The 144,179-nt window shown below is 42.8% G+C and overlaps 1 protein-coding gene and 1 pseudogene across 2 annotated transcripts; one reads left to right on the plus strand and one right to left on the minus strand.

The window, feature by feature from the left end:
* Positions 1 to 26,893: 26,893 nt before the first annotated feature.
* Positions 26,894 to 27,665, plus strand: LOC147457638 (uncharacterized; annotated as a pseudogene). Its single transcript, XR_015188285.1, has 2 exons — positions 26,894 to 27,080; positions 27,213 to 27,665. The product of XR_015188285.1 is annotated as an uncharacterized LOC147457638 (transcript).
* A 17,919-nt stretch (positions 27,666 to 45,584) lies between these two features.
* On the minus strand, positions 45,585 to 101,339 carry LOC147457639 (zinc ion binding protein). The gene is made up of 13 exons (XM_086512503.1): positions 101,211 to 101,339; positions 100,843 to 100,980; positions 72,490 to 72,546; positions 72,321 to 72,392; positions 72,095 to 72,165; positions 71,928 to 72,006; positions 71,037 to 71,111; positions 70,822 to 70,936; positions 46,976 to 47,033; positions 46,808 to 46,879; positions 46,465 to 46,595; positions 46,256 to 46,388; positions 45,585 to 46,169 (listed from the first exon to the last, which is right to left on the minus strand). Exons 1-13 carry the CDS (start codon positions 101,295 to 101,297, stop codon positions 46,097 to 46,099), a joined length of 1,161 nt encoding a protein of 386 aa, XP_086368629.1. The 5' UTR covers positions 101,298 to 101,339; the 3' UTR covers positions 45,585 to 46,096.
* Positions 101,340 to 144,179: the final 42,840 nt, after the last annotated feature.

Below are 144,179 nucleotides of genomic sequence, written 5' to 3' on the forward strand. Positions count from 1 at the left end.
CGGAGCAAAATTGTTCAAATACAATATTTGTGGCTTTAAGAGATCTCTCTCTCATCCTCGCATAACTCAGCATAACTTCCTATATCTATATAGAGCTCTCCGTTTAAACACATATCCTCTGTTTCATTTTGTAGCTCCTCTGCATGCACCCCATATAGAGTAGTAGCATCTTGATGCTCGTCTGGCACCACCGCAGCGGCTTCTGATTGAGCATCTTCTCTAATCTCCTCCATTGATGTCGTTGTGATTGGCACATGGTAGCCTTCATACGTCCTTGCACTACGAGGGGCTACCTCTATGACGTACCACCAGTTTGATGTAGACTTTGTAGGATGAAATACTACCTGCCAGAGCCACATAACTTACATGAGAGCTTTCAAGCACATAACTTGTAAAAGGGGGATGTTAACTATTTATATACTTACTTGTTCACAATGCTCGGGTAGTACGAAAGTGTCTCTTAGGTCAGTCCATTTCTTAGTAGAATCCACCTCAAGAAAACCAGACTCTCCTCTACGCACAGTAGCGTTGCGACCCTCCATGATTATCTTGAACCATTGCACGTCGAATAAGTCGACAAAAAATCCTCTGTAATCGATCCTCAAAATCTCTTGCAGCGTGCCGAAGTAAGTGAGTTCCGCCACCACAGGATCTGCATCAGAGGAACGTCGTCGACTAGACTGTTCAAATTTTGCCATGATTCCACAATCTTGAGTAAAACGCTTTTTGTCGATTCGTTCCACCCTAAAATGTCGACCTTTACACCATGCTGCTGTGTATGACTTATACTACAACGAACAAAGATTATGAGTGGCCGTTCAAACGTTTATAAATAAAGTCACTTGCTAGTCGTACATTGCAAACTTACCTTGGTCGCGCAACCCCGAGAGTACTCCCACTCTTCTTCAGTCACTTCGTCACCGCATTGTTGTGCGCTTTTCAATTGGTTGTGCAACCATCTTAAGCTCATGAAGGTTGGTAGGCTCTCCAGAACCGCTGGATAGTGCATCGGTGGTCGTCTTCCCCGTCTCCACTCGATTCGTGCCCTTTGTCGCTCTTGCTTTGCATCCTCATATTGTGAAATCCACTTTTGCATCACTGGATTGTGAAGCATGCAAAATAGGTTGATTTTAGCCTCTAGATCTTCCGTCATCTTCTTCTCAACACCGAGATTGCACATGACAATCCCAGATATGCGCTCATCATCTATGGTTCGCCATAGCGTGTCCCGGGATTTATCAAATCCGTCTAGCCACTCTCCAATGTACACTAGGGACTCTGATACCAACCAACCTTCTGCCATGCTACCCTCCGGACGTGCCTTTTGACGCACATATCCCTTAAGCGTTTTCATGAAACGCTCTAAGAAGAACATCCATCTGGAATGAACTGTGCCAGCTATTTCCACCTCATCAACTATGTGAACAAGAAGATGCACCTGAATGGTTAGCATTGTAGTAGGAAAATGTTTCTCAAACATGCACACAAGCTCCGCAGCATTTAGTTTGGCGAATGGTATGGAGTCTACGTCGATCTCCTTTTGTGAGATCCATTGCACCAGCTTTGCAAGTTTGTAGATTGTGTTACGGATGTCGAGAGACAAACATCCCTCAATGGAAACCGATAAGATAAACTGTAAAGTATGTGTAGCAATGATATTAAAGTCCACATTTTATGCAATGATATTAAAGTCCACTATGAACGTACCTGACACATTTTATGCCAATCGTGTGACTTCAAACCGGTAAGCTTTCCTTCTTTAGTAAAACACGTTCGGAGCGAGTGCATTACGCCAGTGGGGGTCCGCAAAGATCGAATGGCCTCTTTTACTTTGCGTTCTTGGGCTCCTGTGAAAATCCATGGTGCTTTAGGGAGTTTTATCAATCCATCAGACGCTGTTTGCGGCCAATATTGCTCCATACGATCCACATTTCTAAGGTCAACTCTGGCTCCCAAAGTATCTTTCTTGCCGGTCAAATGGTCCCATAGTAGATTACCCACATTCTTGAATATGTGCATTGGATCGAGCAAGTGATTGATCACGAGTCGGGGCCAGTATGGTAACTCGTACCATAGAGATAGTCTCTTCATCCCTGGAGGCAATCCGTCATCGCACATCTCCTTCTGCTCTAACCATGCTTGTGCAGACATCCTTGGTGGCTCTCTTCCCAAAAAGCCGTCGCGTAACACATGATTCTCTGGAAGATACGCTTGATGACCTTCGTAGATTTGCTTCTTCAGTGAGGGTGCCCTACGTGCATTCAGCCTAGGTCCACATGTGACACATGCTCTGTATCCGCTTGTTTGAAGCCCTGCATGTATACACATGATAATAGATCAACTATGGGAAAAAACAAGATTTACAGTGTCTGAGTGAGGAGTGTCAATAGATCACCTGAGCATTCTGTTAGCCCGGGATAGTCATGCATGGTCCACATTAGAATACCTCTGATCAAAGCATTCCGTCGTCCTGTGTGTCGGCTCATATCCACCACCTCTATGCCAATCCACAATTGTTGTAGCTCTTCCAATAGTGGACGAAGATACACATCCATATTCCCCACTTTATATCGCCCTGGCACAATCAAGCTTAGCCATAGGTGCCCCTTCTTCGTAGTCAACCACGGGGGAATGTTGTAGTTGATGATGACAACGGGCCATACACTGTAAGATGTTGATCTTTGATCAAATGGATTTACGCCATCCATAGCCAGGCCTAAGCGCAAATTTCGAGCTTCCCTGGCAAAATCCGACCATGTTCCATCTATATGTTTCCAGGCTGCGCAATCTGCAGGAATTCGTAGCACACCATCCGAAGATTTATTCTCCTCATGCCATGATGCTAGGGCGGCCATGGACTTACATTCGAAGAAATGCTTGATGCGAGGAAGCAAAGGAAAATGTCGCAAAACCTTTTGTGGAATTTTTGTCCCGTGGAGATCTACTCGATATCTTTCGGAATCACATTTCGGACACTTCTCCATGTCTGTGTATTCCCCTCTGAAAAGAATGCAGTCATTAGGACAAGCGTGGATAGAATTGTAATCCATCCCCAAGTTTCGCAAAATCTTTCTTGCTTCATCTCGGGAATCTGGCATCACATTGTCAGCTGGTAGTATGTGCTCTTTCAGCAATCTACACAACATAAAAATATGATACAGTCGTGTAAAAATCTATCAGATCATTATACATTTAGAGTTCTATTAAAGTAAACTAATTGTAATAGATCACCTGAAAAGCGCTGTGACGCTAGTGTCACTCCATCCAAACTTTGCCTGCATGTTGAGAAGAACCAGGAGTGCTTTCAATCTAGACATACGTGCTCCATTATACAATGACGTATCGGCTTCACTTTTCATATCATCATAGATAAGCCTTTCTGAATCCATGATCGTCTCGATCATTTCATCAATCTCGGGCTCAGACATTGCCTCATTGGGAATGTGCTCTGCATGATCATCCCCCGAGCTGTCAGAGGCTACATCTTGTGGCCTCACATATGCTGCTTGACCAAAGCGCCTGCGAACACGTCTATTGGGTTGCAAGATTGCTGCTTGTTGGCCAGCGTCAGAGTCTGACGAGTTATAATTGGCAACAACTCGATCTATAATAGATGGATCGAACTCGCCAAATTCGCGAACGTGCTGCAAAGAAACACGTCTTGTCCGTCGCACAGCATGCTTGCATTGATTACAAGGACATAAGAACCTCGTTGAGAGATAGGTGTTTCGATTGGACGGTCCCACATCCTCGTCGCTACTCATAATGAGGATAAAAAACTTATAACCTGGACAACAAATTTAATATTCTATTGGCATTCTTCGTCTTATCTCTCTCTCTCTCTCTCTCTCTCTCTCTCTCTCTCTCTCTCTCTCTCTCTCTCTCTCTCTCTCTCTCTCTCTCTCTCTCTCTCTCTCTCTCTCTCTTTATCTCACATTCTCTAGTCATGTCCAATCCCCGCACACCTCGGTCTAGAGGTGCACGGAGATCAGAACCACCGGGTTATAATCTCGTCTTTATTGGTCAATACCTATATTTGTGGGTACAAGAAATCTACACACCCACGTCTACATGATACTGCATGTAGTGGACAAAATCCCTTTGCCTCTTCTCTAGCTGTAGCACTTCACTTCATCTTAACATCTTTTCACAGTAGATCTTTTCACTGTTCGTCTAACTCTAAACCCTAAACCGTAAGTAATTCTTGCGTGGACTCGATCTAACGTAAATAAGCGTAAATCTAAATAAACGTAAATCTAACTAAAAATAAAGCTAAATCTAATTTAACGTAAGTCTAATGACTAGAGGTTGTCTAGATGGTCATTGTGTCGGGGATGTAGTGACTCTTGCCGCCCTGAAGATCCACCTTCTTCCCTATCTTCTGAAGACATTTCACCAGTACTTTTGGATCGACGGAGCCCACCATGAGTGAAGACAGCAATACCCTATATTCCATTGAGGGCTTTCTTCACCCGCTTCATGCAGGCATCGCATTCTATGGAGACCTAAATCTAATCTAATATAACATAAATCTAAATCTAGCTTAAATAAACGTAAATCTAGTTAAAAATAAACCTAAATCTAATTTAATGTAAGTCTACATATAACCTAATCTTTAACGTCTTTTAAGATAGTTTCCTACGATGTTATAACTCTCTTCTTCTTGTGTGTGTACGCGTGTGTGGATGTGTGTGCCAATAAAAAGAGATAAACGGTATAACCTTTCTATCACCCATGCCAAGCTTGTATGATAGATTGATTATGCCATTTCCCTCTTGAATAATAGGTCTTCAGTTCAACTCCTCGTCGGTTAGATCTTTAGGTCTTTTAATTTTAATTAGTTTCCTACGACGTTAAATTAGTTTCTCTCTCTTTCTCTTTCAATGTGTGTGCGTTTTTTTGGATCGTATGCATGTTTTCTCTCTCTTTTCCTCTCTCAATGTGTGCGTTTTTTGTTTATGCATGTTCTCTCTCTCTTTTCCTCTCTCAATGCGTGCGTTTTTTGTTTATGCATGCTCTCTCTCTCTTTTTCTCTCTCAATGTGTGTGAATTCTTTGTTTATGTATGTGTGTGTGCGTTTTTGTTTTTGTTTGTACTCTCTCTCTCTCTCTCTCTCTCTCTCTCTCTCTCTCTCTCTCTCACACACAAAACACTGTGTGTGTGTGTGTGTGTGTATGTGTGTGTGTGAGAGAGAAAGAGAGGGAGAGAGAAAGAGGGGAAGGGAACATGAGAATGAGGAGAGGGAAGGAGCATACCTGGCTCTCCTTCCTCTCCTCGTGTGTGTGTGTGTGTGTGTGTGGAGAAGAAAAAGAGAGAGAAAGAGAGAGAGTGAGGGAGAGTGTTACCTGCTCTTTGCTTGAGGGCGCCGAAAAACTCAGATCTGAGATCTGAGTTTTTGGGCGCGCTCGGTTATTTTTTTTACCCCAGCTGGCGTCGCTATGAGCGTCGCTATGAGCGTCGCAAATTTATTTGTAAATTTGCGACGCTTATAGCGACGCTCATAGCAACGCCGGGAAAAAAATTTTTGAGCGTCGCTGTGTGAGCGTCGCTAATATGAAGAACCTCTTGTAGTGCAACTAATCCCTTGAATATCCAAGTTAAAGTGCGCCTCTCATCGGCGATCACTCTTCCTTTCCCTATTGGACCGACAAGCCCGGTACCTGACTCTAAATAATACAACGTTTATAGATCATAGGATGTCCGTGTGCCGTGAGGGTTAACATGCCCCCCTTCCTGATGTAGATTCCGTCCTCGGAAGCTATTGAGTTGAAGCTGGTTCGTCGAGGTGGAAGAGCATTTGAGATGAATGTCCTTAGCCTTCTTCAGTCACTGCAAAATCAAACAACATTGGCACAGTAATTGCATTCTCTTAAAAAGCATATGCAGTTTTAGGTAGACACATTGATTGGTCAAAGAATTTCAAACAGTTTGTTAGCAATGAACATTAAATTGCAATGTAATCAAATGCATAAACAGATGTAAAGGCAAAAAATTAAACAAGTCTGGGGTCGCTAATTTGACGGTCAAAAAGTACTAGAGATCGAATATTAATACCATGGGTAAGCTTCTTAATTTTCTGTGGTCAATTAAGTTGTTTAATCACGAGAGCCAAGTATTCATGTTCGAGGGCTGACTAGAGGCTATATCTAGAAAACTTTGTAGTTAAGCTACCATAAAAGGAATTTCTCATGAAATCATCGCCTGACTGATTACTTTTTTGTTGACCCCCCAAGGTCTTTTCACACTGATTCAATTTTGAAGTGGGTGCTTATTTTGTATGCCTTGGGTTTTTTGCTTTTCAAGGAAAAGCGCCCACACTGGGAACCTCTAGGGCTCTAGTACCATAGGCGATACATGTGAGTGAAGTACCAAATCAAGCTGAGATTTCTCTTCCAGCTTAAAATTTTACATTGTGGCACTTTGATTTTTTGCTTGTTCATTTTCAGCATTTAAATTTTGTAACTTTGGGGGGTCATATAACATTGTTACACTCCCCAGGCTCATCACATTAGTAAACTCCCTTTATAATACTTAAGCTAAAGGTCAATAGGGTTAAGCCCACTAGAAAGCCCTAGTACATTTCACACAATGCTGCCTAAATCGGATTAAGAACTTAAGTAACCATTGCTTATTAGGAAGGCATTCCCCATGGTATTAAGAGAAGATTTCTAATACCTAACTTGGTCAAACTAGCTTAGTCGGACTGCTTGATTTTTACCCCTAAACAAGTGATTATGACAAAACATTACATTGAATTAAATGTTTGATACTAAGAAAATGCGCTGAGTATTATGCTACCAATCACAATCAAAGCAGACAAACATGGATGCAAAAAAGATAAGGGCAATTCTAATGGACAAGAAACACCTGTTTGTGTCGATGGTCGCGCTTGATTTGAAGGTTCCATGAAGGTCCAAATCCTATCAATAGCAACACGCTCCTGTACACACTATGAAACACAAACAATACCTCTAGGAGGCACATCAGTGGGAAAAGAGAACTTTTCTAATCACTCAACTCTAAAACAGAAACACTCCTATCGTACTAATCTTACCTACCCTCCATCATTCAAGTGATGAGGATCAAAGGTGTTTTATGGCATAGGTTTCTGTTTCATTGTACCAAATGTGACATGTGTAGGTCTGAGTCAATGTTTTGACTTTAATGTGCATACTCGTTTGCTAATTGCTCTTGCTCTTTATTTTTAATTTTTTTGTGAGTATAAAGCTTTATATGTACATTCCCTAAGATTAGAATTGAGAGGTCAGGGAAAAAGGTTGAGAGGGAAACAAGTGAATGATGGATGTCCACAAACACTCCCTCCTTCCTTGGGTAGATCATACCATTTGAAATGAGCTTGTCACCCTTTGAAACCAATTGTTCCAGTTGGTAATAGGTGAGGATTTTTGCCAGTAGTTTTCTATTACCCTAGGTGCCTCGTCAAGTTGCAAGGGTGGTAAGGTACTCTCCCAGGATCGAACTTGAAGTGGTTCATCAGGTGATTCTTGAACACTGGGAGGTGTGGATTCTTTTGTAGCTTCATGGAGGTCCACTACTATAGATGGAGGCTGTGTAGAAGCTTTTACCTCTATGGATGTATTACATGAGGAGCTAGAAGCTTCATGGGACTCCCCTCTTCCTGAGCTAGGTGGAACAAATCGTTCTTTCTTTGGTACCCAAACTAGCTCTGGACTAGGTGTGTAGCATTCTGTGATTTTTTTCTTTCCACGATCATTGATTCGTTTTGGAACTACGGGATTGGGCTCACTTGGGTCAGGTGATAGGTAAGAGCACAATCTACGTTTTGGCACCCAGATTTGATCATTTCCTTGATAGTAGCCTTGGGCTTCCAATAGTCGTTTAGGGATCCATCGCAACATTTTCTTACTTTTCTTGGAGCGAGTGGTACGTTTCTTACAAGGCTTCTGTTTTTTAGCACTAGCTATGGTCACTAAAGAAGATTTAGGGACCCACTTGTATGTTTTCTTTGTTACCTTAGGATGAGTCTTGTCGGAAGCGATACGCATTGCTTGTAGCATATTTAAGGGTATAGGCATTTCATCCCCCTCAGGTGTTACCCAGGTCGTCCCCCTATTTCCCCAAGTGTCTATGGTTGATGCTAGGTGGACCCAATCCACATTGTCTGATTCCGTCATACCCGGTAACACATCCATGTAAGGAGAATCTTGGCCAATGTTTGTATCCTTCTTACAAGTGTAACAATATTGTAGTGGGGCCGAGTGAACTGTGGTGTCAGAGCGATGATCAATAATGGTTTTACTCCCTAAGGGGTGTACCTTACCAGTCACCAAATCCACTCTAAGGACAGAGTCTGGGAATTGCAAATAGACATGATTTTTAGACTAATCGTGAACCATTTGTGCTTCCCTCATGAATGGTCGTCCTAAAATCATTTCATATGACATAAAGTGTTTAGAGAAATCCATTACAATGAACGTATGTCGTACCTTGTGTCCTAGAACTTTGATCTTAAGATCCTTGAGCATCCCCATAGGTTTGGCTATGGTACCATTTGCCATCTTTACCACAATGTTAGTAACACTGAGGCGGGGTTTTCCCATGGATTCCCAACAATCTTTTGTAACGATGCTAACTCCCGCACCACCATCAAGAATTCCCTTTATAGTTAATCCCTTGGTAGTGATGGGTAGGGTCGCATTAGACTCGTCGCCTTCAAAATACTGCCCTAATTCGTTAATGGGTACCTCGATCACAGACTCGTGTCCATCTAAGTCAAGTGATTGCACATGATTTTCCTCATCAATCATAATCGAGTCAGGCCTATTTGGTTGCGCAAACTCCAGTAATCCCGTTCGTAGCTCTCCGTTAAGGAATGCTCGAAGTGCAAGGAATAACTCAGGATCTCCATACAGCTTTGCTATGATCATGGTTCGGACCTCAGAAGACATGAAGTCCACTAGTTTGGCAACATTCATTGGCGTTTTGCAGGGTGTAGGTCCTTGACTAAGAACTGGTGAGGATGGAATCTCATATTCCTCAATGGGATCAGGTATTCCTTCATTAAACATCCTTTCCAACAAGAAGGGTGTATGCTCACTTTCTGATGTCCCGTCCTCACTCCCTTCTTGGATGATACTAGATATGTCTAACGGTCTATGGTTCATGTGGGGTGGATGAACTTGCGTGGGAAACACTGTGTCATGAATTTTGATATGCATGGGTTCTGGTTCTAGTTTCCTTTGAGTCTCCTCCACTAAACCTCTTAGATGTTTCACCTGCTTAATCTCGTCTACTGGGTTTGGGTACGTCCCAATCTTCTTTTTACGATTCTTCCCTTTTTGCCCCTGCGATTTATCTTGGGGGTCTTGGATTGGATTTGGAAACACTTGTGGTGTTTTCAGAGGCTCTTTATGGTTTTCTCTCATTCGGTTTTCATTTGGTCCCATGTTACGGTTTTCCTTGTCGGTCTTTCCCTTTGTGGTATTGGTTCTAGTCTCCATTGTCTCGACTGAATCTGAATCATCCTCGAGGTCATTCATATACACGGGGTCATCTCCTGTTCCTATGTTTGTTTTGGAACTTGGCTTTGAATTTTCCGTATTCTACGACTTCTTCCTTCGTGTCTTCTTTTTCTTTGCTTGGATAACTGACGCGGTATCTCTCTCTTCGAGGATATGTCCTGGCCCTTGAAGCATGGACCGTGTAATCGCATAAGCGGGTGCAACGGGTGGTATTGGCGATGTCACACTAGCAATTTCGACCAAATTCAGGGGTGTGATTTTAGGCGCATTTGGGTTATAGGGGCATTGGGCAATCAAGTGATCTATGCCACAACGATTACATGTGAGTATTGGCATTGCAGACGTGCTCCCTTGATTCATTTGCATCTGTGCAGCATTCTTTTGCAGCCTAATAGGGCACTCCGCTACTCGATGTGGTCCACCACACTCGTAGCATTGAAGAGGTGGCCTCCTAGCCTGGGTGTTGATATTTTGACCGCTGGATGCGAGAGCAGCAGCTTGATAAACCGGCTTGACTTGTCCCCAACAATCTTCCATGTAGTATATAGGACATTCTTCCAATGTATCAAGTCCGTAGGCAATACTAGTGTCTATTTCCTCCTCACAGCCATCTGGATAAGCATTTGATGGCTCGCAACCCACTTGGTTCATAGGGGCAACTCTTGGATGCGGGGGCTGCGGTCCTAGCAGGTGGTAGCGGTGTAGCTTGTACAACATTTTGGGATCTAGGGACCATGTGTTGCGGTAGTTGCTCAACAGGTGGAGTAGGCATCAATACAGGAGCTCGAGGCGCATCCGTCCAGGCTACAGGTGGTCTATTTTCCATCATACATTTGATCATTAAACAATCCTTAGCTTGGTGACCATACCTACCACATGCGTTGCAAGTTCCATTAAATTTTACTCTAAACGTAGGGCACTCACTAGTGCTATGTGGACCTAAGCAAATGGAACACCATTGTTGCTCCCTTCTTGGATACATGTGACTATTTTGAGGGGGTCGGTTATCCTTAAGAGACTCTTGGATTGCCTTGGTGAGGTCTGTCAAGAATGTCTCAAATACCTTTGGCTCATTGGCAATGGGCTTTGCAGTCATGGGTTCATACTCAATGGCTTGTGAGCTAGTGGATCTCGTGTCAGTAGACACCCTCATGCCTGCTATCATCAAGTTGTCCTCTAATTGGATTGCATTGGCAGTGACATCTTCCCAGGTTGTGATACCTCTAATCACTAGTCCATTATAGATTCCTTCATTCCTCAACCCTCGGATGAATCGATCAAGCAGTTGGTTATTGTTGAAGCGCTCATTTACAGGGCAGCGAGAGTTTAAGTGCTTTAGACGACTAATGAAGTCCCTTACTGACTCTCCTTCCTTACGTTCGGTCTTCTGTAGCTGAGATGCTACACCCCAAAGCACACCTTCTCGTATGTACTCCTTTAGAAACAACCTTCGAAGGGTAGGGTAGATTGTTTTCTCGTCCACCCTTAGGGTCCTATACCAATCTCCAGCCTTCCCACTTAATGTCAAGCTTAAGGCATTGCACTTATGTAGTTCGTTGCGTTCCCCTAAGGAATCACATACTTGTTCAAACACTTCAATGTGTTTTCTAGCATCTTCGTCCCCATTGAATTTTTGCGTGAGTTTGGCAATTTGTACTGCCTTACTTCTAGGCTCTCTATCAGATGCGTGGCGCATATTTTCCACGATAGATCGACCTATGGTTTGAGCAAACGCTGCCAAGTCACCTATGTGAGGAGGCAGGGCCGGTGGAGGTACTCTTGGGATCATATGTGGGAGAGGAACGGGTGCCGGTCTTGGCATATGTGTAGATGATGCAGGATATGGAACATAACCGGGCATAGGTCCACTCGGATAAGAGCTAGGGAGCGACACTCGAGGAGCATAAGCAAGTGGTACAATTGGAGGTGTGGGGGCCATGTGTGCATAAGGGGCTAGAGGCACATACGGTCGAGGCCCCATATTAGGTACTACGACACTAGGTAGTGGCACTGCGCTAACCGTAGATGTCATCGGTACATTCTCTGTCAGGCTTATCCCTGAAGTGAACACTGGGTTTTCCTTAATAGAGGGTTGAGCCAAGTTAGGGAAGCTAAAGTTTTCGCTCGGAGGCTCAGATTGCATAGAGACCCCAGGTGAAATGACATAAGATGGGTCCATGGGGCTCATTAGAGGAGTCTCCATTTGTGATAGAGTAGGCTGTTGAGCCTTGCTCGTATCCAGAAATCTCATGGGGCCAGCTGAGAGTATATTTACCCCTCGGTTTTGCCTTTCTGATTGAATAATGCCATGGATAACATTACAGATCATTTTTTGTTGATCTTCGATGCTCGTGGCACTAGAGGTGGATTGTACAATCTCTATCCATCCTACATGGTACGCGTGGCCAGAGTGTAGATCCGTCAACACCTCAGTGTGGAGGTCGTATGTCCAATGATCATTAATGAACCATCCTTCTAGAGTCGACGTGTTAACGGTTTCTTGTGAGGTAGAAGCAATGTTGCTCCCCGTGGTTTTACTTGTCACCAACGGTACTCTAGAGGGAACTTCTGAAGGAGGCAGCTCAACAGGGCCTTCTTGGTAAGAAGTTGGCAGGATATCCACATGGACACTCTTTGGGGGTGTGGGGTCCACGTGCGATGTGAAAGAAGAGTCCACTTCCCCACCCCCTTCGTGTGCTTCATTTGCATCAGGTTCCGAGCGAGTAGCTCTACCTAATGTTTCCATGAAACGGCTAAACATACTAGTACTAGGCTGTGGAGCTTCGGGAGGTGCATGGCCTTCTCTCTCAGTGTTTTGGGTAGGGTATGCTTCCATGATTTCTGAGTCGAAGGAGGAATCACTAGCGGCTATTTTAGGGTCTTGAGTGGTGCTACCTTGTGTCCCCGTTGAGGGTCTAGAGCTTATCGTGGATGGGTAATGGGTGTCCGTATGAACAGAGGCACCCTCAATATGCTCGTGTTCCAGCACCCGCCCAGAGCGTAAGTGCATGTGCTTCTGATACCCTAAGGTGTCAAAAAGCTGCTCTAGGAGGCCTTGTGACTAGTTTTTAGCGTGTTTTTTGTTTGTTTTTTTGCTAGATTTTTTAGAGCGTGTCGTAGAATGGGCCGTGTGATAGCTCGAAATGAGCGTATCGGTCAGAGGGTCGTGCCGTGCTTTACAGCCCTCCGTTTGGTCACTCTATGCTCTCGGAATCCCTAAAACTGTTAATTTCCAGTAGGGAACTAGGCCCAAACTAGAAAGTCTAAGGGTGCAAGTGGGAAGAGAAAGGAGGAGAGTGGAGGACTTGTCCCACATGCTCTCATTCTCTCTTGAGGGAGTAGGGTATATATATAAGAGTGAGTCTAGTATATATCAAAAGACTGAGGACTGAGGCCTGGGCCTGGGCCTGGGCCTGGGAAAATGATCCCGGGCTTGGGCTTGGGAAAATGATCCCGATCCCGATCTATCTTTTATACAAACCAACCCGCCCGTTTTAAGAGTCACGTTTTTTATTTTCGAAAAATTTAGCCGCCCGCTCACTCGCGTTTTTAATTTCCGATTTTATTTTATTTTTTTTTCCAGAAATTTTTTTTTTCTTTTTCTTTTTGGTGCAGAAAATACAGAAATTGAAAACGCAGATATGCAAAAATTACAGAAAACACAGATATGCAGAAATTTTAGAAAACGCAGAAATTGAGAAAATGCAGAAAATGCAGAAAATTGAAAAACGCAGAAATTGCAGAAATTGCAGAAAATGCAGAAATTGCAGAAAATTAAAAAAACGCAGAAATGCAGAAAATTGCAGAAATTGAAAACGCCGAACTTGAAAATGCAGAAATTGCGGAAATTGAAAAAACGCAGACAATAGCAAAAATTGAAACTTGACAGCAAATGCAGAAAACGCAAAAAACAGAAATCTCCACACACTCCTTCCCTGCCTTTCCTATGATAGAAATTGCACCACAAGGAAGCGTAAAGTGCTAACCGAGCTTAGTGTAGGGCATATCCCCGGCAGCGGCGCCAAAAATGTGTGCTCCTTGCCGCACTGTCGAAGCAAGCGACTTGCCAATACACCGTGTGCGAGCCACAAACGGCTCCAAGCACACAACAAGCCTAAACTAGCAAGCTCAAGAGAACAAAAGGTGTGTCACTCACCGCTCTACGCTCGCCTTCGTGGTGGATTCCTCGCCGCGATGAAGAAGAAGCTGCAGTCGTGCCGCGCTCAACCGCTTCGCCGCCGTCGTGCCTTCGTAATGCTCGATCGCACACACACTCTCCCCCTCTCTCTCTCACACACACACACACACAAGGAGGTGAAGAAGAAGAAGATGGAGATGGAGCAAGAGCACTCTTCAATTGCACAAATGAGAGAATGAGTAAAAATTAGGTTTAGTTGGCTTTTATAGGAGCTCACCCCATTCACACTTGGGCGCCCATGCTTAGCCAACTAATCCCTTGAATGTCCAAGTTAAAGTGCGCCTCTCATCGGCGATCACTCTTCCTTTCCCTATTGGACCGACAAGCCCGGTACCTGACTCTAAATAATACAACGTTTATAGATCATAGGATGTCCGTGTGCCGTGAGGGTTAACACTACAGAATCTGGGCGGTCTTTCTTTTCAATCCCCCGCCTCTTTCTCAAATCAATACCTCAGTTTTTGGATCAGTAGGAACTGATGGTTCCATAAGCGCTTGAGCGGATTGGATGAGCTCCTTGCACATCTTTAGCCTCTCTTTCTCATAGCTCGTATGACGGTACGTTAACCACCTATCCTCTTGGGTTTGGTTAGGCTTTAGCCTTGCCTTGTAAGCTTTCAAATTTGCGTCCAAAAGGTTTGAACACCTTGTCTACCAAGACAGATCCTCTCGATGGTATATCTGATGGTTTTTTAATCTCATTGTTTCCCTTTAGGTCTCTTTCCCTTTGCAGTTGTTCCTCTTTTTTCAGTAATTGGGTTCCTAATGCCGTTTTTTTCCTTTTCTCTTTTGGCTTTCATCTTATCTCGTTTTTGCCTTCTAGGATTTCCTAGGGGTTCGGATAGACAAATTTCTATCTTTGTTTGGCTGGCTGGGACGTTTCTTGCTGCCTCATGTGCTTGAGCTCTAGTGATCATGTTTATCAAAATGTTCGGTTTGTTCTTTATCCACTTGAGCTTGGAACAATCCCCATTTTGTTCATGGTTGCTTTCCCTTTGTTGTCAAGGTTTTCTTTACAGTGTGGAATGAGACGGTTGGTCATACATCCATCAAATAATCCAAAAAGTTTTACCCGTTCTCCTTTGTTTGGACAAACTCTCGTCCAATGATCACCGCCACATTCATAGCATGGTCCTACAGGTGGTGGAGAAGTTTGTGGAGCCCCCGTTGGTTGTTTTGTTCTAGGAGGGTACCCCGTAGGTTTTTAGCCATGATTTGACTTAAACATAAGCATATTCTCATCGACCAAGTAATCTGTGTGATGTATGAGGGCTCGGGCATCTCTTCAAGAATTATTCATGATTGTGTCCCTCTGGAACATATGCATTCCCATCAAATCCCCTCTCGTAAGTATTGTCTGAATCTTCATGATATGAGACTACTTGGACCATACTTTGATCAGAAGGTGGTTCTATGGGTTGAGATATCCTTACCATAGACCTATTTTCCTTGGGTAAGGGAGGCTGATGTCCCAACACAGGTTGATGTTTTTTCCTGCCCTAATATTACGTTATTTGGCCCTACTTGGTACCTTGGAGGGGGTGGAAATTTTTGCCCTCCATGTAATCCGTTTGTCTCTCTCTAGCATAGTTCCAATTATAGAAACATTCTTGAGTTTCATGGTTTGTCCATTTCGGTTCGGTAGTACACCACTTCAGTACTCACTGTGGATTTACTCTTGGCCTTTGTTGAACGTTTCACCACTAGGTGGGATTGTCTTCTCCACAAGTGTCGCATTTTTGGGTGGGCGGGTGTCGTGTATTTGGGTTCGTCTTGTTTCCTTGGTTTATCCTTTTGATCACTTGATATATGTTCGGCGTAGTTGGGTTTTTTCCTCCCAATTTTGTCGTGGACTCACTAGTGGTTGAAGAGGTGGCTACTCGTCCCACGATCTGTGTCTTCAGTCACCTCCCCATATGCCTTGTAGTTATCTACAAGATACAACGTCTCTTTCGTGACTTGCTCAAAAGTTACACATGCCTTCAAGTGCAAATCCTTTTTGAGCGTGTCATTTTGCAATACTTCTATGAAAAAGACTGATAGTCTTTTATCTTGAGGTAGTTCTCAAGTGGGACATATTTCTATGTACTGCTTGAAATGAAGCGATGCTTCCTTCATTTTCTCTTTCTCCATTTTCCTAAATGCATAGATCTGAGAGACAGTGTCATGCTTGATCCCCCTCTTTGAGAATTCCTCGGTGAATTCTCGGAGAATTTGCTCAATACTTGGGAATTCCAAGTTGTTTAGTGGTTGGAACCAAGTCAAAGCAGTCCCTTCTAATGTCACCTCAAAACCTTCATATTGAGGATGGAAATTAGTTACTTGTTCCGCTCTCAACACTTGTTTGAAGGTCGAAACATGGGCATACGGATCTTCTGATCCATTATACTTTTTGGGTACACATTTTGCCACCTGAGATGGTCGCATACGTCTAGCCTCTGCAACCACTCTAGCAACACCTGGTACGTCTAGGGTGGCTTCTCTAGGTCCATAATTTCCACTTGGTACTACCAATGGTATCCTATCTACTATACATTTGTCAAGTCAATCTCGTGTAATAGTCAAAGGGATTCTAGTGGTGTAAGTGACAACAGGAACAATACTGCCTCTATGTGTGTTCATGGAAGCCCTAGACATCATTGATCCTAAAGGCCTTATGTTTGGGATTTGTTCATGTCCAAAAGACTCCTTTACCCTGGTTCTCATGCGGCTCACATGTACAGTCTCAGGTCTTGTGTGAGTAGTCATGGTTTTTACATCTTCCAAATTTACATAGTATTGGTGGAGTGGTCCTCCAAACTATGTATATCTCTCTAATTCCTTACGATCCACTGGAGAGTACTTTCGGCCATACTTGTCTATTATGACCACCTGAATACTTCTCCCTTCCATGTACGTGTAAACATACAAGTTTTTTCGAGTAGTCAATTCCTTGATGCGGGGATCGTCACATCTGTAATAGAGTGTTTGTTCTCGATTAGTGAACTTATAAAACCCCACATACGTGTTGTCTTTATTAAGGAACTCTATCTCATTGGTGCGTCTGATTACCGCGTTTTGTTTCTCCATTTTGGGTGGTTCATCCGCCAGCTCATTATCTACCTTATCCTTGGTGCGAGTCATTCCCTATTTATCCACAATAAAAGGGTTATGAAACACTAGGTACATTATTCCCTCACGGTCAAAATATCTATCCCCGTCATAATCAACATCTACAAGGTCTCTGAACTTGCTCGGCTTATTTTCCAACTTAACACAGTAGCGGTCCATTCCATCCTTATAGATTTTGTCCTTAAGCACATTTTCAAATTGAAACTTCAAATACAACAATTTTACATCAGATGCAGGCTGAGAAGCACCTGCACCCATCGAAGCTGTTCCCTTAACACTAGGTTGGTAATGGGACACTTTTATGTTCTGTTAAGTTACCATTTTCCTTGAATTATGTCAAGAGTTTCAAAATGGATTTTGAGGTGCTATATGTCTAGAAAGTTGTCTCATGAGCTGAAAAAAACTCGACATTTTTTTGGAATATCAATTCCATCTTTAACCTTGTCCTTGCACAACATTTCACAACCTAAACTGTGTGAAAAAACGGGTCCTGTTTTTGGCTTTTTTCAACTTTTTGCAACTATACCACTCTAGAATTCATGTTTGTGAGGTCTATAATGCTAGAGAACTATCTTTAGTAGTCCTCAACATGTCCTAATGCTTCTAGAGAGAAATAAATGTTAAAGTTGTAAGTTATGACCAAATTACAAAAATTGTCAAGTCCTGTTTTTTAGCCAATTTTAGCTCTTCTATGATTTTTTTGGTGGCTTTCATGATATCCAAATGCAGTTTTGATTTTCTATGTCTCATATTGTAACATAAAGCTAATATTCCTTGAGTTTTGGGGCACCTAATACCCTATTTTGCATAGTAGACAACGATGGTTGATTTTTTCAATTATAGAAGAAAACGAAACATTCTAGTATATCAAGTGTAGCTTTTTCAATATTGTTAGTTTCTTGTGACAACTACATGCATTTTGTAGGTAGTAATCATATCTATTCATAAGGATCAAATTGGGCTAGATATTGAATAGTTTCTATGGGATTCTACAAATCATAATGTTGAACCCAGTTTTTTCATGTTTGCTGTATTTAGCACTTCATCTTTGTCCCCAAGATTCCCCTTGGTAAGAGATGTATTATTCTTTTGACATGCTCCATGGCTCCTTATGAACCTAAGGGACAATAGGGAACTAAGAAAACATGCATATATTATTTGTATTGAGCGTGGCTATAGAAACTTTGATGATAGGTTTGCAGAATGTTAAAAATTCAACTTTTTTGTACCTATTTCTTTTGGCAAAACAAAAAATAGTGAGTGAGAAGCAATCATATGTTCTGATCACCAACCCATTGAAGTTAACTAGGGAATTTATCTCAAATCGTACAAAAATCCCTAATCTTATTTTTATGCAACAAAACATAAGAAATGACTGTTTTGATGAAAATGTACTGGTCCATCAACTTTGGAGGCTTGGTGTGACAAAAAGATGAGAAATTTTACAAGTTTCTTATTTTTTCCATGTGTAGTAGGCCTTGAACTATAACCGAATGAAAGGATTTTACAAAATGAGTGGATCTACTATGGTTTTGGAGGTTTTTTTCAAAACCTTGAAAGGACACTTTTATGTCTTGTTAGGTTACCAACCTAGTGTTATGGTTTGACTTGTTAGAATCTTCAGTCATGAAGCTCTATGATCTCTGTGACGAAGTGTTAGAGAAGCTCTCCTCTAAAATGGGTTCCAAAGGCGGAAATGGTCTTTGATTTACATTTTCTTCCGTCGAGTGATTGCTCCCTTGGTCAAAGATACTAAGATTCCTATTCTGATACAATCTTCCTGATCGCAAATTCATGCAAAATTGGTAATACAAAATCCAAACCGAGTTACCTCATTAACTAGTTTGAATCTCTCGTTTGATCTTGCTTGCTAGGTAGTATCCTCTAGTATGTGCACCCTATCAAAAATCTGCCTGATAGCTGTGAGCTTACAGCCGTTCTTGTTAGTTCTTGCTTTTAATCGACAATTTTTTTTTCATTAGCACACAATTACTCACATAACATCAACAATTCAGATCCAATTTCAATTTTGAAAAAATCCACTAGGGTACTGTGGACTAGCTCTTTGTGTGGTGAAATTTTGCTTCTGTTCTAATTCGGAGGTACATGGATCATGATCCATGTTGGGAAGCCAAATGAACTTTTGTTGCTACCATCAGGTTCAAAATGATTATGAGGTCTTATGGTATCAAAATTTTTAGAAATGAACCTCTGAATTGGAAGATAGGTTAATTCAGTCACTTTGTCTGAGCTTCTACTAGTTTTGTGCTTTTGGCATGGTTTTTTGCATCCAAATTCAACTTTGACAGGACCACTAGACTCTTTCTGATGCCCTCTAGCTATGGTGCCAGTCTAATATCAAAAGGTGTCACAGGAACATGGATCACGATCCATGTTCCTTAGTGTCAGTATGCACTAAAACTTGGCCCACAACTAGTCCTTGGCCTAGTGATGCTGGCTATATGGTTTTTGAATGTTTTGAAGTTTCTTAGGTCAGCCAAAATTTAGTTTTAGGGTTTTTTTTCAGTGGTTTCCACTTGATTTGATTTTTGTCCCCTTTAGGAGAAAGTGCTCCAATTGTTATCCCTTTTCTACTTGGCCATTATCAGCTCAAAATTCCGAAAAGGTACATGGATCGTGATCCATGTTTGGCAAGATTTTGGGCTGATATTTTGTGAGCTGGTAGGTCTAGTAATGCTATTCCCTTTTTTTTTTTTGGATTTGATCAGTTTTTTCCAAGTCAAAAGCAAGATTTTGTCCCTGTTTTGCGGTTTTTTGCAAACAACTTCTTTTTGGGTATTTTGATCAGTTTTTTTCACTTTTTATCTATGGCTCCTTTTGGAAAAGCTGTCGAGCTAGTAATCAGTGTTGGGGTATAAAGCCCAATGTGGTCGCCCAGGTAAGTGGGAGGACCGCCAAGTATGTACACATATTATTTTGTGAAAACCTAATAAGAACTCACTATGCTCTACACATTACAGTAGAGAGAGTTCACCATATCGTTGTGCTCTTCTTCTCGCACTCTCTCTAGCGTCGCAATTCCGCTTGTACTCCTTTAACTGGTATGAGAGCTCAGATTGAGGCTTCATGGCAGCATTTGCAGGTAGCCAGAGTCACCTGCTCAGATTGGAGTGAGATTCGATAGGTGAAGACACGGCCCCAAATCCTTTGGGATAGGACGAAAGGCTTGGTGTTCTCAGAATTTCATTCTGAGGTCATCTCGGCCACCGTTCGGCTTCGACAAAGTTTTGCGTAGGCCATTTTCGACTACGTGGTCTCGACGGGTGCAGATCTTCTGACTCTAAAAATTTGGGGTTTTGGCCTACGACTGCAGGTGCTGAGGATATCGGCACTCCCAGAGTGTTGATTTGTGGCTGTCTACACATCGAAGGACGGCTCACAGTTCTTGGAGGCGTGTCACATACGACACGGGTGCATCTACACACAGACTATAGGCGACATCCACTAGTTCATCGGGTAGCTTGTGTTTGCTGCTTGATATTCCAAATTTCATCCTGACATTGTAGGTACTTCCACATTGGATGTATTGTGAGAGATTATGTATGTCTGTTGAGGGTTTGTTGGCTATGAGTCACGCAGCAAACAACCGCTGCAGTGGTTACAACATAATACGGGTGTTTTCAAATGGGATCGATGGTGAGGGTCATTCAGGTTGCCATATGTCTTTTTGTAAATTCGGGCCGTTGTGTAAATTCGAGGCGAAAAAGTAAATTTGGGTCGGTTGGTAAGTTCAAGCCAATAAGTAAATTCGAGCCATTAGGTAAATTCAAGCCTGCACATTGAACCTCAAACTCGCGACCTCCCCCATACAATGCATGTGATCTAACCACCACGCCTACATGCGTTCACGGAAGTATGTGGCATTTCAATGCCACATATGTAAATGCAGGCCAATTTGTAATTTCGAGACAGTTTTGTAAATCCAGGGCGATTGCAAGGTGCACAATTCACGTGCCTCACCATTTTCACGTACCTCACCATTTTTACGTACACCCTTGATCCCATTTGATCACACTCGTGCCATATAGTGCTCAGGGTGGGGCATATTTTTGGTGAAACCCTTCTTGTGCGATTTGTCCATGTTTACATTTTTGTCCCTGTTTATTTTATTTTTTGTCTTACTGGAAAGAAATTTGAGACAATCTAGAGTAAAACTGCTTCCTTCATAATTGAATATCAAGAGTTGAATATTAAAGTACTCGAGACCCAAAGAGAATCACGCCATTGGTAAACTTAGATTGCCAATTATAAGAAGACCTAAAAGGTCATCCCCTGAGGATCATGTTTGCCAAAGAAGCCGTTAAGGTCCAACAGGACCTAAGTGACTCAATCAAACTCCCTGTGATCAAATCAAATGTCCACCATTCCTCTACATTTGCCAAGATCAAACCTATAGATTTGACCCAAGACAATAGGCCAAACTCCACACAGACTCAGAAGAGCACATGTCATAAAATCTAATATCTAACTAGCCCAAATGATTTTCTCGTATTAAACTCATCATTTCATGTGGGAGAATAAACGGGAACAAGGGTTAGAATATAGACATGTGCTTACAGATCTATCTCACCATGGGGCCAATGGTAAAGGGGTCCAAATGAGAGATGGTATGTCAAAGAGCAAGGCTAACCAATGGAGTTTTAAAGACATTAGGGTTAGCTTCTTTGTTGAAGACCTCCAAAGGTTAGTGTTAAAAAGTCCTTTGACCTTAGGTAAGCTATGGATGAGCTTGAGATGGGAAACTGACCCAAGCTTGAGGTGCTTGTCGTGCTTGTCGTGCTTGCCGACCAGGGAGCTTGAGATGATTGTGGAAACATTACCCAAGCTTGAGGTGCTTTGTCATGCGTGCTGACTAAGGTGCTTGAGGGTAAGATGTTCCACAAAAGTCAACAACTATCCCTACAAGGATGGGATGAGCCCTACAAGAGGAGGCTAGAGAGAGAACACACACACCCTTACACAAGGCAATCTTGGTACAAAGAAATCAAAAAGGACACTTGTCAAGCTCCTCCTCATGTTGCCCTCATGGTGTCCCTAAAGCCTATTGGTTAGCCTCCCAAGGGGTCCAATGATAAATTAATAGATTTAATTAATTGTTTTTGCATTATTCAAGTCCTCTCTCTCAAAGGGGAAAGGGGGACACTTGTCCCAAGGCTAGCATGCTTACTTGATATGCATCTTGCATGTAATTGGCCAGGCTTTGCAGGGGTCCAATGAGCTTCAAGCTTGTGCTAGAAGAGGGGTCGACCAAAGCAAGTAGGGGGCATGCATGAGGGGTGTACTCTCCCACACACACGCACACACACTCATTGTGTGAAGTGCAAAGTGAAAGAGCTCCATCTCCTTCTCCAAGCTAATAGAGAAGTTGAGAGCCTACACCAACACTCTTGGCTATGGAATGCAAATCCAACCAAGAGCCATGTTTCAATACTTAAGCTTGCCATCTTCTCCATCTTCATTACTATGCTATTATGTATGCTAGAAAGAAGGGTGATAATAAGCGAGGAACTAATTCTTACTCCTATGAAATGTTTCTTCTTCCTCTTCCCTACCCTCATTTCCCGCTAGCTCTCTCCACCTTCGAAGGTGTTTGAGGTCTTGGGATAGTTAATGCTTTCCACAAAGTTTATGTTATGCTCGTGATGCATGAAGCTTTCCATCTTCATTGCAGCACCTAGGTCACAAAGAACACAAAGATTGTATTGTACCAAGTCTCTCTTGATGGGAGAAACTATAATACAAATGCCTATTGGAGGGGGGACTGTACATCGGGTCCTCAACTATTGTCATGTTCTCTACACTCTCTCTCTTTCAAAAGTATTTTTCATGCCAAGTTAACTAAATGCTATTTTTATGTTGCCACCATCAATTAAGTTCACCCTCTATGGTCACAAAGTAATTCCACAAAAGTGCTTCTTCTAATTTCCGCTACTCTCAAGGTTCATAGGCCATTTCTATTACAACACATATACTCCCGTTGTTGTAGCTTGCTTCCTTAAAATCTTCACCAAAATTATCCTTTCCATGAAACATACCCAACACTGAACTATGCAATCAATATCCAATACACAACATAGCACCAATACTCAAGTTAAGAGTAAAGTAATTGTAGAGGGGAACTACAATATGTCCATGAATAATGTTGGGGTTGATCTGCAACATGCCAAAACCCCCCGAAAAAAACGCTAGGGAAAGAACCTATGATGCCTGCTAGCCGTGTCCAGATTTTCGGAAGGCCTTTCCCTAAGGTTGGAGCTCTCCAAAGGGATGTATGGAAGAAGCATCCAAATGGTAATCAATATGGGAGTAGGAACTAGATGTCCCCACCAAATACCGACACTTCATGCAAACCTATCATCCATAGAATTTCAACAATTCTGCTATCAATCATCAAGAAAACCACAATAGAAGATTGCAAACCCATCCAACAATTGATACTGTCAAGTTCACAAAAAAAGGGCAAAGAAATGACCAAATCTATAGGGCCACATTATCATCGATGAAAAGAGAACATGGCGATATGAGTAGTCCACACTCAAACAAAACCTCCTCTAATAGTTGTCATTGTTGACTAAGAATCTGGCACCACATGCTCCACCTCTAAACCTTATGCACTCAAGTCAGATGATCATACAATAAGTGGTTCTAGAGATATAAGAATCCCCCCGTACCTTTCAAATCCAACACCAACACATCAATGGAATATGTACCTAGTCTGCTACATACCACATGAACAAGAGACTACTAAAGTTGGAATTGAACCTTCCATCCTTGGACGAGAAAGAAAAAAAAAATCAAAGAACATCGTCTACTTCAAGAAGGAAATAAATCCCCCTTTGTCAACCATAATCCACAATCTGGTACAAAAGTGCAACTGGACCATCAAGCTACTACCCATCGGATAGGTAGCTCCATCGACAATTCCAAGAAAGACGTGCATTTGCAAAAGGCACAAAAAATTTGCCAATCCATGTCAAGACATCTAAGCATGGGGGGGCGGGGGGAGGGGGGGGAGAGAGAGAGAGAGAGGGAGAGAGAGATTTTGGAAAGGCTCTCCATGTTTATAACAAGGTGTTCATACAAGCGACCAAGGGCATAGAACTGACATGCCTCTCTAGATAGAGATGAGGTACACACACAACTACGACACTTATTGCCATCTGCTCTTGCACACGAGACCACTAACATAGTCTCCACATGGGCTACCACTCCTAGACCGATCTTCCTCTTGGCATCAAGGGAGAAATGGAGAAAGAGAGGGACATGCCTCAAAACTACAAGCATGGCTGCCATATAGAGGATGTGTAGGTCTCTAAACTCCTAGGCCTACACCAAGACTAAACGCATGGCTGCCATCTAGAGGACGCGCATGTCTCTACACTCCTAGGTCTTCAACAAGAACTAGGTGCTCTATGTTTGCACTGAATGCCCATGGTATGGGATGCCCTTAGGAGGAAACAAGGAGATATCACAATGCTACCCATCATTGTCGGTGGTGTTGCCCTGTTTTAGCTAGGGCCAAAACCCTGGGCTGAAAAATGCTAGCTTGCTATTGTCCTCCCCAACCATCAGTCACCCTAGGGGTGTCCTGTACCCAAGGACCCTGTGCACACACTCCTCCCATGGTACCCCTACCCACACCTATACAGTTCCTCGGGGGGGGGGGGGGGGGGGGGGGGGGGGGGGGGGGGGGGGGGTCACTTAATAATTATGTGACTATCAAGTGAGTGCAGAAGAAGGGATTATTGAATTTTATTTTTTTTCACATTTTCACATACAAAAGGGTCTCATAAAATGGACTTGGGAAAAAAACTTACATATTAAATAGGAAAAGAGTAATTTATTTGTCAAAAATTCACGGATAAGGAGTTTTAAAATTCGTCCTTGAACACACGTGATATACACAATTTATACATAGTGACCCCTCTGAGTATAGTTCCAATGGTTTAGGTCGGCGAACTCTCCATCAATCCCACGGTCTCATACGAGAGGAGAAAAGGTAAGAAAATGCACCAAGGCCTGCTGCCTACATAAGGCTATGAGAAGAATTTAATAATAGAAAGTTCTTTTGTGACAAAAAACAAAAAAGTGACCCTAATTTTTTAAAACATTTTTTATCACAATATAATATTATGTGTCTTAAAAAAGTGTAACAAGAAACTATTTAGAGTACAATATATTCCGAAAACATTGTAAAATAATGTTTGAAAAACCATTTGGAAGCATAATGCATTGTAGTAAATTGAGAAAAGAAGTTGGAAGAGGAAGATAAGGATTGTGTACGATCCAATATTCAAAATTTCAATGGTCTTCTTTAAAGAGAGAGGTACACAAATGTCGCACAGGTACACAAATGTCAACAAATACTAATACTGAGATTTTTTACTTTTTTTAATAGCTCATGTGGACTAATCCACAAGCTTTATCCAATGCTCCACAATTGCACCAAAAATCCAACCCCTCACTACTAAAAACTGCTTATGTATTTCAAAAAAGAGAGACCTTCTATCTCTTTTCTTTATGAAGCTTTTAAAAAATGTGAGCAGAGAGGCATGCCACATGTCGCTCAACAGGCCCATGCTCGAGAGTCAAATGACTCGAAAGCTGCAATCCTCACAAAAAACTTGCATGGCACACATTGTCCCCATAATCCGCACATGCATTTGCTTGCTGTTTTGCCAAAGAGCTCCAGGCATCCATAGCGCGCGTGCACACACACACACACACACAGATCTCGAGCCTTCAAAAACTTGATACAAAGCTAAGCTTTATCAAAGAAACTGAAACTTTCAAGGCTGATAGACCCGTCCTTTGTTTGTCGTCTGTGGAGTAGACTACAAAAAAGGGATGTTGCATGTGATCATATAGCTTGCTCGATGAAAATTTCATGGATTTGTCAACTATAAACCTGACCTACAACCTAGGACAATACACCCATGCATATCGTGTTCCACATGCCAGCTTCGAATGCAACCCACCTTCGTCATTGTGTGTGTGTATGTGTGTGTGTGTGTGTGTGTGTGTGTGTGTGTGTGTGAGAGAGAGAGGGAAGGTTGCGGGCATCAGCTTTCGCAGCTCCTATTGAATGGAGAGAGAGAGAGAGAGAGAGAGAGAGAGAGAGAGAGAGAGAGAGTTGTGGGCATCAGCTTTCACGGCTCCTATTGGATGGAGAGAGAGAGAGAGAGAGAGAGAGAGAGAGAGAAAGAGAGAGAGAGAGAGAGAGAGCGGGGAGAGAGAGGGTAGAGAGGAGAGAGAGAGAGAGTTGCACCAAGTGTGTGCTTTCGAGCGGAAGTTAGTTTTATAGGAATAAAGGCCATGTTTTTTTTTTGGCCGCAGCAACGCGCGGGTCACATACTAGTTTCTTTTCAAAGAGATCATCCCCATAAAATGTACACCTATCCAAGTAGCAACTGTGGTTGACGTGTTACCAAAGGTTATACAATAAATATTAAAGAAGCGTTCGTGGAAAAAAATCCATTTTCATGGGAAGCAATGTTAAAAAAAAACCGGGGTCAAGTGTATTTTAACCGGCTGAAATTATGAAATCCCGGTTAGATTTTGAGCTTGTCTTTAAGAAAACCGGCAAATTTACACAAGTTTTAGTGTAATTATCAGCAAAAGCTTCAAATTTTGACCTGAAAACCCGGAGAATTTCAAGTTTTCCCTTATTGCTATTGGTTAGTAAAAATGGATGGGAAGTTGGAAATGGGTCCCTCCTGCAGGAAAAGCAAGCACGCGTGCTGCAATTCATGATGATGTTTACTGGGATGCAGCATATCTAATTTATGTCCTGACCGGACCGGCGACACTCCCCTCCACATTTTTAAGCATTTTCTTTTTTCCCTTTAGTAAATTGACATCGTTCACTGTAGCCTTTGTCAATCTTTTTCTCGTTCATAGGTATAGTAAATTCGCTCTCTACTATTAAATTTATTGTTTCCTTTTATGCTTTCCGAGGACCAAACCCCTCCCCTGGCCATTCGTCAACTCTAAAGGAAGTGTTGGTCGATTCTCAGACGAGAGCGAGCGAGTGCAGCGCCAGCGAAGCCGAGAGAGAGAGATGGGGGTGGAGGTGTGCAGGGGGCAGGTGGAGTGCTGTGTTCGGCGAAGCGCATGTGGCAGGCGGAAAAGACGCCCTGCCCAAGGCGCTCATGCACGCCGTTTCGCATGTCTCCTCCGAGGGCCCTCCGGACAATCCCACTCCGGGCCTCAGCAGTGCAGCACTCGCACCATTCATCTCCACCGCAGTACAATAAGCACACTCCCTTTTGCTTGCCGTAGAAGCTGTCCTTTGATTGCCCAAAGTGTGCTAAATTGGTTATCATACCATCTTCTTCGTTTATGACCAGTAAGTACTCTTCTTGCATGTGTGCACGCAGGCTGTGCGGAGGCCATTGCCAAGGAAAGGCAATCAGAGAATGTAGTGCTATTCGTGAAGCAGAAGCTGCTAGAGCTGGATGCAAAGGCACTGATGATGAGGACGGAGATGGTGGAGGGCGGGATCGTGGGTATCTCCGCCAAGGAATGCATCAACATCGTGGAGGGTCCAGTCCCTGGCGCCTCCTGCGTGGTGCACTGGTCCTTTGAGTATGAGCCCCTCTCTGAACAACACAAAGCCCGTGTTCCCATCATCCTCAACGAATTCATTCCACAGCTTTACAAGAAATTCGAGGAATACCTTGTCTCCCACCATGACTACTTGCAATGAAACTGACTATGCCACTAGGCATAAAGAGGTGACTATGCCACTAGGCATAAAGAGGTTTCTGGTGTATGAATTAAGTCAACGAGTCTTCATGATAAAATCTAGCTACTATATGCTAGGAACTCTTCCTAGGTTGTGTGAGATGAGAGGATTGTATCTTTTCCAACCGTGATTTTTTATGGTACTAGTGTGTGACCCGCCCGTTGTGAGGCTTGTATTTTTGAGGCAGGATCCTTCCTTTTAAAGCGACAAAATTACAATAATTTTTCTGATGTTCCCACCAAGGAATACTAAATACACACACATGATGCTTCTGTACCTACACATCTTTGTGAGGTACACATCTTTGTGTTACATATCTATAAGTGTCTCCATCCTGATGTAATGATAGGAGCCCCAACACTAAAAGAAATGAGGAATGCAGAATAGGGGCACTATTGACAATTATTGTATTAAACAACCCCCCCCCCTCCCATTTAAGTGCCACGAGGTCCCAACCATGGGATCAATGGTCCCAAGTGAAAGATCAATATGGACCATTGATCTGCTAAAACTAAACTCGGGATCCGGAGTTTAGGTTTTATTGGCCAAGTGAGGCCTAATCTTTGGATGTTCGTGCTTCCCCAGCAAGGATTTGAACCCTCACCACTAGCTTGAGAGTTTGGGGCCTTAACCATCACGCTCGCAGGCGCTTTCTTGAAATAGATGTGTTTTTTCATAAACTTAAACTTAAAACAATAGATTTCGGACATAAAAACTAAATTCGGAATTCCGAGTTTAGTGATCTCGAGTTTAGTTTTTGTGGACCTCACCATAAAAACTAAACTCAGGATCTCCAGTTTAGTTTTTATGCATCCATGGTCGAGATTTGCGAGCGTCCTTGATTTTGCACAAGAGCCATTGATCCCATGGTTGGGACCCCGTGGCACTTAAAGCTGAGGGTTTTCCCTCCCCACAACACACACACGCACATCACCAAAAAAAAAAGGAAAACATCCCCATTTAGGTGTATATCCGAAATTGTGTGTTTGTCTTTAAATTACTTTTAACATAAGACATGCAACACGATTTAGAGTTGAGTTGCCCGGCGTTAGCAGGGTTAGCAACATATTAACAGAATTTTGGTCGCACCTCCACACACTCTAGCATAGCTTACGAAAATCCTATTGAAAAGTGTTGAAAAGTGAAGTTGCCTCATTGGTTGGAGATGACGAGTCACGCTTGTTTGTTATCCTCCAAAAAAATAGCTTATTAAACCCTCTTTTTCTCAAAGTGCTAGCAGCGCTAGTAGCCGCTTTCGACTTGCTTGGCTTCTTTGTAGGGGTTACTAGGTTTGGAGAACTCAGTCTCCCCACTGTCCCTTGAGTGCGACCCAACTGTTAACATGTTATTGCCTGCTTGCATCTCTCGTAAGCAAGATACATTAATAGTGCACATCATCACAAAATCTATAGCCAAGGGGCCCGGTGCAAAGAGATAGGAAATGTTTTTTTTCAAGAACAATTCATAGCTTCTAATGTCTTTACAGACAGTTAAGTACTTAAGAGTTGGCTTTACTGTTGGGAATGTAATTGGACTTGCGGCTCTGCACCTCCCTCTTACATGCTGACATATCTAGTATCTACCTATGTCTACCTATGTCTTGTGTGCAAGATACATGAGCAATGCATATTTTCACCTAGCCTATAATAGGACATGCGTGTCGACAATATAAGTTTCTCACTATAGCAAATGCACATACAATTTTATTGGTGTATGTATGTGCCATTGGTACCTCGAAACAAAAACAATCTATCGAGGCCATAAGCATAAATACGAAAATGGTCACAAAATAGAGGATGTAAGCATGCTCTCTCTCTCTCTCTCTCTCTCACACACACACACACACACACACACACACACACACAACCTAGAGAGTAGAGTTGTAGCACTACCACTTGAATTTTAGAGAATGATTGCTAAATATGCTCTCTCTCTCTCTCTCTCTCTCTCTCTCTCTCTCTCTCTCTCTCTCTCTCTCTCTCTCTCTCTCTCTCTCTCTCTCTCTCTCTCTCTCACACACACACACACACACACACACACACACACACACACACACATACCCCCCCCCCCCCCTTAAGTAGTTATACATTTAATATTAACCTAGTATAAAGGCCGACTCTATACCAGGTCTGGTTTAGGATCGAAAAATTTTTTATATAAAAAGAAAACCTCCGCAACCCTTGAAAACATCTCCCCCTGCCTGCCCGCCCGCCCGCCCACATGGGACTAGTCCTTCCTAAACCACGTTGATAAGTTTTTTTGGCCTCTCAAGATTATGTTTTTTGGCATACATGGTCCTTTACCCTTAATAGGGCGCCTCAAATATGGGACTACCCCAAAAATAGGATAAGTGGCGTTCATATCTGAGATACCATATTAGCTGTATTAAATGACCATAGTACACATCGAGTAAGAAGTTCACGCTTGTCCTCTTACCCTCTCTCTCATGACCCTGCTGTCGAATGATCTCTGAGCACCTGTACGCAGTATGATGATATTTTTTCTCCCCTCTTCTCTCCCACTCTATCCCCTATGAAAAGAGCCATGGCGGCTGCCATTTGTAGGCAGACGCTTTGGGAGCCGAGCAAAATTCAAAAGGAATCATGCACGCAAATCTTCTTCATCACTCCCTCCATTGATGGAATACTATAAAGGTGAGGATGGCCCTGAGCCCCTCACTTAGTCTTGTCTTTTGCGTGGTGTTTGTGTTTGAGTAAAGAGAGATTTGAGGGCTTTCTCGACACCTTGCCTATTGTCTGACCATAGAGCTAGTAGAAAAGGATGGTGCTTCTCAATTCCGCATTCTATTTTTAAAAAAAGTACTTTTTTACTCTTTTTTTTGCACCAGACATTGTGGTTTTGTAAACAAACTTCTGCGCAGCATAGTATGATTAATATTTATAAAAACTCTTAACCTTGGTTGCTCACATTATAGGTTGGAAAGTATGGTAACCTTTGTGTAAACATAGGTTTCTTGTTGCGAGTACAGATCTCCTTCTGGTATATGACTCTAATGATCATTCTCTGCCGAAACTCTGAGTTTGTTGTTTTTTATAATCTGGTTCGGATATTCTCTCATCAATGTGCTGAAATACTTGCGATTGGTTACTATATCGTGCTCTGATTCTTTAGAAGGTAGTATCCGAGGCAGACATGGATATGGTAAGAATGAATACTAGTTATGACTTGTGGCTTGAGTAAATTGATACTGAGCTGGCCGAGTTTTTTAAAAAAATCGGGGGGGGAGGGCGGGGGGGCACATGATGGCTGGAAGGATATCTCGCCCTATTATGGGTGATACGTCTAGCAAAAATGCACCAGTCAACTGTATTTTTTTTTAGTTTATACATATTTTAGGTATCAATTCTCATGGTGACTTACTTGAAAGAATGTATTATGGACGTCGCTCTCTTGACATAGCTCATTGGCTTTTTATAGGTTTTGTATCACGACAGAAGGGTTGTTCTTACCATATCCTATTGTAGGTGTAAACTTGTCATTAGTTGATATAACAAGTGGTGTATAATACCGAGTATTCAATTGGTTCTTGATAACTTGTTTAGACCCGAAATATTGGTCCAGATTTTTAGACCAAACAAAAGGATTTAAGAATTAAGTCTGAAAATCAAAATTATTGTAATTGTATGGAGATAGACGATAAAATGAAAACAGATGCTTTTAGCTAAACATTTAATTACAAACATTTTTTAGTTTTTTTGAAAGGATATTTTTAGAGACACTTTGATCAGGAGGGGTTGTGGCCTTCTGATCAGAATGATATATATATTATAATTGGTTTCAAGTCTAAAAAATGGGGCTTTATAGGAACCTCATATAGAATTTACTTTCATTGATTTAAAAGATTTTTCAAATTGATGTAAAACAGATATCTTATACTTTATTAAAATTGGATTAACTATACACTATGGACGTCTATTTTTAAGTTAAAAAGTTGTAAGTTGGACATGGATAACAACTGATATAGTCCAATAACACCTGTAAAACGCATTCAAGGCTAAAGTATCTATTGTCTTGTTTGAATGGATGCAGGTGAGGACTCTATCCTTTTTTGGAATGTTTTGGCTTGAAGCAAATGATTGTCCATGACTTCACTTGCTTCTACTACTTGGGAGTTACTTCTCTGATGGGTTATTATTATTGTATACTAGAATGAGACCTCATTCTTATAGCCATATACAAAGATAATTCTAAGACTGAGTTGTTTTTGTACTAATCATTGTCTTTCTCTAAAGGTAGTTGTCTTTTGAGCGTTAAAGTTCATTTATGACTTATTATATAAGTAAAAAAACTACACACATGTCCTATACATAAGGTTTTTTCAACTCTTGGGAAAATTAGGACGCTCTGGGAGTGCGCGTCTCTCCGGGGTCGATCGAGAAAGCGCTGAGCTTCTCGCTGTAGACGGAGAAGCAGTCAAGGCGTAAACCAAGCAAAACAAATGTAGTTAGGACCGATTTGGTGTTAGTAAGAAGATATAGAGATGATAACATAGCAAACCTGGAATAAAATCACGACTCGCATCACAAATACAAGTGGAAAATAAATTAAAACCAATTATTGACACTCAGTTGATGCTGGCAATCAAAAGACGCTTCCAATAAATTGATATCGGAAACCTTGTGACAAATTGGTTGCATATTCCGTCGTCGGTATGCCTATTGATATGCAAACCCATAATAAAAAATCCCCAACCCCTCGGAGGGAGTTTGTAATCGCTAGGCAAACACCCCCGGTATAGCTCCCCTGCTCATAATTTCCCAAAAAAATCCCTCTCTTCTCTGCTCGATCAATTTTTGGCCCGCTCTCTATCTTGCAAAACACATCCCTTATGCACTGCTTGATCTCCACGGCTATGGCTGACTCCTAGGTCTTACTAACTTCAAATATCATTCCAAGATAGCCAAACTCCCACTATATTCCCCTCAATTCGGGCTTCCAATGATGATTATCAATTCTCACAGCTTCGCCTTTCAAGTTATCTCCCCTCACGACTTTTCATCCCAGAGAGCACGATATTCCTTGATTCTTCTTTTCCTTGCCATTGTTCTTCTTATGACGTTTTCCCGTCCTCTCTATCTCCTCATGCCAATCGTGTTTTTCCTCCTTCATGCCCATTCAACCTCTCCTCCCTTGTTAACTTCCCTTTTCAGGCTCCCTACTCCTCTCCAGATTGAGACTGAGAATGACATTCCTTTTCTACTTGCTTGCTTGTCTGAATCTCTTGTTGAAGCTCGAGAGAGAGATGAAAATACCTTCACTAGAACAGGTGTGTTTCCTCTCTAAGAGAGAGAGAGAGAGAGAGAGAGAGAGAGAGAGAGAGAGAGAGAGAGAGAGAGAGAGAGAGAGAGAGAGAGAGAGAGAGAGAGACCTACCCTTCTTGCTCACCGAGGACGAGAGAGAGGATCCCAAAGAGCACGATATTCCTGGATTCTTCTTTTCCTTGTTCTTCTTATGCCATTTTCCCTTCCTCTCTATCTCCTCATGCCGATCGTGTTTTCTTCCTTGATCTCTACGGGTATGGTTGACTCCTAGGTCTTACTAACTTCAAATATCCTTCCAAGATAGCCAAACTCCCACTATATTCCCCTCAATTCGGGCTTCCAATGATGATTATCGATTCTCATAGCTTCGCCTTTCAAGTTATCTCCCCTCACGGCTTTTCATCCCAGAGAGCACAATATTCCTTGATTCTTCTTCCTTGCCATTGTTCTTCTTATGTTGTTTTCCCTTCCTCTCTATCTCCTCATGCCAATCATGTTTTCTTCCTCCTTCATGCCCATTCAACCTCTTGTCCCTTGTTAACTTTCCCTTTTCAGGCTCCCTTTTCCTCTTCAGATCGAGATTGAGATCGACGTTCCTTTTCTACTTGCTTGCTTGTCCGAATCTCTTGTTGAAGCTCGAGAGAGAGATGAAAAGACCTTCACTAGAATTGGTGTGTCTCCTCTCTCCAAGGTAGAGAGACAGAGAGAGAGAGAGAGAGAGAGAGCCCTACCCTTCTTGCTCACCAAGGACGCTAGAAAGAGTGAGAGATCTTTCCTTTCCTTCCTCCTCATGTTCCATTCTCTCCTGCCATACCCTCACGTTTGGTCCCCTATTCCTCATCCCTTTCATTGCTTTCCTTGCTTAAAAAATACCCCTTCTTAAAAAAGGGCCACCCCTTTCCCTAAGCAACAACGACGCCGTCGTTGCTTGGGATTGTGGAAATAGCCCCTTGATTACGTAGTAGGCCGGATATCGAACTACTCAAAAACTGTCGAGAATAGGGCCAAACATGGGCGCCCAAGCCTATAGAGCAACTCCTGCTTCAATGTCAAAGCCAACCGAGCTCCACAGAGCGCAGCTCGAGCACCTCTTTCTCTCCATGCGCTTGTGTTCGCTGCTTGCACGCCATTTCCCATCTTTTTTTTTCTCATTCACACACATTATTCCCCCCCTTACTTACCTTGGGCGGCCTTCCCACCTTGGGCAACCTCACCCTTGGTTCAATTGGGTGGCCTTTGGCCTTTGGATTCAAAAACACCAGAGCTTCTGGCCTTGCCTCTGTGGGGCAAATCCTGCAATCAGTGCATTACAATAGACAACATTTTTTAACTAATGGATCATCCAAAACTTCATGTGCTCCCTTACGAGCACCACATTTGACATACATAACTTCCAAAGCATTGTATAACACATCATATGTGTCTCCATTAGCCATCCGGCATACAACTCAAGTAAAGCACTACCAAACACGACATCCTTTTCTACCATACCCTGGTTGAAGCCCAAAACTTGCAGATGGAACACTGACCGAGATAAATATATCCCTTTTTGTAAGGATTTTAATAATTATGGCAAGCATGTTTGCACTTGTAATCTTGATTTAGTTAAAGATGCCACAGTTCGGAAAATCCTAACTAAATAACTGCTTTGTCACATACCCATTTTTTCTAAAAACCCATATCTTGCTCTATCAGCTATACTTAGCTATTTAACTGACCTTGTCAGTACTCTCTGATTGGAGAAAGTCCTACTAAACTTAACAAAATTGATTGAACGATGTTTTTTTCTCAAAAAATCTCGTTTATACCATATAAATGGTTGTCTACTGAAAGTTCATGGATCACACCACAACTTGCAATTGAATTTCAAAATCTTTCACAAGATTGGTTTATAGTAGGGCTGGATAAAAGCTCCAATTGTCCCACTCTTTTGTGCAAAAACTTGGCTTGGAAAGCAGCTCACTCTTGGGTATCTGGGAAGGAATTTACGATGCTAAACACTTCTCTGTGTGAGGTCACTAATAAAATTTCCAAACATCTAGATAAACTTAGCTATTCTCTTCAAGATACCAAACTTCTAGTACTTTTTCCCACCTATAAACTACACAAGCATAAATTTAGATGGATATTTGATGCCTCGAATGGTATTTTTACTAACATTACCAAAGATATCACCCTTTTCCTTGACCTTGTACTTTCAGAATTTGAATCTTTTTGTGCATATAAACAACAGATCTGCTCTAACTTTCTCTAAATACACTATAACCCTTTTTGGCTAGTAAAAAACTCCACTGAAGTTAATCTTAACCTCCCCAAAGACATTTTTCATCTCTTCACAATTGATATTACTCAATGCTATGAGAATATACCTTTGGAAGGAGAATTAGGGATGAAAGATGTTCTACTACCAATGATTAAGTTAGCCTTTAAACATATTAGGAAGAATGGTTTTTTCTACATTTCTCTCTCTAAAAAACCTAGATGGATTAAGAAATCACAATCTTCTCATCCTTTACACTTCAATGAGAAAAAAATATTTAATAATATATCTTGGGTCCTCAATAACTGCCCTGCTCTCTTCGGAGGACAATGCTTTAACCAATGCCTCGACATTCCCATGGGTTTTTCCTGCTCACCTCTTATGTGTAATTTATACTTAGCCTTCTTTGAATACAAATGGTTTCTCAAAACCATGGGTGAAAAAATCAACTATCATAAACTTTTACTATTCAAACACACTTATAGATATATGGATGACATATAAAGCCTCAACAATAGAACATTCTTAGAAGAAATTAATCATATTTACCCTAGCTGCCTAAAAATTGAACCAAATAATGGCCATGGGTTTACTACATCATCTGGCTTCTTTTCTACTTCGGTACAATTCCTTAACTTTACAATTACACTTCATAACCCATGTAATGGTCGCTATGGCCAACGGTTTACTTGGAAGAGAGACCTATTAGATATCCCTCCCATATAATTTATAAAAAAGAACATTGAATCGACCTCATAAAGTTGCTCTTAGTACTTGAATCAACCTCGTATATTTGATTTTATATTCTTCCTCTAACTGCTTCTTAGCATAGGAAGATATCAAGTTGCTTATTCACAAATTTTTCCTTAATGGATTCAAGAGAAGTGACATAATTAACAAAATTTTAAAAAAAACTCTTTCTCAAAATGACTGGCCTGGCTTACAATTCACCCATACTAACCTCATCTCTCTAATTAGGTAGTAGGCCCATTTACAATGGGCCTACCAACAACCCATTGTATATGGTGCCTGGTACATGGCGGATACACACACACACACACACACCTAAGTACTTATAAAACTAATATTAACTTAGTACAAAGGCCAACACTATACCATGTCTGGTTTAGGATTGGAATTTTTTATATATATTAAAAAAACCCCGCAATCCCTCAAAACAACATCGCCCTTAGGGTTGGATTCAAGTAGTGTTCAAAATCTTAAGAAATTTCAATAGAGTCAATATTGTGTGGGTTATTAACAAGTCAATAAAATATGGTTCTTGATACTCAAAAAGAGAGAGAGAGAGAGAGAGAGAGAGAGAGAGAGAGGCCCAGGCTACAGCATATCATGGTTTTCTTCAATAATAACCTATCTGCATCATAACACAGAGACAGATCGCCCTTCTATGCAGCCTTCATATGAGAGAGAGATAGAGAGATAGAGAGAGATTCCTAACCTTCACCACATACTTGTCGCATGCACATGTGCGACCATCTAGCGGTCAACGTGACCATTCAATTGGAGTTTGACAATTTTACATAGACAGCATCAGGAGAATCTCTGCTGATTCTCCCCTTCTTTTTATTTTTCAAAATTGTACCACATACTCCAAAGTAGTCTTTGTCGGCGTAGATGCATTCTAGCTAGCAATGATGAGTTCTATTTTAGAGGGCTGCAAAGATCGTGACTCTACTTTGAGCTACTGCTATTGATGAAAACTCCAATTGGTATTAGAGCCCCATTGATTTAACTACCTAGATGGCACCTCAGACAACTACCTCAGATGGCAGTGGGGTAAAGTTTCTTTTGCAGAGCATGGTAAGATGAGAGTAACCTCACTTGTAGAGAGCAATGGTGATAAGTGTTGGTGAAAGGGGACAATCATGTAGTGGTAGATTTCCAACACATGTAGCAATTTATTTTGATAGGAGTAGCTAATTGATGGGGAGAATTACATATGTTGGTTGGTTCGCTCATAGTAGACAAGCTATTTAGCCTTATACACATGCAAAGAGGAAGTGAGCACCATCCTTTTTGTTCACCTTACAGCACAAAACTGGTGGGGAGGAGTAGAAAGATTGTGTTGTTTAAGTGGGGCATGCCAAAGGACCTACTCTATTGGTTGTCGGGATGATTTCAACTAGAATATGTGCAGGATATACATGGCTCTATATAAACTTTAAGAAAAGCACAAATAGTTGAAAGGCCCAAAATAACAAGATGAATTGTACACAATGATAAAGCGACTATAAATTAACACTCATCATCATTTAAATCAGAGAGATTATAATACCACTTGGGGTTGTCATCAGAAATATAGCAGTACTTAGTCTAGGTTTAGATGAAGAAATTAGGCTCACAAAGGGTGGACATAGGTGCATAGAAAGGTCTAACCCAAAATTTCCTATTAGTTGTTTTGTCTGCTACATCTTCATTTTCTAATTGCTTGAAGATCTGTGTTTGTACTTCCCGCACTAATGCAAGATGGAAAACCATGCCATTCTAAGGGAACCCAACAATTGGTAGGCATGACAACCAACATAAACTTGCTTTTCCAATCAAAACAAGAGACATAGAGGAGACACCCCTAGACATAGCCTTAGAATGTGTCCGTGGGATAGCAAAGAAAAAATTATGCTCTCTCATTGGCTATAGTTGTCCTACCAGCACCCTCATGGTCATGTAGGCTATTTCCGAGGCCCATTCTCACATTGGCCCACAATTCCCTTATCCTATCAAAACTACCATGGCTCTTGTGTACTATATTGTTTGAAAAGGAATTGTCATGTCACTTAATATACATTAGTTTGTGTGTAATAATCTTTTGGTTTGTGGTTTATAAATGTATTTTGCAATGTCTCTTTAATTATGTCTTTGTTATACTCTAGGACTATCTATTTTCCCTTATCACTTTTGAAAAATTCTCTTTAAAAAACTTTATTGAAAGCCTCGCTCATGTTTTTCCTTGCTTGAAAAAACTTGCTCACCATAATGTAAGACTCCTTAAATGTGTCTTCATGGTAAGACAATAGAAAACTCTAAGACACATTATGTCCAAGAATGGCATTTTCATAGATCTCGAAAAATTTCAAGTGATAGATCTACAATGACCAACAAAAGTTAAGCCTTCATGGGCAATTGCAGATACTAGAGAGGAGTGATCTATATATATGCAGTCATTACCAAACCTCTCTGCTCTTTTATTAAAAGATTTTAGTGGATCGATAAAAATGCAAAGAAGCATTTCAATCATGAAGCAAAATTGATTTTTGCTCCAATTCAAAAATCTCTTAATTGGACAAAGATCTTCCATGTCAATGTTGATGTATCAGCTTATTCTATAGGATTTATTTTAGCACAACCATGAGAGAACAACATGAATTTTCATATATGTTACTCCAGCATACAGTTGAACAACATAGAAAATAATTATATGACCATGCAGAGAGAAGCACTAGCAATGGTCTATGCAGTAAGTATAGAAGTACAAACAAGTTTTTGTTTTTTTTGCACCATCACTTGGTGAACAAACCTTGCAATACTTGACATGTTGTAAAATAATTCATTATATAGCTTAGTTTTGATTTCACTCTAGTAGTAAAAAAGGGGACCAATCATCAGAGAGCTGACCAGTTGTCAAGATTGACTAATTGAGAAGCACCCATCAGAGTTGATGACGACTTGCCGAATTCTTATCTTTTCAACATTGAGATGGTGCCAAGGTGGAGTGAACATGTCGTACCATTGCAGTCATTGGCTCACTATAGATTGAAAGGCAGGCATTAATCATTGAGGAACGGAATGAGCTAGATGCGTTCAGATAGCTATTCCAGAGTGGTTATTAGAGCTATTTGATATCAGACTAAAGACTTCATATCAGGCTACAGAGTACTGGAAGACAGAACTCAAACTAGAAATGAAATAACAGTAGAAGTATGTATTGGAACTGAAATTATATTATTCAAGGACTAAAAACCATACGCTAAAAACAATGTTGAAAGAGCTTTAGCTTAAGGAGATTACAAAGTATGTTGTCCAATAGCTCAAGAGATGTCCCTATTTATAGTCCCTCGAACTCGTGTCTGATTGATTGTGTACTATCATTTGTCATGGTAACTCTCTGGTTACTACCTCTAGAAGCTTCTAGCACAATTTATTGCTAGCCATTTGCTAATACCTGTTCTCACCTTCTAGATTTCTCCTCCCATTTCTTGAATTCTAGTATAGCTACCAAAGTTTTTAGAAAGTGCTAGTGTCAAAAGTGCTCCACTGTTTCCTTTTATTTCTTGTATTTGTGCATCAAGACCTTCAATGTTGGCATAATACCCCAGTGTGAAGTCCTCCAATGTCAATATAGGACTCTACTGTGAAGTCCTTTAATGTCAGCATAAGACTCCGATGTGAAGCCCTCCAATGTTACCATAGGACTCCAATCTGAATCCCTCCAATGTCATCATAGGACTCCAGAGTCGTGCCAATGCTAGAACACTTCAATGGTTTATTCAGTGCCCGTGCGATGAACCTTCTTGTCCCTTATTGTCAGGTGCCTTCTTTTTGGTAGGTTTGTGAATTACTTTGAAGGGTTCAAGAGCACTGGGATTGGCATTGTCTTTTTGAATTACTATGAGTATGGCCTCTTGCTCCAGCTGCTCCTTCCGAGTTGTCATCATTTCTACATCATAAGGCGTTAGTGGATTCCATGTCTTGGTGTCAGCATCATACAGAGTGCATTTGCCCTTTGTCAGTCTATCCATGGCTAGCTTTTGGCAATACGATGTAGTGTGCATTCAGCCTTGAGGCAATGGACGATTACATTTGATGCAAGCTTTGAACATAATCTATGCCATTTTCCTAAACTGGGATTTAGAGTTTGCCTTATTTGCTAAGTCATTTTCCGAGATCTTGGAGGCTAAGTTGCATTATACATACGGTGCCACGTCAGCAAAAATGGGCAACGTATTTTTTCCCCAGTTTTCAATCGAAAACAACTTAGGACAAAATATTTTTCGATCGAAGAATGTTTTGATAAAAAAAAACAAAGTATATATATCGGCAATGCGCCTTGTTGAGACTAGTAATCATCACAAACGGTATTCTATGTCAATAGTAGACAAAAGAAATAAATTTTTGTTAATTCAAAGATATTGAAATTTAAAATAGTATTAAATTTTTTGATTAAAATCAATTTAATGTTTTGTTTGAAATTTGATTGATTCTTTCTTTTAAAATCAAATTATGTAAGCTTTGTATGTTGTATAGAGCTCAAACTCTCACTCATACAAGGTGTTTATTTTTTAGGAGTCGGTTTTGCTACGTGCTCAATTTACTGACATGTGGAAGTGATTAGTCACATAATTTAGAGATTGACGTTGTGTGTAGAGTGTACTCTCACATGAGGTTATTTGTCTGTAAAATATAATAGAATAGAGGTCAATTTTATTTAGGTAGGTTTGATTATAACGTGCAGATACTTTCTCACCTCGAAGTGAACATAGGTAGAAATTTTTTTGTCCTTTGTAGAGCCATCACACTATGCTCTCACTGGAATCAAAATTTAGGAATCTCATTTTGAAATATATTAATATTACATCATCTTTATTTGGATTGCTACGTCTATCATACTGTGTGATCGTACACATGCATCAACTGCAGATAGATAAGCTTTCAAAGATCTATCGTGGAGTGTGAGAACTTCATGTTCGCACTTCAGATAGATATGACAATCTTCAAGGTTTGCAATTAATCCTTGTGTTCCAATGAGAATCAATTGCAACATTTGATCAATATTATCGATTATCGTAATGTGTGAAAGCTTTAATCTTGCACTTTAGATAAATCAATATAGTTCAATGTGATTATGAGTTTTGTTTGTATTGTTTTTAAAAAGTGAATAAGATTATCAATTATCGTAATGTGTGAAAGCCAAAAGCTTGCACTTTAGATGAGTCGATATAGTGCAATGTGATTGAAATGTTTTGTTTGAAGTGATGGTTATTTAGTGCAACCTATATAATTTGATTGATATGGGTTTATTGAAGAATGCTAAGACTATCATTGTTTATTGTTAATTGATAATGTAGCGTGAGATTAATTAATAGTGTGAACATATTTTGATCACTATACTGATCGATAGAGAGCATTTCTTGTGTAGTTTGTTGCTTTGAATTATTTTTGACCTTGACATTAGCAAGTGGATTTTTTTATCTAGCAGTGTAAATTTATATATCAGCATGGTGAAAGAACATGAGTGGAGTTACGTCCATGAGCTGTGTGCTGGAAAGAATATATCTCGATTGAAATGCAAGACGTGCGGCCATGAGTTCAGTGGTAATGCAACCAGAATCAAAGATCATTTGTTTAAATTCCTTTGTAATGTCTCAGAGTGTACGGCTCCGCCAAGAGATATTCATGCTAGATTTCCAAAGTATGCTCGCATAGCATAGCAAATTCTTGCAGCTAAAAAACAAAGTGCGAATGCCAAACAAGTTGCAATGGATGTTGAAATGTCTATTGTCAATAATGTTGGAATTAGGGTTGCAGAGAAACACACACAGCTTGGAGAAGACAAAGGAAGCTCAAGGCACACAAGAGAGAGGTGTGTTACTTAGTGTGCAATGGAAAGATAGATAGCCCTAGAGTGATGGGCGTATATACAATGCTTGGGGGAAAAAACCTCCTAAAGAGAGAAAAAATGCCCCGGCGGTCCTAGTGTGTTCACACACATCACTACCACATGTATATGGTAACAAATCCCCCTGGAGTGATGCGGCAAACGAGAGCTGACACATGAGTAAAGGGAAGTGCCATGCCCTGAGGACAGGATCAATCCACAAAGGGGAGTAAGCCCAAAGCTTTGCGGAAAGCTTCAAGCTTCTCACGAGACAATGTCTTTGTGAAAAGATCTGCAAGGTTGCCATGTGTTGGCACATAAGCCAAGCTGATCTCTCCTGCTCAGAGACTCTCTCTGACATAGTGGTAATGCACCTCAATGTGCTTTGTGCCAGCATGAAAAACTGGGTTCCTCGCAACTGCCAATGCGCTCTGACTGTCAGTGTAGATAGTGTTGGCAGTGTCCTGTCCAACACCCAAATCAACCATAAGGCGTCAGAGCCAACCGTAGCTGTGAAGACTACCCTGTACTCAGCCTCACAACTCGAAGTGGCCACAGTAGGTTGCTTCTTGCTCAACCATGATATACATGAACTGCCAAGCATGAAACAAAAACCAATTGTGGACACTCGCGTGTCAAAACAACCAGCCCAATCTGAGTCTGAAAAAGCATGTAAGTCTGGTGGCAATGATCCCCCCTTGGGATAAAACAAGCCAAGATGTAAAGTGCCACTAAGGTAGCGGAAAATCCTCTTGACAGCTTGCCAATGCTTAGACCCTGGGCTATGCATAAATCTGTTGACTTGTGAGACTGCAAACTGAATATCCGGCCTCGTGTTGCATACATAAATGAGGCAACCAACAGCAGTTTGGTAAAGAGTGACATCAGCAAGATCGCCAGCATCATGTAGACTCAACTTCAAACATGTTTCCATGGGAGTGGCAATAGGTTTGCAATCCTCAAGTCCAAACTTACATAGCAATGTCTCTATGTAACTTTTTTGACACAAGGCAATACCACCATCACACTGCTTAAACTGTATACCGAAGTAATGATGCAACAGCCCCAAATGTTTCATCTTGAAAGTAGCATTCAAATCAGTCTTAAATTCAGCAATATGTCTCTCATTTGGTCCAGTGATCAGCAAATCATCAACATAAAGAACCACAATGAGAAGTACATCACCCTCACGCTTTACATACAATGTGATTTCTGTTGGACTGTTACGAAAGCCTCGTTTAACCAAATGAGTGTCAGCTTTCTCATACCAAGCACGAGGAGATTGCTTCAACCCATACAAAGCCTTCTTACATCTGCACACTTTGTCCTCTTGTCCTTTGATGACAAAACCGCGAGGCTGCGTTACATAAACTTCCTCAAATATGTCACCATTCAAGAAAGCAGTAACAATGTCTGATTGATGTACATCCCAACCAAAATGAGCTGCCAGTGCACATAGAAAACGTACATTAGTCATACGACAAGTGGGAGCAAAGGTCTCTTCATAATCTATGCCTTTTGTTGTGCATAACCTTTTGCAACAAGTCGAGCCTTATGGCGATCGATCTCACCGTCCGGCTAGCGTTTCAACTTGTAAACCCACTTCGTACTAATGGTCTTTTTGCTAGGAGTCAAATCACATAAATTCTTGTGTCATTTTCTATAAGTGCATCATATTCTGATTGCATGGCAGCCATCCAATTTTCTGAATTGTGTTTCATCAAAAGACAGAGGCTCCTCAACATCATGTAAGCTAGACACAGCCAAAGCATAACAATCTGATACATAAGATGCATGGCGAGATCCTAAACGAGTACGACTAGACAAAGGTGCATCCAATTTATTCTCACACAAAGTGTGCACCAGCCATTTTGGCATACCTCCAGCCTGCTCATTTTCAGCTCTTTCCTCATCAAGTACATCATGTACATCTGCATCAGTAATAGGCTGATCTAAAACATTTTCAAAAACCCCCATAGGCTGTACATTTGCCTCATTAGAACTTACATTCGTATTTCCACCACTGAAAAGAGACAACAATTATCATAAATGTCATGTGAGCTTACATTACTGTCTCTAGTACATGACAACAAGGACTGAACAGAATCTTCCACAAACACTACAATCCGAAAACCAGAATACGTTTTATTGCGGATGATACAACCTGTAACCTTTTCTTTCAGCAATATAACCAACAAAAATACATTTGACAGCCTTATCATCCAATTTTCTGCGCTGCACCTGTGGCACCAAAGCATGTGCCAAACAGCCAAAAACACGGACACATGTTAAGTACATAAGTGGCACACATGATGGCCTCAAGCCAAAAAGAATGCGGCAAAGCTTGACTTTTGACCATACATCGTGCCATTTCCGTCAGTGACCTATTTTTCCTCTCAGCAACACTATTTTGTTGAGATGTATAAGGCACTGTCCATTGGTGTTTTATCCCACGACTAGCCAGAAATGCATTAAATTCATGAGATGTATACTCCCTCCCTCGATCGGAACGGAGGGTGTCCATAGTACATTTCGAGACATTTTCAACCATAACTAGAAATTGTTTGAAGCGCATAAAAACTTCGGACTTCGCTTTAAGCGAAAATACCCATGCATGCCTAGAGTAATCATCAATGAAAGTCACGAAGTACAGGTAATTTCCCAAAGACGGAGTTTGCATGGGCCCACAAACATCACTATGCACAAGCTACAACCTACATGTGGCCCAAACTGAACCATCCTTTGGAAATTTAGAACGCTGTATCTTGCCCAAAATACAACCTTCACAAACATGTTTGATAGGTGCTTCAAGAGGAAGCAAAGAAGCAACCATATCAGATTTCTGCAAACGCGAACAAACGCAGCAAACTGGCAAAATTCAGATGACCTAAAACGTGCATGTCAAAGTTTTGCATCTGAAATAACCCTTGAATCTGCAACAACATTTGCAAAATTTTGTCCATACTTGTCATACAAAGTGAGCTTATACAACCCACGGCACAAAAGTCCAGATGTAACAATTTCATCACCAAAAGTGAGATCATGAACTGTACATCTGTCATCCACAAATTTGACTACAAGTCCAAGTCTAGCAAGTGCGGATACAGATGAGAGATTCTTCTTGATCCCAAGTACATAAAGTGCATCAACAAGTGTGAAGGAACTTCCATTAACATCAGTGAGCACAATCTTTCCAACTCCCTGAACTGGATAACAGGCGTTGTTGACACAAGTGACTGTATTCTCATGAGTGACAGACTCGAGAGAGGTAAACAATTCACGATGTGAAGTAATGTGCTTTGTAACACCACTATCGAAATACCACATGTGAATCTGCAGCAAGTGACAAGCATGCATCATGGACAATAGGATTGTAAGTGCACTCTACGCTAAAAGCCAATTCTGCATCGACATTAGCAACACAGTCTTCTTTCACAAAAGACTCAACAATGGCTGCATTTGTAGTGAAACCAACATTTGCAATGAAACCACCCTCTTTCTTCTTAGCCTCTTTTGGCCTTCAACTTAGGACACGACTTGATCAAGTGATCATTGGATTTACAATAATGGCAATGCATCTTCTTTTTGCTTTGGCAGTTCTGAAGATAAGAATTTCTCTCAAGGTGATTCCAAGGTATTCCAAAGATAGCCCACAGGGAGGAATAATCTCGGGAGTTTGCAGAATACCATTAAAATAATCCTTCAAACGAGAAGCTAACATCCAATGGTTGGGGTACAATTGTGCTGCTTGCAAATTCACAAAAAAAAACTGCTTAGGAGCAATAAGAAAAGGAAATATTTTGCCAAAAATATGAGAAAATTAACTTAAAAATTTTTCGGACCAAAGAAGAGACCAAAGATGAAATTTCGGTAAACAAATCCCTAGTGACAAAAACCTTAAGAGTCAAACAATATATTGACACCGGGATTCTTACCAAAAACCTCATAATGCTGAGGGCAAATAAGTACATCAAATGCTGCTATTCCCAAATGCTACAATGACCCCCAACCAGTATGTCTCTTTTTTATTGAGACAAGGAACTTATCTAACATGTATTAGTGTAAGGGAGTAGATGACCACAAAGGAAGGATAAAGATACGACTACAGGAGCTACTGAAGCCCCGCCTAGGATTCCCATATCATTCCTTCTTATCACGGAAACTGTGGATGTCCTTAAACCTTCTGAGTTATTTCCATCCAGGGTATCCCTGCTTAGCACTTGCCTGAAGCTCACAATCAACTACACCATATATGTCTGATAATGAAGCTTCTCAAATTGTGCACAAGTATTGTTTACAAGACAAGGTACCCACTTCTGCAGCTTAATTGATTGGAATAGCCGTCTCATGTCACAAACTGCTCATGCCGACATCACCTTCACAGCCAGGGGGTGAGAGCAATATGGGCACTCACCAAAAAGCACATCAAAGGACCTACAAATATAATCCAATAAATTACAAGCTGCCACCATTGTTAAGCCGTCAGAGAAACAACCATTACAGATGAACGCAAGCCTTACTGTCGAGTTGTCGAGATTGAGCGCATCCACTCAACAAGGCAGTCAATGTGAAATTGTCTTCCACAGTTTCCGTTATCACAAGCTCGGTCTGGTACATTTCCTTCTTTGCCAAAGTTCTTGCTTGCAGGATCATCTAAAACACCAATGTGCTATATCAACAAGCGCACAACCGAAAAAGCATAAAAAACACAACAGCTCTTGGCTCATACTATCAGGAAGGCGGAAGGTATAACAGATTCCGCAACTAACACTCATATCCTCTTGCTTAGTTTCTTCAGGTGACGGAAGAACCGTGTCTAAAACAAGAGTGAGATTTTCTGTCAATAGCTTACTCTGATTCCTGCACTTCAAATATAAAATCAGCTCAGTGCACAAAACCAGGCTTGAGAAAACAGCTATGCTAAATGCTTCGAATCAGAAATCTCAAGCTGAGCTTATTTTAAGCCTAAAAGCTAAACAGATTTTTCTTTTTATAGAGATACACAAATGCTAAACATGACTTTCAACCTGCTCTTGTCAAGGACAGCTGATTTCCTGTGGGAAGGTACCTACCATTTGTGAATGTTGCTGTTGAGTTTCTTTCGAAGAGGAGCAACGGTCCCTTCAGGTCCAAAAAATCGATACCTGCTTTTGACACACAAAAAGAAAATTTATATTCAGTCCATGCCAAAGACTCTTTCAATTCAGTAAATCACGTACAAGAAGTAACGCAAATCATACTCAGGTATAGAGCGAGGCGACAAGGGATCAACAGTCAGAGAAAGAGAGCAATCATCACCTGTAGAAGATTTAATCTGCTTAGGTCACTTTCAAGCTACAAAGCCATGTGTGCTGGGTGATCAAGACATTACCTTCTGCCCTTTTAACCCTTAGACATACCTGAAGACCAGAAACAGTTATGTTCTGTGCCAGTTCATGCTTCAAAGAATCCTCATGTTTAGCTGCTGCTAACCAAGTGTTTGTGTGTTTGTGCTACCCGCAGCATTCATGTGTGTTATTTGTAAAGACAGAAAGAGAACATTTCAAGCCAACCACTCCTTTTGTATGTCAAGAGACTTATTTAAAGACTTTATTTCTGTTTCATTGCCATCAACATGACAGATCCAAGCACTTACAATAACACAATCCAAGATATGGCATGCAATCTGGAGAACTTTCCTTTTCTCCCGAGCATTAGAATTTGCTTATGACCTCCATGTCCCAAATCAATTTCTTGTACTGTCGATTCTTATTTATATAGGTTTTTTCATAGTAAGTAAAGATTCTGCACACATTGAAGTATGGTACAATCAGAGTACCTTGTTTTTAGCAATTTGCAAGTTTTTGACAACAAATAAGAGGAGTTGCTTAGAGCTAAAATTTGCACAGTAGAATATGGTACAAACTGTCACAAGTTTGATGTGGCAACAACAAAGCGTTAGGAGTTTCAGGGGTTTTCATAACCTAATCCTAACCCTCCTAACTTACAGATTATGGCAGAGGGGCCTAAAACCTAAAGAAATGCATGAATAAGGCTGAGATGGCATTCCATACGACAGACCTGGAAATTGCAGAGAGTTGATAACGTGGCAGCAGCTGTACCGCAGGTCTGCGATTCGCGTTAGAGCCAAAGGAGTGCTAGCGTTTGGATGAAGAGCTTTTGGAACAGAGTTTTTCAGTCTGCAGCTTTTGGGGGCGCCTGTTTTTGGGCCCCATGTAAAACCTTTGTAGCAAAGCCAAGGCCTCTATTCTAGGTCAAGCAGTTAAATGTGACACTTTTCCAAGCTTCAAGGATTCCCATTGAGCCCTTGCATACATACAACAATTTGACAGCGCTTTTTCTGGAGGTCGTGTCTCAGAAGCCTACAAGGTACCAAAAGCGGCGTCTTTCCTTAAAGGTAATGCACCACCCTACTGTTACAAAAGAAAGCACCTAAGTTGTGGGTCAAATTCAAAAATATCTTCACTTCGGACTGGTTAAGGAAGCAAGATGAAGAGGAGTCAAGACATCATCACGGCTTGGCATCATCTCAGGATGACGAAAGAAGACACTTTGGTTGCTTATTGCCAAAGGTTTTGGGATACATATTTGCCAGTAACTTCTTATAAGAAGCAAGTAGAGCAGTTTCATTGTCGTCTTCCGAAAGAAATCTGGCAGTACTGCCTGAAGCAAAAGTCATAAACCATTCATGGGATTATGGCGAACGCAAAGGAAGGCTTTGGTATGCATTCCGGCTCTTTGACCTATATCCCTTGGACAAGCCAGTGTCCAATTCAACAAGGAAAGATTCTTCCGACGACAGAAAGAAGAAGGGCAAGCAACAGAAGAAACACACCGGCCCAAAAGTATCTATAGAGCAGCGTACACAGTACTATAAAGAGGGCAAGTGTTACGGTTGTGGGGAACAAGGGCACATCCTTGCAAAGTGCCCGAAGAAAGCACCTGAGGAGAAAGTTGAGGACAAATTGGACACTTTGAAATCGGTTGAGGAGCACGCAAAGAAAGGAAAGACGAAGGCAGTACTAGTTCTAGATTTTGTGGGAGCAACCCTAGAGCAAACGGATGAGAGTACAGAGCTTTGCAGAGCATGGAGTAAAGTACACGATAAGCAAGTCCTTATATTCTTAAATGGAGGAGCCAAGGCCAACTTCTTCTTACCCGAATGGGCAGCTTGACTAGGAATGACGCCTAGAAAAATGAAACCGCACTGCAAGGGCATGATGTCGCCATTACACTTGTCATTAGCAAATCACGATTCCATTGTCAAGGGTATCGAAGGCACGAGGACTTCTATATCATGCCACAGAAGGGGTGTGATGTACTCTTGGGAGTACCTTGGTTCCACAAGAACCGTGTCGTGGTTGATTACTGGGCAAAGAAAGCAACACTGAATAATGAGAGAGATGGAGAAATCACCGTAGATGTTAAATTAAAGGGCGAATCCGTCTCAGTTATATCAACTTCGGCCATTTCCAAATTAGTGAAATCCAGTCTTTTGTTTACTCTATTTATTTGAGAGAATTGGACGAACACAACAAGTCATAATCAGAACAACAACAGGATTTTTTGCAAGCTCAAGCCAATTCTTTCTATGAGGGTTTTGCTCGGAGAGCTAGCTCTTGAGAGACCTGAAGATCACACAATTGATTTGATACCTAGATTGATACCCGGTGATACGCCATTGAACTAGCCACCTTACAAAGTGAGCAAAGCCCAAAATGAGGAAATAATGAACCAAGTCGAAGAACTTCTCAAAAAGGGTTTGATTCAACCTGATACATCTCCTTTTTTGTTCACCGATGCTTCTTGTTCAAAGAAAGATGGATCTTGGAGAATGTGCATTGACTACAGAGCTCTCAGCAAAATCACCATCAAGAACAAGTTTCCAATATCCAAGATCAATGATATACTTGATAGACTACAAGGTTCTTTGTGTTTCAATAGAATCAATCTGAAAAGTGGCTATCATTAGATCAAGATCGCTCTTGGAGATGTATACAAGACCACGTTCAAGACATTCTTCAAATTGTAGGAGTATTTGATGATGCCTTTCGGTCTCACAAATGCTCCGGCAACGTTCAACAAGATGATGGACCAGATTTTTAGCGAGTACAAGCCATTTGTGGACACCTGTGATGGGTTTTAGGGTTAGGGTTTTTGTGTCGAGGTTATACATGCATCGGATGAATGCGTTCGTTTGGCCTGTCCCAAACTCAATTCCTCTAGAAAGGTGGTCCATGCCAATCTCTTGGTCAAAGCTGGAATCCTTTGTGCCATTATCAATTCTCTCTGTGGACTTTGCATCTAAAGACATTTGCATGATGCTAAAAACATATGTGACCTTCGGGTCTTGAACTAACTTGACTGAGTTTTGCACAAACTGGCAGAGCGGCCTAAAGATTAATAGAGAAGAAGAAACAATAGAAATCCCAACTTATAAACACCTGCCGAGTGGCCCAAAGTCAAGAAAGGGTTAGGAATTAATAATCCTAACCCTATCAACTTATGGAGCACTAGCCAAGGGGCCCAAAACCCAAAATATTGAAAGCTTGATCCCTAGCCTAGATTTTCATAAATCACGTTGATTGCCACGTGGCACAGTGTCACATGCACATCTAAACCTATGTGCATGTGGACAAGTTGTTCCTACTTCTAGGGTTTAGGTAGCCTAGGAAGTGTTATGGCAACCTTGTTAGCCTCTACGACGGCCGTGCATGTCCAGGCACTTAGAGTAGCTGCATATTCTCTGATTGCACAACCCATAGCATTAGCATCATGATACAATACCAAGCATGAGCATGTTCCACCGCATGGATCCAATTTTCGACCGCGCGTGGGAACCACCTCTTATAAGGCCATTTATTCGATAAGTGCCTTTATTATTAATCATTTCTAGAATCGTGGGATGTTGGGAAAACTGCTCAACCCACTTGCTGGCATCTATAAAGGAAGGCCAGGGCGCCAGTAGAGGGCAGAAGAAGCAAAAGGACACAAGGAAGATCGGCCGTCTACTGCACCTTAGGCATCCTAGCGTTTTCTCAAGGAGAACCAGCATTTGCAACAAGGAGAACCAGCGTTTTCAGTTTTCAGCCCTTTGCCTCGCAAGAACCCGCAGTATCCATTGAAGATCCTCGCCGTCATGACCCCAACACCCATTTCAGCCTAGCGTTTTCACTTTTCAGAGCAAACACCAGCCAGCGTTTTGCAGATTCAGCCCAAATCAGCCAGCGTTTTCTATTTTCAGCCATAAGCAATCATCGTTTTTGCATTCTTAGCTCTTGCAGGCCTCCGCACTAGCAGATCAGCCCTTGCCTCGCAGCAGTAGCAGATCCACACCCTCGGATCTTAGCATTTTCAGATTTCAGCCTTGACATCATCGTCGTCATCGTCGTCGACATCATCCTCGTCATCGTCAACATCGTCGTCGTCAAGTACCATAGCATCTAGAAGCATTGTACCAGACTTTGTGCAATCTAAAGCAAATACCACTCTAGCAATAGAGAGGGGGCCCCTTGGAGGGGAGTTTGGGACCCCATCTTGTGTCATCTCTTCTCTCTCTCTCTCTAGCACTCTTTTGCACTCACTCACAGTTTGCATTCCACTTGTCACAAGACGGGCACCAAAAGAACAGAGTGAACGGACTTTTAGCACTTCAATAACAACTGAATTGAGAGAGAGAGAGAGAGAGAGAGAGAGAGAGAGAGAGAGACGACACACGACACGGAGTGGCGGAATCCCACCCCAGAGAGTATTGGCCCCAAACCTTGGCGCCCCTTTCGGTATTTCTTTATATTGCATCAACACAATACAAGCCGGTACTCCAGACTCTGCACCTTCTCCAAGAAGCATGCCACAGAATGAGCCCTAACCTCATATTTAAAGGCTCTAGGCCCCAAAAGCAGTTTACAATGAAAAGCCTTTAAACTCAAAAGCATATGGTGCAAAAGCAATGCCAAAAAGCTGTCAGCGTAATTCACGAAAATCAGTACAGCTACCACGTCATCAATCAGCGCAAAACATGGAAATCCGTACAGCCTACCACGTCAACAATACTAGCGTAATTTTCAAAAATCTACCATGTCATCAGTTTGCGTAAGTGTGTGTGGGTCCTGCTTTATTTTAATTCCTTTATGTCACTTGGGGCCCCATTGGACAGGGTCCCCATAAGTTGGTAGGACTTCTTCTTCTGTTACTTGTTCTTCTTAGGGTTTAAGCCCCTCGGCCGGCATCTGTAAGTTGGCCCCATTCTTCAAGGCTTTGACACGTCAGCAGTTTGTGACATCTCCCCTTCTTGAAAGAGAGTAATCGTCCGCGATTACAGCATATCTGCAAAACAACTCAAGTTAGCTCAAAAATTTCCGAGGGACATTCCGAGGAACAATCAGTTTGCTCTTTTTTTTGTTAAGGAGTTAGCTTCTCCTTTCGGCTCTTTTGATCAAGGAGTTAGCTTCTTCTTTCGTCCAGATCGGAACTCTTGATATTCCAGCGTAGTAAAATTAGCCATCACACCCATACCGTACTGATCTTCCACGGGTGTCTTGAGGCACTAAAATTACATACCCAAGCAATCTCATCCAATTAGGAATATTCAGTGGTTGGCACATCACAATGCAACACAAATGCTCACATATGCATGTTACAAGACATAGAAACATAAAGCCGCCGATGAACACTCCCCCCGCAAATAACCATCCAGGTCCGGGCCATGAGCTGTTCAATGACTCCCTCATCACTCCTCCCGCAAATAACCTAAAAAGGTCCGAGCCATGAGATATAGAGGCCTTTTACAACCAAACGCCCCCCAGACAACAGCCTGCGTCATATGGAGGTGCTGAGAGTAACCACTACTCAGACTTCTTAATACTCCTCCCGCATAACCATCGAGGTCCGGGCCATGAGTAAAAACAACACTTTTCAATCATTCAATACTCCCCCCACAAATAACCACAAGGGTCCGGGTCATGAGTATAAACAAGCATTCTCAAACATCATTTCTCACTACTCCATCTGAAAGTAAAATCACCAATCATTGAAACCAGTATTAAAACCAGAGTCAAACAATTCAATTCGGCACCAAGACAGATACCATCCATTTCAAACAAATTCCAAACAGGATCACCAAACAAGTTCTCAAACAGATTTCAAATTTAAGAAAAAGAAATCTCGACATCAGTCGACCTCACTGACTTTCCATCCTGAAACCTACACCAAAAAATTTAGGGTTAGGTTCATTCCATAAGGTCGTAGCCAAGCACAGCATGGTCCATCAGCTCTTGAACAGACAGTGTTCCTGTGGCGATGATGGTAGTCCCAAGACATAGCAGTTACATCGGACCTCCGAGGTTATCAACAAGAGACATTTGCTGAGAGATGTCTAGAAATTTCAAGTTATAATCTGCTAGGGTTCCATGGCAAGCATTTCAGGATACCCCACCCTGCCAAAAGTTGCACTCCGAAGGAAGATGTCAGAAACCATATAACTTTGGACAAAAATTTTCTTGAGAGCTTGCCAAGTACTTGGAGTATGTTGCTTAGTAGCTATCAACATCTGCATAGCATTGCCTCTGAGAAAAACAGTAGCTCAAAACAAATCTTGGATCCTTCTCTTGTAAGTGATCTTTATGGCTTATGTCCTGTAAGACATGAGCGGTGAAGACGGGAGCGCGCCCGATGCGTGATGAAGTAAGGATGAGAGTGGCTAATAAGTCCGGGGTCGGAGCACGAAGATAAAATTTCCAATGAACTTTTGAAAGTGCAATCTTGCTCTGTCTGCTCCTTGGTGGGACTGGTATGCTTTCAGAAAAGCACACGCCTGATGCTCTGATACCACTGTCACAAGACGGGCATCACGTGCCAATAGAAAAGAACAGACTGAACAGACTTTTAGCACTTCAATAACAACTGAACTGAGAGAGAGAGAGAGAGAGAGAGAGAGAGACGACACGCGACACGGAGTGGCGGAATCCCACCCCAAAGAGTATTGGCCCCAAACCTTAGCGCCCCTTTCGGTATTTCTTTATATTGCATCAACACAGTACAAGCCTGTACTCCAGACTTTGCACCTTCTCCAAGAAGCATGCCAGAGAATGAGCCCTACCCTCATATTTATTAAAGGCCCTAGGCCCCAAAAGCAATTTACAGTGAAAAGCCTTCAAACTCAAAAGCATCTGGTGCAAAAGCAATGCCAAAAAGCTGTCAATGTAATTCACGAAAATCAGTATAACTACCACGTCATCAATCACCACAAAACGCGGAAATCCGTACAAACTATCACGTCAGCAATATCAGCATAATTTTCAAAAATCTGCCATGTCATCAGTTTGCGCAAGTGTGTGTGTGGGTCCTGCTTTATTTTACTTCCTTTATGTCACTTGGGGCCCCATCGGACGGGTTCCCCATAAGTTGGTAGGACTTCTTCTTCTTTTACTTGTTCTTCTTAGGGTTTAAGCCCCTCGGCCGGCATCTGTAAGTTGGCCCCATTCTTCAAGGCTTTGACATGTCAGCAGTTTGTGACACCATCACGTTGTTTTGGCATTGCACATTCTCTCATTAAGGCAAGAAAGGCTCTTTCTTCCCGTCAGTAAAAGGAACCTTGAGCACCCACTGATCACTCATCTTAAGCCATACACCATCATTCACTTCCGGTGCACATTACACACTGCTATACGGGTTTCAAAGTTACTTGGAACAGGAACGGGGAACGGGAACGGGGGCTCCGGAACGTATAGGCGGAGACCGGAACGGGAACGTCGGAACGGTCCACCAAAAAACGTTGAAATTAGCCTCAAAACAGCCTATAAGTTAGGAAACAACTATAAGCCAAGCTTCTAACACCTAGTTGAACAATTAGAATCATGTTCAAGCATGTTTCAAGTTTCAACATGTCGCTTGTGCACGTTGGTGGTTGCGGACGTAAATTCAATTTACCGGGGTTGTAGACACCTCACAACATACTAAGCACATCACAAATAACAGTATCTAGGAAGTGCAAAGATTGAAGAGCTCAATAGACAGAAAGACGGAGTAAAAAGACCATGACTATAAATTTAAGTGTGGCCTATAAGGCCAGCCAAGGCACTACAAAAAGGTAAGTACTAAGAACTCAAAGAAAAGATAGAGTCAAGGCTCAAGAGTCAAGACTAGCCACTAGGGACTCAAGAGCTCAATACATAGATGCCAAAATGCCATAATGGAAACATGTCAAGGGCCAAGGCTCAAGGACCAATGGCAGAAGAGCCAACCTGCCAATCTGTAGTGGTGTCGTGGAGATCATGGATGTCATCCCAATCCTCATCCCCAACAGGCTCGTCCGCATCATCCACTTCATGTAAAACTTCTGTAGATCCACCCTCCCCAAGTATCTCCGCCTCTGCCTCCATCTCCCACTATAGAAAGGGATCTGATACTTTGGATGCCGACTTGCAAAGCATACGCAAGTTTGCACTCACAAATACAAGATCATTTGCATTCTCCATTGCAAGTCGGTTTCTCTTCCGGGATGCAACGTGGCTGTAAACACTCAACAATTGCTCCAAGCAAGAGGAGCTAACTGCTTGGCTGAGGATGTGGATAGCGCGTAGCTGAAGCTCTGGCCTATCTGAGCCATAGTCCTACCACTACAAAACTGAGAAGATCTTGGTGCAATCAACTTGGGCATCAGCAAGCCCAAATGATCCTCGCATATCCCTGTACATAGCAAGCTGATCCTTGATTTTGCGGCGCCATTCTCGATCAGGGTGAAACATGGTCAAGATCTCATTCCATTGCTTGGTCACCTCCCCATCATGCTCCTGTCCTGCACCTTGAAACTCTGGATCCAGCACAAAAGCCGCACCATGGAAAGGGGAAGCATAGGAGTCCCATCTGCTCTGACAAAGCGGACTAATCTCCTCAAACCTGTCTCCATCTGGCTCAAGTGTTTGGAGGGCCTCCACCATGCGATCCATGGCCTCATAAACCTTGCCAATGCAAGGTTGCATGCCATCAACTACTCGAAGCAAGTGGAGTACCGGCTGTACCATTTGGTCTATAGTCTTCAGTGACTCCCAAAACTGGGGATCCTCTGACTTGCTTGCACATAAGATCCCTGCGACTGAACCTACGTAGGATGAGGAAGTGTACTCCGTACTGATGAGGGTCTGCTGCACTGCACTCTGACATTCGCATAGGCGATGAACTATTAGGTAGTTGTAGGCAAAGCGAGTCTCACAATACTTCAAGAGAACCTTGTCCCCTGACCGCTTCAAGAATGCAGCACGAAGGAGATTGTGATTGTTGATGAAGGACACTAGCTTGGTGTCACAAAGTGATGACATGGCGGACAGCAAAAACCCTAATTTCTACCAAAAACCCTAAAATTCCTGCAAACCCTAATTTTTGCCAAAAACCCTAATTTCCGGAAATCGAAGAGGCTTTTTTTATTATTAAAAAAAAAAATGAAATGATGAGCGACGCGAATTTTGCTAGAGAAAAGACTCTCTAAGAGAGAGAGAGAGCTGATGCTTTTTATTTTAAAAGCTTTTGGGGCTCTGCTTTTGGGCACCCCTAATAAGTGGTGAGGGCTTCACTTCTTAGAGCATCTGGACGCAGAGTCTGAGAGTGAAACCCTAACCGCTCTCTTGTACTTTGATGATTGATTAATATAAAAAGAAATACCGAAAGGGGCGCCAGTTTTTGGGGCCAATATCTCTAGGCACGGAACTCCGTCGGGCCAGTGCAAATCTATTGTGATCTGTGAATTGTTTTGAAGTGGTTATTTGATGCTGTCGCGATTGATTCTTGACTTGGAGTGTCTAAGTCTGTTACAGTGGTATCAGAGCACGGTCAATTTCTCTTCTACGCGAAATCCGATCCCCGAAATTTTTTTCCGCGGCACCTATGGCTTCAGGCAATGATCAATCGACTCCCTCTGTATCTGGAGATGAGGGCAGGGATCACAACGAAGATTTAGACAGTATGGCCCGCCTCGGCCTACTCAGGCAGAGCAAAGAGAGATGGAGCGTCGTCAATTGATTGCTCAGCTTTTCGACGTGCAAAAGAAAGGCAAAAAGCACGGCAAAAAGCAGAAGAAAGGCACTGACCTTCCGGGATATTTGGGTCGTCGGTCGACATTTGACAAGGCAAAGAAACAGAAGAAGCGTGTTCGATTTGAAGGAGTACCCAATTCTTCTTCTTCTTCTTCTTTTGACAGTTCTTCTAGCTCTTCAGATTCGAGCGAAGAAGACAGAAAAGGTAAAAAGCGAAGCAAGAAACAAAGATTCGGAAAGGGCAAGAAGAAGGCTACATCTCGCCCAGAGACTGACAGTTCTACTGAGGACTTGTCTACAGACAGCTCAGATTCTGATCATGCAAACTTTTATGCGAACAAGAAGAATTTTTACAAAGCCAACCAGTATGACTTTCTCGAAGATGAAAGCAAGAAAGTCCGAGAGTTTAAGGAAGGTGGCCACTCGATCATGTTTGATACTTTTCAGGATACTCAGATGCTTCGAAGGCTTTGTCTTTTATACAACAGTTTGACATCGCTTTCGCGGGAGGACGCTATTCAGAGGACTCCAAGATTCGGAGAGCTACCTCTTACCTTAAGGGGAATGCTCATACTTGGTGGTCCACACTTCTTTTAAACAAGACTGCGCCAGTTAAATGGCTGAAATTTAAGAAGCTTTTTATTCCTTCTTGGTTGACGCAAGAATATGAACGAGATATACGAGCTGCTTGGAACCATCTTCGGATGACCAAGAAAGACACAATCAATGCTTATTGTGAAAGATTCTGGAGCTCTTTTCTACCCGCCTCTTCATTCAAGAAGATCTTGTTTAGAGAACAGATTGAACGGTTTACCTTGGGTCTACCTACAGAGATCCGAGATCACTGCTTGGAATAGAAATCAGCTTCTATTTAGGAGTTGATGAGTCATGCGAAGCGGGGCTTTGCCATTCACTCTGGCAGTTTGACCTACCCCACAGATGAGGCCATGACACAACGAGCCGAACAGACTTCTGGGAATGAAAGTAGAAAGAAAAAGAGCAACCCAGAGAAAAAGGATGCACGACCCAAGCTTACTCCTGAGAAGAGAGCTCGCTTCATCAGAGAAGGGAAGTGCTTTGGATGCGGGGAACATGGACATATCTCCGCGAAGTGCCCTAAAAAGGCACAGAAAGAACAGAATGATAAAGACAACGACAGGCCAGAGAGTTCGAGAGCAGCTGAGGAATGTGGCAGAAAAGACAGATAGAAAAGCAGAACTGGTACCACATGGCGTGGGACCTGCACTGAATCTAATGAATGAAAGTACAAACTTTGCTGCTTTTGGGGCAAAGTGAAGGATCAGGAAGCTCTTTTGAAGGAGCCAAGGCCAACTTCTTTTCACTTGGAATTGGCGGCTCGATTTGGAATTACGCCCGACAGACTAACGCCACAGGCGGAGGTAGTTCGACTGGCACCCGGATGGGATGTTGCCATTACACCGAGCATTGGCAAACTTCGTTTGCAATGATAGGGGTGTTCAGGGCACGCGAGTGACGTTCTACTCAGGATCTCTTGGTACCACAAGAACAACGCCGTGGTTGACTACCGGGCCGAGAAAGCGACTTTGATAAATGAAGGGCTTAGAGATTGTACTTGATGAACTTCAGTTTCTTACTCATTCTTTTGGGAGAGAACTGAACGATGGATAAAGGTTGAATATGTTTTGACCTGATCAAAAGAACGCCAGGATTTTTCTCCACACTCATGCTGATTGCTTTTCAGAGGGCCTGAAGATCAAACCATTGATCTGATACCTGGAAGCACGCCACCGAATCGTACACCTTACCGTGTGAGCCGAATACAGAATGAAAAGATTATGAACCCAATGAAAGACCTCTTGGAAAAGGGTCTTGTCCAGCCTAGTACTTCACCGTATTGCTCTCCAGTGTTGTTGGTTTTGAAGAAAGACGGATCTTGGAGAATGTGCATCGATTATAGCACTCTCAACGAAATCACCATCAAGAACAGATTTCTGATTCCTAGGATCGATGATATACTCGACAAGTTACAAGGATCCTCGTGCTTTAGCAGGATTGACTTGAAGAGTGGATATCATCAGATCAGGATAGCGCCAGGAGATGTCTACAAGACAGCTTTTCGGACGACTTTTGGGTTATTTGAGTTTTTGGTGATGCCTTTTGGCTTAACCAATGCTCCTGCGACATTTAACCGGATGATCTAGTGCAGTGGGATGCACAAGAGGGGAGTTACTCCGCTCCTTTGTCAACAGATGCCTTGATTTTGATACTAAAGTCACTGATGTCTCTTTGAGCTTCAGGGATACTGAGAGCTGACAGTATTCTGCTGGATGACTTTATGAAATGGAATTCCTGATTATGATACTGATTTGTTCTTGACTTCTTGTGAGTGCAGGAACTGATAGTCGAAATGACTGCAGCATTTTGATCTGATTGATCTCGAATAGACATGGTTGCAATAGGGGTTAGTCAATCGGACATCGATGAGGTCCTGATTGGACCTAGATGTGATTGCTAGCTACATTGCCGATAAATCATGGTCTAAGATCCGAATGAATGTTGAATGTCATGTGATGTCCTGTGATGTCTGGTGATGTCCTATGATGTTGTGTGATGTGACTGTCGATTTTGTACATGTGCTAGATGTTTGTTCCTAGTACGTAGATACTAACAGTCAGTGTCTGCTAAGACAGTTTATGGCTTTTGTTAGTTTTGCAGGCGTAATCGCGAGCGATTACAATGCTTTTAAGAGGGGGGTATGTCACAAAGTGATGACGTGGCGGACAGCAAAAACCCTAATTTCTGCCAGAATTCCTAAAATTCCTGCAAACCCTAATTTCTACCAAAAACCCTAATTTCCGAAAATCGCGGAGGCTATAAAATAAAATTAAAAAAAATGAGCGACGCGAATTTTGCTTTTTTTTATTAAAAAAAAGAGAAAAGACTCTCTAAGAGAGAGAGAGAACTGATGCTTTTTATTTTAAAAGCTTTTGGGGCTCTGCTTTTGGGCATCCCTTGTATCTTTAAATAAGTGGTGAGGGCTTTACTTCTCAGAGCATCTGGACGTAGAGTCTGAGAGTGAAACCCTAACCGCTCTCTTGTACTTTGATGATTGATTAATATAAAAAGAAATACCGAAAGAGACGCCAGTTTTTGGGGCCAATATCTCTAGGCACGGAACTCCGCCAGGCCAGTGCAAATCTATTGTGATCTGTGAATTGTTTTGAAGTGGTTATTTGGTGCTGTCGCGATTGATTCTGGACTTGGAGTGTCCAAGTCTGTTACACTTGGACACACTTGTAATGAGAGGCTCAATCCAAGGTAGGCGCCCTATATCCTTTAAAAGGTTGTTGAGACAATGTGCCATACAAAATGACACTTTGATGCAGGGATACATGCCCTCCAAAATGGCGCCGGCTGCCTTGTTTGATGCCTCCCCATCCGTGACAAGCTGCAACACCACCTCTGGGCCAATGATCTCTATGGAAGATGCCCACTCTCCTGCAAACACATCAGCGGATTTCCCTATTTCTGTGGCGTCATGTGAGTGGGCAAAGTACATCTCTTCCTTGCAATAAGCCACAAGCCCATGAATGGATCTCCTCCTGGTGTCGCTCCATTGTAAGGTGCAGCGGAATGAATGTTGTATTTTCTCAAGATTAGTGATCTATATTTGCTCAAGGTTCCTTTTAGTTCTTAGGGAAGGAGAGAGCCTTCCGTCTTTATGGAAAATGCTATGATCACGAACAAAGTGAGTGGATATTGTGTGTGCAAGTGTATGAGACTGAGAGAAGGAGAGAGAAGAGATACGACACCCGAGAGGTTGTAAAACCCTCCTACGAAGGCCCCACTCTCGTCCGCGCCACTCTCGTCCGCGAGAGTGGTCTACTTTTTATTGCACAAAGTGGTACAATGCGTATGCAATGGACTGATGCAACTTGGACTATGCCGATGACGACGACGGTGATGATGACGATGACTTAGGGCTGAAATCTGTGGTCTTCTATCTGCTGAATTTCGGGGTTGTCTTGGTGGCTGAAAAGGATTGTTTTACTTGCTGTCTTTATGGCTGAAAATAACGGGTTTGTCGGGGGTCATGCTGATGGCAAAAACGCTGAGGATCTGTCTCTGTCAGGCTGCGCTTTTGGGACTGTTGTCGTAGGCTGAAAGGCTGAATATTTGCAAGGATCAAATCTGTGTTTAGGGCTGATTTGACCTGCTAATAAAACCTGTTCATGCTGCGTTTTTTCATGCTGAAAGGCTGAGATAAAACGCTGAATCTGGCAGTGAATTCCATGCTGAAAACGCTGATAAAAACGCTGAGTTTTGCTCTAGGGCTGGCGATAAAAAACGCTAGTGGCTGTGGATTGTTGGTCGCGGGAAAAACGCCAAGGGAGGTCACTTTGCTAGCGAGGCTTGCTGTGGGAGAAAACGCCAAAGGAAGGGAGTGGATGGCGATACTAAATGCTGGGGATGGCTCACCAAGGGAGGACTTGGGGAGGTCTTGTTGAGAGAGGGAGGGAGCACCTGCTGCTTGTGGAAGCCTGTTGTGCTCTTTGCTCATCTGCCAAATTGTGCTAACTTGGGTTTGCTTATATATTAACTTACCCAATTTGAGCTACTGAGTACCCAACAAAAGTCACTTAATAAATAAGTAAAAAATGTCAAAAATAGGGAAAAATGGGATAAAGTCACTTGAAAAATCCCCAAATTGACTCTGATGGAATCTAATGGAAATGCTTATGCTTATGCGGTGTGCAACCAAAGGATATGCATCTACACTCAGTGACTGGGCATGCACTGTCTACGAGTAGCCTCACAAAAGTGCTAGATCGCTACTAATCTATACTTGACTGGACTAATTGAACCCTGTTGTGGTGTAGCTTGTCCACGGACACATAGGGTTGGGATGTGTCACGTGACATCCCCTTCTTTTCAAAGTGAGGTACTGGTACCGAACTGTATGGCGTCGAGGGAGATCGCCAATAACATCCGGAATCCTAGAAGGTCCTAGAAGGGACTCTTCGCCGGCCCACTCTGATATGTGGGTCGTGCGGTACTTGAACTTCATAAAGGTCCGCAACGCTTGCTTCTTTGGGCCGCGTCGAAAGCGACTCAAAGTCGTTTGTGGCTCCTTCGATGCTTCAACTTCGTATAGAGTCGTGCTTCTTCCATCTTCAAAAATCTCCATGGCTGAAAATTCTTGAAACCATCTCCAACACAAAACCATGAACATACCCATTCCATGTAAAGTGAAGGAAAAAAATATTGTCTTCTCTAAAGACTGTGTATGCAATGTAGATGAACATAGAGACGGAGTGACAACCCGTTCATCAAACACATGCAAACAATGAGGTCGAATCTTTTCTGTTTGATCGAAATCAATGAACTGTGGCAAATCCCAATGGAAATGCCCATGCTTGGTGCTCATACTATCATGTGCTCGTTCGGAAACTGTGTCATGCCAAGGAAGAGACATGGAATGTGACTTCCTTACATACAAACTTTTCAGCTTTTCATGAACAATCCGCATATATTCGTGCTCGTCCATGATAAAAACGTGCTCCACATACAATATGTCATGCCTAGGAAAAGGGATCACATAACGATGTTGACTAAAATTACAGGAAACCGTCACGAATGAAACACTCGAACAATGCGTGCGTATCAATCATGCGAACACATAATACTTCCTGTGAGGGTTCTTTGGACCAAGGCTCGAGAGCCAAGATCGCTTCTTCGGGATCTATCGAATCTTCTTGTGGGGGATTTGTGGACCTCGACTCGAAAGCCAAGATCGATTCTTGGTGATTGATCGAATCTACAACGAGGTTAGCTTCACTAGAAAAAGCATCAACTAACACATCATCCTTGTGAACAATCACATCTTCTTCATGCAACTTATCATGCTCGTGAGAAATCACATCTTGATCATGCAAATCATCATGCTTGTCATTGTCATCCAAATCATCATGCAAATCATTATCCTTCAAATCATCATGCTTCTCATAATCATGCAAATCCTGTGTATCATGCTTTGGAGAAGAAGAGACTGAGAGAGTCTCCTTCTCCTAAATCCTTGCAATCTTGTCCTGCATATTAGCAATGAGAGATGGAGAATGAGCAATGTCTTCTCCATGAAAGATAGTAGAAGAATCACTTTGGCATTGAGAGTTAAAGTGTTAGCCTCAAAATCAATGAGAGCGTTAGTCTCACGAAACCATCGAATGCCCAAAATCATATCACATCCTAAGAGAGGAGAAACAACAAATTTTCTAGTGAAGGCAATCTGTTGAATTGCAAACACATCAAAGCACTCCTCCGTGATGAGAGCGTCCATACCAAGACGAAAGCCAGAGACCTCGATAGGAGATCTCGGACTAACTTCGAGGCAGGCTCTCTCAACAAGAGAGGAACTGATCACATCATGCATACTATCTGGGTCAAACAATATGACAAAACAGTGCCCCAACGTACGACCATAACATTTAATGAGAGAATCATCAATGGGAGGGTCCTGAGAAACTTGGGGTACACTCGTGTTATCATTCATTCCATTGACAGAGGAAGTGGGTGCTGTGGATTCTTTAGATTCATTCGATTCAAGCTTAGGACATGTTCTTTTTATGTGACCCTTAATGTGACAATGAAAACAACGACCTTCCTTAGAAAAGTGCTTTGTTCTTCCGACGTGATGTATCCTCCTACAATTCCTTGTGCTACCTTTTCATCTGGAGTAACCTTAGGTTTAGCAATTGTGTTAGCCTTACCCTTAGATTCATTGGAAGAATTCTTTGATGAGAGACTGCTGGAAGATTGGTTAGAAGAGTTATCATTCTTACCGTTCTTACCGTTCGGAGGGTTCTGAGAAGTCTGCGAGGTACTTGTGGAAGTCTTGTTCTCTTTAGGCTTTCCCTTGTTGTGTTTCATGTCCTGTGCAGAGCAATCGCTACCACCTTGTTGAGATCGATTGGATAGAAGACTTCGACATCGTACTTGATATACTCGTCCAATCTAAAGAGAAAAGCCTCTTTACGCTCATCACCCGATTTTCATAATTGAGTACCTAGCTGCAAAACACGATTAGAAAAAGACATAACCGGCATACCATTTTACTTGAGAGAGCGCCAATCGTCCTTCAATCGTGCGAGGTACTGAGGTGGCATAAACCGCGCCTTGAGCTTGTCTTGAAAATCAGCCCAACTAAAAGAGAGGGGCGTGAAATCGTCGACTGCCTCTAGATGCGCGGCTAGCTGTGCCTCTTGCCATGCGTGTACCAATTAATGGCATCACCGACAAGGTACATAGCTGCCGTCAAAACTTTGTTATTTCCTGTTTTCTTAGTTGTCGCAAAATAAGCATTAAATTGATGCAACCAAGAATGAATAACCGTAGCATCCATCTTACCGTCATACTTACTGAAAGTCAACTTCCCTGTGACTGGATGGTTGGAATCCGCGTCGTGGCTTGCACCACTTGAGGAACTCCCACGATCTTTGGGTGGTTCGGTCTTTGAGGCTAGCGCTTGTCAAAGCAATTCTTGAGTGCGTAGCTCTCGTTGAGCCTCATGCTCGATTTCCAAAGCCAATCTTTGAGCTGTACGATCGGCCTCCAAATCCACGTTTCTTGCCGCCTTGTCCGCCTTTCTTAGTTGCGTTCGTTGCGCTCGCGCTCTAAAGCAAGGCGATTGTCTTCTTGTTTTGCGGCAAGTTTTGTGTTTCTTTCGTCGCGCTCACGGTCCTGAGCAAGGCGATTTGCTTCTTGTCTATCCATCATGGCCATCATCTGCTTGACCATTGCCTCCATAGGGTTTGGTGCACTTGGTGGCGTAGATGGCGAAGGGGGAGGGTTGAAGAAATCATCTCCGGGTGGGGAAGAGTCTTCGTCGCCTCTCTCATGCTCATCACCTGTATGCGAAGTATCCATTCCGCTTCGGGTGACGACCATGCACTATGATCTTGGGTTCTTAAGTTCGCGAGGAACGTGGGTTCTTGAGGATCCTGAGGTTCTTGAGGGTCTTGGGTTCTTTAGGTTCTTGAGGTTCTTGAGGTTCTTGAGATTTTCTTTCGCTTGCTAATCGCATTGGAGAAGGATCTTCTCTTCACCCGAGTTCTACTCCTTTCTGCGGGCACACCCCTTGGCGGCCTTGCACTCTCACCAAGGTTGCTTTTTCCCACCTCACGTCGATTGGTAGACCGCTAAGTGCACGGTCCGCTCTTAATGAGTGAATAGAGACACAAGGGGAGACTGGGCAAGCCCTTCTTTCTTGGGATTCCTGTCACTCTTCAACAAAACACGATTAGGAATCGACACGCCCAAGCGAACTTGGGTTCGTGCGACCGCAACAAGCAAAAAAAATTCTTGTGGTTCTTGTGGTTCTTCCCTTGAGTAGTACAGAACACTTCCAAAGCTTTGATACCAATGTAAGGTGCAGCGGAATGAATGTTGTATTTTCTCAAGATTAGTGATCTATATTTGCTCAAAGTTCCTTTTAGTTCTTAGGGAAGGAGAGAGCCTTCCGTCTTTATGGAAAATGCTATGATCACGAACAAAGTGAGTGGATATTGTGCGTGCAAGTGTATGAGACTGAGAGAAGGAGAGAGAAGAGATACGACACCCGAGAGGTTGTAAAACCCTCCTCCGAAGGCCCCACTCTCGTCGACGAGAGTGGTCTACTTTTGATTGCACAAAGTGGTACAATGCCTATGCAATGGACTGATGCAACTTGGACTATGCCGATGACGACAACGGTGATTATGACGACAACTTAGGGCTGAAATCTGTGGTCTTCTATCTGTTGAATTTCGGGATTGTCTTGGTGGCTAAAAAGGACTGTTTTACTGCTGTCTTTATGGCTGAAAATAACCGGTTTGTCGGGGGTCATGCTAATGGCAGAAACGCTGAGGATCTGTCTCTGTCAGGCTGCGTTTTTGGGACTGTTGTCGTAGGCTGAAACGCTGAATATTTGCAAGGATCAAAGCTGCGTTTATGGCTGATTTGACCTGCTAATAAAACCTGTTCATGCTGCGTTTTTTCATGCTGAGAGGCTGAGATAAAACGCTGAATCTGGCAGTGAATTCCATGCTGAAAACGCTGATAAAAACGCTGAGTTTTGCTCTAGGGCTGGCGGATCAAAAACGCTAGTGGCTGTGGGTTGTTGGTCGCGGGAAAAACGCAAAGGGAGGTCACTTTGCTAGCGAGGCTTGCTGTGGGAGAAAACGGAGTGGATGGCGATGCTAAATGCTAGGGATGGCTCACCAAGGAAGGACTTGGGGAGGTCTTGTTGAGAGAGGGAGGGAGGACCTGCTGCTTGGGGAAGCCTGTTGTGCTCTTTGCTCATCTGCCAAATCGTGCTAACTTGGGTTTGCTTATATATTACCTTCCCCAATTTGCCCTACTGAGTACCCAACAAAAGTCACTTAATAAATAAGTGAAAAATGTCAAAAATAGGGAAAAATGGGATAAAGTCACTTGAAAAATCCCCAAACTGACTCTGATGGAATCTGATGGAAATGCTTATGTTTATGCGGTGTGCAACCAGAGGATATGCATCTACACTCAGTGACTAGGCATGCACGGTCTACGGGTAGACTCACAAAAGTGCCAGACCACTACTAATCTATACTTGACTGGACTGACTGAACCCTGTTGTGGTGTAGCTTGTCCACGGACACATAGGGTTGGGATGTGTCACGTGACATCCATCCACCTGACATGAGTGTCACTCCATACTTGGCCCATTGTCGCTTCATGTTTACGGTGGCCATCTCCACAACGGCCTTCTCTCTATCAAGAAGAGTAGTACGGAGGGCCTCTGAAGTGGGTGGCACGTAGCATGGCCCGTAATCCCCAATCCTTGTGCACATTGCCTTGAAGTAGTCCGACCTATACAATGTACATGTCACAAAGGTCAAAAATGAAGACAATGTTAAATAGAAAACAAACATACTAGTTATGGTCATGATATGAAAGAGCATTGAGAACTTGGAACTTATCGAGCCTTTATGAAAGGGATATGGTCATGATAAAAAAAGCGGGCAACGATGGCATCCACATCCTCCTTTTTTGGATCCCATGACGCATCTAGAGTTCATTGACGATGGATGGGAAGAGAGGGAGTAATCGTTTGAAATGATGTTTGAGCCGCCACACTACTACCTCCAATGGAAGCGTGCGAATGAGTGGTAGAAGAAGGAAAAACCAAGTGATTGGTGTCAATGGCTTGCCGCTTGGGTCGATCATTTGCTTTGGCTCTCATGATGGCATCCTTGATCTCAAGCTCCTTCTTCTCGGCCGTCACATTCTTGCAATGCTTCACTTGCTCCCCCACTAGGTGAAGGAGATATGCTCGAACCTTGCTTGTCCCGGATTTGCGTTGGAAGCTACATAGTTTGCACGTCCATGATCTTGCACCGCCTTCTTTGCCCAAGACTTCGGAGTGCACCTCATCCCACCATGAAGGCTCATCCTTCTTTCCTCTCTTACCAACCAAGGGACCTTCATGTGATGCGGAAGCTTGTGCCATATTGTTGGCGCTTGAGACTTGAGGCTTGAGGCTTGAACTCGAGAGAGGGATGGAGGGATGGAGCTTGAAAGTTGAGAGAGGGATGGAGCTTGAGAGAGGGATGCAATGAAGGAAATTGGAATGGAGCTTGCGAGAGGGATGAAGCTTCAAGCTTGAGAGCTTGTGGCTTCAAGCTTGAGAGAGAGGGTGAGAGTGGCTTGAAGCTTCAAGCTTGAGAGAGGATGTGAGAGTAAGACTCGAGACTCAAGAGTGGCTTCAAGCTTCAAGCTTGAGAGGGAGGGTGAGACTCGACAGTGTGGCTTCAAGTAGCAATGCGGGAGAGTGAGGGCTATGAAATTGTGAGGGGTGTGGATTAGCTTTTATAGGAGAAAAGAGTGAAGACCCCCCCCCCCCCCCCCCCCCCCAACACACACACACACACACCTCTAGTGTGAACCACCCCAAAGCCCAAATGAAATGGGCGCTACCAAAACTGCCGCCTGTTTTTGAAATTCAAGCTCTGCCATTGGATTTCAAAATTCAAAAACTGCCACCTGCTCCGCCTGGCTGGAACGCCGTTCCGGTGTTATGTTCCGGAATTGGAACGCAGTTCCATTCCGTTTCCCCGGTTGGAGGTGCTCGGAACGCCGTTATGGCACGTATTCCCTCCGTTCCGCCCGTTCCCTGTTACTGTGACGGGTTTCCACGATTTGCGTTGGCTGTTGTGGATAGTTTTTGACGCCAGCTTTTGAGAATAAATTCTTTCAGGATCAAGTGCTTTTGGATCTGATGCTTTTGGGGCTCTCCTTTTGGGCATCCCTTGTAAGTTTACACGTGCCCAGAGGGCCACTTCTCAAGGGGCATCTGGATGTAGAGTCTTGGAGAGAGTTGGACCCTCGGGAGTTGTACTTTGTGAAGTGTAATAATAAAGAAACACCGAAAGGTGGGTCAATCTCTGAGGCTAGTGTCTTGGCTCGGAACTCCGTTGTGCCATGTTGACTACTCTCTCTCTCTATCTCAATTATTCAAGTGTTTTGAAGTGCTAAAGTGTTGTCAAGTGTACGGGAACTTCACAAAAGAATCCAAGATACTACAAGTCACCTACTTCCTCAAAGATAGTGCCTTGACATGGTGGGCTGCCCTAACCAAGAAGCCTAACAGTCCCAGAACCTGGCATGACTTTAAGCTCTCCTTTTACTCAAGCTTCCTGGATGAATCTTTTGAGGTAGACATACTTGCAACCTGGACTGGCCTCAGAATGTATCCTCGGACACCCTTCCAACTTACAATCAAAGATTTTGGGACGCTTATTTACCAGTTTCAACTTTTCAGACGTTACTTTTAAGGAACAGATTGAGAAGTACATTGTGGGCCTACCTTTTTCATTGCGGGATTACTATATGGAAAAAGTGGTCTCAAATATGCGACAAATTATGTCACATGTAAGAGTAGGTTATCACATTATTAAGAAAAAACTAGTTTTTACTAGCATTACTTCTCCTATACACAAGAGGAACGCAAGTTCACGATCCTTTGCCCAAGATAACCCACACCCGCGAACTAGTACAGTCTCAAATACTTCTACCTGATGGCTGACTCTCGACGAGATGGCACAGTACCGATCAAAAGGAAAGTGTTACAAATGTGGCCTTCATGGCTATACTTCCTGCGGGGGTGCACCCCTTGGCGGCCTTGTGCTCACACCAAGGTTGCTTTTTTCCACCTCACATCAATTGGCATGCCGCTAAGTGCAAGGTCCACTCTCAATGAGTGGAAAAGAGGAACGAGGGGAGGCTAGACAAGCCCTTCTTTTTTGGGTTACTTGCCTTTTTTCAAAAACACAGATAGGGATCGACACGTAACCCAAGTGGTCTTGGGTTACATGCGACCACAACAAGCAAAGAAAAATTATGTGGTTCTTTGTGCTTCTTTCCTTGAGTGATGATACCAAACATTGTCAAAGAGCTCCAATACCAATGTAATGTGCAGCGGAAGAGAATGATGGTGTATGCTCAAGATGAGTGATCAATGAGTGCTCAAGGTTCCTTTTACTGAAGGGAAGGGAGAGCCTTCCTTGACTTAATGAGAGATTGTGCAATAGACCAAAACAAAAGAGAATGGAAAACTGTGAGAGATAGTGCTGAGAGTGATAGAGAGAGAGAGAGAGAGAGAGACGACACTAGATGAGGTCCCAAACCCCCCTCTAAGGGGCCCCCCCTCTATTGCTAGAAATGATATATGAAATGATATATTAACGTCTTCAAAAGGCCAAAATGACCTATAAGACCCAACCGTTACAACATAGTGAATCTGATACCATGTCCGGGATCAAAAAGAACTGAAACAAAATACAATGTGTAGAGAGGTATTTGCTTTAGATTGCACAAAGTCTGGTACAATGGTTCTAAATGTTGTGATGCTTGACGACGACGATGTCGACGTCAATGATGGTGTCGACGACGACGATGTCGAGGCTAATGGGCTGAAATCTGAAAAACACTAATTGACCTGCTGGCTGAAAACTGAAATGTTGTCTTGGCTGCAATGGGAATGGCGACCGCGACGAGGATAAGGCTGATCTGCTGTGGTACTGCAGTGGGATGCGGATGGGATGGAAAAATGCTGCTGCTGCTGAAAACGCTGATGCAGATACGCTGGTACAGCTTGAGAAAACGCTAACTGATCCGCTGGCTGAAAACTGAAATGCTGTCTTGGCCGCAATGGGAATGGCGACCGTGACGAGGGTAAGGTTGATCTGCTGTGGTACTGTGGCGGGATGCCAATGGGAAGGAAAAACGTTGCTGCTAAAAACGCTGGTACTGCTTGAGAAGCTATGCTACGTATTCATTCTGTGAGGTGGCTATCGTTAGGTCAAGTGATGGAGCGAATGGTGAAGATTAGAAGGTAAACAATTGCAATAGCACAATAACCTCCACAGGGAGCCAAGACTAGAGACCATTGAAAACAGAAAGTCAAAATCCCTGCCTTCCATAAAGAACATGTATACGATGATCAAATCTGTCAAACATCACTCTCTCAAAAATCGATACTGTCAAACATCACACTCTCAAAGAAAACCGAGAATTAACACGCTTGTTTTCTCAAACACATTGGTGTATCCAGTTAAAACGCGCATCACAAACTCTTCAAACGCTGAAAACCACCTAGGATAGGGGTTGGATATACCAGATCCAAGATCGAGTTGGGCTATACGATCAACAAGGATAGTAAACGGACACAAAACACAATTGTTGCCATCGTCAACAATAACAAAGCAACTTGCCCCAAGCATCCAACCCCGGTAAAGATGAAGGACATCCAGAAACATGGCAAATGGGGCCACTGTTGATATTGCCATCAACCTTGCCCGTAGGCCATTTTTGTCATCTGAGGATTTCAGCCTCTCCTTCATTCTCTCTCTATGCCAGCAAAATATTGAAATCGGGAAAAACAGTAGAGAACCACACAAATTCCTAATATAAAATTTCATCCATCTATAATACTTAAATTGCTATCAGCTGGAATAACCCTACTTACACCACACAATGACCATGCACTAACCAATGTGCAGACTAACCAAGAGCAACACGTCGAAAAGTATTTGATCGAGAGGGATGTTCGGACTCGATGATCCGAAACTCTCTCTCCAAGTCCTCCATTACTGTCCAGAAATCTTGATACTGTAAAATGGCCTGGTTGACATTGAATAGTTGCCCTTGAGTACACAACAGGTCACAATCACATTATAGGTTTCATGAAAAATAACGAACTTGTAAAAATTATCTCAATCACATCTTTATATTGATCCAAAAGTGTTCCTATTGTTGCTCCATCATACCAACCAAGCTCAATGGCACAAGGAAGATCCTGCAATGATATGAAATAGTATGAGTTTTGAGATACCAGTTATAAGTATGCAAGATTTTATCTTTATATATTTCCACTTAAAACAGTATGTATATAGTTCTTTTCGTGCCATATTCTCCAAAAGGCATCTTACTAAGGGAAACCAGCATGAATCAGTTCAGAAAAGTCTACAGGAATCATGAGGGGAAAACCTGCAGTTAGAAAAATGGACTATTGCTTGCCAAAATTGGCAAACTAACAAATTCACACTTGTCTTTGTGTTGTTTACAGAGAGGCTATTGCTTGCCATGAATGGCAAGACGACAAATACCACACTTCTTTTTATCTTGTTCACAGAGGGGTGAAAATAGCACACACTTTTGAATTAGATCCCACATCATAAGATCCAAACCGTAAAGAAAAGAGACATTTCAGGTACAACCTATCACAAAGGCACGCTTCATTTATTGACTGTCACTGGCCATTGAACTGGTGAGGCAGAAAATGCACAACTTTACGAATTGCTCAACTTAGAAGATAAACTGATACAAAGCAGAGGACATACAGCAGTTGCGTTGGGTAGAGTAATTGAATAACCAATTGCACTTCTGTTGTTTACAAAGGGGTACAAACAGCGCACAATTTTGAATTAGATCCCATATCATAACAACAAAACTGTAAAGAACAGAAACATTTCAGGTACACCCTATCACACAGCCGAAAAATCTTCTTTTCTTGCCTTGTCACTGGCCATTGTGAGGCAGAAAATGCACAACTTCACACAATTGTTCTGCTTATTTGATGCTAAGATAAATCGATACAAAGCAGAGGACATACAGCAGTTGCGTTGGGTGGAGTAGTTGGATAATCAATTGCCAATGTAACCTCTATGGGATGCTCTCGGCCAGCACCGTCACTGGTACAAGGACAAAGTGGAGTTGAATATCAGATAATTGCCGAGAGAAAACAAAAAATTGAACAATGGTGCAGTTCCCAGCGCGTACAAAATTCGAAATTTTAGCTGTGTAAGATCTGATGTGGCATATGCAAGATTACTCCAGCCCATTGAATCTATCTGTAAATATGATGGTGGTCAGCTCCAGTTACATCTTGTGCCTTACTACACGTGTCTGTTGATGTTGCATTTACAGTATAAAGAATAACTGTGCTGATTCTGATCATGCAATGTGAGGAAACACCATACAGAGCTTTAAGGAAATAGGTTCTCACCTCTTTACTGATCCGTTGATGAAAATTTGCAGGGGGTAAAGATGGTCTTGTCCATGCAAAACTGACGTTCTCCTGCAATTTTTTAATCGCATAGATTGGTAAGAAACCATACCAGATAGAATGGAAAACAGCAGGGCAACGAGCTTAAGCGTGTACCAAAAAACCGTACAAGGATATCCCTCAATTCCAAGATAAATGCCGGTAGATCTTGACACTCCTTTAGACACTGAGAAAGAAAAGGGAGTCTTAACTCTTTTAATTTCTTCTAAATCTGCTTCCTCCCTTTCCTCTCCTCTCCTCTCTCTCCCTCCCTCCTTTCCTCCAACCCCCCCCCCCCCCCCCCCCCCCCACACACACTTTATTTGCATTTGTAAGCAGTGCTTGTTACAGTGACATCCGAGCCCGATAGTAGATACCCCTTGTTTGGTGGGGCACAAAATTCTCTCCAATAAGTGCTGATCACTCCAAACCAGCGGCGCTTGGGTCGCTTTCTACTTGAGATATACAGCCCCCAAGAGCATCTATTAGACAAGTACTGGGAGAGGTCATATCAGACAAATTAGGCTTACACAGATTTTCCGCCCTACACAGATGGCATCCCATCAGGATGCACAGCAGGGAGTCACACTTGCTAGAGCAGAGGGGGGTGAGCCCTTGGTTGCATACCCTATGTACTGTCCCAGGTAGATAGATATGCATTGAGCCCGTAGGTGGACGAGCTCTATGTAGCCCTCGTGTATCCCACCAGCACCACTTTCATGCTTTGTATATCATTTATAGTCTCTGGCACAGTTAAATCAAAGCGGAGACTCCAGTTTGTTGATTGTTGCAGATTGGAGGTCGAGTACAAGGCACACTTTGTGTGCAGTTGTGCTTGTCAAAGTCGACCATGCGGAAACGTACAGACCAAGGGGGGGGGGGGGGGGGGGGGGGGGGGGGGGGGGGAGAAGAAGAAGAAGAAGAGAGTTTTAACATCGTAGGAAACTATCCCAAAAGACCTTAAAGAGACCAAGGAGAGAGAGAGAGAGAGACTCCTGAACCAATCAAACTTGGCAATGAATAAATGAATGTGTAGTACAATGGAGGCAAGGGGTTGCATATATACCAACCTCAATAAATTGCCCTACCCAAACTTTGACAAATAAGTAAAATACATACCTAAAAGCCAAAATAAATAATGGGTTCACATTGGGCAATTCACTTGAGATGCCAAAACTAACACCCTCTCTACAGTTCATAATGGACATTAATAGTGAGACCAAGTCGATGAAGAAGCTACCATGGACACCCCAACAACAGCTCCTTGTTGGATACACCTCGGATTTGCTACCCTCAACTTTGTACCTTAGAAGAATGCCATCTTCAACATCTGTTGCCTTTTAGAAAATTTGAACTATAGACCATACTACAACCAAAAATCCCCATTCGTGAACTGTGAACACATCAAATCCAAACTATCCCAAGATAATTAGTTGTGGAACATATCCTGTCCATGATTTGACCAACAATAATGGATTGGTGCACTCACCCATAGTGTTTTAGATACATTTGATTGGTTCCTTGCCAAATACATGTGCCTTCTCCGACCCACGGGTTCAAACACCGATAACTTGAACTCCAATACAAGGATCCAGATTAATTATAGGAAGCATTGTTTGCCGCTCTCTGCCACTCACAAGCCTCTCTCTGCCTGAAGCTGGTGGCGGCATTGGTCTCCATGTGAGTATGAGGCAGGAGTCGATGCCAGAGTAGACTGCACTACACCAGCAACCTCTTTTTTGTCCTTCCCTGAGTCAATATCACTGCTTCCCTCATGGTGCTTGCTTTTACCTTTGTCCTTCGTAGAATCTCCGTCTTTGCCTTGGATCTGCAATCTTTAGCCAAATGACCAGATTTCCACAATTGTAACAACGGTTCTTAGTCTTCTTTCTGGACTTTCTCAAAAATCTGAATTTTGCCTTGAGTTATCAACACGGCTTCCTCCTCAATGAGAAAAGAGCTTAGATCATCAAATTCCAGTTTTTCCTTCGTGATTTGTAGGCAAAGTGTCCTAGACACCGTTTCATATGCCTCACGCAGCTTCGTGAGAACCAAAGCAACTAACTGAGTACTCGTCGGTGCACTTCTCATAGCCGATAGTTGATAATGAATAACTTTAGCCTTCATAAGAAATGATTGCATGGAACTTCCTCGTGGAAACTGGATGGCAAAAATTGTCCAAGAAGGGTGACTACTCGCATCGTAGAATCCTGATCAAACATTCCAACGAGCTTGAACCACATTTCGTTGGCAGTCTTCAAAGTCTGAATCGCTGTAGAAATGTCCTTTCGCAATGGCCGACACTGCCTTCGCATTAAGAACATTCCATTCGACACACGATTTAAGATATTTGTCATCTTGAAGGCGGGTGTACCAGTTGTTGGGATCCCTTGTAGGACAGGGCTCCGAGCCATCGATGATATCTTAGAAGCCTTTCCGTGAGAACCAGAGTCGCATAATCAAATTCTAATGGACATAGTTATTGCCGTTCAATTTGTCGTTAGCGTCCAAGCAAGGGGGGGCCATGTTGAAGTTACACGATCTGGGAATTTGAGAATCCTTCTTCCACTCCATGAGATTGCCTAACCAAGCCACAAAATCTCCAAGCCGTACCAATTCCCAAGCCGGTCCACTCGTTTGTTACTCCCAAGTGGCTCCGCAAAATCTGTTGTCCCTCTATTGAGCTCCAATCTGCTCACCTCTTCCTCTCCCAAGCCGCTCTGTAAGGCTCGGAAAGGCCCCATTATGGGCTTCACTATCTCGCTCCAAATCGCTACTCAAAGCTCGCGAATCCTATTTCACTTCTCCCAAAGCCGATCAAACAAAGAGAGATCCCTTGATGCCCTCCTCTGAGTTTCACCTTAAAGCAATTTTTCGGTGCCTTGAGGGTTGCATCGCCAAGAAGGGGAAAATAGGGGCGGATATTGACAATGAAGAGAAGACAAGGAAATGCAGCAGAGTTTTAAAATGTTGCCTGCACAAAAGGGGAGGGTGAGAGAATTTGCCGCTAGCACTACTGCCGTCGCCAATTGCAGGCAGGCTCGTTTTAAAACGTCGTCGCAAAGGGGATGCCGAGGCGCTACGCAGGGTTTCTGCCGACCTCTGTCCACGGGGCTTGTCGACTAGCGTTTTAAAACGCTAGCAACGGGAATCCTAGCAATAGCGGCAGCAAGACCACGCGGTGTCGGCGTCCTACTCCCCCCCACGCTGTTGGTCGTCGGTACCTAGCGTTTTGAAACGCTCGATGCAGGGAACAGACGTTGTTGGCAAGGGAGTTGGAGGGTTGCGAGGAAAACACCAAGGGCACCGAACTGCAGCGTTTTAAAACGTCGGTTGCAGAGGTAGAAGGAGTAGCACCGCTGCCAAGGGGAGTCTTCACAGGCTCTTCTTCTCTTGGTGTAGCTTATCCTCCGCCAAGGGTCTTCAAGCACAAAGCTCCACCAAGGGCTCTGATACCATGTCAAAGTCGACGATGCGAAAGCGTAGACCAAGGAGAGTGAGCATGAGAGAGAGAGAGAGAGAGAGGTGTGCAGCGGAAGTGAATGTTGAACTTTGCTCAAGATGAGTGCTCCGAATTGTGCTCAAGGTTCCTTTTACTTACAGAAGGGAGAGCCTTCCGTTCCTTTAGTGAGAGAGTGCAAATGATCACAAACAAAGTGGCAAACACTATGAATGAAGGTGCTGAGACTAAGAGATAGAGAGAGAAGAATACGACACCAAAACGTTGTCAAACCCTCCTCCAAAGGCACCACTCTCTATGGCGAGAGCGGTCTACTGTTGATTACACAAATCTCTACAATGCAATGGATTTGCCGACGATGTCGACGACGATGAGGACGACGATGAGACGGGCTAAATCTGAAAATGCTAACGGCTGAAATCTGTAAATCTTTATCTGCCAAATTCTGACTCTATGTCGGTGACGACGGCGATGACGACAATGCAACGACGACGCACTGAAAACGTAGATGCTGAAATCTGCGTTTTTCGAGCTGAAACTGCAAACTTTGGTGGATCTGACCATGCCGCAAGGATCTGCTGCGGGAAGGTGAGATCTGCGAGGTTCGGGACTTCTATTGCGGTGTCTTGATGCTGAAAACTGAAAACGCTGATGCTACTTGTGGTCCTGTCGCGAAGGATCTGCAAAATGCTGGGTATCTGCTGATCAAAAACGCTAGGGCTGAATGCTGTCCAGATGCAAAAACGTTAGGTGTCTTGTTGTGGTCTGCTAACGCCAGGTAGATCTGCAAGTTGCAAAACGCTAGCTGATCTGCAACTGTGAAAAACGTTGGCTGATTCTTGTTGATGGCTGAAAGCGCTAGGTTGACATGCCGGGGGGGGTCTTGCTGAGAAGGTGCATGTTGGATGTCTGGTCCCTGCTGCCTCTTCTGCCAGAAAGTGCTAGCGCTAGGGTTTCTTATATACTTGCATGGCTAAATTGCCCTACCCAGTTTCCAACAAAAGTAAAAATAATAAGTGAAAATGGCTAAAATAGGGAGAATAGGTCTATGCACTGAAAAATGCTCTTGATGGGTTCTGACTGTAATCCGATGATCATGCTATGTGCAACCAAAGGATATGCATCTACTCTAAGTGCCTGGACATGCACGGTCTCCGAACAGACTCACAGAAGTGCCAGAACACTTCCTAATCTAACTGAACTGAACCCATGTCATGAAGTAGCTTGTGTCACAAATCGGGCACCACGTGCCAATAGAAAAGAACAGACTGAACAACTTTAAGCACTTCGAATAACAACTAAACTGAAATGGAGAGAGAGAGAGAGAGAGACGACACGCGACACGGAGTGGCGAAATTCCACCCCAGAGAGTATTGGCCCCAAACCTTGGCGCCCCTTTCGGTATTTCTTTATATTACTGCTGATTCGCAAAGTACGACAGCCGAGGAGCACCTCCTCTGCAATCTGCGCGCTGAAGAGTGCCAGAGAGGGCCCCCAAGGCTCATATTTAAAGGCCCAAAGCCTAAAAGCATCAAATATGAAAAGCTGACCCCAAAAATCACTTTCCTAAAATTTCGGGATTTCCCTAAAAATCCGCCGCGAATTCCGGGACGTCCGTACAGGTGCCACATCATCATATTTTGATGTGCAAAGTCTTTTGAGTGTGTTCTGCTTTATTTTTAATGCCTTTATGTCACTTGGGGCCCCATCGGACGGGGTCCCCATAAGTTGGTAGGACTTCTTCTTCTGTTGCTTGTTCTTCTTAGGGTTTCTAGAATTAGGGTTTGCAGGTTTTAGGGTTAGGGTTTCCAGAATTAGGGTTCAGCAATTAGGGTTTCTGGCAGAAATTAGGGTTTGCAGGTTTTAGGGTTAGGGTTTCCAGAATTAGGGTTTCAACAATTAGGGTTACCACGTCCTCACTCTGTGACACTTCTTCTACTGCTTCTTAGGGTTTAGGCCCCTCGGCCGGCATCTGTAAGTTGGCTCCATTCTTTAGGCTTTGACACGTCAGCAGTTTGTTACATCTCCCCTTCTTGAAAGAGAGTAATCGTCCACGATTACAGCATATCTGCAAAACAACTCAAGTTAGCTCAAAAATTTCCGAGGGACATTCCGAGGGACAATCAATTTGCTCTTTTTATTAAGGAGTTAGCTTCTCCTTTCGGCTGTTTTGATCAAGGAGTTAGCTTCTCCTATCGGCTGTTTTGATCAAGGAGTTAGCTTCTCCTTTCCGCTCTTTTGATCAAGGAGTTAGCTTCTCCTTCGGTTGTTTTGATCAAGGAGTTAGCTTCTCCTTTCGTCCAGATTGGAACTCTTGATATTCCGGCGTAGTAAAATTAGCCATCACACCTAGACCGTACTGATCTTCCACGAGTGTCTTGATGCACTAAAATTACATACCCAGGCAATCTCATCCAATTAGGAATATTCAATAATTGACACATCACAATGCAACACAAATGGTCACATATGCATGTTACAAGACACAACAAACAGCGCCGCTAAGCACTCCTCCGAGACAAACGGTCTGCGGTATGAAGCTACTCAACGACTACCTCGTCACTCCCCCCGCAAATAACCTAAGAAGGTCCGGGCCATGAGCTCAGAGGACTGTACAACCAAACGCTCCCCAGACCGCAGTCTGCGTCGCTCGGAGGTTCAAGCATACAACGAAACGCTCCCCATGCATCGGCCTGCGTCGTTCCGAGGTTCAAACAATATCAAGACAGTATTTCTCACTCCTCCACTCGGGAGTAAAAATCACCAATCAATGAAACCGGCATTGAAACCAAAGTCAAACATTTCAAATCGGCACCAAGACAGACTTAAAGCAGATAGCATCCATTTCAAACAAAGTCCAAACAGGATCACCAAACAAGATCAAACAGAACTTAAACTTAGAAAGCAATCTCGACATCAATCGAGCTCGAAAAGTCAACTGACTTTCCATCTTGAAACCTGCACCAAAGATTAGGGTTAGGTTCCTTCCATGAGGTCGTAGCCGAGCACAACATGGTCCATCAGCTCTTGGACAGATAGTGTTTCTTTGGCGGCGATGGTAGTCCCAAGAGATAGCAATCACACTGAACCTCCAAGGTCATCTGCTCGTGAAGAGACATCTACTGAGAGATGTCGAGAAATTTCAATTTATAATCTGCTAGGGTTTCCATGGCAAGCATTTCAAGATACCCCACTCTGCCAGAAGTTGCACTCCGAAGGAAGATGTCAGAAACCATATAACTTCGGGCAAATATTTTCTTGAAAGCTTGCCAAGTACTTGGAGTATGCTGCTTGGTAGCTGTAGACATCAACATCTGCATGACACTGCTTCTGAGAAAAAAAACAGTGACTTGAAACAAATCTGGATCCTTCTCTTACAAGTGATCTTAATTGGCTTATGCCCTGTAAGACACTGCGGTGAAGACGGGAGCGCGCCCGATGCACGATGAAGTAAGGGTGGGAGTGGCTGATACCTCAAATATAATTCAATTCCAATAGCTCTGTCTGCTCTTTTGTAGGACCGGTATGCTTTCAAAACAGCACACGCCTGATGCTCTGATACCACTGTCACAAATCGGGCACCACGTGCCAATAGAAACGAACAGACTGAACAACTTTAAGCACTTCGAATAACAACTGAACTGAAATGGAGAGAGAGAGAGAGAGACGACACGTGACACGGAGTGGCGAAATTCCACCCCAGAGAGTATTGGCCCCAAACCTTGGCGCCCCTTTCGGTATTTCTTTATATTACTGCTGATTCGCAAAGTACAACAGCCGGGGAGCACCTCCTCTGCAATCTGCGCGCTGAAGAGTGCCAGAGAGGGCCCCCAAGGCTCATATTTAAAGGCCCAAAGCCTAAAAGCATCAAATATGAAAAGCTGACCCCAAAAATCACTTTCCTAAAATTTCGGGATTTCCCTAAAAATCCGCCGCGAATTCCGGGACGTCCGTACAGGTGCCACATCATCATATTTTGATGTGCAAAGTCTTTTGAGTGTGTTCTGCTTTATTTTTAATGCCTTTATGTCACTTGGGGCCCCATCGGACGGGGTCCCCATAAGTTGGTAGGACTTCTTCTTCTGTTGCTTGTTCTTCTTAGGGTTTCTAGAATTAGGGTTTGCAGGTTTTAGGGTTAGGGTTTCCAGAATTAGGGTTCAGCAGTTAGGGTTTCTGGCAAAAATTAGGGTTTGCAGGTTTTAGGGTTAGGGTTTCCAGAATTAGGGTTTCAGCAATTAGGGTTACCACGTCCTCACTCTGTGACACTTCTTCTACTGCTTCTTAGGGTTTAGGCCCCTCGGCCGGCATCTGTAAGTTGGCTCCATTCTTTAGGCTTTGACACGTCAGCAGTTTGTTACAGCTTGTCCACGTACACATAGGGTTAGATGTGCACGTGACAGAGAGAGAGAGAGAGAGAGAGAGAGAGAGAGAGAGAGAGAGAGAGAGAGAGAGATGAAATGAAATGTTATATTAAACATCTTCAAAAGGCCAAAATGACCTATGAGACCAAACCGATACAATCCTTGTGGATCTAATCCAATGTTCGACTACAAAAATAAAATGAAGTAAAGTGAAAGACTAAACTAAAAGGCTACAATCGTCATACTAAAATCATCATCATCATCATCATCAATGCCTGAGGATGCCCAGCATCGGGCGTTGTCTGAGAAAGTATTGCATCGATCGCTGAAGAGTTTCCTCAATGTTCGCCTCTGTAAATAGTCATATTGGGTGACTCCTATATCATGCTACAATAGTCTTGATCCTCTGATGGAGCCTCCGTCGATGTCGTGGTCACCCTCGTAGACGTGGGCGTCTAGCTCTCCCAAGCTCATTGGCTATGTCCTCTAATAAACCTCTGGTAAAAGTGGGTTTTTTTTTTTTTTTTCTCTGTGTGTGTGTGTGTGTGTGTGTGTGTGTGTGTGTGTGTGTGTGTGTGTGTGAGAGAGAGAGAGAGAGAGAGAGAGAAATGAAATGAAATGAAATGTTATATTAACGTCTTCAAAAGGCCAGAATGACCTATGAGACCAAACTGATACAAAAGTGGTGAATCTGTTACAATGTCTAGGTACCTTAGTATTGAAGTACTAAGTGTGAAAAGTGTGAAATTTAAATGTGAAACTAAATACAAAGTATTAAATAAACTTCTTAGGATCATTCTGGGTGTCTAGCTAGAATGCTTCTAATCCTTTGTTGTAGTCTCCTCCGGTGAAGTGTGCTTCTGCATCTTGGTCGTGGTCGTCTCGATTTCCTAAGCTCAATTGCTCTGTCAATTAGGATGCCTTTGGTATGAATGTGGGTACTCCTTTGTGTTGGCTGCTGGCCTCTTGCTTCCCCTTCCACTCCAGCTTCTCTCAATCCGAAGAAGTCTGTGATCTGCCTCTGAGGCTGTAGTGCTCTTTGTCTTCTCATTAGATTATCCCTGTGCCGATGTAGTTCCAGTAGGTACAAGCCTAAGCATCTTTGATCTTGGTATTGCATGATTCTATCTAGAGGTCCAAAGCCCTCTTTAAAGAGGCAGTGAAAACGCCCACGTATCTCGTAGTATACTGTGCAGTGGCATATATAGTGTAATTCTATCTCCGGCTCCATTCCGCATAACTGGCAAATTCTGCTCTCAAGTGGGATTCCCCTAAATCTGCCAAATTCAATTTCCAACTGGTGTGAGGATGTACGAATCTGACCAATAGCACATCTCACCCCATGAGACAGGTGGGTATCCATGTAACTCGGGCGAATCACAAATCCATCTTCAGATAGTTGTAGGAAGTTTTCTTTGTAGTCGGCCATCTTCGTGCCCAATTCTTGTGTAGGGTCTACCCATGTCCTCTTAGTATCCAACTGTATAAGATCTTGTCCGATGATTTTATTAATCTCCTTTCGTGTAATTGCCAGTGATGGAGCCTCAAAAGAGTATTGGAAGGGGGGCAATCTTTCCATACTGAACCCGTGTCTCTGAAACCACGAGGACAATTGCGCATACCAGCATGATGTATCCCCTTTCATTGCCAATTGTCGAGAGGATTCGAGGGCCAGTCTAGTATATCGGCCATTATTTGTATCCCACAAACCATGTATAAAGGACACTGATCTGGTAAGAGCTTCAATTTCTATCGGAGGGGCCGCTAGTTCCACTCGGGTAATCGCGTGTGGTACGGAGGCCTTGGCTCTAATCATTCGGAAAATCATAGATACCAAAGGTCTCTCCATTGACTTCCAATTATCCTGATCCACAGATGGTCCCCAAATCTGGACCCCATAAAGCATAGCCGAAGCCACCACAGTATCAAAGAGCCAAAGTTATGTTCGTGGTTCCTGAAACTGCACTTGTGAACACATCCTCTCCAACCCTCCCAGGGCTGCAGAGGCTCTGGATAATCTAGCATCCGCTGCTTTCTTAAGAGTAAACTTCGGTCCTGCAAATACCACCCCAAGGTATGTGTATGCATCTGTGTACTCTACTGTATCCTGGCCATATGCAAATGTAGGTGGCGATCTCCTAACCCACTGCGGTGTGGTGTTAAACACCATAACTTTGGTTTTACCCAAGTTTACCGACAGTCCACTGTCCTCCGCGAATTTATGTAAAGCATCTAGCTGCCTCTGCATTCCATCTGGTGATTCTGCTATCAATACAATATCATCTGCATACAACAGCAACGGGATCCATGACCCTGCAAGTTGAGCACCTCTGTCACCTTCTCTATCAATGTAATCTGATACCTCATCTATGTACATACCAAATAAAGTTGGGGACAGTGGGCATCCTTGCTTTACTCCAACGGTGGAGTGAACAATGTCGGAATCCCCTTCTGGAGTACGTACATAACCAGTTACTGATCCGTATAAGGCCATGATCCCCCAAATAATCTCTTTGGGGACCCCTAACTCTTGCATCCTGCGCATCAATCTGGCCCTTGGTACTGTATCAAAAGCTTTCCGAAAATCCACAAAGCAACAATACATTCTTCTCCCATTTGCTCTTCCTTCTTCAATAATGGCTCTGAGCGTAAGAATATGATCTAAAGTGGAATAACCCCTTCTGAATCCAGCTTGTCCCGTTGCCCTTATGCCCTGATTCTCTGCCCATCTACTCAATTTTTGTTCAAGAATGGATGCGTACAGTCGGGTCAAAGTGTGACCTACCATAATGGTACGGTAGTTCCCGGGTATCATAGGATCCCCTGACTTGAAAATAGGTACGATAGTAGATAATTTCCAAGATTCAAGGAATCCTTCACACATGACCCAATTAAATAGACGAGCAAGGACTTCTGAAAGTAGATCCCTGGCATGGATCAGATGTTCTGCTACTAAACCATCATGATCATATGCTCTTCTTGTCTTCATCTTATCAATGGCTTTTTCCACCATTTCCGTAGTAAAGAAAGTACTAGTAGCAGGGCATGGCTCTAGTGGATCTGGTAATGGAGGCTGTCCAAATACCATATATAATGATGTTACATATTGACCCCATATCTCAGGAGAAGTAATCGTCGGAGGCGGTGAGTGCTCGTGAAATAAGCGCCATGCCTCATGTGAGTCCTGACTCAAGAAGAGCTGATATAAATCCTTCTCCAGTTTGGCTAAAAATGCCCTTTTCTTGCGACGTACTATACGCCGAAGAGCAATCCAAGACTGCTTATATGTGATGATCCCAAGTGTAAGCTCTTTCTGGACCTAGGTTCTCGTCTCTTTGCATTCCTCGTCATACCAGCTGTTTTGAGGCATGTTCCCGGCTCCTCTCTTCTGATCAGGTTGAGTATGTGGGTATGCCTCTTGTGCTACTCCATGTAGTATCTCTGTTAATTGAGAAGTAATCTCCTCTACAGTATATACTGGCTCGGCTGTCCACATCCTATTATAGATCTTTTCCACATAGACTGAATCAGTTTCTGGCGTGAAAATATATCTTGTGTGTGTCTTCTTCCTTTGTACTTGAGAGGCATTGTATTGGAAGGAGATTGATAAGGTCAATAGAGCATGATCCACTACAATCCCAACCGGTCTGGGTCCCACCTTAAATTCCTTGATACTAGAAATAAAGCTTGGTGAAGTCATGACATAATCCACTGTACTGGCCCCATGCCTGTGCGGGAAGCATGTGAATCCCCCCGATAACGGGAAATTCTCTAGACCATTAAGTATGGCCAAACCATGTATAGTTGCCATCTCCATGAGATGTCTCCCATATTCAGTGTGTTCTTTATCCTATGAGTTTCTAGTAAGACCCTTCTGTGATAAATCCACTTCTGCAAGCATTTCCTCAGAAGTATCATAGAATACTGCTTGAGAGTTGGCCGTTCTGGCATTAAAGTCTCCTAAGAGAACGATGTCTCCATCTCTAGAGAACTCCCATATGTCATTATTCAATATGGAGAAAGGGGATTGTCCTTTAGGTGAGGAGTAGACTGAGGTATTCGGAGGGAAGTAGCATATAGCGATGTATAGAAATCTACCTGTCTCGGCTCTCATTCTCACCCACACATACCTTGCTTGCTCATCTTTCCTGATAATCTATAGTAGTGGTTTCAGCTCCTCTTTAAATAAGACTGCTACTCCTCCTGAACCCCGGCTACCCTGTAGAGATCTCTTGTCTGGTCGACCAGCTGTTTCCCATAAATAACCCTTCACATGTGGCATACGCTGTCCCGGTATCTGGTGTGTCTCTGAGTAGAAACTATGCCTCTGTCCCTAAAGCTGTCTTCAAAGGCACCTACATCTAGCCTATATGATCCATTACAATTCCACGCCGCTATCTGTAGCGTCGTCCCATAGGTCTCGCACCGTCATGCTGAGCGCTTTTCCAAAACCACTACTTTCCCTCCTCTATAAAAGGCGATTTTTCCCTTTTCTCGTGCAGCCCTGATCTCTGGCATCAACTCTTACATGTGTGCCACTTGTGCCAATGTAAGGTCATCTCCCAGGAAAATACCGGTTTTCTTAAGAGTTGGCCTCTTCTTTAGAAATTCTTTCCTTATTTCCGGAGAATAAGTGCCCTATCCTTTACGTTTCCCTTCTCATCGATTCCTTTCTTGCCCACTCTCCATGCACTCGTGTGAGTGGGCTCTGTGATGCCCATGCGTTGTAGCAGTTCCTTCACTTCTTCATCTACATTCTCTTTGTCTTTGACTCCTGTTACCCGCACATGCACAGCCCGAGTCTTCCTTTTCTGCTCTTCCTCAATTGTCATATTAACAATGGTGGAGGTAGGTGTGGTCTCCGGCATCTGGGTCTTCCCTTTCTTCGCATCCTCAATCCATTTCTCTGCTTCATCAACCTTTTCTTGTGTCTTAAAGAGACGTTCCGCCCATGAAGATGCCGTTTTCGATTTCTGTTCATCTCCTTCCCGTAGAGCTTTCATTTGATCCTTCATGTCCTCAAGCTCCTTGAGCACCGAAGGTTGGTCGTCTCCCTTCTCCTTAGTTGTAGATTTGCAGGCCGCAAGTTCTCCTTTTAGCTCCTCGATTATTGCATCTTTTTCCCTCATGTGCTTTTCCATATTTGTTCTCCATGCTTCGAAACTTGCTACTGCCTCATCGAGTTTCTTTTGCATGACGCATTCTGTTACATTTACTTCGGCCTTGATTAGGTTTCGTAATTCTGTTTTCAAGATCTGAATCTCCTCATTTTGTAGGCCCCGGGTCTCTCCCCTTAGTTCTCTCATCATGTCTCCATACATGGAGTTCCTGTAGGTCTCCGCGCTCGCGTGCATTTCCTTCCTGATGTCATCTCTCATGTAGTTTAGCTCTGATTTGAGCATCATCTGGACCTTCTCCATCATTAGTTCATCACGTATCTTGGACGTTTTCCCCACTCGTAATGATCCTGATGATAGTACAGTATCTCTGTTTCTCCGCTTAAATGTGGCTGTTGTTTTTTTTGGGGTGGTGTAGCTATCTACACCCGGCCCTTCCTCTTCAGTAAGCGGATCCATCGAACCCGCCCCGCAAATGTGGGGTAGGGTACTAAGGTAAGGGACCGAGAATAAGGCAAACTTTAAAAGTGTATTTTAAAGCTTAAAAGCCTTTGAACTTTAAGAGTTTATTTCAAGGCTTAGAAAACCTTTAAACTTTAACGTAGAAAATGTAAGACCTTCTACGCGTAGGTAAAGGAGGGCTGCCGAGGACCTTCTACGCGTAGGTAAAGGAGAGGTGTCGAGGACATTCTACGCGTAGGGAATCACGGAGTACCGCGTCTCCTGCGTGAGCCCGCTGCCTCACTGAGAGAGAGAGAGAGAGAGAGAGAGAGAGAGAGAGAGTCCTCGCGATGGGGCCGCAGCAGCTCCTCGCCATGGGGCTGCCTGCGTGGACGTCTTGCTGTATTGCTCCCTCCCCAAACCACGCGCGCTGCCTGCTGTGACTCTACACCAGTGTGCGCTGCTAGGAGGAGGACGACATCAGCCACCTGCACGCGGGTCCCTGCTGCTGTGCCTGCGCGTTCTCCTGCAATTGCACCTGCTACTGCTCCAGGCTCCCCCTCTGCTACGCGTGCGCGTTCTCTTGCAGTTGCACCTGCGCGAGCCCGCGCGTCGTTGCGCACTCCTACCGCTCCTATCCAATATTGGCTGCGAGAAACCACCTGTCTGCCTTGCGCGTGATCCACCTCAGTTGCCCTTGATGATCGTCCTTGAGAGAGAGAGAGAGAGAAAGAGAGAGTCTCCTAAACCGATCAACCTTGGCAATGAATAATTGATTGTGTAATACAATGGAGGTAAAATTGCCCTACCTAGACTTTAACAAATAAGTAAAATAAATACCTAAAAGCCAAAATAGATAATGGGTTCACATTGGGCAGTTCACTTGAGATGCCAAAACTTTAACAGTGCTTGCTACAGTAACTATCATATGAGTCTCTACATTCAAGAATCAAGATTGCTCCCATTCCCATTCTTTTAGGCATGATCCCATGAGATCCAAGAAATCCCACATTGTTTAGCATCTTTCTTTCGTAACATAAAACGTATTGGCTTTGTAAGTTCTCGTAATCGAACTTTAATCAAGGAAGCAATGGCAAAATATAACAAATCACAAGCAGCATGATGGACTGAGCAACCTTCAGATGTAGATGAAATGGCCAAGCTTGTAATTTCCAATACACAAATCTTTCTATATTGGAGTTGATACCCGATCCAAAAGTTGTCGAGATGAAACTTGCACACCCACAAGGTATCCCAAGTGTCTAGCAATCTCACCTCCTACAATTGTTAAAGTTATGGCGTCTCCAATGAACTACCCAATGTGATCCCATTAATTATGTCACGTGACACATCCAACCCTATGTGTCCGTGGACAAGCTACACCATAGCAGGGTTCCCGTCAGTCCAATCAATCTAAATTAGAAGTGATCTGGCACTTTTGTGAGTCTATTCGTAGACCGTGCATGCCCAGTCACTTAGCATAGATGCATATCCTCTGGTTGCACACAGCATGATCATCAAAATTCCCATCAGAATCCATTAGAATCAGTTAGGGGAATTTTCCAGTGCATTTAGCCTATTTTCCCTATTTTTGACATTTTTCACTTATTATTTTTAAGTGGCTTCCCAACAAAAGTAGGTAGGGCAATTTTGCTAATTTAATATATAAGCAACCCTAGGCTAGCACTCTTGGGCAGATGAGCAAGGAGCACAACAGACCCTCAGGCAGCAGGTACTCCCTCTCTCTCAGCAAGAACCCGTCAGCACCCACAAGCCTTGGCGATTTCCCTCTCCAAGCCCTAGTATTTCCAATTCCCTCATCGCCCACAGTCTTCTAGCATTTTCAGCATTGGATAGATCGCCAGCACACCTACAGCCCCAGCGTTTTTACTAACGCTACAAGCAGCCCCAGCGTTTTCCATTTTCAGCCATCTGTTGCAGCAGGAAGTTCAGCGTTTCCAACCTCACGGATAGCAGCAGATTCAGCCCTAGATTCATGCAGAAGATCCCCAATTTCAGCCCTCAAAAACGCAGCCAAAACAGTCATTTTCAGCAGTCCAAAACAGTTCCAGATTTTCAGCCATAGCGTTTTTATGGACAGCAGATAGCCCTTAAGTCGTTGTCGCCATCCCCGTCGTCGTCACCGGCATAGTCCCAAGTTGCATCAGTCCATTGCATTGTCATTGTACCACTTTGTGCAATCAATAAGTAGACCACTCTCGCCGACGAGAGGGTTTTACGTCGTCTCTGGTGTCGTATCTCTCTTCTCTCTCTATCTCTTAGTCTCATACACTTGCACGCACAATATCCATCCACTTTGTTCGTGATCACAGCACTCTCCATAAAGAACGGAAGGCTTTACCTTCCATAAGAACTAAAAGGAACCTTGAGCAAATATGGATCACTCATCTTGAGAAAATACAACATTCATTCCGCTGCACCTTACAAATTATTTTGGCTTTTAGGTATTTATTTTACTTATTTGTCAAAGTCTGGGTAGTGCAATTTACTTAGATGGGTATATATGCAACCCATTGCCCCCATTGTATTCATGATCAATTATTCATTGCCAAGGTTGATTGGTTCAAGAGACACACACTCTCTTGATGTAGGGGCCTTTGAGGATAGCTTCATGGGGAGAGACATCATTTTCTACTCTGAGACGCATCAAGCACCTGGTCAATCCATGCCACAGGTGAGTGGATATAGATGGGAGACAGACTGCAGACAGGAGACCAGATCAGAGCATGGAGGACGGGGCTCAGGGGGAGTGGCAGTTCTATTCAGGAAGGAACTACACCCGCTGATATATATAGCAAGCAAGGATGAACGGGCTAGGTACATGTGGGTGAGGCTCAAGGCAGAGACAGGTAGATACCTCTACATTGCTATTTGTTACTTTCCTCCTAGTACGTCAGTATATGCATCACGTAGAGGACAATCTCCCTTTGCTATTTTGGATGGTGACATTTGGGACTTTTCCAAGGATGGTGACATTATCATACTAGGGGATTTCAATGCTAGGACTGAGTTACTCCGCTCCTTTGTCAACAGATGCCTTGATTTTGATACTAAAGTCACTAATGCCTCTTTGAGCTTCAGGGATACTGAGAGCTTCTGCTGGATGACTTTATGAAATGGAATTCCTGATAATGATACTGATTTATTCTTGACTTCTTTTGAGTGCAGGAACTGATAGACGAAATGACTACAGCATTTTCGTCTGATTGATTTTGAATAGACATGGTTGCAATAAGGGTTAGTCAACATCGATGAGGTCCCGATTGGACCTAGATATGATTGCTAGCTACATTGCCGATAAATCATGGTCTAAGATCCGAATGAATGTTGAATGTCATGTGATGTCTGGTGATGTCCTGTGATGTCGTGTGATGTGACTATCGATTTTGTACATGTGCTACATGTGTGTTCCTAGAATGTAGGTACTAACAATCACTGTCTGCTAAGACGGTTTATGGCTTTTGTCGGTTTTGCAAGCATAATCGCAGTCGATTACAATGCTTTCAAGGGGGGGGTATGTCACAAAAAAAAAACAAAAAAAAAAGTGATGACGTGGCTACGGACAGCAAAAACCCTAATTTCTGCCAGAAACCCTAAAATTCCTACAAACCCTAATTTTTGCCAAAAACCCTAATTTCCAAAAATCGCGAAGGCGGAAAAAAATGGTTTTTTTTTTATAGTGACCCAAATCTACTGGCTTTTTGCTACGCAAGGATTTTGGATGAGAGAAAGAGAGTTGAATTGCTTTATTTTAACTCTCATTGAGAGAGAGAGAGAATTTGCTTTTGCTTTCAAGCTTTTGGGGCTCTGCTTTTGGGCATCCCTTGTAACCTTTAAATTAGTGGTGAGGGCCTCACTTCTCAGAGCATCGGGACGCAGAGTCTGAGAGTGAAACCCGATCCACTCTCTTGTACTTTGAACTGATTAATACAAAAAGAAATACCCGAAAGGGGCTCCAATCTTTGGGGCCAATATCTCTAGGCACGGAACTCCGCCGGGCCAATGCAAATCTATTTTGATCTGTGAATTGTTTTGAAGTGGTTATTTGGTGCTATCGTGATTAATTCTTGACTTGGAGTGTCCAAGTCTGTTACAACAAGCACGTTTCAGGAGAGGTTTTTCCACTCTTGACCAGATTCTGACACTCAGAGCTATTATTGAGGAGGGTAGACACCATGGCAAGAGGATCTATTGTAGCTTTGTGGACTTCCGCAAAGCTTTTGACACATGCCGAGAGCCAGACTTATACACAGAGTATAGGACATGGGTGTGCCTATAGAGCTGATATGGGGTATTCTCGCTCTATACAGGACAGTGATGGGGCGGGTGCGCACCACTAAGGGAATGTCTGACATGGTCCACTACTATTGGAGTAAAGCAGGGATGCCCCCTATCCCCGACTCTTTTTGGGATGTATGTGGATGAGTTTTCGGACTATGTACAGCGTCAGGGGGAAAGGGGGGCTCAGCTAGTAGAGACATGGAATCCCCTGTTACTATATGTTGATAATATTGTGCTGATTTCTGACTCCCCAAAGGGGATGCAGCGTCATTTGGATGCTCTCCATACATTTGCTCGTGATAGTGGATTGCCTGTCAATCTGGGGAAAACCAAGGTTATGGTGTTCAACCTACACCACAGTGGGTCAGGAGGTCGGCACCCACATTTATGTATGGCCAGGAGACTGTGGAGTACATAGATGCATATACCTATCTTGGGGTAGTCTTCGGTGGACCAGTGTTTTCACTAAGGAGAGCATCAGAGACTAGATTGACGAGAGCATATGCAGCTTTGGGAGGACTGGAGAGGATGTTTTCGCAAGTTCAGTTTCAGGAACCGCGAACAAAGCTTTGGCTTTTTGACACTCTAGTGACTCCAGCTATGCTCTATGGAGTTCAGGTATGGGGGCCCTTAGTAGACCACCATGGGAGATCTGGCAACACAGATGGATGGAGATGTATGGAGAGGCCACTCGTCTCTATGATCGCTCTCATGATTCGGGCTAAGGCCTCAGCACCACATGAGATTATCCGAGCCGAGCTAGCCGCCCCCCCCCCCTCGGGGTGGAGGCATTGACGAGATCAATTTCCTTTATGCACGGTCTATGGGATCTCCCCAGGGACAAATACGCGCGGCTTGCCTTGGAGTCATCTCGACAACTAGCTCTACAAGGCGATACAGCATGTTGGTATGGACAGATGACATCATGGTTTCAATCGCATGGTCTCAACGTGGATAGATTACCTCCGCTTCAATACTCGCTGGATGCACCCTCCCTGTCTCTCACACGGACAGAGATCACGAGACTCATATGTCAGGATCTGATTCAGCTAAATACCAGGAGCACATGGATACAACCGACACAGGAGCTGGGCACGAAGATGGCCTTCTACAGAGAGCATCTTCTCCAACTCACGGAGGACGGCTTTGTGACTAGGCTTGGGCCCTGCATACATGGATACACATTTATCTCATGGGATAAGATGCGCTATTGGACAGATACGCACATCCTCACATCAGCTCCAGATCAAGACTAGCCGATTTCGAGGGGTGTCGGCAGGAGCCAGGATATGTCACCTACGTAACTTAGAGCCAGAGACAGAGCTGCACTACACATGTCACTGCCCGGCATACTATGAGATACGCGACCGCTTCCACTGTCTATTCAAAGAAGGGTTCGAACCTTTTTCTAGGGTCATGAGATACAAGGATCAGAGGTGTCTCGGATTGTTCCTGCTAGAGCTGCGCAGACTTAGGGAGAGCTTGCTGAGGACATCAGGGGAAAGACAGTCTCAGAGACGAATCACAGATTTCTTTACACCAGATAGAGGAGAGCCAACGGAGCAGTCATTACAGCAGATCTCAGAGCCTACTCATACTAGAGGTACACTGCTTGACCGAGCCACTAAACTTGGCAGACCTAGACGTCCATGACCTCGGGGGGTCTCCCACTACCGATGAAGGCTGCAACAAAAGATACAGATCACTCTAGCTCGACATGAAAGACGCCCAACCAGGGTTCTGACCATGGAGGAGGTCAATGAGATCCGACAGCGACCGATGAGAGATTTCATCTGAACCCACACCCCCCCCCCCCCCCCCCCCAACCCCCCATTTCCTTTCTCCTTAGTGTTTTAGTGTTAGTTCTCTGTAACTTTGTAACTTTGTAATTTCCGTACTCAGACATGGTATCAGATTCACCAATTGTAACTTTTTAGTCTCATAGGTCATTTTGGCCTTTTTGAAGACGTTAATATAACATTTCTCTCTCTCTCTCTCTCTCTCTCTCTCTCTCTCTCTCTCTCTCTCTCTCTCTCTCTCTCTCTCTCTCTCTCTCTCTCTCTCTCTCTCTCTCTCTCTCTCTCTCTCTCTCTCTCTCTCTCTCTCTCTCTCTCTCTCTCTCTCTCTCTCTCTCTCTGCTTGCCTCCCCCCCCTCTGCCGCTCCCTGCCCTCCCGCGCCTTGCTGTGCTCGTTGCCCTGCCCCCCCTTGCCCTGCGGTGCTCGCTACTCTTGCGCGCTGCACGGCTCCACCCGCCCCTGCTCACTGCCCTGCCCCCCAGCTCCTGCTCTCTCTACCCCCTGCGCTGCCGCCTCCCCTCGCGCTGCATCTGCAACCCCGCCCCCCCTCGCTCCGCCTGCAACCCCGCGTAAGGTTCCCCCCCCCATCCTCTATGCATAGGATGTCCCCCCCCCCCCTTCTTCCCCCTCTCTCTCTATCTCTCGTCTACACTCTATCGCTTGCCATACCGCCCCCCACGCTCCCCCGCTCGCCCAACTGTCGCGTCCGCTGCTGGTGTGGGTGCACACATACGTTTAGGGACCCCTTGGCGAACGGCGACCAAGCATGAGGAAGCTGAGCGATAAAGCCGACCCCCTAGAGGATGTCATTCAAAAATGCAAAGAGGAAATGACGGAGATCATTACCAAGATGAACCGCAATCTCTTGGGCACAATAAACATGCTCGAAGGACGCTTGCTGATCCAAGAGAGCAAGATAAGTACGTTGGAAGACCGAGTGACGACTCAAGAGGAAGAGATTGCGTCGCTCAAGAAAGATCTCGCCGAAGCACGATCAAGAAACACACTGGAAGAGGGCGAACTGCAACCCTCAGTAATCGAAGAAATCAACACAATCAAGAAGCAAGTACGGGCCATCAAAGAGGGAGAAGAGCAACACAAAGAAATGACGACCGCTTGGGTGGATGTTCTTACCAAAACTCAACAGAAGGCGGATGAAGCCGAGAAATGGATCAAGGTGGCCAAGAAAGGAAAAGGCAAGGAGATAACGCACACGTCCACACCCAATATCATTAATCAGACACTAGAGGAGGAGCAAAGGAGACGGGAGCGTGCTTTACATGTGAGAATTTGCGGTCTTAAAGACAAAGGCAATGTGGACGAAGAAGTAAAAGAACTCACAGCCTTGATGGGGGTTCATGAGCCGACGCACACAAGGGCATGGAGAGTGGGCAACATAAAGAAAAGTGGAAGCACTGGAGAAACCTCAAAAGAAAGAGCACTCATCCTCCGTTTTCCCTCCATGGAAGAGAAGAAGTCCTTCTTGAAGAAAAGACCAACTCTTAAAGAGACTGGCATCTTTCTCGGGGATGATCTCACCCTCTCGCAGATCGCTCATATGCAGGAAGTAATGCCGGAGATTTGAGCGGCAAGGAGAAAAGGCAAGATTGATTTTTACCGAGACGGAAAAGTGGTAATACTAGAGCGACGCTCCACATGACGGTGCGAGACTTATGGGACCACACTCAAAGTGGCTGCCTGGAACTGTAATGGATCTATGCGTCTCGATGTAGGTGCTTTTGAGGATAGCTTTACTGGAAGAGACGTCATCTTTTACTCTGAGACACACCAGGCCCCTGGGCAATCCATGCCTCACATCCGTGGATACAGGTGGGAGACAGCTTACAGACAAGAGACACGCTCAGAACACAGAGGGCGGGGCTCAGGGGGAGTGGCAGTGTTATTTACAGAGGATCTCCAGCCACTGATACATATAGCCCGCAGGGATGAGCAGACTAGGTACATGTGGGTGAGATTGAAAGCAGAGACAAGCAGATATCTCTACTTAGCTATTTGCTACTTTCCCCCGAGTACATCAGTTTATGCATCACCCAGAGGACAGTCCCCTTTCTCTATGATGACATATGGGAGTTCTCTAGGGATGGTGACATTATCATCCTAGGGGACTTCAATGCTAGGATTGCCCATCACCAGGCAGTGTTTTATGATACTTCAGTGGAGATGCTAAGAGAGCTAGATGTTGTGGAGACAGGCCTGTCTAGACTATCACACGATGTGGAATATACTGAGTATGGGCGACACCTGATAGACATGGGCACCGCACATGGATTGGCCATCTTGAACGGCCTACAGAGATTTCCTGCTGTAGGAGGTTTTACATGCTTCCCACACAAGCATGGAACCAGCACAGTGGACTATGTCATGGCACAACCGAATCTCATCTCTAGTATCCAGGATCTCACAGTTGGGACCAGACCGGTCGGGATAACAGTAGATCATGCTCTGGTGTCGATGACCATCTCCTTCCATTTCAGTGTAGCACACAGGCCACGGGTAGAAGCCCCTACTCGCTACACATTCACACGGGAGACGGATTCTGTATACATGGACGGGATCTACAGACGTTGTTGGGCACATTTCTGACACCCCGTTTTTTGTAAATTTGTACATATGGTCATGACGCCCGATGTCAAAAGGGCGTGTGGGCTTTCTTTTTGTGGGTTTTTTAGCTTGCTTTAGCAAGCACATGTACATGCACTGCAAGTCGCTAGTCTAGTGACAGTTGTCGGGCTACTGTAAGTGCTCGTGAGTGAGTTTTTTGAAGTGAGCCTTGTATATAACTAAAACTCATGTACAAACTAAAAAAAGTTCATCCAAACATCAGAAATTTGCAGGTTTTAGCTCGTTCTGTCTCCTTGGTGCTCTTGGATGCAGTTTTTTGCCCCGAGTAGCCTTCTCTACGTGTAGTCGTGCTTGGACAGCTCTCTGTTCGCGTCAATTTTGCTCATGGGGGTGTATGGAATCAATTTTAGTCATCTTCAGCTTTCTCGCCAATCATTTTTCAAGCTTTCTCTCAAGCTTTAAAGTGCCCCAATTGGAGTTGTGCTCATCAGGTTACGACTAGTTCTCTGCAGGGTTATGGCTATGGCAGCCTAGTGGCAAATTGTGTGTAGACAGATTCGAAGGGCATGTATCTATGAATTGTGGAATTGATGTTGAAGTTGTGGGTTTGTGATGTTTGATTGTGAAAGGAGAGGCTCTTGTCTTCATATGCATTGGTCGGCGTGTGCTGTAAATCCATGCTTTGACAGGGTTTTGCTCATATGTGACATAGTCTCTTGGGTGGGCGACGGCTAGTAAATTCCCAAGGGTCTACTCCTATTGGACTTGTGGTGTTTTAGAAGGATTTGGCAAAGCTTTTTACGTCTTGTAGTTCTCTTTCAACGCTCTTGAGTGACATCACTATAGAGGTGTTTCAGTTTGCTTGTTTCCCAACAGTGTTTTGGTGCTTGCCATCGAGGAATCGCTTCAAGTTACCTTCAGTTTACAGGTTTTGAAGACATGGCGTTTAATTTTCCGGAGTTTAGTAGGAAATCAAATGAAAGTTCCAAAGCTTTCATTGAGAGAATGGAGTTTGCTTGCCTTCTTACTGACAAGCAAGACCCAGCGTTGGTGCTACGAATCTTCTACTTCTGTTTGAAGGGAGATGCTAGGGAATGGTTGGAAGGCTACGAAAAGGATCTACAATCAGCCCAACCTCCTCAAGTTATGACTTATGAAATGGTAAGGCATGCTTTTCTTACACACTTTCAACAGGTGGAAGACCCACAAAAGGTATGGCAGTCTATTCAAGGCTTAGTACAAGATGAAGGCCAAACCATAGAAGACTTTGTCAAGGCATTTAATGCGTTATGGGCAAAGTGGTGTACATCTTTGGGGGCTGAAATTCCTCCAGCCATGTTGAAGAAGGACAGGTTTCTTGCAAGCTTGAGGAGTAACCTACGCTTGAAGGTAGAGCTTAAGCAACCAAGGACCTTTGAGGAGGCAGTTGAAATTGCAAAGAATAAAGAGTGGAAAGCAGAGCGTCTTCATCAACTTGGAATCAATGTGGAGCCAAAGCTTGAAGTGAAAGCAGTAGAGCAACCAAGGGTCCTCATCAGGGAGCCAGGTTATGATCAACAAGCTTCTCATGATGTGAATGCCTTTCGCAAGGAGATGCAAGAGGTGGTAGGTCTTATGAAGAATCTTAGTGTGCATATGATGGGAGGTGGAAGAGGTCAAAGTTATGGATATGGACGTGGTTATGGAAGCAATGAGGGTTATACAGGTGGTAGAGGAAGAGGCATGGCTGGAAGAGGGGATATGTTTCAATGCTACAATTGTGGTGAATGGGGTCATAAAAGCCCTCAATGTGACAAGCCAAAGAGAATGGGTGGCAACATGTTTCCTCTTCCTCCACAAATTCCTTCTCGAGCTCAAGATTATGGTATTGAGATTAAAGGGGAAGCAAGACCAAGTGGATTGACAACAGAAGAGAAGGGCAAAACAAAAGTGGTAAGCATAATCCGTTTGGAGAAGAAAGAGGATGATTTGGGAGCTATGGTCATGCTTGTAGGTAAGAGGGTTACAAGAGATCATGACATGAGTGATGCAAGTCCTAGCCATAAAAGAGGGAAACAGGTTGAAACAGGTACAGGTAAAGAGAAGAAGAAGAGAAAGCCCAGGAAACATTACAATGCATCTGACTTTCCTTTGGGGGAAGGGCAACCAAATTATAGTTTAAGGGCTGATTTGGTGGGTAGAAAGGCTGATGTTACCTTTGGGCAACTCATGGAGATGTGTCCCAAGTTAAAGAGGCAATGGAAGCACGTAGTCACCCCACAATGGATCAGGAGATCAGCACCTACATTCACATACGGCCAGGAGACTGTGGAGTACACAGACGCTTACACTTACCTTGGAGTGGTTTTTAGCGAACCTACATTCTCACTCAGAAGAGCAGCAAAGCCAGACTGACTAGAGCCCACGCAACATTGGGTAGATTGGAGAGGATGTGTTCGCAGGTTCAGTTTCAAGAGCCCCGGACGAAGCTCTGGCTCTTTAACACCTTGGTGGCTTCAGCATTGCTCTATGGGGCTGAGATATGGGGACCTTCATTGGATCACCACGGGAGGCCGGGTCGCACAGACGGATGTGGGGAACATGGAGAATCCTCTCGTCTCTATGATCTCGCAGCTCATTAGAGCCAAGGCATCAGTACCACGGGCCATTATCCGAGCAGAGCTAGCGGCCCCCCCACTAGTGGTGGAGGCGCTCACCAGATCAGTCTCCTTCATAAACCACACATGGGAACTTCCCAGAGACAGATATGCCCGCATAGCACTCGAGTCCTCTCAACAGTTAGCCATACAAGGAGATACAACATGCTGGTATGCGGAGATGACATCATGGTTTCAAGCGCATGGGTTCAGCATAGACAAGCTGCCACCATTCCAGTACTCATTGGATGCACCATCTCTCATTCTTACACAGTCGGAGATCACCAAGCTCATCCGCCAAGACCTAACCAAGCTAGACACCAGGAGGACATGGATACAACCAGCACAAGAATTGGGCACGAAGATGGCTTTCTACAGAGACCACCTTCTCAAGCTTACGGAAGATGGTTTTGTGACGAGACCCAGATACATGGATACCCACTTGTCTCATGGGATACGATGTGCTATTGGCCAGTTACGCACATCGTCTCACCAACTGCGGATTGAAACTGGGAGATACAGCGGAGTACTAGCAAAGGGCAAGACATGCCCCTTGTGTGACATGGAACCTGAGACAGAGCTGCATTATACATGCCGTTGCCCCGTCTACTACGAGATACAAGGCCGCTTCCATTGCTTGTTCAGAGAGGGTTTTGGACCACTCTCAAGAGTAATGGGATACGAAGATCAAAGATGCTTGGGTTTGTTCTTGCTCGAGCTGCGCAGACACAGAGAGAGCCTGATGAATGGCGAGGCTAACCAGTCTCAAAGACGGATCACAAACTTCTTCAGAGTAGACACGGGACAGCCGCAAGAGCCACTCCCACAGCAGAGCTCCCCCTCGTCTCACACCAGAGGCACACTGATCGACCGAGCGATTGAACTGGGGAAATCCAGGCGCCCACGACTGCGAAGGACTACACAGCATCAACGGAGGCTACGTCAAAAGATTCGGAGCACGCTGGCCAGGCATGCACGATGCCCGATCAAACTAGTAACCATGGAGGAAATTGATGAGATTCGCCAACGACCGATGCTAGATCTTTTGTGATTCAGTTATCCCAACAAGCCGCCCATTTTTGCTTAGTTTTTTGCTTAGCTCACATCGACCAATCTAGGATCCCATAGTATATATTTTTGTTTTGTACTGTTGTTAGGTTATTTTGTTACTCCGACTTTGTATCAGATCCACCACCTTGTAACTTTCCGGTCTCATAGGTCACTATGGCCTTTTGAAGACTAACATATAACATTTCATTTCTCTCTCTCTCTCTCTCTCTCTCTCTCTCTCTCTCTCTCTCTCTCTCTCTCTCTCTCTCTCTCTCTCTCTCTCTCTCTCTCTCTCTCTCTCTCTCTTCACTTGCGCTACGTGGACATGTTATGCCATAGTCTAGCCTGATCCAGTAGCTTAGGACTGAGCCTGGCACCTTTGTGAGCCTCTAGCAGGACGTGCATGTCCAAGTCAATCATAGTTGCATACCCTCTCTTGCACACAACAGCATTTCATCATGCAGGCATTTTACCGTGTGAACCACCTCTTAGTCGACTTGATTTATTAGTCAATTTCAGCATATTTTTAGTTGGTCATGGGGCTGCCCTTGTAGCTGCTCGACCCAGTTCCAGGCACCTATAAAAGGAGTCCCAGGGCACATGAGAAAGGCAGATGAATGCAGAGACACAAGGAGGTAGGCACCTATCAGCAGCATCTCAGGAGCTCTAGCATTTTCTCAAGATCAACCCAACGTTTTCAGCCCATTAAAACCAGCGTTTTCAATCAGCCCGGAACCTTGCCGTAAAGCACCCTTCCCGGTTGCAGATCCTCGCCACATCGACCATCAGCAACAGAATCAGCCTAGCATTTTTCGCTTCAGCCCAAAGCAGTCAGCGCTTTGCAGATTCAGCCTAGATCAGCTAGCGTTTTGCATTGCACCTCCGCATGCATTGGCAATTGCAGATCCTCACCACAATACAGCCGCAAATTGCAGATCTCTAGCAGAAGTACCTAGCATTTTTTCAGCTTTGACGTCATCGTCATCGTCATCGTCATCGTCGTCGTCGTCGTCATCGTCATCGTCGACATTACACAGGAAGCCTAGCCGCACACTGGTGGACACAAATGGAGCAAGCACCAATACTCATGATGGCACCACGTATGATACATAGAAACTTTTAGTACCTCATGATATTGTTCTAGCCAAGTTTGTTGCACCAGCCGTGATCATGGAGGCCCTAGTTCATACTTCTAGAAAGATTTAGAGAGCTGTCACATACGGCATAGCGCTACGAGAATAGATGATTTGTAATGCATTTTGGCCCAAGTGCCTGTAAAAGAAAGGCAAGGGGCACTATTAGTTCACAAAATATGAGGGTGGGCTCACACGGAACGGCTGTAACCATGAGAGTTCTTCTATGTAAGAGGGAAGTTCCCCAAGGGACGCTGCTGAGGGGTCAATATCTAAGAGGGAAACTCCGTCCCCCTGTGGGCCAAATAGCAGGAGATGTTGACATCGCAGCTCGCAAATGTAGCGCAAACCTCGGCAAGATTTGCAGGTCTGTGCAATGCTGATGTGGCAAGCTGCAGTTTTCAACAGTCACCACCACATTCCATCATTAATTCTATAATATGAGGGAGCAATCCGCTGCAGATCTAAAGTTTGACACTACCTTTCACATATTGCAATGGGAAGTCGGTATCTATAATATATATGACAGTTACTTCATGCTCAAAAGCGAATTGTGTGGAACGGGGGTTGTAAAATGTTGATCAAGTATCATAATCCTCCCTATGTTGACTATAGAGGCATTGAGATGATCCTCAAAGCAGTAGAGAGCTACTTCTATTGGACTCTAACTCAAGTCGAATGTGGATATGCATGTGTGGACTTGTATGACACATCAGAAGATGAAGTTCAAACGCACAAAGGAGAAAGACTCCTACAACCTTTATTAATTCCAGATCAATCATAGGAGAGTATTGCTGTTGATCTTACCTTTGACCTACCAAAGACTCAATAGTCAGCATAATGGCATCTCGATTATACTAGATCCTCAGATATCATGGGATGCCACAGCCTATTGGGTCAAACAGAGACCTCAAGATGACTACTTTGTTATGGAGTGCATTGTTTGAGAATCTCGATACAACACTCGAGTTCACGTTGTCATTTCATCCTCAGACCAATGGGCAATCAGGGAATACCAATTCAATGGTTTCTACTTGTTGACGTGCCATGTCTCTGATCACAACTTAAGAGGGATATGTAATTTCCATTGGTGGAGTTCGTCTACAATATCCTGTCCAAATTTATTCACTCACCTGATATGTAGCTTCTCAATGGTAAGGTCTATGTCCTTCGACTTAGACATGCAATCGCTCTCACCAGCCAGAAATTCGGTTCTTAACACACAGTTCCATGGAATGTACTTTGTGGCAAAGTGGAACTTTCATTACAACATGTTTTCAAAAAGCTCCAACAGAAAGTATCAATGGCAAGTTTAGAAAATTACACAGCATTGAACACTGGCTAGAGAATGGTCTTGGTTGCATATGTTTTGCAACTTAAAATGATAATAATAAGTTCTAACCGTGATTATCTACACTTGATTTTTGTGTAGAAAAAAACTGCCGAAGGCAAAGGTGAGATTTAGGAAGGCACTTTCTGCTTGGGTAACAAAGCTGCCATGCTTTTTCTGTAACAAAGAAGCTCAAAAGCTCGCCCTGCATGCAATGTTCTTGAAATCGAGGATCCTACTACCAAAAGAAATAAATATAAGAGGAATAATGACCTGTTGTAATATAACATCAAAACCTGCGAGCAACTGTCGTGTTTCTGAGTCACATTTGATCTTGGCATCCCTAAGAGATACACAACCAGTTGCTGTTGGATGTGGCAGGTTGTAAAAATTGAAAGAAAACTCCTTATCCTGCATGAAAAGTACGGATGTGTTTTTAAGTAGAGTTAAAACAATAAAATGACATTGATTTCTGAGCTAGAATAGAAAAATCTCTCTCTCTCTCTCTCTCTCTCTCTCTCTCTCTCTCTCTCTCTCTCTCTCTCTAGTTTCCCACGACGTTAAAATACTCTTCTTCTTCTTTCTTCTCTCCATACACGCACGCACGCTCTCCCTCTCTCTTCTCACACCCACATACGCACATGAACAAAGAAAGTAGTGTAGTAGGAGGTGAGGTCTGCGTCGAGAGGCAGCAGCACGGGCTCGTGGCGCCCATCGTTGTTCGTCATTCCAAAATACACCGCGGGAGAAGCAGAGGCTGGTTCACACAAGCATCCGCCCAAATTCTTTGGTCCAGCACTTAAAATTTATACCACGGAGCACCACTAGATTAAATTTGCTATGAGCAGAAGAACATTAGATTTGTTGAGAGCAAGGAGGTCTCAGCTTATATTCGTATCACTTTGAAATTCAAAAATCCCGCTTGAGAGCAAGAGGAATAGGAACATTCCTGCCTAGATTTTGACAAAAATAGTGTAAAATTATTAAAAATTAAATCATTTTTTTAAAATTCTTGGTATAAATCGGAAGGAATTGTGTAAAGTTTGGAAAATGATTTTTCCCAAACACTGATGATAATTGGGGAGAGTTTGTGAGAAGAAAAATGGAAATCTATGGTGAGGAAAATGAGTATGTGTGCCTAATTTTGAAGCCATTTGTTTAACTAGAATCTCCCAGACATAGAAAACTATTCCAAGAGAGATGGTCATGGGGTAGAGACTATATTGGGTAAGGTAACAAATATCTGATGTGGTCCCTCCAAGAGGCATGGGCAGTGATAGCTCGAGAGGGTGAAAGAAGGCATGGCAGAGTTCTCTTGAGAGTGAGGGGGCCAAAGCCAAGGTGGTGCTTCAAAGCAGACAGAAGTAATGGCTCGTAATGGTGCTTCAAGAGCAAGCGATGTTGGAGAGTAGCAATCGAAGGCCTTTTGAAGTCAGCACCATTGAGGGTCCGGAGGTTGCTTATGTCGTAGGTGATCGAGAGCAAGAGGTTGCTGGTGATCGAGAGCGGGAGGCATCATCATTGAGGAGGCGCCATCACCATTCATGGAGCAAAATTCGGTAGTACTCCACTTGCCCTGCCAACAACAACCGCTATAAAGCTAGAGTATTCATATACATGGGAAGAGCCAAACAATGTAGTTCAATATGCAAGCAACCCTGGATCGTCTGATGTCGCAATTCGCCAAAACAATCTTTGGCCCCACTCCTACCCGTGAAAAAGCTCAACCATGAGTGCACTGTCATACACCGGTTATTCCAGTGGACGTTTTGACTGCACAAGCACACTCCATCTCAACAACATTGTAAGGTATGTTATATGCACCCAATTCTCTATTATGTTTGATTGGCGCAGCACATAAATGCTATGGGGCAGGGCATGGCTTTCGTTTCTTATAAATTCTGGAGAGACCATAGTGCCAACTCTCCACCAGGCTTTTGTATGGCACTTCTGCATAACGTGCACTATATATTTAGCAGTTTCACTTTGTGCCTAATTGCAAGACGAAATGTTTAAACTTTTCACTTTGTGCCTAATTGCAAGACGAAATGTTTAACTATTCACATTGCTTTTATGTAGCATGATTCAAACAGTCCTTTGCCTTTCTTGCACAATTGGACAACACCCGTACATGATTACCAGGTCAGTATTACAACTCAATTTTTAGTCTATTGATGCTTTCTGTACTTTTTGAGTTTGTCAATGCTTCGCCACATGTTTTCTTCACTAGTGCATGCTCAATCTCGATAATTGAATATATATATCAAATAGACGTGCACTTCTTTTCTGATAGTTTGGCAATTCAAGTTATGTATTACAGCACTCAATGCACTATGTACATATTTACTCTATTCCTAGGTGTTTGATGTGAATCTACGTATGTCCTTGTTTGGCAATGCATCTTATATATTGCAGCCCAACATTATCCTTTGCATAACCGTCCTATAGCACGAGGACAACCCTTTACCGCAACGTTTTTCTCCTTAAATATGTTTTGCACTAGGTTTTGTGATCGACAGCCAAGACTCCTTGCTCCCTCCAATTGTGAAAATTCGTAACACTCTCTCTCTCTCTCTCTCTCTCTCTCTCTCTCTCTCTCTCTCTCTCTCTCTCTCTCTCTCTCTTAGATTCTTTGAGAAATAAGAGAAAATTGACTACGCTTGATTTAGAGCAATAAATACACATGAAATTCTTTTCCAAAAGTTTGTCAATGTCGTGAAAATTGGACCATTTAACAGATACCGATGAGATAATTAATCATCATATACGCAATTCGTTTTTTTAAAATTATCAATGAGCTTCATACTTTGTATACTTCAGTGCTAGATGCTTGACGTCAACTTGCGTATGTCCTGTTACGCTCTATAGGAAAGCCCACCAATCAAGACTAGTTTTTTTGTCTCTTTAGTTGTTTGCTTAGCCTTAGAGTTTCCTCAAGTCTTTTCTCATCGTCCTTTCATCTTTATCTTACTCGTAGAATTTTCTTCAGTAATGTAAGAATTTCTTTATTTTGCCAAATGTAACTGGAAGGAGTTTTTGAAACCTGTCGAAATATTCTTATGGAGGAAAAACACTCAAGCCTCGTCGCCATGGCAAGGGGCAAAGTGGAAAGTCATCGCTAGATCGGTGGTTCAAGGAGGCCTCGGTATTCTCAACCATGTTGTTCATGTTGAGGCCTTGTGTGCCAAGATTATGGTCTCAATCACAAAACAAGACCAGTCTTGGGCTATCATGACCAAGGAGATGATAGACAAGGCAAAACTTTGCTCTAAAGGTGGTCAATGGAAAGGAATCAAGGTTCATGGCAAACTCTTAGCCCCGAGATGGTCTAGCTTGAGGTTGGGTGGCATCACAAGTGAGTTGGTGCAAAAGTGCAATAGAGAAACATGGGTACTGGAATGGGGTGAATTTAACCAGATACTTCTAGAACTCCATCTCACAATGGTCCCCTTGGCTGTCTAAAGTTTTTGGTGTAATTTTGAACCTATATTGGAGAGAAATTGCAAGAAGGATGAACAATAAAGGACTCCAGTGGTTGATCCACTTCTGGGATGAAAATAGTAACTGTTGGAAACCCTCTGACCTGTTGGCTACCCAGTTTTAATGGCACTGAGAAGCTACTAGTCAACAGAGTTGTTGAAGGCATGGACAACATTCTCATGCCAATTTGGGAATCCACTTTTGAGTGGTAAGCTTGGAAATGGCCCATGAGTAGCCAATTCTCTAAACCTCATACCAAGGGCATTTACCAAGCATTAATACATGAGGCTGATTGGTTTCCCTTTGAACAAACAATGGTCGGAAGCTCGATGGGTCGAGGTCACGAAGAACACCTAGAATCCACATTGGCCTCATTTTATGAATATATTTTTGTGGAAGGTGATGTGGGGAGCTTTGCCGATAGGTGTCAAGATTCAGGCACGTGGTATCGGGTATGATAGGTGTTCATGGTGCAGATTGGCTAGCGAATACCTTGCCCACCTCTTCATGGAATGCTCGACAATTAGAGGCTCGGCAGGGAAGGAGTGAAAATAGATACAAAGAACGTAGAAGGTCAGATTTTTCAAGAAAAAATTGTGCCTTGGAGGAGAACAATATTGCAGTCCTACACTTCTAATTTGTACTCAAGTTCTCAGATACTATTTTTTCAACAATACATGGAAAGCCAAGAGCTATCGTGTCTTTGATAGTGACCTCTTTGGGGCTACCTTCTCAAAGATTGTACAAGAAAGTAACGAGTTAATATTGGTGATAGGTAAAAGGAAAATCTCGGATAATTGGCTTAGGGCGACTCTCACCATTTGGACAAGCCATTCTGTGTAAAGGATTGGGCTTTTGGAAAATAGTATGTTGTTAGGTACTTCTAACTAAGCTATGATGTATCCATCTGGCCCTCAAGGCTCAGCATGAGCTTGAGGCTGATTTGTATATTTCTTGGTGCCATTTTAATACTATCACTCACAATTGTGAGTTTTTTTAAAAAAAGAATTTCTTTCTTTTGAAACCATCTATACTTTATATAATGGGGGAAGGGATTTCGGCCCCTTCCCCAGACACGTGGTGATATTTGCTTGCTTCGACGCCTTCAAGCGAGTGCACCCTAAGGCTTGCGCGATACACAAAACAGCGAGACAATGTGCCATCAATTGGAGAGAGAGTGGGAGGGCCCAGGGGGCGATAATTCCAACAGGCTGCGAGCGTCCTTAGTTTCTCCTTCCGAGAATTGACGTGTAAGAGCTTTAGTGTCCTTAGCTTCTCAAAGCTCGGCTTGCAAGTAACTTAGGACATGTGTGCCCTGTGCACATTGGCGATGAGACACGATTGGATTCATGAAGCATTTATGAGCTTTAACTTTTTTACTATATCCTCATCATCAGGTCTCAAATAGTTACACCCCATTTATTGTAGGACAAGGTTTTTATGACAATGTTAGCTAAGTTGTGTGTGTGTGTGTGTGTGTGTGAAAGAGAGAGAGAGAGAGAGAGAGAGAGAGAGAGAGAGAGAGAGAGAGAGAGAGAGAGAGAGAGAGAGAGAGAGAGAGAGAGACTAGACGATGTCAACTGAGTTGTGTGTGTGTGTGTGTGTGTGTGTGTGTGTGTGTGAGAGAGAGAGAGAGAGAGAGAGAGAGAGAGAGAGGAGAGTCATTAACGGCGATTGAATTTTCCTTATCGCCATAGCTATCAAGTCGCGAGTAAACCCAGTCTGTTGTATGATGTAGGGATCTTCGCTAAAGGATGTTGAATACTTTGTGGATATATTAAGTGACTCTTGACTTTTAGAGAGAGAGAGAGAGAGAGAGAGAGAGAGAGAGAGATAGAGAGAGAGCATGCCAATTAGAGGGATATAGTAGTACTCTCTACGAACAACTCACTATGGTCTACGAAGTAGATAAGTTCAAAAAAGTTCTTACAAGTCTTCACAGAATGAGACATCAAACAGAAGCGAGGAGAACTGAAGTGATAAAACAGGAGGCAAAAACTTGAAAGTCAAGAAGACGAAGACTAACAACAATTGAATCCATTCGACAATGCTCTTCTTACAAAGACCGAACATCCGTAAACCTAGTATTACCTCTCAAATTACCCAATGTCAAACACAAGAACTTCACATCGGGGGGGCAATGGAGATCAAGGATCGAGGCAATCCATGCAAGAGAGTGCAGGAGAGAAGGGGAAGGGGAAGAAGAGAAGGATCAGATCTTTGGTGGAGCTCTAGAGAGTGTAAACTCTCTATTTCCTTATTCTCATTATAACCAAAAGAATAAGTGGGCAGGCGGCCGCCCGTCCATATCCGACCACGGGGCGTGAAACCCAACAATCTCCCACTCGAAGGCCAACGTGGCCCAAGTGGCTAAAGAATGTAGTGTACAAATGTACAAAACGTGAAGCATGATTGTAGCTTCACCCTACGTCCATCATCTCTATGCAATGTGCGAACCGCTCTGAGGCTAGGCTCTTTGTTAGAGCGTCCGCTGGGTTTTCATCCGTGTGAACTTTGACAACCCGATGCCTTTGCTAGCCAAAATATCCCGTACCACATGATACCTGACCTCTATGTGTTTCAACTTGGAGTGAAACACGGGGTTCTTTGCTAACGCAACCGCACTCTGAATGTCACAATGTAGCACTAGAGTCTGGTGTACACCGAAATCTCTCACTAGACGAGATAACCACACAGCTTCCTTACTAGAACTAGAAACTTCGACATACTCTACCTCAGTGGTGGAAGACGAAGTGCAACTCTAGATACATGATCTCCAAGAAACTACCACTCTAGCGAACAAGAAAACGTAGCCAATTGTGGATCGCCTAGTGTCCACACAACCCGAATAATCAAAATTAGTGTATCCAACTATGGATGCATCACTGTTGCCAAAGCGTAAGCACTTGCTAGCTGAGCCATTGATGTATCTCAAGATGTGCTTCACTACTTCCCAATGCTTTCTGTCTAGATTTTCCATAACCCTATTGACCACTCTCACTGCATATGCAATGTATGTGGCAAACATAAGACTACCAACTGCCGAAGAATATGACACCTTTGCCATCTCTGCCTTTTCAGCTTCCGATTTGGGACAATCATGCTTGCTGAGTATTTTGTATGCAGCCATTGGGGTACTCAATGCTTTTCCCCCTTGCATATTAAAACGTTGCAAGACCTTGTGAATATATTATTCCTGCAAAAGTTCAAGTATATCACGTTTGCGATCTCTCTTGATACGCATACCAAGAAAGTGATGTGCATCACCCAAATCTTTCATAGAAAACTGCTTTCTTAAGGCATCCTTGAGAAGTGTAATCTCATCTTTTGACTTTCCGGCTATGAGCATGTCATCCAGTACAAAATCAAAATGATGCCATTGTTGAACCTCTTTGTGTACAAGCAGTGATCCTCTTGACTCTGTACGTAACCCTGGGACTAAATGTACTTATCAAACTTGATGTACCATTGCCTTGATCCTTGTTCTTATCCATACAAAGCTTTCTTGAGTCTACACACCAGTTCTGTCCGTGTTGGCTTCTCATGCTTTATCACAAAACCCTCTGGCTGTTTCATGTAAGCATCCTCTTCAGATCCCCATAAGGAAACATTATCTTCGCATCCATTTGGACCAATTCCAAGTCCTCAATGGCTACTAGACCAAGCACAAGATGCAATGTGGTCATCTTGACCACTGGAGAAAAGATTTCAGTGAAATCCACGCCTTTTGTATGCTTGAAACCTTTAGCAACCAATCTTGCCTTATACTTAGGCTCGGAATCATCTGTGATATACTTCTTGTTGTACACCCATTTGCATGGCAATGCCTATTTACCTGCGGGTAACTCTGTCAATTTTCAAGTTTTGTCGGCTAAAACCAAGCTATACTCAGATTGCATAGCCTCTTCCCACTTCACGCTATCATCCATTTGAATGGTCTCTTTGTAGCAAGGTGGTTCATTGCAATCAATGACTAGCAAGTAGTCTAATCCTGGCTCAAAACGCTCAGGTGCACAAGATGTACGAGTAGATCTTTGGAGTGCCTGACTGCTGGATATCGCTTTCTTTGGAGCAACATGTGTGTGTGTACTAGTGGAAGGTGCGTCACTAGCACGTCTAACATTCTGTGTTATTGGTGGTGAGGAAACATCCTCAAACCATACTGTGTTATACTCAATGTCTTTCACTATATTTTTATGCAACTTAGACTTGTTGAATATCACCTGTGAGTTGCATATAACCTTCTTTGATTCCGGGTGCCAGAGAAAATATCCCATCTCTCTGTCTACACCATATCCAATGAAGATGCACTTGTGTGATTTGGGGTCCAACTTTTTATCTAAGCGCTTTTGGCACATGTGAGAATGCCTCACACTCAAATACACGTAATCTGTCATAATTGGGCTCTTTGCCCGTCCACATCTCCTGCAGAACCTTGTACTTTAGTGGTGTACTAGGTGACCGATTAATCAAGTAAGCAACCGTCGTAACAGCTTCTCCCCAAAATTCCTTGAGGTAAGTTGGTCGTAGACAACATAGAAGTGACCCGTTCCTGAATGGTTCTATTCATTCTCTCAACCACACCATTTTGGGTGGGTGTGTAAGGAGTGGTAAGTTGTCTTCTAATGCCTCTTTTACTGTAAAAGTTCTTGAACTCGGAGGAGATGTACTTGCCTCCATTGTCACTGCGCAAAGCTTTAAGCTTTCTACCTGATTTGTTCTCAACCAATGCTAAGAACTTATGAAAGACACTAAAGACATCGATCTTCTACTTCAAGAGATAAACCCACACCTTTCTAGTAGAGTCGTTTATGAATGTTAGGAAGTATAACGCTCCCCCTAGAGACTTGACTGGCATAGGTCCACACAAGTCGCTATGAACAAAATCTAGAGGACTTCCTAACTCCTTGTCCAAAGGTGTTGATGTCAAACTAGTCTGTTTGCCATAGATACAATGCTCACATAAAGAGAAGTTAGAGTAATCTAACACATTAATATAGCCAAAACATTAAAAGACTTTCATTATCTTTTGACTCATACGTCCTAGCGGGCTATGCCACAACTCTATAGACGGCAGCTCGGCTACAAAAATATTTTTTTTTTCAGTGAAGAGACATAAAGTGAGTACAATGAGCCAGAATTCTGGCCTTTAAGCATGACCAAATTTACCTTCTTGATGATCCAAGAACCATGAGAAAACATGGTAGTGTAACCCAGATCATCCAGTTGTCAAACTTGGGTACATGTCTAACATTGTGCAACATAAACTTAGTGCCATTACGCATAGACAACTTGATGCTGCCCACACTGCATATATCAAGCTCGTAAGAATTGCCTAGCTTCCCTGTGCCATGCGTGGCAGTGTATGTAGAAAACCACTCCTTGTGAGGAGTCACATGAAAGCTAGCACCTGAGTTCACAATCCAATTCTACGCATAACACTCATCATGAGCTAACAATGCATCATGACTCAAATCCGATGTGAGAATCAACACATCATTTGGCACGTCAAAAATTGTCTCAATGGCTGGATACTCAACCACATCAAGCTCTTCAATTTTCACGCTGCTTTTAGGTTTGTCAGACTTTGCCTCCCCTAATCATGCTGCATTGTGCGGCAATCTTTCTTCAAGTGTCCCTTTTTATGGCTGTAGTAACACTCTACATTTTGCATGTCTTTGCCGGCGACTCTTGCTACAACCGCGCTGCTTTTAGGTTTGTCAGACTTTGCCTCCCCCTAATCACGCTGCATTGTGCAGAAATCGTTCTTCAAGTGTCCCTTTTTATGGCAATAGTAACACTCTACATTTTGCATGTCTTTGCCGTGACTCTTGCTACAACCTTGCCTACAATCCTGTGAATGACCGCGGCTACGACCACACTGCCTTTGCTTGTCACGATTGCCACTAGTCTCATATGCATCACCATGCCCACTCCCATACGTCGAATATACTTACTCCAGCAAGAACGCTGAAATCTAGCTTTCCATTGGGTGCAACATTGCTTATGGCTGTGTTGAAGGTATCCCATGACAAAATGGTAGCGAACTTAGAAAATGGCTTTTATTTTATCATCGAAATTGAGACCTTTTGAAGCAAGCTATGAAAACACGTTGTTGAACTCGTTCAAATGAGAACTAACATTACTGCCTTCTTTCATGTTTATGTGCATCAATTTCTTCATCAAGAAAACCTTGTTCGAGGCGTTGTTGCCATCCCAAGCCTGACATAGAGCATCCCACAAATCTTTGACATTAGTCTTATCCATTATGGTAAAGTAAATGGATTCACCAAAGTGCAGGCGAATGGTCTCCATAACATGCTTATTCAAGTCATCCCACTCATCATTAGTGTACGCATTATCTCTTCTTGCACGCAAGGGTGCTATGCAGACGCCACCGCAAAATGACAAAGTTTGAGCCATCAAAAGTTTGATGTAGTACTCTTCTCTTTCAAAAGCACTAGTCGTAGCCATGATTAGGAGAATGTAGCCAAAAACTTTATGGGGAATTGCCTAGGATAATTTCGGCAGAGTTTCCCCTAGAATAGAAGCGAAAACTCAAACTAAAATGTAGTACAATCACTGTGTTATAACAAAAACGGACTCGTGAGAAAAACCCGACAGAGTCTCCTTTGTATGAGGAATCAAAACTCAACACAAAAACACATACACTGCTCAAAAAGAACCATTGGGCATACACTGATTAAAATCACTGTTGTGTGACTGCCAACTCGGCGTCAAAAGCACCAAAAACCGTCCAGATACATGTCATATGGCAATGGTATCATAAAGGGGAACTCCAGCTACATGTATCACTGAAGGTATCTCAACATTCGAGAATACCCCAGCTCAAAGAAAACCTCACGCTATCGACCCTCCAAAGGCTAATGTAGACACATAAGACTGGCCACAATCTCAGAAAGGGTTCTTGTGGTCTGAATCTCAGAAACGGTCAAGAAAACTGCCAAAATAGTCCACGCATAGTACAATGGGCAGTGTCCGCAACTCAACGTACGTGAGTGACCATGCTCAAACAGGTGCCGATAACGGCTGCATGTAGTAAAAGTGATCCTTGTGGGGTTGTTTGCTCTGAAAAGAGCTTAATAGCACTATGGTGTGCTAAAATAAACATGGGATCTGTCAACGCATCTGACCGTAGAGAAACTGCTATCAAAATGATTGTCAAGTCGCCTGTGAAAGCGATGTGCCTGTAAGTGTCTAGAAACCTGGAGAAACTGTGTGTAAACGGGCTCAAAAGCTCCTTGTAACCTGTAACCTGCGTGACGGTGTAGATATGTGCCGATTTTTGTTGTTGGGCAGAAATGCGTTAGTCGAATAGCCGCCAAAGGTGCTTGAAGTCAAAACGGTGCCATAGAGTGCGATCAATGCACTCGATGCCATTGTCAGGTGTCACTTCTCTATGGTAGAGACACCTCACTCGTGTGTGTGGCAAGCACGATCGTCCACGAGAAAGCGTTGGTCCGTAGGAACACTTGGTGTCGACTGAGAGGTGATGTCGATCCGATGTCGAATTGCAAGAATCGGTGTTGAAACCGATGTGCTGGTGCAAAACGATAAGTCACTGATGTCGAGGCCGCTCTTGCCGATGTGTGAGATGTGGTGTCAGTGTCGAAGCCGGAGCTCTCTCTCTCTCTCTCTCTCTCTCTCTCTCTCTCTCTCAATGCCTAAGAGTGGTGACGATGTTGATGTCGATGTCGCCTTCCACTACTAGACGGAAGCTTGCAAAATCGCGACGAACGGTGCACTCTGATGTTCAAGAGTGGCCCTGGGAGATGTTGCAAAACCCTGCTCTCTCTTGCTCGCTCCCACTCAAACTTGATTGCTCTCATTTTCTCAAGTACACTCTCGCTCAATCTCTCTCTCAGCTGCTGTCAAAGTCGACGGTGTGAGAGTGGGGAATCGGAGAGTCGGGGGGAAGGGGGGGGGGGCTTGGCGGGAACAGTTTCTTGCAAGCACTATTGTGTGTGAGCTTTTTTTAAAAAAAAAATCGATTCATTGCTGCACTGATGAACTATCAAAAAAGCCCAACGAGCTTGCTTGATTTCCTACTCGGTGCTTATTCATCGCCCTGCAAGCCTTGGCTATGCTCGATGCCAAGCTCAACTTAGCGCTGCACGCATTGCTCTCCATGCCCAAGCCCTCGGTTCTCTCTCTGCCCACTCCTGCCCGCGAGCTCACGTCTGCCTGCTGGTGTCCCGATTGTTCAATTTTGGAACTGCGCAGTGATTGGACTCACCCAAGCCTCAAGGTTTTGTGCCAAAGCTTGTTTGCTTTGATTCACTGCAAGCCTTGCTCCTGCTAGATCTTTGGCTCGTCTGCTCGACTCGGTTTCCTTGCTTTTCAACTCCTTTTTGAGATGCAATTCCAAGCTTCAATTTCCTACTTTGGATCTCTTTTCCTCAATTTCCAAACTACCTTAGCCTTAGCCCGATTTGTTGCAGAACCTGCTCTCTTGCAGAGCTTGCCAAAGCTCTCCAAGATTCCCAGCTTGGGGTCGGAGCACATGCGGGTAGGGAGCGGGGATGTGCTGATGTTGCCTGGGCTCTGATACCATTTGAAGGATCAGGGTGATTTGTGCAAGAGAGTGAAGGAGAGAAGGGGAAGGGGAAGAAGAGTAGGCTCATATCTTTGGTGGATCTCTAGAGAGTGTAAACTCTCTATCTCCTTATTCTTCATTATAACCAAAAGAATAAGTGGGTGGGCGCCCGTCCGGCCATATCTGACCACGGGGCCTAAAACACGAGAGAGAGAGAGAGAGAGAGAGAGAGAGAGAGAGAGAGAGAGATTGAGATTTTATTATCGTCCTCGGAGGTCAAATATGACCTATGGGACCAAAGTTACATGTGATGTAGTATGTGTGTGGCTGATGACATGGGTAGAATGGCCAAGTGGTGGATCTTGGATGCACCCACCTACCAATACTTGGTTAGAATTGCCAAATGGTGGATCTTGGATGCACCCACCTCCCAAGCCTTGGTTAGAGGTGGATGTTGGAGGCACCCACCTTCAAGACATGGTGAGAATGGCCAAGTGCTAGATCTCGGGTTTACCTATCTCACACACTTTGTTTATAATATCAAGGTGGTGGATCTAGGAGACCTGAACCATTACATCCACCTTTTAAGACTTGGTTAGAATGGTCGAGTGATGGATCTTGGAGCACCCACCTTAATTGGATCTATGTTCTACCTATCCCACACAATTTGTTTAAAAATGAAGGGTTCTTGATGTAGGAGAAACCAACGATTTCATTTACCTTGCAAGACTTTTTGGTTAGAAGGGCCATGTGGTGGGTCTTGGATGCAAACCTCTCGACGCAACCACCTTCATCACTTGGCTAGAATGGCCAGGTGGTGGATGTCAGGTCTACCTATCCCACACTCTTTGTTTAAAATTGGAAGTTGGAAGATTTAAGAGACACCAACCATTGCATCCACCTTCCAACACTTGGCTAGAATGGCCAAGTATTGGAGCTTGGATGCACTCACCTTCTAGGATTTGGCTAGAATGGCTAGTGAAGGATTTAAGATTTATCTATTTCACACATTTTATTTGAAATTTCAAGGTGATGGATCTAGGAGACACCAATGATTGCCTCCACATTTCAAGCCTTGGTTAGAATGGATGAATGGTGGATCTTTGATGTACCCACCTTGCAAAGCTAAGTGAGAATGGCCAAGTGGTGGATCTTGGGTCTACTCATCCCACAAAATTTGTTTAAAATCACATTTGTTAGGATGGCAAAGCGTTGAATGCACCCAACTTCAAGACATGGTTAGAATGGCAACGTGGTGGATCTTGGATTTGCACCCACCTACCAATACTTGGTTAGAATGGCCAAGTGGAGGATGTGGGGTCTATCTTTCCCGTAGACTTTTTTTAAAATTGATAGGTGATGGACATAGAAGAAACCAACCATTGCATCCACCTTGCAACACTTGGTTAGAATGGCCAAGTGGTGAGTCTTAATTGCACCCACCTTCAAGGCTTGGTTAGAATGGCCAGGTGGTGGATCTAAGGTCTATGTATGGCACAAACTTTATTTAAAATTTGAAGTTGGTGGATTTATGAGATACCAACCATTGCATCCACCTTCCAAAGGTTGGTTAGAATGGTCAAGTGTTGGATCTTGGATGCAATCACCTCCCAAGACCTGGTTATAATGGCCAAGTGGTGGATCTAGGGTCTCACTATCCTACACACTTTATTTGAAAATGCAATGTGATGGATCTATGACACACCAACAATTGCATCTACCTTTCAAGACTTTCTTAGCATGGCCAAGTGATGGACTTGGTTAGAATGGCCAAATGGTGAATCTACAGTCTACCTATCCCACACTTTGTTTAGAATTGCATGGATGTTTGTGTGTGCTTCCATTTCCTTTGTATTCTCACTAGTGTTCTTTGTTGTTTAAGTGAGCAAGCCTCTCTATGTTTAAGTGAGCAAGCTTCTCTATGTCTAAAACACTTCTAAGGTCCCAAACACTCAAATAATCTTACCAACTAGGACTAGTAGTCAAGTAAATGAGTTATCCTAAAGTCACGGTCTCCTAACCTCAAGGCTCATCTATAAGACTAAACTCTAGGTCAATTAACAAAAACAAAGGCAAATTTAGGCATCTTCAATGGCAGATAACAAAACATAACTAAATGCACTCAATCAAACCATGAAGAAGCACAATCAGCAAATATAAATATCCACAAACATGAATCATGGAAAGTAGTACACCAGGAGGTATGTAATATATATCCTCGATAGCTGTGGAAGTAATAATGCGATGCTGGAGCTTGATCTATCCATGCTATGTGAAAGCTGAAGTCCATCCATGCTGCAAAACACTACCACCTAGAAAGATGTGTCAGAATAGAAGCAAAATTTCTATTATCTAAATACAAATAAAAAGAAATCCCATACTAAGGTCTCATACATGGATACCTAGAGGGAAAAAACCAAGTGGGAAAAAAGTTCCTCTAGTATACGTGCATATGTCTAGTGCACCATATCCACTCGAAGTCCAATGTGGCCTAAGTGGCCTATGTATGTATATATGTACAACTGTGAAGAAATCCAAGTGTGTCTAGAATCCCTCCCTTGCCCTGCTAAAGTAGCACTACACTGGGGTGTAGAGGCCAAACTAGGCTCCAATGGATCTTATCTCTATGGTGTGGCCTCTATTGTGGTCTCATCAGCATGGTCTATAGGAGCATGATGTGACAACGTCTCACAAGTTGTATCTGCCCGATCTATGATTGAGGAATATGGTCGTGTCTTCGAAAGAAAAGAATGCTCTATGACAACATCTATATGATGTGGCTACTCTGTAGGTGAATCTCTCAATAATGTGTCACTCTGTTGTGTCTCAAGATGGTGAGGGAAACATGTCGGCTCTATGTCGTGAGTCTCGTGTAAGAGGGGAAGAGAGAGAGATGTTTAATGAGAGAGCATGAGGAAGGTGACATGAGAGAGAGAGAGAGAGAGAGAGGAGTAGGCTTACAAACTTTTTCATTCAAATCTCTCCTCTCAATTACAATACAAGAGCTTCTTTTATAAGTTCCCCGTGCCCATTGCCCATTTGTGAGGAGGTGCCCATTGGCACCTCCTCACAAATGAACATTCAATTCTCCTAGACCTTAGTGTTAGCCTAGGGAGTAGTGCATCTTATGGCTTAACACCTAGCACAGTATGGTGGTAAGATTTTTGGCACAAAAATATGATTTGAATCCCACAATTCCCTTGATCCAAAAACTCAGTGCTCATAGAATACCATGATGCAAAGTGCACTGCCTAGTGTCCACTCCAAGGTACACATATACACCACGATAGACCATGAAACACCGCCCTTTTCCCCCCCAAGCATTTAGAAAATGCAAAGCATAGTGCCTGGAACTTAATCCAAGATGCACAAATACACTTCCTAAAGCTATATATTGCATTACAATCACCAAATCGGGTATAATGTGCCTTTTCACCAAAAAATGTGAATACCTATCCACCATTTATTGGCAACATGCTAGGGCTGGGAACCGATCAAGTAAATCAACATCCATGAGAGCTCATACAAAACAAACTTGTAGAACCATAAAGTAATGAGAAAATCCCCACTCCATTCAGTAGATTCCATCTTTGAGCCAATCACTTCACAATAAGCTTCATTGTTTTGCAAACAAGGATCAAAATTTATCAATAAAAACTCCGTTGCTTTGACACATACTTTGTCAAAAACATTGTGTGCTTTGGCTTCAATTTGTAAAAGCTTGCTTTCAACAAGCACATCAACGTCCAAAACCACTAGCTCCATGCTTCATTCCTTGATGCAATTTGGACTTCAAACCACCAAACATGATCTCCTTCTAGGCTTACAATGAGAAAAAGCCATAAGATCTTTGCATCATCATGCACAAAAATTAGTTTGCTCAAAATCACAGCATCATCAAATTTCCTAGCATAGATAAGCATACAAGCCCCATCATGCTTTAAACATATCCCATCACACAACATTGCCTCAAGCAACCATTCATTTAGAATAGCATTAGTCTGTGAAATAGGTTGCTTCACGCACACCACAATTTGTTGCTTCAACATTTCATCAAGAAGAAAATCATTTTGGTTACTCACCTCTTCACCATCGTACGAGACACAAAAAATTTCTTTCAATGCAAGATAATTCATAAAAGTATTGATGTCATCATTTTTTTCATCATCAAGAAGTGAGAGATCATTTTCATGATGATTTTCCTTCAATTTTTCATCACAAAGCTTATCAAGTTATTCATTTATTTTAAAGTTGCAACCATTTATTTCTTAATTCATCCCATGATAATCAACAAACAAATCTATGTCATCATCATCATTTAGGACATCAAAATTATGCAATTCACCATAAAAAATCGATGGAATTCGACCCACAATGCTTTGGTTGATGGTGCAAGATGTGAGTATAGAGCTACTCTGGGACTCTCCTTGGCTATTTTGGCTTATAGGTTCCTCTCTCTTCACTCCAATCTCCATCCCATTCCTACCATTCCCATGTTCGTCATGGTCGTCACATCATTATTATATTGAATAGGATAACCTACATCCCTTCGTTGGCTACACCATGCCATGCTTTAAATAGTTTCTTTAGAAACATTTTTCCCTCAAGCAACACATGCAAATGCTCTGCATTTTCTTGCAACTCCCTTAGCAAATTCAATTGCCTATGAGTGTAAAATGTATTGTGACCATGTGTATAAAACAACACATATGCATCAACAAAGTTGTCTACCCATGCCTTGGGTCTTTAGAAACCTTTTTTCCTCAAGCAACACATGCAAATGCTCTGCATTTTCTTACGACTCCCTTAGCAAATTCAATTGCCTATGAGTGTGAAATGTATAAGTTTCTACCCATGCCTTGGGTCTATGTAGTTTATTATCTGCAATATCACGCTCAAGAATGTAGTACTTCTCCAAAAGTACTAATGAGCAATGCTTCTTTTTATGATTCTCATGATCATATTGCATTGACGGTTTGAGAGGACATTTTTCCCAATTATGATCACACTCTCCACAAAAAATACAAGGTGGTTTATAACATTTCTTCACCATGCTATCATTTTACATCAATGATGTATTTGAATTTACATAACATATACATGAGTTTTGTAGCGGAATTTTTTCCAGGTGTAAGGTTTTTTAAAGTTGCGCTACTAACAGCTTTCATACACATGTTTCTTCTTCTTTATCATGCACAAGCTCCATGGCAAGAGCATCTGCTAGTTAACGTGTTTTTTTTTCAGCCTTAAGGTATTTGCTAGTTATGTTTTAATTGTGAGCAATTAGCATGAAAACGGTTGTTACCCGATGGTCTTCCTACTGCGTGCCGTGAAACACAAGCATCATAATTGTTAACTGCAATCGTCACGGGCCTCTTGTATGATAACCTGCATCCTTCTGCAACATTGCTACTCACGAATTTATGAAGGAGCTTTCCTCTTTATACTCGGCCATTACATGGCGCCAGTGTTCGGGAAAAATCATTTTTCCAAACATACAAAATTCCCTTTCTTGAATTTTCCAAGAGGAAATTCTAAAAAATTAGGTTTTATTTTTTGGGTTTTTACACTAATTTTCTCTATTTTGGGGTGGAATTTCTCCTTTTTCCGTTGCCTTCAACCGACATTTTTGAAATTGAAATGGCACGATATTAAGTTGAGACACATTTCTCCCAAACACTGCATGGCACTTAGAGAGAAGATACATCCAATCATTTACTATTAAATGCTAAGGGTATCCAAGCCATTGATCGTGCGTTGTTATTGCTCGTATTGGCAATCAATGTCGCAGAGTGGACTTCCTCTTTTCTCACGTAGTCGGCTGTTACACAGAAGCCCAAGATATTATTATAATAATTAGCAAGTTATTCACAAAAAAATGGTACCCAAGTGGTTGTATGACATTGGGTTGCACGTTGCCTGTCGTGTGTCCATCGATGCTCGCAAAGGGAGTGAGATTATTTTTCCTGCACAAAACTCTGCTTCAAGAAAAGAAGTTTTGAACTCACGCCATGCCCACTGAAAGCTCTCAAACTTTTGAAGTAGCCGCCCCACCATCTCCTCCTTGGTGACCTGAATTCGTTCCCATGTCTTAATAGACACATACAATAGGGATCACCAAGTGTAAGAGGGGAAGAGAGAGACGGTTAGAGAGAGAGCATGAGCAAGATGACGCGAGAGAGAGAGAGAGAGAGAGAGAGAGAGAGAGAGAGAGAGAGAGAGAGAGAGAGAGAGAGAGAGAGAGAGAGAGAGAGAGAGAGAGAGAGAGAGACATGAATAGGCTTGCAAACTTGTTCATTCAAATCTCTCCTCTCAATTACAATACAAGAGCTTCTTTTACAAGTTCCACATGCCCATTGGCACCTCCTCATAGATGAACATCCATTTCTCCTAGACCTTAGTGTTAGCCTAGGGAGCCTAGGGAGTAGTGCACTTTACGTCTTAACATCTCATACTGATCTAACCTATAAAGCTCACTATGTGGTAGGCTAAGCTCTAGAGCTACATCTGGGGGTGGCATAGTCCTAGGAATCTCTCGCGGAGGATCACAATCACTCATGAGTATAGGAGGTGCTCTATGACCTGACTGGGCTGGAACTGTCGTAGGTAGTCTAGCTCTATAATGTGCTCGATCAATCAATGGTCTGGGTGCATGTCTCAATCCAACAATCAACACATAGATGGCCTGATCAGTGCCTCTATATACTCGCTCTCAAGGGCCTCGATCAAACATAAGCACGACACTCACACTGGAAGGTAGCTCTCTAGATGTGCTAGAGTCTCGTGTGTACCTGCGACCGCAGTCGTCAACATATGTCTGTGTCTGCTCAAGTCTATACAGCTCTACCAATGTTGGATGAGTATGTGTATGTAGGGACTCGTCGTAAGATAAAGGCTCTATGATCTGATTGGGTTGGAACTGTTGTAGGTAGTCTAGCTCTATAATGTGCTCAATCAATCAATCAATGGTCTAGGTGAGTGTATCAATCCGATAGTCAGCACATAGATGGCCTAATCAGTGCCTCTATATACTCGCTCTTGAGGGTCTCGATCAAACATAAGCATGACATTCGCACTAGAAGGTAGCTCGCCAGATGTGCTAGAGTCTCGTGTGTACCTACGTCCGCAGTCGTCAACATATGTCCGTGTCTACTCAAGTCTATACAACTCTACTAATGCTGGATGAGTATGTGTATCTAGGGACTTGTTGTAAGATAAAGGCTCTATGGTCCGTAAGTCAGTCTCAAACATTGGCAAATAGATCGCATCATATTCATCTCTAAAGGATCTTGGCATGTCTGGGCTAGTTATAACTCGCACTAGCTGAATGTGTGGGAGGGTCCTGAACAAAGCACTTGAGTTTCTCAAAAAAAGTGACTGGTTCACATCATGAAATATGCACAATCCCGTCCTCACCACACATGACTAGCATGGGTCTATTTGTCTACAAAGTAGTGGCTAGGCAATCTAGCTCATGTCCAGGTGTAGGACTCATGTCGCTCGTCAAAACTATAGCCTCATGTGACATAAATTTATAAAGGTCATGTACGACAATGATCTCCACAAATGTAGGCTGTGGTGGGACATCTACTCCTATGATAGATGCACTAGAATCACCAATAAGTGTAGAATCTGGCACGCTATCCATCTCTACTTGTTTAGGTCTCGTTTAGGTCTCGCCTCTGGAATAGGAGCAACCTCACTAGGCTATACCTCCTTTGTGGAACGAGGAGCAACCTCTAGAATGGTTTCTCTAGGTGGTTCTACAGTAGTGCTCTCTGGTGTACTCGTCCTATCGTTAATATGGGCATTCATTTCCTTCATCTCAATCACTCTAGACTTCAACTGATCAGCTGTACTTTGAGGAAAAATCTATCTGTGTGATGGACATTTGGGAGGTGACCTAACAAGGGAAGTCCATCTTGTAGGTGTCTATGGACTATGTGTGGTCATTGCTACAGGATAGTGGGGCCATGCCATGGAGAATATGGCAAATCAATCATAAAGAAATATCAGGTACCGTCTGTGTCCCTAAAAATCTTATCATGAGGATATCCAACAAGATATACCATAATGCTCATGGCTTGCCCAAAATGTCATGTGATCTACTCTCATCAATATCTACGTCCACAACCATCAACATAGGTCAATGTGTGCTCCAATCTATGTAACTGTACTATCCTAGGACGTATTTGGGTGTCTAAACAATCATCGGGATGTGCTCTGTCCACAACATTGTATGGGTTGATCGATAGGGACATGTACACGCCCTTGAGCTCATCAGTAAAGAACTCAGTCAAACCATAGTGACATCTCTAAACTCTCACTACCTACCATATCGAAGGGTCAATGTCATTCAGAGGTGCCTCTGGTGCAAGAATGTCCATCAAGGTCAACAAACCAAGGCATGACTCCTCTGTAGCCTAAGAAATGTAGCACAAGCTCTATATGGTGCTCTCTACTCATCATGGAAACTCTATACTCAAGTGGTGCATGCATGGTGTCTCTGGGTGGTGATCTATGTCTCGTCAGCACATCTGATGCATGCAATCTAGTAAGCTCAGTGACCGGTGTGCTCGTGGTCTGTGGTACAGTATGTACAGCCTCTCAAGCCGGTGTACTAGTAGCGATCAAGGAACGTGATGTGGCTGTCTTTGTGCATGGTAACTCTAGCAATGCATTGGTAAGACTATGGCTCCTATGCTCTATATCTACCCTTACCTCTATCATGATCTCAACATATGTTTGTCTCCTAGATGGTCTGGATGATGTAAATCCTGGAGGTGATCTCAGTCCTGTCAACCGTGTAGACGATGTGGTCATAGGGTCTACTGTAGGCTCAACTGCACTACATGGAGAATAGAAATAGGGTCATCCACATAACAACATATATGTAGCTCCATTGTAAATTCTCCTATAGGTACCTCGTAAGGAATCTATGGGAAAGCATTAACTATTTCGGAGGTAGGGTACTCTCCAAATTTGGCTCTAGTACTCATGTACATCCTCTGGTGCTCATCATCATAAAGGGGCCCACCATCACATAAGCACAAGGATAGCATCTGAGAGAGAGAGAGATAGATTTTATCATCATCCTCGAAGGTCAAATATGAAATATGGGACCAAAGTTACATGTGATATAGTACGTGTGTGACTGATGAGTGACTCTCGAAGCTTCAAAATTTGGTGATGAGAGTCGCAATGGAGAGCCCACACTGTGGCTGGGAGATGAAAGTGTGTAGGTCTAAGTCATGGCTGAGAATGTGAGAGAAGCAAGTTCGGATGTGACCAAAAGCTGAGCACTCTAGTAGTTGGGGTACTCAGACTCTTGAACTTGCAGTGAGCATAATGTGCACAATCGATTTGACTCTTCTCCATTGCCCCAACACCCTATCTTGCATCAAAGGAAATGGGAGCTAAGCCGAATGGCTGCAATAGTGCGTATTGCCAACGAGGGGATAGGCTCAAGCATGTAAATGTGAGTACGGTTTCCTCTTTCAGCGAAGAACATGGTTTTGTAGTGGGGGGCAATATGGGTGGTGTAATGTATGAAGCGTGACCCACCAGGTTTCTTCCAAGCCATAATACATTGGCGTTGTAGAAAAGCTTCATTCACTTGGGATTCAATTGAAGCATCATGTAGCAAGTGTAATGCATCCCATCTCCCAAACCACTTATTTATATCTTGCATCCATCCCGTGCTCAAGATCTTGCTTTTATGCGTCTTTTGAACTTTTTTGCTTGCTTTCCATGCAATTGTAGGAAGTCGATGTGAGGGGTTTTGATGCATCTTTATCATGTACTCCACAACCGTTTCCATGCCCATAATATCAATTGGAAGAGATACCGACTCAATAAGTAGGAGCATATATGGTGTTTGTGTCTTAACTTGGAGAAAGTTTGTAAGAAAACTGCCCCACACTTCAACTCCATAAAGAAGGACCGGTGTCACCAATGCATCAAAAAGATACTTCTTGAGAACCCAACACTTGATGTTTCCCACATTACACATGTTCTCAAATGCATAATATGCTCTCTTTCCCGCTTCCAAACAATGCATAGCACATTCATGCCACTTGTGATTGGACGGAACTTCAAGGCCAAGGTACTTAAATCTCTGAACAACTTCAAGTGTCTCATTGTTGTACACTATGCATGGCTTTTCCTTATGGTTGGTTTTCACAAGCATAACCTTTGTTTTGGATTCATTCACAATTAAGCCACTATGCAAGAAAAAGTTCTCAAGGACAACCATAAGCTTTTGTGCATCTTCTAAAGCGTGTGCTAGAAGCACTACATCATCCACATCCAACATAAGCATGATTATCGCATTGCAAATAGTGACCTCTTCAATGCCTTCTTCTTGCATAAAGTCAATTCATAAACCAAAGAGAGTTGGTGACAATGGATATCCTTGTTTAACCCCAATTGTGCTTACAAAAATTGCCCACTCCCACTCTACATTTGCCATGTTGCCACCATAATAGCTCCTGTGTGGATTTGCAACCTAGTTGGCCACTGTGCGCCATACACATGATTGCTTATTTTCTTAAAATGTTTTGATATACCCCTCTAGCCACTGAAAGACTAGTCGGGGGCATTTGGAAATCGAGCATGCATTGCTTCCTTGATGTATCGCACACGATTGGGCACTTAGCCTTTGAATCTTTTAGAGCAATTCTTATCAGTCAAGTGTATAAGAATTTTTTAGATGGTGTTGAAATGTTGTGCTTTGTGCAGTCCCAGAGTCAACCTCGTCACACGATACTTTTCCATGTAGTATCACCCACTTATGTTTGTCATGGGTGGAATGAGTTGAATGTGTTTAGACATCTATTCTAGGCTGATGATTACAATTAGTTCAGATTAGAGTGAATTTTTAGACCAGACTTCAGAGTATTGAAAGTAAAAACTAGAACTGGAAATGAAAAGACACTGGAAAGACCAATGGAATTGTATTATTCATTATCAGAAGTGTACAACTGGAGTGAGAATTGAAGAGCTTTCAGCTTAGAGACATTATGAAGTATAACATCCAATGGATCAAGATACAAATATGAGGCTTGGGTTAGGGACTCTAGGCTTTTAGATGTGGAATATTGGATATTGTGAGCCCTCAAAATGAAGTAATGGGTCCTATTTATATTCTTGGATTGTTGTCTGGCGACTGACTGTGTACTGTGTCAGTTACCATGGTAATTATCTCTCATTTGCTACTTTTGGAGGCCTCCAGTCTAGTTTCGGCTAAAGGTCATTCCCACATTCTACATTCCTCCTGTCCTTTGTTGAGTTGAAGTGTACCAAATTTTTTAGAAATCCTTACTTTTACAACACATAGGGGCTATCCACCAATGGACCTTATTTTATATGGTGCCTTTTCCTTTTTGCACGGTGCCTTGGAAGTTTTTGGAGCATTGGAACCAGTGTTTTCTTTTTGAATCAACATGTAAAGTGACTCTTGTTCTAGCTGATCTTCCCTAGAAGTCTTCATTTCTACTTCATAAGGTGTTGGTGGGTTTGAAGTTTGGAATCCCAATGGTATGGTTCCTTCAGAACTATCTTGGTAAGGATTGTCTTGATGGTTTTTGTAAGACAGAGGGGACCAGAGCATGCAACTCTCCACCGAGCCATGTCCTATAAAGGCCCTGCCTTGCCAATAATAGGGCCCCCTTGACTGCATGGCTCCATCTTGGCCCTTGGCCTGCCCGGTCTTACCCTCCTAGGCTTGATATTACTCCCACCTTGCAGAAGCGTTTTCATCCTAAAAAAAAAATGATTGTATCTTCATAAGAACACTAATGTTTTCCACAGTGGCATCCTTTATGGATCTAGCTGTTTGTTTGATCAAAACACGGTTCAGTAGGAGGTTCAATGACACCAAGAGTCAAATCTTGATTTTTGACATTGTTGTCCCTTTGCAACCTTATTGTGTAACTGGCTAATATGCAACATAGCGTGTAAAATCCATAGAATGGCCCAGGCTTGGTTAGAATGGCCAAATGGTGAATCTAGGGTCTACCTATCCACACTTTGTTTAGAATTGCATGGATGTTTGTGTATGCTTCCATTTCCTTTGTATTCTCACTAGTGTTCTTTGTTGTTTAAGTGAGCAAGCCTCTCTATGTCTAAAACACTCCTAAGGTCCCAAACACTCAAATAATCTTTACCAACTAGGACTACTAGTCAAGTAAATGAGTTAACCTAAAGTCACGGCCTCCTAACCTCAAGGCTCATCTATAAGACTAAACTCTAGGTCAATTAACAAAAACAAAGGCAAATTTAGGCATCTTCAATGGCAGATAACAAAACATAACTAAATGCACTAAATCAAACCATGAAGAAGCACAATCAGCAAATATAAATATCCACAAACATGAATCATGGAAAGTAGTACACCAGGAGGTATGTAATATATATCCTCGATAGCTATGGAAGTAATAATGCGATGCTGGAGCTTGATCTATCCATGCTATGTGAAAGCTAAAGTCCATCCATGCTGCAAAAGCATAAACAAAACACTACCACCTAGAAAGGTGTGTCAGAATAGAAGTAAAAGTTCTATTATCTAAATGCAAATTTAAAAAAATCCCATACTAAGGTCTCATACCTGGATACCTAGAGAAAAAAACCAAGTGGGAAAAAAGTTGCTCTAGTATACGTGCATGTGTCTAGTGCACCATACCCTCTTGAAGTCCAACGCGCCTAAGTGGCCTATGTATATATATATGTACAATTGTGAAGCAATCCAAGTGTGTCTAGAATCCCTCCCTTACCCTGCTAAAGTAGCACTACACTGGGGTGTAGAGGCCAAACTAGGCTCCAATGGATCTGATCTCTATGGTGTGGCCTCTATTGTGGTCTCATCAGCATGGTCTATAGGAGCATGATGTGACAACGTCTCACAAGTTGTATCTGCCCGATCTATGATTGAGGAATATGGTCGTGTCTTCGAAAGAAAAGAATGCTCTATGACAACATCTATATGATGTGGCTACTCTCTAGGTGAATCTCTCAATAATGTGTCACTCTGTTGTGTCTCAAGATGGTGAGGGAAACATGTCGGCTCTATGTCAAGAGTCTCATGTAAGAGGGGAAGAGAGAGAGAGAGATGTTTAATGAGAGAGCATGAGGAAGATGACATGAGAGAGAGAGAGAGAGAGAGAGAGAGAGAGAGAGAGAGAGAGAGAGAGAGGAGAGGAGTATGCTTGCAAACTTTTTCATTCAAATGTCTCCTCTCAATTACAATACAAGAGCTTCTTTTATAAGTTCCCCGTCCCCATTGGCACCTCCTCATAGATGAACATTCAATTCTCCTAGACCTTAGTGTTAGCCTAGGGAATAGTGCATCTTACGGCTTAACACCTAGCACAGTCCGGTGGTAAGATTTTTGGCACAAAAATATGATTTGAATCCCACAATTCCCTTGATCCAAAAACTCAGTGCTCATAGAATACCATGATGCAAAGTGCACTGCCTGGTGTCTACTCCAAGGTACACATATACACCACGATAGACCATGAAACACCACCCTTCCCCCCCCAAGCATTTAGAAAATGCAAAGCACAGTGCATGAAACTTAATCCAAGATGCACAAATACACTTCCTAAATGTATATATTGCATTACAATCACCAAACCGGGTATAATGTGCCTTTTTCACCAGAAAATGTGAATACCTGTCCACCATTTATTGGCAACATGCTAGGGCTGGGAACCCATCAAGTAAATCAACATCCATGAGAGCTCATACAAAACAAACTTGTAGAACCATAAAGTAATGAGAAAATCCCCACTCCATTCAGTAGATTCCATCTTTGAGCCAATCACTTCACAATAAGCTTCATTGTTTTGCAAACAAGGATCAAAATTTATCAATAAAAACTCCGTTGCTTTGACACATACTTTGTCAAAAACATTGTGTGCTTTGGCTTCAATTTGTAAAAGCATGCTTTCAACAAGCACATCAACATCCAAAACCACTAGCTCCATGCTTCATTCCTTGATGCAATTTGGACTTCAAACCACCAAACATGATCTCCTTCTAGGCTTACAATGAGAAAAAGCCATAAGATCTTTGCATCATCATGCACAAAAATTAGTTTGCTCAAAATCACAGCATCATCAAATTTCCTAGCATAGATAAGCATACAAGCCCCATCATGCTTTAAACATATCCCATCACACAACATTGCCTCAAGCAAACATTCATTTAGAATAGCATAGATGGTGAAGAATAGCATAAATCATTTAGGTTAGTCACCTCTTCACCATTTATTTCTTGATTCATCCCATGATAATCAACGAACAAATCTATGTCATCATCATCATTTACGACATCAGAATTATGCAATTCACCATAAAAAATCGATGGAATTCGACCCACAATGCTTTGGTTGATGGTGCAAGATGTGAGTATAGAGCTACTCGGGGACTCTCCTGGGCTCTTTTGGCTCATAGGTTCCTCTCTCTTCACTCCAATCTCCATCCCATTCCTACCAATCCCATGTTCGTCATGGTCGTCACATCATTATTATATTGAATAGGATAACCTCCATCCCTTCGTTGGCTACACCATGCCATGCTTTAAACAATTTCTTTAGAAACATTTTTCCCTCAAGCAACACATGCAAATGCTCTGCATTTTCTTGCAACTCCCTTAGCAAATTCAATTGCCTATGAGTGTGAAATGTATTGTGACCATGTGTATAAAACCACACATATGCTTTTTCCAATGCATCAAAAAAATTGTCTACCCATGCCTTGGGTCTATGTAGTTTATTATCTGCAATATCATGCTCAAGAATGTAGTACTTCTCCAAAAGTACTAATGAGCAATGCTTCTTTTTATGATTCTCAAGATCACATTGCATTGACATGACATTTTTCCCAATTATGATCACACTCTCCACAAAAAATACAAGGTGGTTTATAACATTTCTTCACCATGCTATCATTTTACATCAATGATGTATTTGAAATTACATAACATACACATGAGTTTTGCATCGAATCTTTTTTCGGGTGTAAGGTTTTTTTAGCATGCGCTACTAACAGCTTTCATACACATGTTTCTTCTTCTTTATCATGCACAAGCTCCATGGCAAAAGCATCTGCTAGTTAACGTGTTTTTTTCCAGCCTTAAGGTATTTGCTAGTTATGTTTTAATTGTGAACAATGAGCATGAAAACGGCCGTTACCCGATGGTCTTCCTACTGCGTGCCATGAAACACAAGCATGATAAATGTTAACTTCAATTTCGTCACGGGCCTCTTGTATGATAACCTGCATCCTTCTGCAACATTGCTACTCACGAATCTATGAAGGAGCTTTCCTCTTTATACTCGGCCATTACATGGCGCCAGTGTTCGGGAAAAATCATTTTTCCAAACATACAAATTTCGCTTTCTTGAATTTTCCAAGAGGACATTTTAAAAAATTAGGTTTATTTTTTGGGTTTTTACACTAATTTTCTCTATTTTGGGCTGGAATTTCTCCTTTTCCCCTTGCCTTCAACCGACATTCTTGAAATTGAAACGGCACGATATTAAGCTGAGACACATTTCTCGCAAACACTGCATGGCACTCAGAGAGAAGATACATCCAATCATTTACTATTAAATGCTAAGGGTATCCAAGCCATTGATCGTGCGTTGTTATTGCTCGTATTGGCAATCAGTGTCGCAGAGTGGCCTTCCTCTTTTCTCACGTAGTCGGCTGTTACACAGAAGCCCAAGATATTATTATAATAAATAGCAAGTTATTCACAAAAAATTGGTACCCAAGTGGTCGTATGACATTGGGTTGCACGCTGCCTGTCGCGTGTCCATCGATGCTCGCAAAGGGAGTGAGATTATTTTTCCTGCACAAAACTCTGCTTCAAGAAAAGAAGTTTCGAACTCATGACATGCCCATTGAAAGCTCTCAAACTTTTGAAGTAACCACCCCACCATCTCCTCCTTGGTGACCTGAATTCGTTCCCATGTCTTAATAGACACATACAGCAGGGATCACCAAGTGTAAGAGGGGAAGAGAGAGAGAGACGTTTAGAGAGAGAGCATGAGGAAGATGACGTGCGCGAGAGAGAGAGACATGAATACGCTTGCAATCTTGTTCATTCAAATCTCTCCTCTCAATTACAATACAAGAGATTCTTTTATAAGTTCCCCATGCCCATTGGCACCTCCTCATAGATGAACATTCAATTCTCCTAGACCTTAGTGTTAGCCTAGGGAGTAGTGCACTTTACGTCTTAACATCTCGTACTGATCTAACCTATAAAGCTCACTATGTGGTAGGCTAAGCTCTAGAGCTACATATGGGGGTGGCATAGTCCTAGGAATCTCTCGCGGAGGATCACTCATGACTATAGGAGGTGCTCTATGACTTGACTGGGCTGGAACTGTCGTAGGTAGTCTAGCTCTATAATGTGCTCGATCAATCAATGGTCTGGGTGTGTGTATCAATCCAACAGTCAACACATAGATGGCCTGATCAATGCCTCTATATACTCGCTCTCAAGGGTCTCGATCAAACATAGGCATGACACTCACACTGGAAGGTAGCTCTCTAGATGTGCTAGAGTCTCGTGTGTACCTACGTCCGCAATCAACATATGCCTGTGTCTGCTCAAGTCTATACAGATCTACCAATGTCTGTTGAGTATGTGTATGTAGGGACTCGTCGTAAGGTAAAGGCTTATGAAGGATGCACTAGAATCACCAATAAGTGTAGAATCTGGCACGCTATCCATCTCTACTTGTTTAGGTCTCGTTTAGGTATCGTCTCTGGAATAGGAGCAATCTCACTAGGCTACACCTCCTTTGTGGAACAAGGAGCAACCTTTGGAATAGTTTCTCTAGGTGTCTCTACAATAGTGCTGTCCGGTGTACTCGTCCTATCGTCAATCTGGGCCTTCATTTCCTTCATCTCAATCACTCTAGACTTCAACTGATCAACTGTGCTTTGAGGCAAAATCTATCTGTGTGATGGACATTTGTGAGGTGACCTAACAAGGGAAGTCCGTCTTGTAGGTGTCTATGGACTATGTGTGGTCTTCGCTACAGGATCATGGGGCCATGCCATGGAGAATATGGAAAATCAATCATAAAGAAATATCGGGTACCGTCTGTGTCCCTAAAAATCTTATCGTGAGGATCTCCAACAAGATATACCATAATGCTCATGGCTTGCTCAAAATGTCATGTGATCTACTCTCATCAATATCTACGTCCACAATCAGCAACATAGGTCAATGTGTGCTCCAATCTATGTAATTGTACTATCCTAGGATGTATTTGGGTGTCTAAACAATCATCGGGATGTGCTCTGTCCACAACTGGGTAGGGACATGTAAGGACCCTTGAGCTCATCAGTAAAGAACTCAGTCAAACCATAATGACATCTCTGAACTCTGACTACCTACGATCTTGAAGGGTCAATGTCATCTGAGAGGTGCCTCTGGTGCAAGAATGTCCATCAAGGTCAACAAACCAAGGCATGACTCCTCTGTAGCCTAAGAAATGTAGCACAAGCTCTATATGGTGCTCTCTACTCATCATGGAAACTCTATACTCAAGTGGTGCATGCATGGTGTCTCTGGGTGGTGATCTATGTCTCGTCAACACATCTGATGCATGCAATCTAGTAAGCTCAGTGGTGGGTGTGCTCGTGGTGTGTGGTACGGTGTACAACCTCTCAAGCCGGTGTACTAGTAGCGAGGAACGTGATGTGGCTGTCATTGTGCATGGTAACTCTAGTAGTGCATTGGTAAGACTCTGGCTCCTATGTTCTATATCTACCCTTACCTCTATCATGATCTCAATAGATGTTTGTCTCCTAGATGGTCTGGATGATGTAAATCCTGGAGGTGATCTCAATCCTGTCAACTGTGTAGACGATCTGGTCATAGGGTCTACTGTAGGCTCAACTGCACTACATGGAGAACAGAAATAGGGTCATCCACATAACAACATATATGTAGCTCCATTGTAAATTCTCCTATAGGTACCTCGTAAGGAATCTATGGGAAAGCATTAACTATGTCGGAGGTAGGGTACTCTCCAAATTTGGCTCTAGTACTCATGTACATCCTCCGGTGCTCATCATCATAAAGGGGCCCACCATCACATAAGCACAAGGATAGCATCTGAGAGAGAGAGAGAGAGAGATAGATTTTATTATCATCCTCGAAGGTCAAATATGAACTATGGGACCAAAGTTACATGTGATGTAGTACGTGTGTGACTGATGAGTGACTCTCGAAGCTTCAAAATTGTGGTGATGAGAGTCGCAATGGAGAGCCTACACTGTGGCTGGGAGAGGAAAGTGTGTAGGTCTAAGTCATGGCTGAAAATGTGAGAGAAGCAAGTTCGGATGTGACCAAAAGCTGAGCACTCTAGTAGTGTGTGGTACTCAAACTCTTGAACTTGCAGTGAGCATAATGTGCACAATCGATTTGACTCTTCTCCATTGCCCCAACACCCTATCTTGCATCGTAGGAAATGGGAGCTAAGCCAGTGCGTATTGCCAACGAGGGGATAGGCTCAAGCATGTAAATGTGAGTACGGTTTCCTCTTTCAGCGAAGAACATGGTTTTGTAGTTGGGGGAAATATGGGTGGTGTAATGTATGAAGCGTGACCCACCAGGTTTCTTCCAAGCCGTAAAACATTGGCGTTGTAGAAAAGCTTCATTTACTTGGGATTCAATTGAAGCATCATTTAGCAAGTGTAATGCATCCCATCTCCCAAACCACTTATATCTTGCATCCATCCCGTGCTCAAGATCTTGCTTTTATGTGTCTTTTGAACTTTTTTGCTTGCTTCCCATGCAATTGTAGGAAGTCGATGTGAGGGGTTTTGATGCATCTTTATCATGTACTCCACAACCGTTTCCATGCCTATAACATCAATTGGAAGAGATCCCGACTCAAGAAGTAGGAGCATATATGGTGTTTGTGCCTTAACTTGGAGAAAGTTTGTAAGAAAATTGCCCCACACTTCAACTCCATAAAGAAGGACCGGTGTCACCAATGCATCAAAAAGATACTTCTTGAGAACCCAACACTTGATGTTTCTCACATTACACATGTTCTCAAATGCATAATATGCTCTCTGTCCCGCTTCCAAACAATGCATAGCACATTCATGCCATTTGTGATTGGACAGAACTTCAAGGCGAAGGTACTTAAATCTCTCAACAACTTCAAGTGTCTCATTGCTGTACACTATGCATGGCTTTTCCTTATGGATGGTTTTCACAAGCATAACCTTTGTTTTGGATTCATTCACAATCAGGCCACTATGCAAGAAAAAGTTATTAAGGACAACCATAAGCTATTGTGCATCTTCTAAAGTGTGTGCTAGAAGCACTACTTTATCCACATCCAATAGAAGCATGATTACTGCATTGCAAATAGTGACCTCTTCAATGCCTTCTTCTTGCATAAAGTCAAGCATAATTTGTTCCAATTGATCTATGCATAAACCAAAGAGAGTTGGTGACAATGGATATCCTTGGTTAACCCCAATTGTGCTTACAAAAATTGCCCACTCCCACTCTGCATCTGCCATGTTACCACCATACTAGCTCCTGTGTGGATTTGCAACCTAGTTGGCCACTGTGCGCCATACACTTGATCCCCCCTTGGGATAAAACAAGCAAAGATGTAAAGTGCCACTTAAGTAGCGAAAAATCCTCTTGACAACTTGCCAATGCTTAGACCCTGGGCTATGCATAAATCTACTAACCTGTGAGACTGCAAACTGAAAATCCAGCCTCATGTTGCATACATAAATGAGGCAGCCAATAACAGTTTGGTAAAGAGTGACATCAGCAGGATCGCCACCATCATGTAGACTTAACTTGAAACCTATTTCCATGGGAGTGGCAATAGGTTTCCAATCCTCAAGTTCGAACTTACATAGTAATGTCTCTTTGTAACTTTTCTGACACAAGGAAATACCACCATCACACTGCTTAAACTGTATGCCCAAGTAATGATACAGCAGTCCCAAATCTTTCATCTTGAAAGTAGCATTCAAATCAGCCTTAAATTCAGCAATATGTGCTTCATTGGGACCAGTGATCAACAAATCATCCACATAAAGAACAACAATGAGAAGTACATCTCCCTCACGTTTGACATACAATGTGCTTTCTGTTGGACTATGACAAAAGCCTTGTTTGACCAAATGAGTTTCAACTTTATTATACCAAGCACGAGGATATTTCTTCAACCGATACAAAGCCTTCTTACATCTGTACACTTTGTCCTCTTGTCTTTTCTTGACAAAACCGCGAGGCTGCGTTACATAGACTTCCTAAAAAATGTCACCATTCAAGAAAGTAGTAACAATGTTTGATTGATGTATATCCCAACTAAAATGAGCTGCCAATGCACATAGAAAATGAACAATAGTCATACAATAAGTGGGAGAAAAATTTTCTTCATAATCTATGCCTTTTTGATGCGCATAGCCTTTTGCAACAAGTCGAGCCTTATGGCAATCAACCTCACCATCCGGCTTGCATTTCAACTTGTAAACCCACTTTGTACCAATGGCCTTTTTGCTAGGAGGCAAATCACATAAAGTCCATGTGTCATTTTCTATAAGTGCATCATATTCTGATTGCATGGCAGCCATCCAATTTTTTGAATTTTGTGCTTCATCAAAAGATAGAGGTTCCTCAACATCATGTAAGCTAGACACAGCCATAGCATAACAATCCGATGCATAAGAGGCATGGCAAGAACCTAAACGAGTATGACAAGACAAAGGTGTATCCAATTTACTGTCACGCAAAGTGTGCACCAGCCATTTTGGCATACATCTAGCCTACTCATTTTCAGTCCTTTCCTCATCAAGTACATCTGTACATCTGCATCAAATAATAGGGCGACCTATAACATTTTCAGAAACCCCCATAGGTTGTACATTTGCCTCATTGGAATTTACATTCGTACTTCCACCACTAAAAAGAGGCAACAAAGTGTCATAAATGTCCTGTGAGCTTACATTATTGTCTGTAGTACATAACAACAAAGGTTGAAAAGAACACAACATCACGTGAGACCAAAATACGCTTTGTTTGCGGATGATACAACCTATAACCTTTGCTTTTAGCACTATAACCAACAAAAATACATTTGACAGCCTTATCATCCAATTTTTGGTGCAGTGCTTGTGGCACTAAACCATAAGACAAACATCAAAAAACACGCATGTGCTCAATAGATGGCTTTCTATCATGCCATGCTTCATATGGAGTCATAGACACAGCGCTTTCACAGGACACCTATTGAGTACATAAGTGGCACACATGACAACCTTGAGCCAAAATGAATGTGGTAAAGCTTGACTCTTGACCATGTTTTTCCTCTAAGCAACACCATTTTTTTGAGGCGTAAATGGCACTGTACATTGGTGTTTTATCCCACAACTAGCCAGAAGTGCATTAAATTCATGAGACATATAATCCCCCCCTCGATCAAAATGGAGGGTGTCCATAATACATTTTGAGACATTTTCAGCCATAGCAATAAATTGCTTGAAGCACATGAACTCTTCAGCCTTAGCTTTCAACGGATATACCCATGCATGCCTGGAGTAGTCATCAATGAAAGTCATGAAGTACAAGTAATTTCCCAAGGACGGAGTTTGCATAGGCCCACAAACATCACTATGCACAAGTTGTAATCTGCATGTAGCACGAACTGACCCATCCTCTGCAAACTTAGCACGTTGCAATTTTACCCAAAATACAGCCTTCACAAACATGTTTGATAGGTGCTTCAAGAGGCGGCAAAGAAGCAACCATATCAGATTTTTGCAAACACAACAAACTGGCAAAATTCAAATGCCCAAAACGTGCATGCCACATTTTTGCATCTGAAATAGCCCTTGAATCTGCAACTTCATTTGCAAAATTTTGTCCACACTTGTCATACAAAGTGAGCTTATACAACCCAAGACATAATATACTAGATGCAATAATTATCACCAAAACTGAGATCATGAACTGTACATTTGTCATACACACATTTGACTACAAGTCCAAGTTTAGCAAGTGCAAATACAAACAAAATATTCTTCTTGATCCCAAGTATATAAAGTGCATCAACAAGTGTGAAAGAACTGTCATTTGCAGCAGTAAGCACAATCTTTCCAACTCCCTGAACCGGATAAGAGGCATTGTTGGCACAAGTGGCTGAATTTCCATGAGGGAAAGACTCGAGAGAGGTGAACAATTTACGATGTGAGGTAATGTGCTTTGTAGCACCACTATCAAGATACCACACATGTGAATCTGTAGCAACTGACATGCATGCATCATGGACAACAGGATTGTAAGCGCACTCTGCACTAAAAGCCCATCCTGCACTAAAATCCGATTCTGCATCAACATCAACATCACAGTCTCCTTTCACAGAAGACTCAACAATGGTTTCATTTGTAGTGGAACCAGCATTTGCAGTGGAACCACCCTCTTTCTTCTTAGCCTCTTTGGCCTTCAACTTAGGACACTGCTTGGTCAAGTGATCATTAGCTTTACAATAATGGCAAAGCATCTTCTTTTTCCCCTTATCACCAGAATTTCCAGACGAATTGTTGCGAGCAGAAGCATTGGAAACAGGTGATTTTCCACTCGCAGAAGAACCAAAAGAAGTGACTACATTACTGTTACCACCCTTTCTTTGAGCATCAATAAAAGCGTATTCAATTGCACGCTGTCTAGTCTTGTTCTTTCTGGAAAGTGACTCTTGCAATAGCAATGTGCATAACGCATGAAACTTGACAACGTCAGGATTTCCTTGGGTCATAAGTCTCCAAGTACTAGCAGAAGTCTGGTAACAATCTGGTAAGGCATCAAGAACATTTTGCACAAGGGAACTGCCTGAAATGATTTCACCTGCAAAAATAAGTTGCTCATTGATATCCTTGACACTAGCAAGGAAAGTGTCCATATCATCTTACTCATGCATAATCTTTGACTCCAGATCTTTACACAACAATGCAATTTTTGCCTTATTGTGGCTTGCATAAAGACCAGTCAAAATATCCCAAGCCTGTTTTGTAGATTTCGCTGAACGAATGTGAGGAGTAATGGTGCGCTTCACAGACAATGCAATCAACACATGAGCCTGCACATCCTTTACATCCCAACGAGCTTGTTCTGCCGTAGGCAAAACAACTCTAACATCAGCAATCCTTGTAGCAAGGCCTGCAACATCCTCAACATCGCCTACATCCTCAGAACCAGGATGTACATCAATGCCGTGCACAATAATCTAGACACCCTTTGACACAAGAACATGTTGCATCATGTAAGCCCACATAGGGTAATTTTCCCCATCCAACCTGTCCTCAACAACAAACATCTTGAACACATCTGTGTTGTTGTCAGCCATGGTAAATGCTGCACCTGATGTGAAACTATCCAAAAAGTGGATAAATGAAGCGAGAACAGTACGTGCTATATAGAACAAACCATAGAACACTTTAAGGGACATGTTATGCAAAAAACGACACTGACAAAAATTCTACACAAAATGACAAAATAGCATGTGAAGTACTGTGGAAACGGAGGCCGAAATGAGCCCGAATCAAAAATCTGAGTAGACTATGCTCTTTGAGCTCACCCAAATTTTTTTTGACTTGCGAAGGCTCACCAAAGCTCATAAAAATTGGAGAAAGTGAGCACGCATGTGCTGGAGCTGTTGGCGACTAAGCCCGGGAGGACGCAACCTGCTCTGATACCAATTGTTGGAATTAGGGTTGCAGAGAAATGCACACAACTTGGAGAAGATGAAGGAAGCTCAAGACACACAACTAAGAGTATATTACTTAGTGTGCAATGGAAAGATAGATAGCCCTAAAATGAATGGGTGTATATACAATGCACGGGGGAAAAACCCTCCTAAAGAGGGAAAAACGCCCCGACGGTCCTAAGTGTGTTCACACACATCACTACTACATGTATATGGTAATATCTTCCATGTATTTCTCACATGTGCATGCATGCGCGTGCACACACATATGCATACACACAAATTTACATAACATAGCACATACACTTAGGAAAAAATTTACGATCTCATGGAATTATTTGCTACAAATTACAATGTTAATAGTTATCGTCTTCTTCCATGCATCTCTCACATGTGCATGCACGCGTGCACACACGAACACACACATACATGCATACACACAAATTTACATAACATAGCACACACACTTAGGAAAAAATCAAAGGAATTTTTTTAAAAATATCTTTAGAATTTGGGGAAATTCCCAAAATACCCCTTGATATCCTTGCAAACATCTCCAACCACTTTCCTTTTTGCAAGTCTTCATAGGAAGATCAATCCTCTCTAAATCTATACTATAGCTTAAAAAATTCAAGGAAGGAGAGGACTCCATGTGCCATGCATTGGCTCACTTCAAAGAAAACCTTATAGAATATCTAATTTAAAATATAAAATTGAAAGGAAAGATTTAAAATGAAAAAGTGAATGGTAAGATTGTAGGAAACAAAAAGCATCTTGATAACAGAAAGTTACGTTCGTAAAGCTTTTTAGTTTACCTATCATTTTTCATCAAACTCTAGATAGCCAAGGAGGATGCTCCCTATCCAAAGGAACAAAGAAGAATTTATTCATGGGGCTCACCTCTTCAAAGATCCTCTCTTTCAAAGTTTGGGCAAAAAAGGCATTGAGCAAAATCTAAAATAGATATAGAATTGGAGAATCTTAAAACTTGGAAATTCTTTGCTCGAGACATACAAACAAGGATTAAAAGAGTAGGCCCCAAGATGAAGAAGGCATACAAGGAAAACAACAAGCATGCTATAGAGGAATTAGAAATGTTGAACATAAAAAAAACTGAGGGGACAACCTCTGAACCAGAACACAAGAGGTGGATCAAAGCAAAAGCAACTCTAGCCGAACAACATGTGGAAGAAGTAAGGGAGACACGATGATTATCGAGAGAGATCTTCCTCCAACATGAGGTTGTCAATCAAGCATTTTTTAGAGCACTTAAAGTTAAAAAGCATCGCGGAGTCTTTAGAGAATTCAAATTTGAAAATCATTGTGGAATCATCAACACAATCATGGACAATGAAGGGAGTGTACTACAAGACCCTAATGGCATGGATAAGCTAATTTTCAATTACTTACGTCAAATTATAGGATAATCAAAATCTTGGACAAAAGAAATGGAAGAAACAAGAACCACACTTCTCAACAACAAAACAATTACACCCTATGAAGCAGCCATGTTGGAGAAACTCACTGGCGCTTCATTCACTTGGCAAGGAGAATCCTCTAGGATGGAATAGAATGACATCAAGTTCATCAGAGAGTTCTGGGAGAGTTTAAAGTCTTCTACCATGCATTGGGCCAACAAAGCCCTATTACAAGGGGTGTTGGATACAAGTGTGAAAAAACGTCTCATCAAACCTATCCCAAAGCTTGTGTGTTTCTCTCAAGTGAATCACAAGCATCTCATCACTGCCTTGATGGGATGCGAAGAGACAATTGGGCTGAACAAGATGTAAATCGTCCAAACACATTCATAGTAGAGAGAGAGAGAGAGAGAGAGAGAGAGAGAGAGAGAGAGAGAGAGAGAGAGAGAGAGAGAGAGAGAGAGAGAGAGAGAGAGAGAGAGAGAGAGATTTTATTATCATCCTTGGAGGTCAAATATGTCCTATGGGACCAAAGTTACATGTGATGTAGTATGTAGGGGACTGATACTGATTCTTGATGCTCTAAAATTGTGGTGATGAGAGTCACAATAATGGAGATCCCACACTATGGCTGGGAGAGAAAAGTGTGTAAGTCTAAGTCATGGCTAAAAATATGATGGAAGCAAGGTACTTAAAGCTCTCAACAACCTCAAGTGTCTCATTACTGTACACAATGCATGGCTTCTCCTTATTGTTGGTTTTCACAAGCATAACGTTTGTTTTGGATTCATTCACAATTAGCCCAACATGCAAAATTCTCAAGGACAACCATAAGCTTTTGTGCATCCTTTAAAGTGTGTGCTATAGAATCACTGCATCATCTGCATACAACAAAAGATTACCGCATTGCAAATAGTGACCTTGTCAATGCCTTCTTCTTGCATAAAGTCAAGTACCATTTGTTCCAATTGATCAATGTATAGACCAAAGATAGTTGGTGACAATGGACATCCTTGTTTAGCCCCAATACTGCTTGCAAATTTTTTTTGAAACTACTCTTCCCATGCGCAATCGACATATCACCTTCTCATAGATAGCATACTCTCACTTGGCACTTGGAGTTCTTCCATCCTTCTCCATAAATTATTACATGGAATCATATCAAAGGCTTTCTTGAAGTGCACAAAGCAATAGTAAAATCGGTTGCCTTTCAACCGGATTTCCTCCATGAGAACACAAAGAGTGACAAGATGGTCAATGGTGCTATAGAGTTGATGAAAACCCGCTTGTCCTTTTGCATGCTTGCCAATATTTTCAACCCAATCATTCAATTTTATCTCCATTATGTACCCAAACAAGTTTTCCATAAGAGATCCAATCATTATAGTTCGGTAGTCATTCTTTACATCCCCTCCTTTATGCAAAGGATTGATCCAATTAGTGCTCCAATCACAAGGCATGCCACGTTGAAGTGTAAGCCTGAGCATATTACACATCTAATTATGTGTAGAATCTCCCATCCATTTAATCATTTCTAGCTTGATACCTTGAAGATCTCCCACTATGCGAGTGGCCAATTTTTTGAGCCTACTACACACATCCTCAATAGTGAAAAAAGAGGATATACATCGGTGTGAACCATAAATATGTGTATATATCCATAAGATTCAAGTTACCAAAACTCTCAACCAGCTTACCCTTGAAGTTTCTTCAAAATCCTCCACATGTATGCTCCTTTTCTTGGACTTGAAGATATTGATGCTTAACATTCCATGTTCTTCTTTTATTTTAAAATCAATGCCTTGTATGTATGCAAATGGCTTTGGTAGTTTCCTTTGTCCATAGTTGCATTGAGCTTTACCAAGGACTTTCGATCATCTTGACATTCTTTATCAAACCACCTCTTGCGTGATCTACCTTTGTTGATACCATGGACATGCTTTATGGCAAAGCATTCTTCGATACAAGAATAAATAACTTCCCATTTAATTTTCAATGGTGCATCATATTGAAGCTTTGTCATCCATAAATTTTGCTTAACCACTTCAATATACATTGGTGCTCATTTGAAATCCATACAAAGAAATAACTTCTCTTCCCTTTGGTTGAGATTATATTGATTAGCTGTTTCTCCACATGTAAGGTTAATACATAAGGTCCGATGGTCTGATTTCGAGGTCCATTGGCCAAGCATAAAACTCTTTAAGCGATACATAATGGTTTCAGAGAGTGGCATATAGTCAATCACACTATACTCCATTGTGTTTTGTACATGTAAATCCATTGGCTCCACTCCATAAAGCTGCACCATTGGCAATGAGCATACCCGTGCTATTGCACATGTGTAAAAGTAACTTCCCATAGTGATCCCGCTCTAATTGGACCACCACTAGGACAAAATAAGAGAGGTAGAGCCCAATGCTGCCCAAGGTGGAAAGAGAGAGAGAGAGAGAGAGAGAGAGAGAGAGAGAGAGAGAGAGAGAGAGAGAGAGAGAGGATACTTGAGAAAAATAAGATTAATATTTTTAAAAAGAATTTAAAAAACTGAATGAGAGAGAGAGAGAGAGAATAATTTTGGGAAAATATCTTTTGTAAGAGAGAATGAAAGAGAAGAATTTTTCAGAAAAAGAAGATTGTGTGTGTGTGTGTGTGTGTGTGTGTGTGTGTGTGTGTGTGTGAGAGAGAGAGAGAGAGAGAGAGAGAGAGAGAGAGAGAGAGAGAGAGAGAGAGAGAGAGAGATAGATAGATAGATAGATAGATTTTATTATCGTCCTCGGAGGTCAAATATGACTTATGGGACCAAAGTTACATGTGATGTAGTATGTGTACGGCTGATGAGTGACTCTCGATGCTCCAAAATTGTAGTGATGAGAGTCGCAATGGAGAGCCCACACTTTGGCTGGGAGAGGAAAGTGTGTAGGTCTAAGTTATGGCTGAAAATGTGAGAGAAGCAAGTTCGGATGTGATCAAAAGCTGAGCACTCTAGTAGTGTGTGGTACTCAGACTCTCGAACTTGCAGTGAGCATAATGTGCACAATCGATTTGACTCTTCTCCATTGCCCCAACGCCCTATCTCGCATCGAAGGAAATGGGAGCTAAGCCGAATTGCTGCGATAGTGCGTATCGCGGACAAGGGAATAGGCTCAAGCATGTAAGTGTGAGTACGGTTTCCTCTCTCAGCGAAGAACATGGTTTTGTAGTTGGGGGCAATATAGGTGGTGTAATGTATGAAGCGTGACCCACCGGATTTCTCCCAAGCCGTAATACATTGGCGTTGTAGAAAAGCTTCATTCACTTGAGAGTCAATTGAAGCATCATGTAGCAAGTGTAATGCATCCCATCTCCCAAACCACTTCTTTATGTCTTTCATCCATCCCGTGCTCAAGATCTTGCTTTTATGCATCTTTTGAACTTTTTTGCTTGCTTCCCATGCAATTGTAGGAAGTCGATTTGAGGGGTTTTGACGCATCTTTATCATGTACTCCACAACCCTTTCCATGCCCATAACCTCAATTGGAAGAGATCCCAACTCAAGAAGTAGGAGCATATATGGTGTTTGTGTCTTAACTTGGAGAAATTTTGTAAGAAAACGCTTTTGGACATTCTCAAAATCTTTCCAAGTAGACTTTGAGATGCTCCCACCCCACACTTCAACTCCATAAAGAAGAACTGGTGTCACCAATGCATCAAAAAGATACTTCTTGAGAACCCAACACTTGATGTTTCCCGCATTACACATGTTCTCAAATGCATAATATGCTCTCTTTCCCGCTTCCAAACGACGCATAGCACATTCATGCCACTTGTGATTGGATGGAACCTCAAGGCCAAGGTACTTAAAGCTCTCAACAACTTCAAGTGTCTCGTTGTTGTACACAATGCATGGCTTCTCCTTATGGTTGGTTTTCACAAGCATAACCTTTGTTTTGGATTCATTTACAATTAGCCCACTATGCAAGCAAAAGTTCTCAAGGACAACCATAAGCTTTTGTGCATCTTCTAAAGTGTGTGCTAGAAGCACTACATCATCCGCATACAACAAAAGCATGATTACCGCATTGCAAATAGTGACCTCTTCAATGCCTTCTTCTTGCATAAAGTCAAGTACCATTTGTTCCAATTGATTGATGCATAGACCAAAGAGAGTTGGTGACAATGGACATCCTTGTTTAACCCCAATAGTGCTTACAAAAATTTCTGAAATTTCTCTTCCCATGCGCAATTGACAAATCACCTTCTCATAGATTCGAGAAACCGCAAGCATAAACTCACTTGGCACTTGGAGTTCTTCCATCCTTCTCCACAAATTGTTACGTGGAATCATATCAAAGGCTTTCTTAAAGTCCACAAAACAACAATACAATCGCTTGCCTTTCAACCGACTTTCCTCCATGAGAACCCGAAGAGTGACAAGATGATCAATGGTGCTATGGCATCGACGAAAACCCGCTTGTCCCTTTGCACGCTTGTCATTCTCTTCAGCCCAATCACTCAATTTCATCTCCATTATGCACCCAAATAACTTTGCCATAAGAGACCCAATCATTATAGTCCGATAGTTGCTTACATTCTTTACGTCCCCTCCTTTATGCAAAGGCTTAACCCAATTAGTACTCCAATCATAAGGCATACCATGTTGAAGTGCAAGGTTGAACATATCACACATCCACTCATGGGTAAAATCTCCCGTCCATTTGATCATCTCCGGCTTGATACCTTGAAGATCTCCCGCTTTGCGAGTGGCCAACTTTTCAAGCCCACCGCATACATCCTCAATAGTAAAAAAAGACGGCATACATGGGAGTGAACCATAAACTGGCATTTTTTCAGTATTTTCTTGCTCATATAATTGCCTACAATGTGTGTACATATCCACTAGACTCAAGTTACCAAAATTCTCAACCCGCTTGCCTCTCAAGTTTCTCCAAAATCTTCCACATGCATGTGCCTTTTCTTGGACTTGAAATTCTTGTTGCTTTACTTCCCATCTTCTTCTCTTCTTTTGAATCAATGCCTTGTATGTATGCAAATGACTTTGATAGTTGTCTTTGTCCATAGTTGCATCAAGCTTTATGAAGGACTTTCGAGCATCTTGACATTCTTTATCAAACCACCTTTTGCGTGATCTATCTTTGTTGATACCATGGAGATGCTTTATGGCAAAGCATTCTTCCGCACAAGAACAAATAGCTTTCTTGAAAGCTTCCCATTTAGTTTCCAATGGTGCATCACATTGAAGCTTTGTCATCCATAATTTTTGCTCAACCATTTCAATGTACATTGGTGCCCGTTTGAAATCCATACATAGTGATAACTTCTCTTTCCTTTGGCTGAGATTATCATGCTTAGTTGCTTCTCCACATGAAAGGTCAATACATAAGGTGCGATGGTCGGATTCCGGGGTCCATTGACCAAACATAAAACTCTTTATGCGATACATGATGGCTTCAGAGAGTAGCATATAGTCAATCACACTATCCCCATTATGTCTTCTACATGTAAATCCATTGGTTCCACTCCACAAAGATACACCATTGGCAATGAGCATACCCGTGCTATTACACATGTGTAAAAGTAACTTTCCATAGTGATCCGGCTCTTTCTCATCCATTGAAGTACGATCATACAAGTGAACTTCCTCCAACTCCCTTGAAATGTATGGCATATCAAATTGTTGAGTATCATGTTGCAATGTTTTTGTGCGAGCATTCATATCCCCAAATACAATAACATCACCTTCACCTTTGAAATAAGCAATGTCCTCTTCCAAATCAGAAAATGGTTGATCTCTATCCATGCAAGCATAAAAGGGAGAATCATGATGAGGAATGTAGCAACCGGCTACAAAAATGGGTGCTCTTTTGGTGTCATAATTTTCAGCCATACATAACGTTTGTACTTGTCATCTTTCACAATTGATACAAAATCTTCCAATCCTTTCTTAACCATACATGCTAACCCTCCTTGTCCTCTTCGTTGCTTGAGATTCTTTGCCCACATCAATGAATGTACATTGTAATCCTCCAAGCCGTTAATCCTTTGTGTATCATGCTCCCAAGTTTCAACAAGAAGTACAACATCGGCTTTGCTTGTTAGTTCATCAATGCCAACCCCCGCATTCCATGGATATCCATTACAATTCCAAAAGCATATTTTCAATTGTAACTCGGTCTCATAGGTCACGCATCCCTATTTGCTTGAGAGACTTGCCTCCTCCTTGGACACATTTTCTTCATGAGAGATTTCCTTGTTTTTAATTATTCTTTTCCTCATATGCTTTGCGACGCATATTTTGTTGCTTAATAGTGCGATCTTCACATACAAAACATTTTGTATTCCTCAAATAGATCCAACTATTATCAAGGATAATCTTTCGCTTGGTCTCATC

This window comes from Adiantum capillus-veneris, chromosome 5 (assembly GCF_014529385.1).
Source record: "Adiantum capillus-veneris isolate H3 chromosome 5, ASM1452938v2, whole genome shotgun sequence".
In the NCBI taxonomy this organism is placed as follows: domain Eukaryota; kingdom Viridiplantae; phylum Streptophyta; class Polypodiopsida; order Polypodiales; family Pteridaceae; genus Adiantum; species Adiantum capillus-veneris.

What these genes read in the sequence shown, in the direction of transcription:
- LOC147457639 (XM_086512503.1), bottom strand. Translation starts at nt 101,297, where the DNA reads ATGACGAACAACGATGGGCGCCACGAGCCCGTGCTGCTGCCTCTCGAC. An exon ending in TTGATGTTATATTACAACAG is followed by an intron (nt 72,547 to 100,842) that starts GTCATTATTCCT and finishes TTTCTTTCTCAG; the next exon opens with TGTCTAAAGGAGTGTCAAGA. An exon ending in TCAATCTCGACAACTCGACA is followed by an intron (nt 46,170 to 46,255) that starts GTAAGGCTTGCG and finishes TTATATTTGTAG; the next exon opens with GTCCTTTGATGTGCTTTTTG.